Source organism: Centruroides sculpturatus, unplaced genomic scaffold (genome assembly GCF_000671375.1).
Source record: "Centruroides sculpturatus isolate CEXI.00-Female unplaced genomic scaffold, Cexi_2.0 scaffold15, whole genome shotgun sequence".
Taxonomy (NCBI): domain Eukaryota; kingdom Metazoa; phylum Arthropoda; class Arachnida; order Scorpiones; family Buthidae; genus Centruroides; species Centruroides sculpturatus.
The window spans coordinates 1,472,225-1,616,403 of record NW_019384585.1 but is presented as its reverse complement, the minus strand read 5'-3'; the positions used below and the strand labels follow the sequence as shown (position 1 = coordinate 1,616,403).

The 144,179-nt window shown below is 28.2% G+C and overlaps 3 protein-coding genes across 4 annotated transcripts; 2 read left to right on the top strand and 1 right to left on the bottom strand.

The window, feature by feature from the left end:
• The first annotated feature begins 32,419 nt into the window (after positions 1–32,419).
• On the top strand, positions 32,420–97,762 carry LOC111624554 (serine/threonine-protein kinase OSR1-like). The gene is made up of 19 exons (XM_023367427.1): positions 32,420–32,436; positions 32,504–32,557; positions 36,420–36,667; positions 48,829–48,941; positions 70,499–70,607; positions 73,082–73,223; positions 73,325–73,380; positions 74,544–74,653; positions 80,708–80,809; positions 82,954–83,087; positions 86,048–86,096; positions 88,016–88,081; positions 88,327–88,434; positions 89,178–89,390; positions 90,746–90,810; positions 93,783–93,835; positions 94,917–94,985; positions 96,707–96,768; positions 97,056–97,762. The coding sequence occupies exons 1-19, from the start codon at positions 32,420–32,422 to the stop codon at positions 97,131–97,133; spliced, it is 1,848 nt and encodes a 615-aa protein (XP_023223195.1). The 3' UTR covers positions 97,134–97,762.
• Positions 97,763–111,000: 13,238 nt separating this feature from the next.
• Positions 111,001–117,809, bottom strand: LOC111624584 (solute carrier family 23 member 1-like). Of its 2 annotated transcripts, none has more exons than XM_023367482.1 (12): positions 117,717–117,809; positions 117,040–117,087; positions 114,624–114,725; positions 113,955–114,112; positions 113,684–113,849; positions 113,296–113,477; positions 113,099–113,219; positions 112,882–113,023; positions 112,002–112,255; positions 111,664–111,937; positions 111,500–111,595; positions 111,001–111,417 (listed from the first exon to the last, which is right to left on the bottom strand). In XM_023367482.1, the coding sequence occupies exons 1-12, from the start codon at positions 117,753–117,755 to the stop codon at positions 111,179–111,181; spliced, it is 1,821 nt and encodes a 606-aa protein (XP_023223250.1). In that variant the 5' UTR covers positions 117,756–117,809; the 3' UTR covers positions 111,001–111,178. The 2 variants fall into 2 exon arrangements, with proteins under 2 accessions (XP_023223250.1, XP_023223248.1); XM_023367480.1 differs by lacking the exon at positions 117,717–117,809 and adding an exon at positions 117,411–117,449.
• A 16,747-nt stretch (positions 117,810–134,556) lies between these two features.
• Positions 134,557–139,015, top strand: LOC111624580 (inhibin beta B chain-like). Its single transcript, XM_023367474.1, has 2 exons — positions 134,557–135,379; positions 137,693–139,015. The coding sequence occupies exons 1-2, from the start codon at positions 134,959–134,961 to the stop codon at positions 138,553–138,555; spliced, it is 1,284 nt and encodes a 427-aa protein (XP_023223242.1). The 5' UTR covers positions 134,557–134,958; the 3' UTR covers positions 138,556–139,015.
• The last annotated feature ends 5,164 nt before the right edge of the window (positions 139,016–144,179 follow it).

Below are 144,179 nucleotides of genomic sequence, written 5' to 3'. Positions count from 1 at the left end.
CTCGTTTTTAACTAAAATTTTTACATTCCTTAATTATTTATTCCAAATATCCGACTCTCACATAGCTAATCAATGCAATTAATATCAAATTAACTCATTCTTTTATAAACATATGAGCTGTTTATAAATTACTTTAACGCAGCTATTGGTAGATAAATATTTAGGTAGTCGTTATAATGCGTTATAAAGGGTGGGGTATTTTCAAAAATGTCACGTAATGCTAGGATTTCAATTCTTGGGTAACAGAGTGATTAATTTTTGTTTCCAAAGGGTTACATGCAGAACCGTACGGTTTATGTCACTAATTAATGAAAGAAATCAGCAAGGAGTTGAGTAACTTTCCCAGCAAACAAATTTAAAATTGCGTGTGGCGCCATCTGTTACGATATTTTATTTTAAAACTTTTTAAATTATTAGTTATTATAAAATGTGAAAAAGATTAATTTTCATGTCAGAATTGAGTTTAAAAAAAATAATAATTGTAAATTCTAATAACGAGTAAAATCTTTAAGTACGTATGCACTCGACATATGACAAACGACCCCTTCTATCTTCAAACCCCTAAGTTTTAACAACCAAAATTTAATAGCACCAATGCCCCTGATACATAAACCTCCCTGTAAAATTTTAGAAATTTTTGACTAAAGAAACAGGAGTTTCTTCAGTCAAAAATTCCATCACGAAATCGTCCCTCTATCACACTCATACATACAGAAAACCACCAAACTTTTTTGCATTTCTCGACGTTTCAAGATTTCCCGAGTCCAAAAATGTAAACATTTTTTAGAGGAGTCATTTTTGACCGATCGCCATACTTTTCCCTATTATATAGTTCTATCGCAGCCGGAAAAGTAATAATGAAAGCGAAAGAATTTTTAGTCTCCGATATGTTTATCTACAGATTAATTGAATAATCAAGCCATAGTTGCAATGTATTAATGAAACCGAAAGCTTGAAAATACGAGCATTCTGATGGGAAGCCAATTACTTTCTTTGTGCTTTATTACTCATGAAGAGGTAATTATTGTTTTTATTGTAACTTAATGTTAAGTTCATTTTATTTTTTCGGCTATTATAACGTAACACCGAAAAGTATTGTAATTGTGATCGAAAGTAGTGTTTGAGACCTTCTAAGCCCAGAAAATAAGACAATAAAAAATAGGAGGAATTCCAGGTGTGAAGAAGAAAATTAAACTGATCCTATGCAGACTTCTCAAAAGCCCGTTCTGCTTATCGGATTTCGATTAAACTTGGTATATACGTTAAAAAATTTTAAAAAGTCACCGTGAAATGGGTGTTTTAGGCAGACGTAAAAAAGGCAAAGTAGGCAGACGTAAAAAAGGCAAAGTAGGCAGACGTAAAAAAGCCTGCATTCAAAGCCGGAAAATCATTCTGCGCATCTTTATGTTGTTGTTGATCGTGCCTTTACAGAAGAAAGACAGAGCCTAGCTGCACTGAGAAATCTCTGGTGCTGTAGTTGACAGAGCCTCCAGTTCATAATATTCTTCAAGTGTTCGACCGTGTCTGGTTGTGGGGATTCCTAAAAGATCGTGTTTATGGAGAAGGGATTAGGCCACCGCCCGAATTGAAAGCCAGCATTACATGTCATGTTGCTGAAATTCCTGGAGGCTTTCTTCGTGCTACTATTGAACATGCTGTAATGCGCTTTAAACACGAAATTAATGTCAATGGAGTGCTCGTTGAACACATTCTGTGATTGAATATACAGTCAACCCCCCTATAAGATATAGATACGTTCCATTCTTTAGGAATCCGATTTCTTACGAGTCGTTCCAATCACAGCCCGACACGTGTCAAGTTTACGGACTACGGCTGATTGAAAGGTTTTCTTCCATAAAATTAATCAATTCTAGACTAATCCGACTCAACATTNGACGCCATCTGTTTTGAGATTTTATTTTAAAATGTTTTTATATTATTAATTATTATAAAATTTAGCAACATCAATCTCCCTAATACACAAACCTTCCTGCAAAATTTCAGAAATTTTTGACAAAAGGCACAGGAGTTATTAAGTTTTAAAATGGGTGAACAAAAACGTTCTTCATACAAACACACGCACAAACATCTATACATACAGAAAAAAACTTCCAAGCTTTTTGCATTTTTCGGAATTTCAAGGATCTCTAAGTCCAAAAATGTAAAACACTTGTGGGTCTTTTTTTTTACGATTGCCATATTTCGTCTTTGCTATATATTACAGCAGAAAAAATAAAAAATAAACATAAGTAAAATAATAAATGAGTAAATGTTATGATTATCGTAACAAATTTTAATAATTTCATTCACTAATAACATTTATAATTATCTACTTTTAAATGATTAAAGTGGGCGAACAAAATTTGACCTCAGCCTTTTCTTCGACGTTTCAAGGGCTTCTGAGTCCAAAAATGTAAAACACTTGGGGGTCATGTTTTGGCCGATCGCCATCCTTTTCCTCTGTTATATATAATAGTCGGGAAAGTAATTACGTAACGTTCAGTACCCCGTGTTGTGTACTATTCCGTAGTATCAATACAATTAAGGTAATCGTTCTGGGACGTGCGTTATGCAATTTTGATGGTGATATATGCAACGCGTTATGGAGCGTTACGGGGTGGGATATTAGTTGAAAGTATAGTGTTACGCAACGATCCTATAAAGAGATTCCTAAAAGTCAATTCCGAAAACAGATACAATCCATATCGAAACGTAAAGATAATTTAATACAGACTATACAATATATTGAATGTAATGTAGACCTACTTTATATATTAGCGGCGTGACTGCGCCGCACATCTATTAGTATTTATAATAAATGTATAATTTATTCGTTATTCGTTTAAATTTCCGGCTGTTATATATAACAGAAGGGAAAGTATGGTGACATGTCAAAAAATGACCCCCCAGGATTTTTGCAATTTTGGTCTCGAGGGTCCTTGTAAAATCGAGAAATGAAAAAACAGTGGGAGTTTTCTGTATGTATGTATGGATGCGTATGTGTGTGTGTGTTGTTCACCCAATCTGAAGCTTAATTATTCCTGTGCCTTTTGTCGAAAATTTCTTAAATTTTTTCATTGAAGTTTATGTATTAGGGGAATTGATGCTATTAAATTTTGATGGTCGAGGGGTGGGAAAATAGAGGGGTCACATGTCTTGTCTTGAATGGAATCGGACTTAATGTCGATTTTATTCGTTATTAGCATTTACACTTTTCTATAAAACTCGTCTCTATCCTCAAAATTAAGTTTTTCTCCATTTTATAATAATAAATAATACTAAGTATAAAAGTTTTTAAATAAAATATCTTAACAGACAGCGACACCCGCAATTTTTATTTTTTTTTGCCGAGAAAGTTACGCAACTCTTTGCTGGATTTTTTTCGAAAATATAATTTTAAAATTTTTGTTTTATCAATATTTACAGTGTGTATTAGAATATTTGTTAAAGTATGATTAACTCTATTAAAATTTCCTGCTGTCATAACACTTTTCTAATAATTTTCGTAATAAGGTATGATTATGTTAGGCAACTATTCTGTACTTTGTAAACTTTGATATTTCCGCTGTCGTCCGTCTGTCTGTCCTTTTTAATCTGGAGAACTGAGTTAGATAGATGAATGCCGAGACCAGATATGGAAAGCTTAGGGGAAAGAGACCTCAATTAACTATATACGAACTTTTGGTGTAAACCGAAAGTTACGTTGTTTCAAAAAATTTCCCCTGAAAGGTTTTAGTCAGATGACCGGCACGACTCTATTGCTAACAGACAAGTATGATGTACAGGAGCAAGACACTACTAATTTGATATGGAGAGCATATATTTTAAATTAAATAAATTAAAAATGTGATTAAAAATTGCAGTTCAATTTTAGTAGTGTCTTGTCCCTGTACATCATACTTTACCTGTTAACAGTGAAGTCATGCCCCTCATCTATCTAACAGGAAAAATTTTTTGATTTGAAATAACCTGACTTCCAATCCAAACTGAAATTCGTATATAGTTAATCGGGATTTTTTACCCCCAAGGTTTCCATATCTGCTCTCGTTTATCATCTAACTCCGTTCTCGAGATTAAGGAAGGATAGACAAATAGACAGATGCCAGTGGGAATTTATAGGTCTACAATTTTTGAAAATTGCAGTTCAGTGATATTGATTTGTCAGCAAGTCAGCATACCATATATGTTGTTTTATAACTATGATATACAGCAAGGTTTTTCAAACTTGTTGAAGCGCGACTCCTACTATTTTTTTGTTTGTTAAGCATAAAATTGCTATTGAAAACTAATCAAACAGGAACACTCCTCTTGATGGGAAAAGTGGATTTTTATTTTCTGTTTTTTTACAAAGGATATACATTTCGGGCCATATGTCTCTCTTTAGTCCTTATTATGTATAATAGTAAAACTAAATATATAACTAATGGTGACTATTGGTATAACTAATTGTTAAAAACGTGGGGTAAAACAAGTAAAACTGTAAAATAAAAATAAAAATCTTTGTTAAAATGTAGAAAAGATTGACCAATAAAAGGAGTAAAAACATAAAATTTCAGAATGAAGAGGGGCATATGTCCCGAAATGCATATCCTTTGTAAAAAGTGGAAAATAAAAAGCCACTTTTTCCAACAAGAGAAATGTTCCTGTGTGATAAGTTCTCAATAGCAATTTTTTGCTTAGTTCCAAAATATATACAACCAATTGAGAGAACAGCAAGCTATCAAGTCCTACTATTTTATGTTTCTTTCCCATTTATATCCTTCTCTTTCCGCAATTATACTATTCGCAATCTCTTATCTCTGCGAAAAAAAATTCATCGATGAGTTCATCAAAACAGAAGCGAGAAATCGCTTTGAACTTGAAAATACAGTTGTTTAATTATGTGTGTTTCGAATACAGAGAGCCCAGATTTGAAAAGGTAGTTTCTGAAAAATAAGCATCTGCTAAGGATACTGCTACTGTACAGTACGTGCCACCCGGGAGAACTTTTCTGGGAACTGATACCTATTTAGGCATAGACGTGAATCCACGTCCAACGACCAACTTTTTTTTAATGGTTTCATCCACTCGACCACTGATGAGCCGATGCTCTAGGTCAGTGTTTTTCAACCTTCTTGAATATGCGACCCCTTTACAAGTTAAAAAATTCTGGCGACCCCCCCTAGGGCCATATTAAAACTATACCAGTGATTTTAAAAACCATGTATTTAATTTTCTTTCTGTTGAGACAAATTATTGTTGATTAAAATGAAAATTTCAGAAGAATCGACAATAATTTAACACATAAAGTATGAAACTTCCTTTAATTATAACATTAGGCACAGGGAACTATTGACTTTTTTTTTTTTTAGGACCTGAATTTTCAGCTTCTACTTTTCTACTTTTTATTTCCTTTTGCAAATCAGCTCAACACCTTTTTCCGCTATCATTTTCTGGGGTGGGCCGTAATTCTCGCTGAAATTGTAGTTTTTTTAATGTAGTGTAGGACCTACAAACATTTGTCTTTTTCTTCTATCCGCGACCCCCCGTGTAAGGCTTCGCGACCCCCAGGTTGAAAAACACTGCTCTAGGTTACCTATGCTTAAAACTGTCATTTAAAATATTTTGATACAAAATTTTCCAAGATTCTGGAAATAAACTACACACCTATTTATTAGTGGTTTAAAGAGAAAATTAAAGGATTCTTTTTGAATTTTCCCATTTTATCGTTATTCTTTCATTTCTTCTATCAATGATTGTTTCTTTAAAAGTGTCTGGATTCATTTCAACTCCAAACTAATTGTTCTTCATTCTTTATTAATCAGTAAGCTCGCCGGTGGCCGAATGGATAAAACCACGGAACCCTGGTCGTGGGTTCGAGCCTGGTCAAAGGCCATGTAGAGTTTTCCGTGTTTTCTTTGTATAACACCTAAATAAGATCCAGTTTCCCATAGAAAGTCATCGAGGAAGGCATTTTCCTTGGTAGATCGCCAATGTGTCTCGTTGCCGTAAACAAATAAAACCGAATTTAATAATGATCGTGTTTGCAAATGTTCAGTTCATCTAAAATAAGTCTTCAAAATATATTTACTATTCTTTAGAATATAACATTTCTCTCAATATCTTTATAGAAATAAAATACATTTTTTATATACTTTTTGTTCAATATTTAGGTGTTAAGTAGTGTATTTTACATTATTTAATATCCAGATAATGAAAAAGCGTTGAAGTGATAATTTTATTGAATTTTTATTCACATTGCACGCACTTTTTATATAAAATTAATTACAGTATAATGTATGTCAAGTCAAATCAGAAGCTAACAATTAAATACTTATATCATGGTATATAACTACTTCATTAATGAAAAGTAACATTCTAAATAGAAAAAAATGATTTCTCGTAAATAATTAATTATTAATTAGTGTAATTTTTATTACTTACTCTCAATTCTAACGTCGGTATCTGCCCTTCAACTTCCGATTGACCCTGTAAAATGGGTCATTCAGATTTCAGTGTTAAATGACTTGCCCATGCCGAATTTACAGTTAATATATGCAATTTACAATAAAATTATTATTGCTGATTATATAACTTATATATATAGGCTAATAGTCACCTTGTGGACTCGCCTTCACAGAAAACAATAATTGATGGATAACAAGAAACGGGATTAGTAAATAAGAAATCAATTAGAGAAAATTCTTATTTTATTGGCTCTGATATTAAAAGAATAAGTTAAAATTTTGAAAATACGTAACGTTAAGACCCATTAATAAATGCTGTATTATTATTAATTAATAATAACGCATCCAGTGTTTTTGCTTGTTGCTTCTATAAAATGAGCAGAGTATAACTGCAGTAAGAAATAACAGAAATTTAAAGAATTTCATTAAAATATTGTTTAAAATTTATAAAAAAAAAAAAATAATATCCTGCTAAAAAATTAATTTAAATTTCTAACATTTTGTTGTGTTATTTATATTTTGCAGTGTTTAATTTTGTTTAAATATTTTATAAATATTAATTTTAAACTAAAAATAATTAAATTATAAGGACAAAATCGATTTTTAAAACTATTTTAGACTTAGCCTTAATATTTATTTAAAGAATTTTCTTATAATTGTATTTTATTACGGATAAATAAATTAAATACAAAATAAAATATGTAAAATAAGAAGTATTATGCAGCAAATGTTTGAATTAATTATAACTTTTTAAACTGAAAATGGCAAGAATGTAAGAAAGAGAAAGAATAGTCAAAGCCTCCGTGTAGCCTCCTTTTACCCTAGTAAAACGATAATAAATGTATGTGAATAGATTTTCGTAAATACGTTTAATAACGAACTCTTCGGTATCTGCGAATTATTAATTATACGGCTTTGCATTAAAATTTACACTCTTATCACCAAATCTAGTGACTTTGAAATCCTCGAAGATAAGTGCATAGACATCAATAACAAGGACACTCACAGGGTTTTTTCTCAGGATGAGCAAAACATAAGATTTAGATTAACTAACTACCCATTATGTTCCTGAAACAAATTTGTTTCGGCTTATACTAATTTCATCTGTTTCGTAAGAATGAATAATAAACACGTATGAAACAAGCAAAAACTCCAACTACAATAGAAAACGTGGATAGTCTTCCAAATATTACAGGGACTTGAAGAGAAAGACAAGGGTCGTCTTGCTGCCTGGTAAACTACAGTTACTTCTATGTAAATACTAATAAAATTAATTTATTCTTGCAAAATATTTTTGCTTTATAAAATTGTTATTCGAAGAAAAGCAAAGACGAAATCAAGCAAACATAAGAAGGAGAAACTGCTCCTACTAATCTCTCTTCCCTTGGGCTATCTTCATTAACAGTATACAGTTGTGTCGTCAGAGCCGTAACTAGCCATTCCTGTGCCCTGTGCAAGAATTTGCATTTAGGCCCCATAATTTATTTGGTTTTGGGAAAATAATAAAACAAATATATTACAATAGATTTTTAATAACATTTATTTTAATTGAATTTTTCTGGCTTTCATTTCAGCAGATTCGTTAATTACACCATCATAATTAATATTTTTAACGATATTGTATTCTATTGAAATAATAGGAATATTGGATAATCTTTCTTGTCCGATAGTTGACCATAAATAATTTTTTATTAATTTTAACTTGCTAAAACTTCTCTCGCAGGAAGCAATAGAAACGGAAGAATTAGAAATATTCGAAGAGCGACATTGATATTTGGGTCAGACTCAATTAAACCAAAATCATGAAGAGTCTGTAGAATATTAAGCGGAGATGCAGTTTCTATATTTTGTATAAGAGTCGTTACTTCAAAATTAAAACTTTCAATTTCACTTGTGAATTCGTACTTTTTTAAATCTTTGCTATATTTAATAGCGAGATCTGTATCCGAATTTTTTAAATCAGCAAACTCATGCTTTGTAAAGACCAGCCACAGCGAAAGCAAAAATCGTTATAGATACTTTGATACGCTTCTTGTCTAGTCTTCTGAATGGCTTGTGAGCACTAAAATTCGCTTTACTTTACCGCTAGACTTATTACGCCACCACAGAACATCAAATTAGACTTAGAAAAACACTATTTTATTTTTAGATGCATTTCGGACATGGAAGTCCCTCATCAGCTTTTTTCTATAAAAAATATTAGGAAGTTAACAATTTTTATAAAAAACCGTGATTGACAGAAATGAACAAAGAATGTGGACTTATATTTGACATGTGGATTCGATACGTTGAACATTAATAATTAATTAATTAATTAAATTAATTGGATCATTTATTACTTCCATGTATCTATATATATATCGAAGCTTTTTTTTTTACTATTTCTATCTTCTGCGTTTTCGCAATCCCTTTTTTCGGTAGCATTTTAAAGACTGCGGGAGCTCCTTCGGGCCCTACGCGCCCGGATAGTTCGCTTACAGCTTAATCAGCCGTTCATATGCGTACCACTATAAAGCAAAAATTGATGTCAGAATTTCTGCACGCCTTTTACAACCTCGAGACTAAGATTTTATTCGGGAGTTACCGTTTTCAATTTAGTAATTTTATAAAAATCCTCGGGCAGATTTATTTTTGTTACAAAATGTTACCTTTACAGATTTCTAGCTCTGCACACTGTAGAAAAATCTAGAAATAGAGTTCGTATATCGTAATAATATTAGTAGTTGCCAGAAAGCTCTATAAAGTAGAGAAAAATCTGTAAATTTGAAAACTATAAACATAAATTTAAATTTCTCAAAAAATAAATTAAAAAGTCTCAAAAGTCGCTACTTTTGGCTGATTTGTCTGAGGTCTCCGCTACCTCACCACGTCCCTCTAAAAGTCGCCACATTTAGAATCACTGGTGAGCAGACATCTAGGGTCTAAGTAAGGCGAAATGTAATCGCCAAACCGCGCTGTAGAAAGGCGGAAAAATTTAAAATTTAAAATTATAATTTCTTGCGAACAGCAGTTTAGGCCCCCCTTCCAAGTGGGCCCTATGCAGGTGCATCTGTTGCACCTGCCTAGTTACGGCTCTGTGTGTCCTATACATCATCTTGATCGAGTCCCCTAAAACAGTGGTCCCCAACCCCCGGGCCGCGGACCGGTACCGGTCCGTGGATCAAATGGTACCAGGCCGCCCAAGGAACATTAAATTATTTCCATTTTATTTACTATGGTGTATTTGTCTCGGATTTGTGCGACTTTTAATAGACGACGGAATAACGGAATAAACTGGACATAAGAAACACACTTCGGGTGTCATTGTCTCCTATTACCCCCAGATGGAACCGTCTTGTTGCAAAGAAACAAGCTCAGGGTTTTCATTGATTTAGCGTTCTAGTGAATTAAAATATTAAATCGCATTATATTCATTTTTTGGTGTAACTGTATTTTATTTTGAAGGCATGTTTAAATACAGTTAAATTAAAATTATTAAATTAAATCAATCTAAAATATGAACAATCAACGTCCCCCCTCAGTGGGCCGCGGTAAAGTTATCAAACGTTAACCGGTCTGTGGCGATATAAAGGTTGGGGACCACTGCCCTAAAACATGCGAAAATCCTTTGCTGCGTAGACTATTCTTTTCATTAAAGTAATTCAGCTAATTACGGATCATTCCAACTATTCTAACTTAGTTCTAGCCCACTAGTGGCCCTGTGGATAGGACTACTGAACACAGGTAAGAAGCCTCCTACATGGAGTTTTCAGTTTTCTCACTTGTCTAACACCTAAATAGGGGCTAACTTCCCACAGAAAGTCTACGGGAGGTATTCCACTTGATGGATCGACCGCGCGTTGCATTCCTTAGTCTATCAATCCAATCAATTAGTTCTATGAGGCTACTTGAAGTTAACACATAGGCATATTAGCAGAATACTTAAAAGATGACTTCAAACTATTCTAAAACTAATAATATATACAGTAAAACCTGTGTAAACCGGGATCACCCGGTACCAAACATTCTTCCGATTTGGCGTTTTGAATAGATTTTTTTTTTAACAGAAAATCGCTCTGTTTCGAAGAATTTTTTCAGATTAGACAGGTTTCCCTTTTATTCATGTTCTGTTTTGAATATATTACTAAATATAAATGATTTTCCATTCAGTTAGATGATCACTCTCATTGTGTTTCTACTTTTATTCGTCTTTTCATCCTAAGGCGTAGCTCATAACCTTTTTATGAAGTCCTGAAAAGATCATTGTCATTGTATTGCATCATAAGCATGCAATTCTGGAATTTTACAATAAACAACTAGAAAATAATTTACATAAATTAAATATTGCAAGGCTTGAAAATTCTTTTAAAATGCGATTCATTTTTCAAAACAAACAATTTAAAATGATTTATCCAGAATCTTATCATTTAAAAAAACAAAAAATGCAACTGATAAAATGGCGTCGTGCCCTTCATTCGAAAATATTCTCTAATTTATTTTTTATATCACAAAATCATAAATTGATGGGAAGACATTATAAATATATACAAGCAGTGTATATTTGATATAAAGCAATTAAATTATATTGAAAATTTTATAAATTTTGTTTCACTTGTAATATAGTGGATAAAACCACTGGAATGCTGTTAGTTCGTGTGTTCGTGCCTCGGCAACAGGCTGGCCACGTGCAGATTATTACAGTATTCTTGTTAGTCAAAAACGTTGATTATATGCAGCCTGAGGCTTCCCGTGGATTTTAGGTATCTTGCACCCCTGCCATGAACGGCCCTGCCTGTCGTAATTGGTGCATACCCACATACCCAGTGTCTCCGTAAGTTATAACACATGACAAGCTATTTCCCTTTACCAAATAATGATACATTTAATAAAAACGTGAGACCCTAAACTTTAGATGCATAATGCGAGACTTTAAGCTGCAGCTTATTCGTAAATCCTGCTCTGTGCATATCTCTATAAAATTCTATGTACAGTAATCAGTAGACCTTTATCAAATATATTCTTCAATGATTTTTTTATTATATTAAATTGTTCAAAACTTTTTAAATAAAAATTTATTAAATACTTTTATGATTTTTTATTATATTGATATAATTTCTTAATTATTTTAGACTAAGAGCATGTACAAAGGCCTCATTAACATAAAAGTATACCCTGCCGTGATCGAGGGCCTCACTTTCGTAGGTACTCCATCTCAATACTCATTAAGCCTAGTAATATTCTTATTATGTAACTGCATCTATATAATTCCGATAAAGAAATTGGCAGAAGCCCTACGAGTGCTTAAAGCGGACTCGAACACATATGACATATAATTAATTCAATTTTACTGATTAGGGACTGAGAGAAAGGGGCCCAGTTCAATCAGAAATTTGAGGCTCTACCTTTCTATAAAATATGTGAATAAAACCAGTAAAAAAATAAAAATAGATTTTTCATCTCTTATCAGATATTTTGAGGCCCCTTTGTGTTCTGGGCAGAGGCAAATGACCCAAGATAAGTGAACCGGTAGAGACTGGTTCCCTCTATCTGGAACCTGTTGTGAGTGAGCATTATTATTAAATATATCAAGCCCTATTTTTTCTATAAATATTAACAAATATTTCAGTGGCGCGNACGATTATCCTATTCCCGTCTGTAGAACTTAAACTGATCGATTCTTTCTTTATAAGAACTGTTACATAAATTATTTTGAGAATAAAAAACGGTTAACTGACTTTTGGACCATTTTTATTATTCAATTTAATTGAAATTATCAGATATTCAATTTAATAATTTCCATATCGATTATCGTGTTACATTAACGACAATTTTCAATTTTTATTCTTTAAATATTAAAGAAATTTTATCGCTTGCGATCGAACGATCTCTATTTTAAGACATCATCTTATAATTTTTATTGATTTCTTTTGAAATATTTTAAATTTCGATTAAAAATTAGAGAGAACGTAAGGGAAAAACTGGAAATTTTTGTATTTTAAGGTAATTCATATACACTAAAACCTATGTAAGCCGGAATCGTGCGGTACCAAATATATTTTCCAATTTGGTAAGCTTCCGTTTTGAACAGGTTCTTTTTAACACAGAAAATCGTTCACTTTAGGCAGGTTTTATTTTACATAAACAATTATATATAATATGAGAAATGAATGAACATTCATGAATTTTACAATCTATTTTAAGCGTTATTAAAATTAGGTGATTGGCTGACGTTAGATCGTAACGGTGATAAAATTGACAACACAAAATCATCACCAGTCTTTAAACAAAAACATTGCAAGGAAGTGATGGCTTCAATTTGAAAAAAATTTAGACCTGTAAATTCCCATTGTAGTCCGTCTGTCTTTCCTTAATCTCGAGAACGGAGTTAGGCAGACCAGATAATGGAAACCTTAGGGGCAGGAGGCCCCGATTAACTATATACGCACTTCCGATTCAAACCGAAAGTCATGTTATTTCAATTCAAAAATCTTCCCCTGAAATGTGTTAGATAGATGAAGCGGCACGACTGTATTGTTAAAGGAAAAGTATGATGTACATGGATGAATAAGTGGTTAGTGATCCTGCATAAACTATAACTTACAAGAAGAGTTTGAAATAATTAATTGAAAGAGGGTAGTTTAAGTTAACTGCTGGAGATAAAAATACGGTTTAGGCATCAAGTTAAAGCTCTTATCCTGTAAAATGTAGTTGATGCCGCTGAAGAGAGAATTAAGAAATATGCAATGGTTCAAGCGTGGCGAAGTGCCACGCTTGAACCATTGCATATTTCATATGTACTGTACAATGTTAAGTCTATGGGACAAACTTGTCGGTGTCCTATCCTCTGTTAACTTTAGCCCAAGCAATATTTTGTTTGCAGTTTCATTATTGTAAATATTGTGGCCAAGAAATGTTAATTTTGGCTTCTAAAACCATCGTTTTTATCATCCTCTTCCAACTCAATCTTACTAATCTTCACATCTCAAAAACCCGAGCAATGCCGAGTACTTCAAGAATTCTGACTGTAAGAAGTTATACAGGTTGGTCTTAAAGTCAATTAACAGAGATGTATTTTGCATTATTAAAAGGTATTGAATTAAATAATTTTAATTATAATAATAAAACAGAAAGTATTTAGTAAATTATCTTAATTTTTTAGAAGGAACAAGTCAATTAAAAAAATTCAGCAAAAGTTGCTTAAATTTCCCGGCAACATTTGGTAGCGCCATCTGTTATCATATTTTATAATAAAAACTTTTTATATTTTTAATTATTATAAAAAAGCAATAAGCTTAATTTTTAAGGGAGGGATGGGTTTTATAAAAAATTGTAAATGCTAATAAGGAGTAAAATCGTTATTAAGTCTGACTCTACTGGTGATACACACGATCCCTTTTATCTCCCCATCCCCACGATCTTTAATTAATCATCAAAATTTAATAGCATCAATTCCCCTAATGAACAAACCTCCCTGCAAAATTTCAGAAATTTTCGACACAAAGCACAGGAGTTACTAAGCTTCAAACAGGGTGAACAAAATCGGCCACACTAACATCCATACATTCTGAAAAAACTCAGATTTTTTGCATTTCTCGATGTTTCAAGGTCTACGAAACCTTGAAACATTAGGACAATCTTAAATAAAAAATCTAGCAACTCGTTGATGGATTTTTTTATTTAAGATCTATTAAGATAAGTGTAGATGCACCCAAATGAATAATGTAAATAGTTTTAATAAGCGCATTAGAACTAATGCTTAGTAACGTGAAAAGAGTAATGGAAAATTAGGTTATTTTTAGACGAATAACAATAATGATGGTTGATGTTTTTTTTTTTTTTTTACGAAGCACAATTTATTTTAAATGACTCTTTCACAAAAAATAATTTTATCGTATAAAATCTTATTTCTAGAAGACATTTTTATCACAAAGGCCTGAAGCAACGGAAATTACCTTGTAAAACGATTATCCTATTCCCGTCTGTAGAACTTAAACTGATCGATTCTTTCTTTATAAGAACTGTTACATAAATTATTTTGAGAATAAAAAACGGTTAACTGACTTTTGGACCATTTTTATTATTCAATTTAATTGAAATTATCAGATATTCAATTTAATAATTTCCATATCGATTATCGTGTTACATTAACGACAATTTTCAATTTTTATTCTTTAAATATTAAAGAAATTTTATCGCTTGCGATCGATTTAAGACATCATCTTATAATTTTTATTGATTTCTTTTGAAATATTTTAAATTTCGATTAAAAATTAGAGAGAACGTAAGGGAAAAACTGGAAATTTTTGTATTTTAAGGTAATTCATATACACTAAAACCTATGTAAGCCGGAATCGTGCGGTACCAAATATATTTTCCAATTTGGTAAGCTTCCGTTTTGAACAGGTTCTTTTTAACACAGAAAATCGTTCACTTTAGGCAGGTTTTATTTTACATAAACAATTATATATAATATGAGAAATGAATGAACATTCATGAATTTTACAATCTATTTTAAGCGTTATTAAAATTAGGTGATTGGCTGACGTTAGATCGTAACGGTGATAAAATTGACAACACAAAATCATCACCAGTCTTTAAACAAAAACATTGCAAGGAAGTGATGGCTTCAATTTGAAAAAAATTTAGACCTGTAAATTCCCATTGTAGTCCGTCTGTCTTTCCTTAATCTCGAGAACGGAGTTAGGCAGACCAGATAATGGAAACCTTAGGGGCAGGAGGCCCCGATTAACTATATACGCACTTCCGATTCAAACCGAAAGTCATGTTATTTCAATTCAAAAATCTTCCCCTGAAATGTGTTAGATAGATGAAGCGGCACGACTGTATTGTTAAAGGAAAAGTATGATGTACATGGACAAGCCACTACTGGCTTGAGGTGAAAAGCGTATATTTTAAATTAAATAAATAAAAAAATATGATTAATTCGAAAATCCATTTACGAGCTACCCTTCTGTCACATCCGTTTTTGAACCACGGATCATTTTGAAAGTTCTCTATCTTCTAGATCCTTTGAATATTCCGACGATTCTGGAGAAGGTCCACTGACTTCTGTATCTTTTGGATATTCTGTATTTATTATCTCTTCCTCTTTCCCCTCACTCTTTTATCTTCACTTGGAGATAGGTCTACCTCCAAGTGAAAATAAAAATCCTACCAATCCAATTCGAATAACTCTTCTTTTTTCCACCCATACTTCACGAAAATAACAAATACTGCTCAGCAAAAGAACGAAAGAGCTTCGATGTAACAGTCGAAAAAACAATGCTAGTGAGCATCAACAATTATTAACTGTTGTCCATGTGACTATATCTTTACACGATAAAGATATAGTCAAACTTTTATATCGTTGCCACCTATATAGCGCCTTTCTCGTAAAGCGCCAATGAATAGCCTACTGTCAGCGCATCTCTCTTACGAATATTTAAGAAAAAAAATCCTTCAGAATCTGTGAATTCATAAATGTACGATTTTTCATTGCAAACGACACTGTTATCCCCAAATCAGCTAACTTTAATGTATAAAATTTCTTATACAACCTATACAGTGAAACATGTTTAAAATAAAACGTGACGGTATCTACCAGAATTTTCCGTTTATACAAGGTTATTCCGGTTTATACAGGGCTCCGTTTATACAAGGTTATGTTTTTTATTAATTTAATCTTTTATCCAATCTATCCAATTTTATGAATGACTACATTATAATGTTAATTTGTTTTGTGATATACTATCATAAATTGTTTAGATCTTTCTTATTTAGACGGACATTTGATTTTCATTTTAAATGTGGAATTTTCATTATTGATTTTCTATTAATATTTCTAGATATACTACAAAGGTAAATAAATTGGTATAAATTGGTATATTGCTATTAAAGAAAAATATTTTTGTCAAAGTTAATTATTTAAAAATTCATAATTCTAATTAAAATATACGTGGAAGAGACTAACTTGTAAAATGTCTTCATTTTTCGACAAATCCATGTATTAAAAGGTTCATAATATTATACTTAACGTATGGGGACCCCGATAAAGATAAGTGATTCGGATCTCTCAACATATACAGTAAACCTGTCCAAAACGGAACCTTAATAAAACGGAAACAGAAAAACATCTTTGAAACGCAGCAATTTTCTATGTTAAAAAAAAAACACCTGTTTAAAACGGAAACGGAGAGAATATTCGGCACCATACGAGTCCGGTTTACGCAGGTTCCACTGTATCAAATCCACGAATCACTGATCAGACAATTTAGGAAACCCGTATAGAAAAGTATACACAGCAAAACATGCGTAATCGATATTGGAATACGACACCAGAAACAATCATTGCGTATCTAAACAGTTTTTGTTAAACGAAACGTTCAAGTGATATGTAGTAAGTGCTTTGTCATTTTCAGTACATCTATACCTCGATCTAGGTGTAACGAATACACATTTATTTCGCACACTTCGGAACAAGAAACTAAGTCTATCAACTATGTTCGATTCGGCCAAAGGTCCACATCGCATGCCAAATTGGTTTCGTTCGTCCGACGATGAACAGTAAGTTTACATAATCGATTTTTTTTAAAAAAAACAATACATAAATTGTGAATTTTTCATACTAAAATTTAATTTATAAATCTGTAATTCAGTGCCAGAAATGAAATTTTAGTGTTTATTAGTTACTATATTTTTAAATAGAATAGTAAATTATATAAGTAGTTTATAGTTGAATATATTAAATATTTATTAAATTTTTTAATTGTAAAATATATTTTATTTATACAATTTACTGCGAATTAATAAAAATAAAATTTAATAAATATGTATTTTTTTCACTAATAAATTTATACATATTTTAATGATATTGTATAGTAATAATTAATATTAAAATTAATTTTTTTTTGTTATAATTTAACACTTTTTAATTTATTTTTATTAAAAATTCCAAAATAAGTTAAATTATTGTCACGAGATGGCAGTTTAAAATTTCGATTTTCCATTGTCGCTATATAACACGCGTTATATATTCAGCCATTTTATTTTAAAAAGAGAATAAATAAATAAATAGTTAGATCTTTGGTTAAAATGAATTTATATAAGTTTTAATTAAATGTAACTGTTAATCATTTAAATTTTGAAATAAAAGTATAAAACTTATGAAGAGGGAAAAACTGACAACAATGTCAAGTCATTGTTGATGTCAAGAGGTTGACATTAAAAATTGTATTTTTAGCAATGCGATGTACAAGGACGATGATAATGAAGAATATTTTCACGTGTATTCTTTAATGTACTTGTACGCGATGACTACGATTTATGTAAAAATGCTAAAAATTAAAAGTGATTATTTCGTTTTCTATTATTTATTCGTTAAGTCACCGAGTGATGCTTATGTTTATCCCAAAATAATCCTAATTTTCTACTTTTTTTCTTGCATCTAAACTATAATTTTATTTATGACGCTCGATTAAGATTTATGTCAATGCCATACAATGTAATAGCAAACCCCCAAGAGTATCCTTTCTGTAACATCAACACGCATCTTTACGAGTTTTGCAATACTTTTCTATATTTTAAAACGATAAAACAAACTTTTAAATTAAAAAAAAAGTTCGTTTTATCTTTTTTACTTTGTTAAAATTTAATAAAACATAATAATATTGATTATTAGTAGTCTATAGATCTGTTTAGTGTAGTATGACTATACTATTGTATTATATATATTGTAGGTACTATAAAGTAGCGTAACTAGAACTAATATTAGCGGGTCCGAATCAGTACGTGCAAATCCATATTCATCCCTGTACATGTAGATGTAGTCATTAGTGCTGCTAATAACTCTTAGATATTGTATATACATGTACAGTAAGTACTGTACATAAGTGCGTTTTTCTTATTTAAATATTTTCCTGTATTTTTTTTCAAATTCGTTTATTTACAAAGATTATGAGGTTCCGGGTTCCTTAGGGCCCTTTCTGAATACGCTACGAATACTACTATACATAATATTTACAATAATGTTGATTACTATACACTATCATAGTATATATTCTACTGTACTATACTGATCTCTACATTTTATTAAATTTTAACTTTATTTTAGTAATTTTTAAATATTTTTATTGTGTTAAAATTTAACAAAAAATAATAATATTGATTGCATAAATGAACTTAAAATGTTTTATTTAATACTTACTCTCATAAGTTGAAGAGAATTACATTTTCATTTCACAATAAAAACTATTGTATTAATTAGAAAAAATTCTAAAAACTCCTTTTAATATAATTTAACACTATACTGAATATCCTTCCTACAGGTTTTTAAAAATATATAAATTTTATAAAACAAGTTATTAAATGTAAGCATACACAATAGGTTATTCAGCTTATTATAAAGTATATCCTAAATTTTAGTATAATATAATAGAAAAGATAATTCAAAAACTTATTCATAATACAATAATAATAACAGCTGTATATGCTGTATATAAAATATTATATGAATAGAACAGCAGGACTTCTTTACTTCATGTCATTTATTACTGCTAGCAGCTCTAATGATGATGAAATTTGATGTTTTTGACAGCAAAAAAGTTTTTTGTGTTTTATAAAGAAATAAGTAAATGTCATATAATTTATTTTTTGAATTTAATACTATAAAAAATAGTAAAAATTACTTTATCATAATGGTTTTTGGTAGTTATGTGTATTCTTATGCTTAAAAATTTAACATGTTTCTATTCAATACTTTTCTATTCACATAACTTTCTATAGAAGCCAATAGAAGTTAACTAATAAGATTGTATTATTTATATATTATATAAGAGAAAGTAGCTGTTTGGATATTCCAATCACACAACTAGGATTTATAAATTTGTTATTTATCCTTGAAGTTAGTCATATAGTTATCTTCAGCTAACAACATAATTATTTTGATATATAATAAAAGATAAATGCCTAAAATGATTAAGTTTTAATTTAAATGCATCTTTTAAATATGTTAATTGGAAATTTAAAGTTTTTTTATGTCTAAGATATATAATTGTTTCATTTTTTCCATTATTAAACTGCGATGTAGACTATACTTTGACGTTAATTTTACTTCTTAATATATTATATTTTATTTATAATTTAAAAAATTATAAATTTTGAAATTTTACATATAAGATTTTAAAAATTTGTATTGTGAAAGTCACATCAAAGCTACTTTTTTATACAGTTTGTGTATGTTTTTTACTCGAATTATTGTTCCCGAAACAGTCGTAAAAATATTTAATCTACGCATTCCAACAGTTATAGGTTAATTATTTCAGAAATGTATGGCGTATTTCTAGAAAATTGTTTCTAAAAATAAACAAATGAATTACTTGTAAATGTAGAACACTATAAACAAATTGAAACAGTCTGGGAAAAAGGGAATAACGAGTTATTAAATACTGTATATATACAATATCTAGATTCTATATACTGTAATGTATACTATATAGAATGTACTGTACATTTGTATAATAAACTTATACAGTATATAGGCCTATAATAGTATAAATAGTAATAGTAAACTATAGTATGAATGTTATGCGTGCGTAACAATACCTACATAATTACACGCATGCACACATCATACATTTAAATATATATTGTAGAAAGGCCTTAAAAGAGAGACTAACAGGGTTTTTAGTGAAATTTTATAATTTAAAAAAAAGATAATTTTAAAGTTTGTTTTAACGTACTGACAGTCTGAAGAAAGTAAGTGTCCTGCACTTCTCTCACCTATTAGAGGTCCTCCTGCGCAATACATTTATATAGTTATTACAATCATTAGATATTGAAAACATTTAAGGAAATAAAGAATATTGAATTAAATATTTAAATGTTTCATTATTTTAACACATTTCAACGTTAACATCTAGGTGCTATCAGTATTGACAGAATGGTAACACCTATTGGTAACGGTCAATTCACTGTTTATGTGCATGAATATTTTCGAACTGGCTAGACAGGTTTCGATGAAATTTGATACGAAGGAAGTGGCAAAAACTTATCAATTCAAGTTTAGATCATTCATTTCAATTAGGACCCATGAATATAAAAAGAAGTCTTGGTGATTAAATGTGCGTGCTACTTCGCTTCGGTTGTTAAATAGATTAACTTCTTTATCTATCATAGAATTCAATGACGTATAGAATTATCTTTAATTTAATTATACTTTTTAGATTTGAACTGTTATATCATCGAGGAAGTTAAAGAATTTTGCGAAAAGGAATTAAAAATTGTATATTTTTGGTGTAGATTGTTTATTTGTATATATTGGCGATTTAAAGGAAAATAACCTGCTTTGATGAAGAAACCAACAACTTAAACAGTTAAATAATTTCAAACTCGAGATTTTTCTTCATTTATTCAATTCTTCAAAACTAAATTACTGTACATCGTAGTTACTTAGCATTTAATCTAGATGTTTTTTACAAGCGTCGCGTAGGCCTATACTTGTCGATACTCGATCTTGTTATTCGGAATCCAATATTATTTAGGACCTTGTATTGTATCAAGTATCGCTTGATATATATCCTAATCTTATATATATATATATTACGCGNATCACATTTGCATAGTGCTACGGTTCAGTAAGCACTAATTGGTCATCGAGCTCGATGTGGACACTATAAAAAGGTTAAGTTGAATGTGTCGCAAGGTGTTCTCTCGAACCTGTTTAGCGTATTGTTCAACAATAAATGTGAATTCGTCTTCATGGAAATATAAGACATCCCCTGAAAATAAGACCTAGTGCATTTTTTAGAGCAAAAATTAATATAAGACACTGTCTTATTTTCGGGGAAACACGGTATATAGACGTAATATAAAGAATCTCGTCGTAAGAGATTCTTTATATTACGACTTTGGTTCTGGAAGCCAGTGTAAAGCAAGCTTTCACGTTTATTATATACTCAGCTCATTTATATTCTAAGCTCATTTATAGAAATCAATGCTAGCCCACCAGTGGACAAGCGGTCTTCGGTCCCTTAACACCGGTAGTTCGGTCGTGGGTTCGAGCCTCGCTCGTACGGCTGGCCACATGGAGTTTTCCGTGTTTTCTCGAAGTCTGTAACACCTAAATAGGGGCTAGTTGTTTCCCTTAAAAAGGATCCCCTAGGCAGATCGCCCAAGTGTTGCGTTGCCATAACTAAAGAAAGAAATCGAGATTCTTGAAAATAGAATTTTAATTTTATAATACCATACAGAGATAACCCATAAAAATATGACACTTAAATACTATACTGTAAACAGTCATATAAGAAATTTATATCTGAATTAAAAAACGTTAGTAAGTGATCATAAAACGGGATTGTTGTACAATAAACGTTGCACTCTTATAATAACAGCTGTATATGCTGTATATAAAATATTATATGAATAGAACAGCAGGACTTCTTTACTTCATGTCATTTATTACTGCTAGCAGCTCTAATGATGATGAAATTTGATGTTTTTGACAGCAAAAAAGTTTTTTGTGTTTTATAAAGAAATAAGTAAATGTCATATAATTTATTTTTTGAATTTAATACTATAAAAAATAGTAAAAATTACTTTATCATAATGGTTTTTGGTAGTTATGTGTATTCTTATGCTTAAAAATTTAACATGTTTCTATTCAATACTTTTCTATTCACATAACTTTCTATAGAAGCCAATAGAAGTTAACTAATAAGATTGTATTATTTATATATTATATAAGAGAAAGTAGCTGTTTGGATATTCCAATCACACAACTAGGATTTATAAATTTGTTATTTATCCTTGAAGTTAGTCATATAGTTATCTTCAGCTAACAACATAATTATTTTGATATATAATAAAAGATAAATGCCTAAAATGATTAAGTTTTAATTTAAATGCATCTTTTAAATATGTTAATTGGAAATTTAAAGTTTTTTTATGTCTAAGATATATAATTGTTTCATTTTTTCCATTATTAAACTGCGATGTAGACTATACTTTGACGTTAATTTTACTTCTTAATATATTATATTTTATTTATAATTTAAAAAATTATAAATTTTGAAATTTTACATATAAGATTTTAAAAATTTGTATTGTGAAAGTCACATCAAAGCTACTTTTTTATACAGTTTGTGTATGTTTTTTACTCGAATTATTGTTCCCGAAACAGTCGTAAAAATATTTAATCTACGCATTCCAACAGTTATAGGTTAATTATTTCAGAAATGTATGGCGTATTTCTAGAAAATTGTTTCTAAAAATAAACAAATGAATTACTTGTAAATGTAGAACACTATAAACAAATTGAAACAGTCTGGGAAAAAGGGAATAACGAGTTATTAAATACTGTATATATACAATATCTAGATTCTATATACTGTAATGTATACTATATAGAATGTACTGTACATTTGTATAATAAACTTATACAGTATATAGGCCTATAATAGTATAAATAGTAATAGTAAACTATAGTATGAATGTTATGCGTGCGTAACAATACCTACATAATTACACGCATGCACACATCATACATTTAAATATATATTGTAGAAAGGCCTTAAAAGAGAGACTAACAGGGTTTTTAGTGAAATTTTATAATTTAAAAAAAAGATAATTTTAAAGTTTGTTTTAACGTACTGACAGTCTGAAGAAAGTAAGTGTCCTGCACTTCTCTCACCTATTAGAGGTCCTCCTGCGCAATACATTTATATAGTTATTACAATCATTAGATATTGAAAACATTTAAGGAAATAAAGAATATTGAATTAAATATTTAAATGTTTCATTATTTTAACACATTTCAACGTTAACATCTAGGTGCTATCAGTATTGACAGAATGGTAACACCTATTGGTAACGGTCAATTCACTGTTTATGTGCATGAATATTTTCGAACTGGCTAGACAGGTTTCGATGAAATTTGATACGAAGGAAGTGGCAAAAACTTATCAATTCAAGTTTAGATCATTCATTTCAATTAGGACCCATGAATATAAAAAGAAGTCTTGGTGATTAAATGTGCGTGCTACTTCGCTTCGGTTGTTAAATAGATTAACTTCTTTATCTATCATAGAATTCAATGACGTATAGAATTATCTTTAATTTAATTATACTTTTTAGATTTGAACTGTTATATCATCGAGGAAGTTAAAGAATTTTGCGAAAAGGAATTAAAAATTGTATATTTTTGGTGTAGATTGTTTATTTGTATATATTGGCGATTTAAAGGAAAATAACCTGCTTTGATGAAGAAACCAACAACTTAAACAGTTAAATAATTTCAAACTCGAGATTTTTCTTCATTTATTCAATTCTTCAAAACTAAATTACTGTACATCGTAGTTACTTAGCATTTAATCTAGATGTTTTTTACAAGCGTCGCGTAGGCCTATACTTGTCGATACTCGATCTTGTTATTCGGAATCCAATATTATTTAGGACCTTGTATTGTATCAAGTATCGCTTGATATATATCCTAATCTTATATATATATATATTACGCGATACTTGATATAATACAAGGCCCTCTTATATAATCTTATGTAAGAGGAGCCTCACAAGTTAACGCTTGCCTAGATCCTCCCATAATTTAAGCTATAACCACTAAAGTTTGTCCAAGAAACATAATAGGGTAGATCTGTAGATGATATATTTTATTTTTATTTAAATATAAGTTACTGTATGTATTTTCAATATTTTTACCTCGTCTAATCAAACTCAATATGCAATGTTTAACGTATACATATTTGGATTGGATTGAACTATATAGATTGGATTTGTTCCACCATGCAACATTTGATCACTTTCTGTGAAGCCTGACTAAAAAATAATTTAATCAGTGTAAAGAAAGATGGAAGCCCGGTGGCTGCGAAATGAGGATCTGTTTTATTTCTATGAGTTCCGGAGTACGAGAGATTCGAACCCGGATTTTTCAAGGACATTTTGGATGGGGAATTCGTTTTTTATTCTTCATCTATGCTGAATTTTTATATTTCCTTTAGTCTTCTGAGTCTTAAGATAACAATTTCGGATTGGCCGAATTTGCTATACATTCGTAAGCATGAAATATATTCGTATACAGGATCAAGCCTCTTCTTCTAAACTATTCATGGATATAAGTCAAACTTTCTCGCACAGGGACTACAGAGCCATTTAACCCGGGCCTCACATTTACGAGAACTTGAAAAATATTTTTTACAAATTAATTATTTCATTCCATTCCTTTTTATAATAAAAAAAATTTCCTTTAATTTTGCAACCAAAACTTATTATTTAAAAACTGTAATGCCTTTTGCCTTTTTAATATATTGAAAGGCTTTAAAGGGTAAATGACCAAGGCTTCTTTCTATATCTGATTCTGAAAGATACTGAACATAAATGAGGCTTCGGAAGAGTTTGGGTACGCGTTGAACTATTCATTAAGTCGACAATAGTAGTTATTGTCGACTTAATGAGTATCTTGTGAAGGCCACTTAAGGGGCCCTCACAAGATACCGTAAGTGTAAGAAATACCATGAAATATCTTTGCTTGCAAAAGATTCTATGAATTGATACGTGAAAAAAAGCTTAGTTGAGTTTTCTGTTTTATAGGACAGACATTCATAATTCAATTTGGAACCATTTATCATTTATTATTAGAATTCTGACCATATCTTCGAGACTGAATCTTATTTCAGCTTTGTTTTTGTTAATGAATATAACCGATGCAAAATAAAAAATATTCGAATTGTCACTATAAAAATTATGAAATTCAAGACTGGTCTGTATACAATTTAAAAGTCCAGCAACGAGTTGCTTAACTTTTCCGGCAACATTTAAAACTGCGTGTATAGTGCCATATGATGTTTTATTATTAAAAACTTTTTATATTTTTACTTATTATAAAATGGCAAAAAGCTTAATTTTTAGGAACCATGAGTTTTATAAAAATTTCTAAATGCTAATAACGAGTAAAATCGTCATTAAGTCTGACCATACTCGAGATATGACACATGACACCCTTTATCTCCCCATCCCGTCAGCCTATAACTACCAAAATTTAATAGCATCAATCCCTCTAATACACAAACCTCCCCGCAAAATTTCAGAAATTTTCAACAAAAAGCACAGGAGTTATTAAACTTCAAAGAGGTTGAACAAAATGATGATACCACCCACATACACACACTAACATACACGATTTTTTGTGCTACTTGACGTTTCAAGGTCCCTTGAGTCCAAAAATGTAAAAATCTTGAGGGTCAATTTTTGACCGATCGCCATACTTTCCCTCTATTATATATAACAGAGCCGTGAAAGTAAAACTGTATAACTTATAATTTGATTGAATTCTAAAAATTCTAAACTCTTTAATAAAAAAATATTTTTAAAACCCTTTCTATTAAAAGCTATAAAATAAAATCCTTGAGTGCTTATTTAGAAGCAAATATTAAATTGTATTAAGGTTGTAAAATTGTTAATGATTTTTATTTTATGATCCATAAAACGATGATATACTTATTCCTCCAGTATATCTTCAAATAATTGTCATTTTTCTTTTTTTAAAATATGTAAATAAGTGTATTCAGGACAAAATTCTGTAATTATTTAACTTATCTAATTTTATTACAATTATTATTGACAAGATCTTAATGAATTAGATGAGTTTCAGCTCACTTATAAACGTAAACCCCACTCCATTCCAAACGCCATAAAAATATGAATAAAATTCAAAAATATTTAATCTACGCATTCCAACAGTTATAGGTTAATTATTTCAGAAATGTATGGCGTATTTCTAGAAAATTGTTTCTAAAAATAAACAAATGAATTACTTGTAAATGTAGAACACTATAAACAAATTGAAACAGTCTGGGAAAAAGGGAATAACGAGTTATTAAATACTGTATATATACAATATCTAGATTCTATATACTGTAATGTATACTATATAGAATGTACTGTACATTTGTATAATAAACTTATACAGTATATAGGCCTATAATAGTATAAATAGTAATAGTAAACTATAGTATGAATGTTATGCGTGCGTAACAATACCTACATAATTACACGCATGCACACATCATACATTTAAATATATATTGTAGAAAGGCCTTAAAAGAGAGACTAACAGGGTTTTTAGTGAAATTTTATAATTTAAAAAAAAGATAATTTTAAAGTTTGTTTTAACGTACTGACAGTCTGAAGAAAGTAAGTGTCCTGCACTTCTCTCACCTATTAGAGGTCCTCCTGCGCAATACATTTATATAGTTATTACAATCATTAGATATTGAAAACATTTAAGGAAATAAAGAATATTGAATTAAATATTTAAATGTTTCATTATTTTAACACATTTCAACGTTAACATCTAGGTGCTATCAGTATTGACAGAATGGTAACACCTATTGGTAACGGTCAATTCACTGTTTATGTGCATGAATATTTTCGAACTGGCTAGACAGGTTTCGATGAAATTTGATACGAAGGAAGTGGCAAAAACTTATCAATTCAAGTTTAGATCATTCATTTCAATTAGGACCCATGAATATAAAAAGAAGTCTTGGTGATTAAATGTGCGTGCTACTTCGCTTCGGTTGTTAAATAGATTAACTTCTTTATCTATCATAGAATTCAATGACGTATAGAATTATCTTTAATTTAATTATACTTTTTAGATTTGAACTGTTATATCATCGAGGAAGTTAAAGAATTTTGCGAAAAGGAATTAAAAATTGTATATTTTTGGTGTAGATTGTTTATTTGTATATATTGGCGATTTAAAGGAAAATAACCTGCTTTGATGAAGAAACCAACAACTTAAACAGTTAAATAATTTCAAACTCGAGATTTTTCTTCATTTATTCAATTCTTCAAAACTAAATTACTGTACATCGTAGTTACTTAGCATTTAATCTAGATGTTTTTTACAAGCGTCGCGTAGGCCTATACTTGTCGATACTCGATCTTGTTATTCGGAATCCAATATTATTTAGGACCTTGTATTGTATCAAGTATCGCTTGATATATATCCTAATCTTATATATATATATATTACGCGATACTTGATATAATACAAGGCCCTCTTATATAATCTTATGTAAGAGGAGCCTCACAAGTTAACGCTTGCCTAGATCCTCCCATAATTTAAGCTATAACCACTAAAGTTTGTCCAAGAAACATAATAGGGTAGATCTGTAGATGATATATTTTATTTTTATTTAAATATAAGTTACTGTATGTATTTTCAATATTTTTACCTCGTCTAATCAAACTCAATATGCAATGTTTAACGTATACATATTTGGATTGGATTGAACTATATAGATTGGATTTGTTCCACCATGCAACATTTGATCACTTTCTGTGAAGCCTGACTAAAAAATAATTTAATCAGTGTAAAGAAAGATGGAAGCCCGGTGGCTGCGAAATGAGGATCTGTTTTATTTCTATGAGTTCCGGAGTACGAGAGATTCGAACCCGGATTTTTCAAGGACATTTTGGATGGGGAATTCGTTTTTTATTCTTCATCTATGCTGAATTTTTATATTTCCTTTAGTCTTCTGAGTCTTAAGATAACAATTTCGGATTGGCCGAATTTGCTATACATTCGTAAGCATGAAATATATTCGTATACAGGATCAAGCCTCTTCTTCTAAACTATTCATGGATATAAGTCAAACTTTCTCGCACAGGGACTACAGAGCCATTTAACCCGGGCCTCACATTTACGAGAACTTGAAAAATATTTTTTACAAATTAATTATTTCATTCCATTCCTTTTTATAATAAAAAAAATTTCCTTTAATTTTGCAACCAAAACTTATTATTTAAAAACTGTAATGCCTTTTGCCTTTTTAATATATTGAAAGGCTTTAAAGGGTAAATGACCAAGGCTTCTTTCTATATCTGATTCTGAAAGATACTGAACATAAATGAGGCTTCGGAAGAGTTTGGGTACGCGTTGAACTATTCATTAAGTCGACAATAGTAGTTATTGTCGACTTAATGAGTATCTTGTGAAGGCCACTTAAGGGGCCCTCACAAGATACCGTAAGTGTAAGAAATACCATGAAATATCTTTGCTTGCAAAAGATTCTATGAATTGATACGTGAAAAAAAGCTTAGTTGAGTTTTCTGTTTTATAGGACAGACATTCATAATTCAATTTGGAACCATTTATCATTTATTATTAGAATTCTGACCATATCTTCGAGACTGAATCTTATTTCAGCTTTGTTTTTGTTAATGAATATAACCGATGCAAAATAAAAAATATTCGAATTGTCACTATAAAAATTATGAAATTCAAGACTGGNAAAAAAAAAATTATATTGCAAACTTTTAATTAAGAATTTTCTGTATGAGTAATTTCCTAAGATAACATTTTTATTAGAAAATTATCTCAGTATATTTTTAATTAAAAAAAATTAGAGAAATTAATTTATTTTTTTAAATTTAAGCAGATTTGTTTTTAATATTTTAATTTAAAACTTTAAAACAGTTGTAAACTCTTGTTTAGAATTTTTCTACTCATTTAAGGTAAAGTTTTCTATTCATTTAATCTATGATTGCGAGGGAGGAAAAATTATCAAGTTAATAATTGACGAAGCGAGACATTGATAAGTGTGTCGAAATATAGAAAAAAAAACCTTTATATGAAAACAAACAAACATAATTATAGCATTTAAATATTACTCTTTAAATCAATCTATACCTAGATCCAGAGCTGGACTTAAACTTGTTATGGCTCTAAGCTGCAACATATAACAGGCATTTCACCTTCACTAAATAATGTGAGGCCCAAGCCGCAACTTGTTTAGTTAACTCGCAAATCTATAGCACATAGCACATAGGTGTTGGCAATAAAACAATAGCAAAAATTTCCTAATAGTTTTGGCAAATTTTCAAAAAATAAAAATGCTATTTGTAATTTATTAGAAAGACATATATTTTATTATTGAATTTTTAGCATATAACTGACATTTTCTGTGACAGTCCACATGTTTATGGCACATCTGTTACATATGGATAGCTTCAGTAGTAGTGTTATATTTTTAAAGGATATCCTTATTTGAAATTGTAAGGAAAAAGTACACGCTAATATTGATTCACGAAAGGATTTTCATAATCGAAGTTTCGTAAGTATGGCACATATCATTAAAGTGATAAAAGTAAAATAAGTATCATTAAATTCTGAGTGTTTTTAAATATTTTGCGCTTGAGAGGTTATGGGGATTTAACTACTTTTTTTGTTTATTTATTAAAATTAGTTTATTTTTTGCACGTGTAAGATTAAGAAATATGCTTAAATCATTGTTTGTAATTACTTTTCAAGCAATTAAATATTGCATTTTTGTAATTTTCTTACGCAATTCTTAATATATTTATATGCAGATTTTTTTACATGCGTTTAATTTTAATTAAATAATTTGAAAAAATTATCTTTTGACAGCAGCTAATATTAAAGTTGTATTGATGAATGAATGGTTATTAAAAGAAAGTAATATTCTAAATTATAGGCTGCAAATTTTGCTGTTGAAAAAAAATTGAGTTTTTTTTTCTATAACTGACGAAGTACTATTTTAAAAAAATTATTTTCTATATAAAGTACAATTATTACTTAACAATATACAGTATGTGTTAAAGGGTGACGAAAATTATAAAAAATTATAATAATAATGCAGTAATTAATGGTTACATATAAATAAGGGTGAATTTTTAACAATTAATAATATAATGATAAATAGAAGTCGTATGTAATTTTAAAAAAACAATTAATTATGATTAATGCTTAACAATTATTTATTTTGTAATTACTAATGATAAGAAAAAAGGAAAATTACACGTAAATAGAAGACAAATAATTGCATTAATATATAAATAAATGGCAATTAACAAGTTAAAATATTTGGAAAAAGCGAGTAATATATACTATTTAATTATAATTACTAAAAGACTTCAAAGAGTTACCAATTTTTGGCACTAGTTCTGAAAAATTCCATCTGATAACATCGAATTCTATAAAGAATAATCTTTAAAAATAGCATTTTATAGTTAGTTTTTGAAAAAAATGAATGATAATATTTCTATGAAATCATTTTTTAAACGATTGATTATGCTGTAAGCATATACAGTATATATACATTTACTACCCGGTACAATATTAACTAAGAGTATATGACATAAAGGCCAATTTGAATTCAAGGTGAAATCAAGAATATAATTTTCCTGGATAGAATTTCTTTGAGTAAAAATAATATTTTTCTTTCTAATTTTTTTTACATTTTAATTTTAAGTAGTCTTTATAGACTATTGTGCTAGTGTATGAAGTTTAGGTAATTGAGTTTGGACCGTATAACAACAACTAAGTGGTCAATGAACAGTCCTTGACTCCTATTTCCTTTTATTAATAGTATAATATTGGCTTCGTCGTTACTTGCATTCCCTATAAACAAAAGAACAACAAGTGACATCGATTATAATATTTAAATCCTACACATTACTGTAAGTGTATACGAATTATTCAGTTAAAACTCGTGTTACTTAATTAGGTACTTTGCTAATATATAATTAGTCTCAATTGCGGGCGTAATTATAGAACAAATGCGAAAACACCTTTAAAAACTTCTAGAGAAAAACGAAATTATAATTTTCATAAAATTATTCTATAGTTTATACAATGTTAAAGCCTTAAATAACAGTTATACGTGATAAAATTGCATAAAATTAAGATTTAAAAAAATGATATTCCTCTGCCGCTAATTAGCTCTTATCTACAGCTCGGATTTTAAAATTTCGTAATGTTCCTTACATAAATATTACATTAATAAAGTTATTTATTGTGAAATTTACTATTTATACAGTATATTCTAAATTAAATAAATATTTAACTCGTTTAGTAAGTCTGTATAATTGCGTTAAACTGTATCATAAATCATCGTTGAAAAGCGTTTTAAATTGGATTAAAAGTATAAGTTTATATATGTATATAACACTTCTATTTATAAATTCGAATTAACTCGCTTGTAAAACTGAATATATCAATGTCAGTTGTGGGTTATTTGAGGCTCTACGAGAGAATTTTTGTACATTGTATAGAGATAATGAGGAAAGGATAACCCATCCCGGGCCTCCAAACATCTGGGAAATAAGATTGTAGCGTTATATTTAACAAATAAAAAAGATTATAGATATGATACGATGACTATTATTTTGTTTTATTTTTAGTAAAGCTCCTTATCGTGGTTCCGTTAAGTCAAGTTTACCGACTCAGGGATCGCCCGGTGTATACAGACGTATCAGCGCGACGGCACATGTTTTACAGGAGAGCACCGCTGCCGTTCGGGAGAAAATGACCGCTAGGAGGAGTATGAGCGACAGCAAACATTTTTATTAGAAAATTATCTCAGTATATTTTTAATTAAAAAAAATTAGAGAAATTAATTTATTTTTTTAAATTTAAGCAGATTTGTTTTTAATATTTTAATTTAAAACTTTAAAACAGTTGTAAACTCTTGTTTAGAATTTTTCTACTCATTTAAGGTAAAGTTTTCTATTCATTTAATCTATGATTGCGAGGGAGGAAAAATTATCAAGTTAATAATTGACGAAGCGAGACATTGATAAGTGTGTCGAAATATAGAAAAAAAAACCTTTATATGAAAACAAACAAACATAATTATAGCATTTAAATATTACTCTTTAAATCAATCTATACCTAGATCCAGAGCTGGACTTAAACTTGTTATGGCTCTAAGCTGCAACATATAACAGGCATTTCACCTTCACTAAATAATGTGAGGCCCAAGCCGCAACTTGTTTAGTTAACTCGCAAATCTATAGCACATAGCACATAGGTGTTGGCAATAAAACAATAGCAAAAATTTCCTAATAGTTTTGGCAAATTTTCAAAAAATAAAAATGCTATTTGTAATTTATTAGAAAGACATATATTTTATTATTGAATTTTTAGCATATAACTGACATTTTCTGTGACAGTCCACATGTTTATGGCACATCTGTTACATATGGATAGCTTCAGTAGTAGTGTTATATTTTTAAAGGATATCCTTATTTGAAATTGTAAGGAAAAAGTACACGCTAATATTGATTCACGAAAGGATTTTCATAATCGAAGTTTCGTAAGTATGGCACATATCATTAAAGTGATAAAAGTAAAATAAGTATCATTAAATTCTGAGTGTTTTTAAATATTTTGCGCTTGAGAGGTTATGGGGATTTAACTACTTTTTTTGTTTATTTATTAAAATTATTAATAAAGTTAACAAATTAATAAAATTCATAAAACAAATAAAACCACTATAATTTATATCATTTATATCATATTTTTATATATAAAACTAAATTTTAAAGATTTTGTGACCTTTAAATTGTATTTGCCATGTAGACTACACTTTTGGAGATACTAATAGGTTTAATTAGGCCAGATAGAACCAAGAAGACCTCAAAGAGCTTTGTTAAATACGCTCTTTGAGGTCTTCTTGTAGCCCCAAATAGAGGTTATAATTTTTAGATTGTTGGAATAATTAAATGAGACAGAGAAAGCCAGTTGGGCCTTTGAGGCCTTGCTGATCTTTATCTGGTTTAATTATTAGTAATACATTACAAAATTTATGATCATAAAATGCTTTATTCATTAAAATTATGAGTAATTCAACATATGCATGTAAACGTTAATTTTCTTAGATTACAACTGTGTATATGTACAGTACATTTAACTACTAAATTTTAAAATACTAAATTTAAATAAGCTTTTTCTCTAAATTAAAACAATTATTTTGATTTAAAAATTTAAAATATGCTATATTTAAACTTATAAAATAAATTTAAAAAAAAATATAATACAGCATAGATTAAATAAGTTTACAGTAATTTAAATTAAAAAATAAATAAAGTTTAAACAGAATTTAATAATATAAAGCACAGTTTAATCAATGAAATGATTCTTTAAAATAATTCACATTTAATTAATTAATATAAATTCAAGAAAAATATTTTTACAAATTGGAATTAAATTTAATAAATTATTAAATTAATAAAACAGAAAAAAATTGGATTAAAATTCGAATAACAAAAAAAAATTTATATTGCAAACTTTTAATTAAGAATTTTCTGTATGAGTAATTTCCTAAGATAACATTTTTATTAGAAAATTATCTCAGTATATTTTTAATTAAAAAAAATTAGAGAAATTAATTTATTTTTTTAAATTTAAGCAGATTTGTTTTTAATATTTTAATTTAAAACTTTAAAACAGTTGTAAACTCTTGTTTAGAATTTTTCTACTCATTTAAGGTAAAGTTTTCTATTCATTTAATCTATGATTGCGAGGGAGGAAAAATTATCAAGTTAATAATTGACGAAGCGAGACATTGATAAGTGTGTCGAAATATAGAAAAAAAAACCTTTATATGAAAACAAACAAACATAATTATAGCATTTAAATATTACTCTTTAAATCAATCTATACCTAGATCCAGAGCTGGACTTAAACTTGTTATGGCTCTAAGCTGCAACATATAACAGGCATTTCACCTTCACTAAATAATGTGAGGCCCAAGCCGCAACTTGTTTAGTTAACTCGCAAATCTATAGCACATAGCACATAGGTGTTGGCAATAAAACAATAGCAAAAATTTCCTAATAGTTTTGGCAAATTTTCAAAAAATAAAAATGCTATTTGTAATTTATTAGAAAGACATATATTTTATTATTGAATTTTTAGCATATAACTGACATTTTCTGTGACAGTCCACATGTTTATGGCACATCTGTTACATATGGATAGCTTCAGTAGTAGTGTTATATTTTTAAAGGATATCCTTATTTGAAATTGTAAGGAAAAAGTACACGCTAATATTGATTCACGAAAGGATTTTCATAATCGAAGTTTCGTAAGTATGGCACATATCATTAAAGTGATAAAAGTAAAATAAGTATCATTAAATTCTGAGTGTTTTTAAATATTTTGCGCTTGAGAGGTTATGGGGATTTAACTACTTTTTTTGTTTATTTATTAAAATTAGTTTATTTTTTGCACGTGTAAGATTAAGAAATATGCTTAAATCATTGTTTGTAATTACTTTTCAAGCAATTAAATATTGCATTTTTGTAATTTTCTTACGCAATTCTTAATATATTTATATGCAGATTTTTTTACATGCGTTTAATTTTAATTAAATAATTTGAAAAAATTATCTTTTGACAGCAGCTAATATTAAAGTTGTATTGATGAATGAATGGTTATTAAAAGAAAGTAATATTCTAAATTATAGGCTGCAAATTTTGCTGTTGAAAAAAAATTGAGTTTTTTTTTCTATAACTGACGAAGTACTATTTTAAAAAAATTATTTTCTATATAAAGTACAATTATTACTTAACAATATACAGTATGTGTTAAAGGGTGACGAAAATTATAAAAAATTATAATAATAATGCAGTAATTAATGGTTACATATAAATAAGGGTGAATTTTTAACAATTAATAATATAATGATAAATAGAAGTCGTATGTAATTTTAAAAAAACAATTAATTATGATTAATGCTTAACAATTATTTATTTTGTAATTACTAATGATAAGAAAAAAGGAAAATTACACGTAAATAGAAGACAAATAATTGCATTAATATATAAATAAATGGCAATTAACAAGTTAAAATATTTGGAAAAAGCGAGTAATATATACTATTTAATTATAATTACTAAAAGACTTCAAAGAGTTACCAATTTTTGGCACTAGTTCTGAAAAATTCCATCTGATAACATCGAATTCTATAAAGAATAATCTTTAAAAATAGCATTTTATAGTTAGTTTTTGAAAAAAATGAATGATAATATTTCTATGAAATCATTTTTTAAACGATTGATTATGCTGTAAGCATATACAGTATATATACATTTACTACCCGGTACAATATTAACTAAGAGTATATGACATAAAGGCCAATTTGAATTCAAGGTGAAATCAAGAATATAATTTTCCTGGATAGAATTTCTTTGAGTAAAAATAATATTTTTCTTTCTAATTTTTTTTAAATTTTAATTTTAAGTAGTCTTTATAGACTATTGTGCTAGTGTATGAAGTTTAGGTAATTGAGTTTGGACCGTATAACAACAACTAAGTGGTCAATGAACAGTCCTTGACTCCTATTTCCTTTTATTAATAGTATAATATTGGCTTCGTCGTTACTTGCATTCCCTATAAACAAAAGAACAACAAGTGACATCGATTATAATATTTAAATCCTACACATTACTGTAAGTGTATACGAATTATTCAGTTAAAACTCGTGTTACTTAATTAGGTACTTTGCTAATATATAATTAGTCTCAATTGCGGGCGTAATTATAGAACAAATGCGAAAACACCTTTAAAAACTTCTAGAGAAAAACGAAATTATAATTTTCATAAAATTATTCTATAGTTTATACAATGTTAAAGCCTTAAATAACAGTTATACGTGATAAAATTGCATAAAATTAAGATTTAAAAAAATGATATTCCTCTGCCGCTAATTAGCTCTTATCTACAGCTCGGATTTTAAAATTTCGTAATGTTCCTTACATAAATATTACATTAATAAAGTTATTTATTGTGAAATTTACTATTTATACAGTATATTCTAAATTAAATAAATATTTAACTCGTTTAGTAAGTCTGTATAATTGCGTTAAACTGTATCATAAATCATCGTTGAAAAGCGTTTTAAATTGGATTAAAAGTATAAGTTTATATATGTATATAACACTTCTATTTATAAATTCGAATTAACTCGCTTGTAAAACTGAATATATCAATGTCAGTTGTGGGTTATTTGAGGCTCTACGAGAGAATTTTTGTACATTGTATAGAGATAATGAGGAAAGGATAACCCATCCCGGGCCTCCAAACATCTGGGAAATAAGATTGTAGCGTTATATTTAACAAATAAAAAAGATTATAGATATGATACGATGACTATTATTTTGTTTTATTTTTAGTAAAGCTCCTTATCGTGGTTCCGTTAAGTCAAGTTTACCGACTCAGGGATCGCCCGGTGTATACAGACGTATCAGCGCGACGGCACATGTTTTACAGGAGAGCACCGCTGCCGTTCGGGAGAAAATGACCGCTAGGAGGAGTATGAGCGACAGCATAGCAACCAAGATGGCCGAAATTGTTGGTACCTTAGCAACGACGGGAGGATGGCCTAATGATAAAGATGATTACGAATTAGGAGAAGTTATCGGTAAGTTATTTAAAACAATTTTTAAACGTGTCGGGAATCGTTTTATTAATATAAATTGTCGAATGTTTAGATATTTTGTGCTTATTCAACCGGTTGCCGGTGTGGAAGCACGTTATACACAAATCATTGGCTGTCTGGATTCGAAATTAATGGAAATAGTTCAGTTTTTCTCATCTGAATATGATAATTATAAATTTAACGGGTCATTGTACACGTGAACTGGTCTAACTAGAATCTGTGCCATAGGCAAGCTTCATTACAAAACTTGTTTCATACATATTTGAATGAATCTAGATTATTTTATATTCAATTTCAACCAAAACATTATAAACTTCTCACTTATAACACAACTGACATAAATATCATATGTGAAAGTAACAAAATTGATGTTTCGGCAACACCTTTCAAGCCGAGTTCTTGCTTTACTCAGTCTGAAAGGTAACACTTCAAAAAGTCTAGCTTCTGATTGTCACATGTCACAATTTAAGTATGATTTAAGTAACATATATAAAAACACATGTCAAAATTGGTATACTGCAGAATTAATAACCAAAATATAAAAAAGTATTAATTAAATTTAAATATTATCTTTAAAAAATATTTATATTTTAACTTTAGCTTCACCTTTCTGTATTGGTAAGATAGGTGTATTCCTTTCTAGAATTATATCTTTTGAAAAATAGCTGAAGGGTGGAGTATATACATATATTTTTAGTTGGTGACGCTCCTTTCGATAAGTTATTTCTTTACTTTAGTAGATTTCTTTGTTGTTATGATAAACTTTGTTCAAAAATTACCTTGAATTTGCTTTCTCTATTTTATAACGGTGCATAATTATGATAAATGATAAATGATACCAGCATATACTGGTATATGCTGGTATTATTTAAAAATGAATTTGTGCAGTTCATCTTTTTATAAAACTTAGAATGAGACTTTTTAATAATTTAATGCAGGCTGAAAAAATTTAGTTTATCAAGATAGTAAAGTTTTATAAAATTCTCAACCCTTGATAACCAAAAGCTGTTTGAAACAGAACATTTGTTTAGGAGTTTCATTGATTATTTTTGGCATTCTCAGACTTGGTAAATTCTACAGTCAGATATCAGATTTGAATTGCTTATCTTTGTAACACAAAATGTTTAATTTTAATGGCCTTTTAAAAGGATTTAATTTTTTTAATGTTGCAATGTAATATTTTAAAAAAGAATGATAAATAACAATTATAAATGGAAATGTCAAAACAGTTAATAAATTGAGTTTAATTAGTATAAAATAATTTAATTATTACATTTTTTTAATTGTAGAATATTTTTATAATATAGAATTTGTAAATATTTAATTTTATATATAAATTTATAATCTTTTTTGTATATTTTATGAATAGTATATGTAAGTTTTATGATTCATATTTATTAAAGTTGGTTCTATATTTCAATGACATTTTTGCCACATTTTATAAATTAGACTCAAATTCACTCTTCTATTGTTATGCCAACCTTTATTTATTTATAAAACAGTAATAAGAAAAAAATTAAGTTGATAATACAATGAAATAGATGTGCAACTTATTTACATAAGTTAAGAAATATGTTTATGCATAAAATAAATTTCCAGAAACTGAAAACATCCTTATGTTAAAAATTCAGGAGAATAAATTGTGAAAAATATTTTTGTTTAAGAATTTGTGATTTACAAAAATCTAATTCATAAACTATTTTTATTGTCATTCTGTATTTGTTAATACTACACTTTATACATTAATTTAATACTCATTCATACCGGTAGTAAATAAACAATTTAAAATGATAGATTGATATGTTAAATGCTTGTCAGAGAATACAATTAAATATTAAAATCTAAAATATTTAAAAATATTATAAATTCAAAGTTATAAAAATTAGATTTAGTTGTGTCCTATGGATTCTCAATGAAAAATACCTATTTTAATTTAAAACAAAACATATTTATCTGTTATATTAATTAAATTATCAATAATAGTGAGGGCTTATCAGACCAATGATGGGCACAAACACTCAGGGACTATTTTCTATAGGGAAAATATCCAAAATGCATTTTGGGTTTTTGTTTCCATACTTATATAGTAATTTTTTGTGTTTATTAAATTGTTTTCACTTTGATCCCTGAGCATTTGTGCCCATCATTGGTCTGATAAGCCCTCACTATTATCTGCCTCACAGTTGTTGATAATTTAATTAATATAATTATATCAAGGGCTAGAAGCAACTTTCATAATCATTGTTGTTTTAATCATTAATCATCACTTTCTATTATGGTATATATCATTAGACATTGGAAAATAGTTGTATTACTGTAAGTTAGAAGCCAAATTATCACTAATATACATTATTAATTATTACAGAAAAAAAAGTTGAAATTTTGCATTATAATAGATAACAGAAAATTATCTGGTTTCCATGCAGCAACAAAAAAATAAATATTCAATATTCTAAGGAAACAGACTAAAAATAATTATTGATCATCAATATTTTTCATTTAAATACATATTATGATTTTAGATTTAATGTTTGATCTTTTAAAATAAAGTCAGAATTTTATAGTTTAAAATAAATTTCTTAAATGAATTTAATTATTACAATATAAATAAATAAACATTATTAAGAGCAATGTTTGTCTACCTCATAATTTCTATTAGAGATTTAAAATAAACATTTAAATTTAGGAATAGCTTTGATTTCAGTCATTTAAAAATTTAAATTAATTTTACATAACTTTTATATTTTTCTTTAGAAGTTATCAAATTCACTAAATCATCAAATCAAATTTCTAAAAATTGTAATATTTACATTTTGTTTCTAATTTTTTAACAATAATTTAAAAATTTTTCATTTTAAAATATAATGCATATATTTAGTTTGTTAATTGACAAAGATAAACATACTGTTCAAATATGTTGAAGCATCTAATTAAACTTTCTGACTCTTGAATGCTTAATAATAAGAAGACTTCAGTAATCTAATTGATGCAGAGAACTTTGATGCTGTTTTGTATTGTCTCTAGGTTATTTTCTGTTGGTTGATAAATTACAGTAATAAATTACAAATTACACTAAAACAACCAAACAATGACACATTTACTACAAGTTCCAACATTGAATATTAATACTGTTCTTAACAGCAATCTCAATCAGTGTTCGGAATGCATTAAATGATTCTATACAAGTGAATTATTATTTAACTTTGTACTTTCCTAAGATAAATATTATTTTAAATTTTGTTTTTGAAAATTTAATTAAATATTAACTAATTAAAATTTATTCATTAATTTTATGTCAAGAAGTGATTAACATTATAGTGATTTTTGATATTTTTTCTGGTGCTTTCCTCATTTGAAAAAGTTCTCACATCTTCCTTTTTATTAAATAATTTCAATAAATATTTGAATTACAGAAATATTTTATACAATTAAAAATTAATTAATTCAATTCATAATAATGATGAAAATAGTAATGTGATAGTTTCTCAGAATTATGTTACTAAAATGTGGTATCATTAATGATATTGCCATTGATAATTCTTTTTCAATTATTAATTGAGATCAATATTTCATCTATAAAACAGTTCCAAGTTGGTGCAAGTTTGATAATATAATTGCTTGATGTTTTCTTATAATTCTTGTAATTCAATAATTAAATTTTGTAGTTAATACAATTCAATTTATTTCTGCAAGCTTTTACTATTAAATCAATATGGTTGAAATTAAATCAACCTGCACCTATTACATCAACTATTAATAGGTAAATATAAATTAATTATGTATTTATTTAATATTTTTACAAGGAAATCAAACTGTAGAAATCTGTTTTACTTTGATAACATAAGCATGGAATATGTAAATAAAATTTATTTATAATGCTAAAATTTATTGAATTAATTAATCTAGTTAATTTAGTGAATTTTGGCAAAGTTATATATGCTTATATTGAAAATTATTTTAGTTATTAAAAACAATAAAATTATAAAATTTTTCTCATAAATTTAAGACTATACATAATTTAATTTGTAATAAGTCAACATACAGTATATTTATCACTTACTTAAAATTTGAAGTTTTGTTAATTCATAGGTATGCATTTTGCATCTTGCAAACTTTTTTCTGTAGTTTATTCTTCTATTTTTGTTTTAAAATTTCTGTTGTAACATACTGTATTTTATTTACCTTTACAATTTTTTTGACTTCATTTTCAATTTTTAATTCCATTTATATAAAAATGTATTTTTTTGTTTCTTATTTTTACTTCCCACTTTGAATAATAACTTTTTCATACAATATTTTCTAGTTCACATTGCTAACAATAAAAATAAAAAATAAATAAATTTTTATTAAAAAGTCACAATTTTCAAGTGAAATATTAAATTAAAATATATTTCTGTGAAATTGCAAAGATATTTGCAATTGTCTTAAAAATAATTTAAGAAGAAAACATTTTTTTAATTAAAATTTTTGCATGAATCTTTTATAATTTTTATATTTTATACTAAAAATATGGATGAAAAATTAAAAATAAAATTTGATGTAAATGTATACTTTGTATATAAAATACAAAATTTATATTTTATATTTAAATATTTAATATATTCCATATTTGTATACATTAAATTATATAAAATATATAAAATCAAATTATAACATAATGTTTTGGATATTTATAGTTTTTTCATTTTAAATTTAAATAAATTTTTAAGTGTGGCATTTTTTTGTAGTATAAAACTTATAAATCAAAAAATAAATTTTGAGATTTTAGTAAATGACTAGATTTTAAATGCAAATAAACTCTGAAAATTGTATGTTAAATTTCAATTCTGTAAATAAAATGCTTATAAATTAGCAAACATTATTTAATAAATTTTTGATAACAGAAATTTGACTTAAAAAGACATTGCTTTGAAATTTTGATTAAAAATATGTGAAAATTTGAAGCCAACCATTAAGCATGAGTCACTGAATTTGAAAGAATTAGTGCTGAATTCTTTTCTGGATTAGATTAAATTAATATGAATAAGTAGACACCTTCTGAAACACAAAGGAAATGTATTTATTAAATTTAATATTCAATAGTTTTAAATTATTCCTTAATGTATTCATTTAATGAAGTGCACTTTATTTTTTTATAATTATATTGTAAATTACAATAAAAGCGATTAAATTAGTTTTATATTTATCCTATTGACAAACAGTATTATCAATAAACATTTATTAGTTATTAATAAAAAATATAATAATAATAATAATAATGATGATAATTTTAAAGTTAGTTTCATTTAATCAATAATGATTTTGTTTAAATTTCTGAAAACAAATATGAATTTTTAAAACTAATTTAAAGGTTAATTATTATCCTGTTCTGATAAAGAAAATGTCAAATTTTTTAATGAAAAGTTTAAAAAATTGACATTAATTAAAAATTTATTATTTTAATTAATTAAATAATTAAAAGAATATTTTAAAAATATTTTAGCCATTTAAGATGGTTAACATTTAAAATTCTGTAATGTGTTCCAAAACTAAGTTTATATTCTAAGAATTGCCTTTCAGTTGTGAACACTCCCTAAAGATTGACTTTATTGGTCCAAAAATAGTTGGGAAAGTGTTATATTTTATTTGTAGTATCAATAAAGGTTTCTTATGAATTATACACATAAAATGACTCTCTAACTATTAAAGTTTTGTTAAGCTTCCTCCAAAATTAATTGTCTAATTTTTAAATCTAATTTTCATTTTTAGAGATAAGAAAAATACTATACAAAAATACTTAACTAAAAAAATTTATTCCATTCATAAAGACTTAGCAGATTTTAATTATTAGCAGAATTGCAATTTTTATTTTTAAAAAAGAACTTTTAGGAAAAAACAAATTATTTTAATAACTGTTTGAATTGTTATTGATTTCTATAACTCAAATCTGATGTCTCTTGAATAGATTTTATTGACTGACATTTAGGGACATAATTAAATTTAAAAATATAGATTAAAGTTAGTGTAGTATTTTTATTTAATAACATTTAAACTATAGTAGACTGCTTATTGTAATCACTTTGGACTCATCTAAACTGATGATAACTAGCTGATAAGTTTATGAAAAAAAAGAAAATATGATTACAGTTAGAAGAAATTCTTGTTTCAATGACTATAAAATTATATCAGACGTGTTAAAACAATTTTAAAATGATTAACATGATGACTTATTAATTAATAGCTAATTCAACCGATATTGTTTATCTCCTACCAACTTTAACAATAGCTAGTGTAATACCAGTAATTTAAACTATTGTATTGTGAGCAAATAATGATTAAATTGATTAATTTAAAGCAATGGTTAAGATCAATAACAACAACTTAACAAGGAATTTGTGTTGTCATCCACATATTGAGGCTGTTAGCACTAAAAGAATGTATAAAAAAAGCTTTATTTATCGAAAGATAATGATAACAGTAACCAAAATCTAATTACAATAAGTGAAGTTTTTATAACTCTTATGTTTTAACTTCTGCTAATTCTGACATTATTTGGTATTACAATAAGCAGACTACTGTATATTCAACATTTAAGGTAACAAAATCAATTAGCAAAGTGAAATTGAGATAGAAAACCTTAAAATCAATTTTTGTTAAAAAAGAATCAAATTCAATAGAATTATCTGATCTAAATTACTTTTTGTACTAATATTAGAAAGTATTTGTTTTATTTAAGAAAGCAAATAGATTGTTTTAGTATTGAAAGGTGTAAAAATTGATTTTATATACGGAATATTTTATAGGTACTTGTATGAAATAAAAAAAATAGCAATAAAATAATACACAGCTTATCTCCATAAAAGTATATTGTGACATTTATTTCTGTTATAATGGAGAGTATTCATTTATCATTTAGTAAGATTTTCTTAGTAAAAATATATATTCATTTATTTGACAGTAAGAAAAGAAAGGAAAGAAAATAAAAACCATATTACTGTTAGCAAAAGATTATTATTTTAATGAAAGATATTAAAAACAGAAAGGGAATGAAGTTGTCAAATTTCTTTTTGTTGTTTTTGAGTAAATGAATATTTATGTCTGTTAAATATGTTCTCATTACATTTGGATGTAACTTCTTAACACAAGATTTATTCTGTTTCTCACTTGATCAATATGGAATGTTTTTTTATTACAGCTGAATAGAATTTTATATCAGTTGGCTCTGGTCTCAAAAGTAGATTTTTATTTTTGTTTTGACTTGTAACAGTATTTATAAAACATACTGTTTCAGTTTGATTTCTAACTCAGAATAATTCAGTTTAGTAGGTTTTTAAAAATTATCTAAAACGTATTATTTAGAAGTCTACATGATGTATTTCTTGACTAATGTTGAACTGAATTTTCCCATATTTTTGTCAAAATAATTTAATTTTTTTATGTTTTTTTTATGCTAGATGTCCCAAATTCTATACATCTATAACTCTAATAACTACAATAATTGAAGAGATTTCTACAGTTCTTCTATATTATTTGATTCATTTTTTTAAAAATAAAGATAAGCATCTAATTTGTAATGAACCAAATGTAAACGTGTCAAATTTCTAAAATAAAATTCAACTTGCAAATATGTTTTTAAATAGCTGTTAGCATTTCCATAGATATTTACTAAAAAAATATAAATCAGCTTATAAAATATTTTTAGTATTTATTGATTCAAACAAAAAAAAAGTGAATATTAAATAGAATAAAATATCCAATATATATGTTGTAATTTAATGTACAAATTTATGTCTGAAATAAATAAAATGTATCACCTAATCATGTTGATATAAATTGAGTACTGTATAACAAAAATTTACATGAATTATTAATTGTGTGTTCTATTTATATCAATTTGTAAAATATTTTATATGTTACAGGTCTATTTACTAGTTTTAGATAAATTAGATGCTTAAAATGAAATATTGATTGACTGCATTTTCAGAAATTAGCTTTTTCTTATTAAATTTTAATTATCTTTGATCTATGTTTCCTTATTAATGTTTTATATAAATGTGATGTGTGTGTGTGTGTGTTTGAATATATATATTGTCAATTTTACTTAATTGTTTGCTTAAAATGTATATTTAAAGATCAATATACATTCTCAGTATTTGCTATTTTAGATTTTAATTATCTCTGATTCATTTTAATATTTTCATTCAATATTTATTCTTATGATAGCTAAATAAATTGATATAAAGTTTTTATATAAAAATGTTTTTTATCAGCCAAATAATTTCATGGTAAGGTGTCTGTGGGGATCTGTTTGAAATTCTGATTTGAATCCAATTCAGGCTTCCTTAATTTAGATTAACTATTGTAGTTTTTGAAGCATCATTCTTCATATCTAACCTATATCAGCCAACCTTGTTGCAGGTTAGTTTTCCTATTCAGCAGTGGTGTTGGCCAGTTATAACTACAATATATCCATTATGGATGGATTTATAATTGTATTCACACAGGGTATATAATTGAGGCTGTCCTGATCAATTATCTAAAAAAAATTTTTTTTAGAATGTTGTTTATATTTTCAAGACACATTTTAGTTTGAAAAAGTTTAATTATTTTTGAATATAATAATTAACATACTATTTATATATTAAAATTAGTTTGTAATTTTCAGTTTGATAAATTATTGTTAGGAAAATAATTATTAAAAATTGAAAATTTTCATTTTTCTAAGGTCAAATTTATTACAAATTTAATTAATTTGTAAATATAACAAACAAGTGCAATTTTATTTTATTTTAATCCAAATGATTTTAATATTAAATAGTTAATTGAGATGTTCTATTTTTATCTTAAATTTCTACACTTATTTAAGATATAAATAATGAATCTATAATTCTTGTAAAAGTATTTAATGTCCTAATTATCAGTTTAAAATTTCTTGATAAATTTGTAAATTTTATTAATAAGAATAAAATTTTTTGAAAATTATTTTATATATTAAATGAAAAATTAATGTATTATTTTTTGGGATTTAGAAAACTAATAAAGTAATAATTTTTTTTTAATAGGAAATCAGTAAGGATTCTTGGTTTTGAGCTTTTGATTCTTATTATATTCTAAATATAATATCAAATAATCTTATCAATCTGATTATATCATGTTGATAACATTATTTTTATAAGTATGTATTATTATTTAATAACTGTTAGCCATTAAATTGTATACAAAATTATCTACAAAAATAGGATAAATGATAAAAGTCCAAAGATGAGGAGCAAATAAGTTCTGTTTAAATTTGTTTTAATGTATGTATTTTGAGCATTCACACATTTTTATTCTATTTTTTAATAATAATAAGATTTCTATATAAATGTCGAGATTGTTTTTCCTTGATATAAACTAATAAATCAGTTTTTGAAGGGTGATTGATATGATAATTGGATAACTAATAAATAATTGGCAAGAAAGAACATGAACCAAGTGGTACTATAGGAATTATAATGTTCTTCTGTCAGATTTTTCTGTCAAATTAAACTGCTTGCAATTTCATGTCATCTCAACAAAGAAATATTGTACAATTATGAATCACTTTGTTTCACAATACAAAGCAAAGAAAAATATTTTAATTTAAATATTATTTGTGTCAAGTTTAGTGTAAAACAGTGTAGTATGACAAGTAACTTAATGTTGATGAATTAATTTATAATTAGTATCTTAAGAATGTTTGAACAGAACTCAAAGGACTTAAAGAAATTAAGAAAGGAAAGAGAAACTGAGTCACAGTTAACATAAGTACAAAAGTCATATGAGAGAAAATGAAAACTATAATATAAGGAGAAATATGCAGATACTTATAAATAATTCTTTATTTATTCTAAGAAAAAATATTAGCCACTTTTAAATTTGAAAAGTAACTTAAATCCAGATTTAAACAATGGAAGAACTAGGTAGAATAGAGAATAAAATGATCTTTCACAGGAGAATGAATAGCAACTTGTTCTATTTTGAAAGGTCTTTCTATGATTAGAGTTATCTTTTTATCATTATTTGTTGTTCTATTAGATGCGTGCATTGGTACAAAGTGACTAGTAAACAATAGAAAACAGATAAATTTTATTGTAAAAAGAAGAGTCTTAAAAAGTAATAATTGAAGAATGTGAGAATAAATAAGGAATTGTATTAAATAATTGAAGTGATAAAAAGTGTTAATCAGTTTAGAGGCTAATTGCCAAAATAGATTTTAAAAACTTCTAGTTTAAATTTAAAGTTAACAAATTTAATTTTAGTAATAAAATAATTGAAAGAATTGAGAATTTTGTTTAACAGTTTAAAATTTGAAAATCTGTTATTTTATATTTTTGGTAGAGTAGTTTTATATATATAAAGAATATAAATCTGTATTTTTAGAAAATGTTGTTTGGTTGTTTTACTCAATTAGTACAAAACCTTTTGAGGATGGACAGTTATGTTGACTGAAACAAATATATTTTGTCTCTTATGATTTAGGGTATGTTTGTTTAAAGGTTGTTAAAAATAAGTTTTTTTTAAAACTAAAAGTTGTAGTAGTATTTATTTCTTTTAATTCAATTAAATAAATAAAAGCAAATTATTCTTAATTTTTTTTTACCTCTATCTCATTTTTGTTTTTCAATTATATATATATATATATATATACACACACACACATGTATATATATATACTGTCTAATTGTATCTTGTTTATTAATAGAACTTATTATACTGGTGTAGTTTCTGATTAACAAAGAGAGGAAATCTTAGTCAAAAGCCAAAACAAAGATCTCCTCTGTTTGCTAATCAGAAGGTACACCAGTATAATAAGTCCTATTAATAAACAAGGTCTAAGTAGACAGAATATATATATCTCTATAGAAATGAAAAATTATTCTTACTATTAATGATACATTTTGTAAGTGAAAAATATTGAAAAGCACAGAGTGATGTGATTAAAAAGGAAAAAAAATTATATTTTATGGCATGTTTTGCTTTTACAGTTTTTATTGATTGACTTGGTAACCTAGTCACCTTCAATAATTATTGAATGAATTCTTACTAATCTCTAGCAGTTATATGGGACTGATAATACCTATTATGTAAACATAATTTATCAACTTGGAATTAATTAATCTGGGTTGATAAATTGAATTAATCCAGTTGATTTTGGGGGCAAATTTTTTGTGATATGATTTTCTCATATATCTGATCTCACTTTTCTGATTTAAAGTTACCTGTAAAATAATTTTTCTATAACTGGTTTCATTACCTACAGCAAGTCAGTTTTGACTAACTTTTTATTCAAATAGTGTGTTTTCTAAGATTGATAATGGCTGATGTGGTCATGATGTATATGGTATATAAATAGGAAAATGATAGACCATCATCTGCATGATTTCATGCAAATGAAAGATTTTCTGCTCAATGCAAAACTTTTCATTTTTCAAGGTTGGTCTAGTTGTCATGCCAACGTTACCAAAATATGTAATACGTGAGCTCTGTATGTCCGTTAATATTTTTTTTTATTTATGTTGTATATTTTCCTTACTTTGAAATAAAACATCAGCATTTTAATATATAATTTCTTTTTGAGGAAGTTTAGTTGTTTGACAGGTATAGATGAGAGCTAAAGATATTTTTGTCTCGTTCTCATTTGTTCTTGTAATTTATATAACTTATACAGTATTTTGTTATATCTACTTTTATAAGTTAGCAGTTTCTTTTTATTGTAATAAAAAAAGATTGATGTTCACTTTAAAAGTTATTTTTAAAATAATATAAATAATTAGAAATAAAAGAGAATCTATTTTCATAAAATCTTAATTACATAATTTAAAATATTAATTTGTTGAATTATTCAAATATTCTAATAGTGTTTTAAGTGGATATAATGAATTTTTAAAAAAGCAAATGAATAAAATCATCATTAATTTAGAAGACCATTTTTTGTTTTTAATTATTGAATAAAGAATTGAATTTTATCATTAAACAAGTATCTTTTAAAATTATTTCTAAACTGAATGTTTTATATTATATTCTTAGAACCATTATGCTTCAGCAAAAAAATTTTATTAAGTTTCATAATTTAATGTATAATTTAAGAGAAAAAATATTTTATAAATAGCCTACATAATTGACTCAATGTTGTTTCTATTAAGGTGTTGGTGCAACAGCTATTGTTCATACTGCTTATTGTAAACCTCGGAGAGAGAAATGTGCTATAAAAAGAATCAATCTGGAAAAATGGAATACAAGTATGGATGAACTACTGGTAAGATGAAAAACAGTTTTTGCCTTTTAAATGTTTTTGGCAATAATACAGATGGAAGAAATTCATCCTCTGTGCAGTAGCACAGAGGATGAATTTCTCTCTTACAATGAATGTTTAGTCATCATTAAGGCTAGGACATCTAGGAACTAAAAACCATGCAAATAGTTATAAAAGTTGTAACTTATATATCGTTTTTATAATTATTTTTACAATATCTAATGTATAGCTATCTTAGCCTTTGTCATCATCCATTTATTAATATGAAATATAATTTNCTATAGAATTCTCACTTTAAAATAAGAATTCAGCTGGTAAACATTGAATATCTGTGGTTTTTTGTTATGTTTCTTTATTGGGTAACTGTTTAAATGTTTTGGATATTTATAGTTTTTTCATTTTAAATTTAAATAAATTTTTAAGTGTGGCATTTTTTTGTAGTATAAAACTTATAAATCAAAAAATAAATTTTGAGATTTTAGTAAATGACTAGATTTTAAATGCAAATAAACTCTGAAAATTGTATGTTAAATTTCAATTCTGTAAATAAAATGCTTATAAATTAGCAAACATTATTTAATAAATTTTTGATAACAGAAATTTGACTTAAAAAGACATTGCTTTGAAATTTTGATTAAAAATATGTGAAAATTTGAAGCCAACCATTAAGCATGAGTCACTGAATTTGAAAGAATTAGTGCTGAATTCTTTTCTGGATTAGATTAAATTAATATGAATAAGTAGACACCTTCTGAAACACAAAGGAAATGTATTTATTAAATTTAATATTCAATAGTTTTAAATTATTCCTTAATGTATTCATTTAATGAAGTGCACNTTGTTGAATTTAGAATCTGATGAGCATAAAATATGGCATAACATGATCAGAAAAAAATAATTTGTGCCACATGTTGCAATTCTGCAACAATCTAAAAACTGAGAAAAAAATGTTTTTCAACCATGAAGTATTTGGTTTTTTTTTTTTTCCTAAAATAATTACTTGTAACTGCTCAGTAGTAATTATATATATAGTGAACATAATTTTTGAGACAATTCAATGTTATATATATATATATAAAAGAAATTATGCTTTATTAACTGTGCAATATTAATCTTCTAAAAGTGTGTTAAGAAGTAAATATTAAATTTCTAGGCACAAAAATTCTTAGAAATAATAGTAAAAATCTGTTACTTGCAGCTTTACTGGTGCTTTAAAATATAATGATTTATACCTGAATATTTTTGAAACTTTGCATTCATTTTCAAGAGTGTTGAATTCAAACTTTCTCAGAAATAGTAATAAAGTTCAAGATAAAATACTGGCAACATTAAAATAGATCTAAACTAGAGTATTGTTTTGTCTGTTTAAGTTATAAATTTAGGTAGCATTAAAAAATTTAAAAACCTTTCNTATTTTAATTAATTAAATAATTAAAAGAATATTTTAAAAATATTTTAGCCATTTAAGATGGTTAACATTTAAAATTCTGTAATGTGTTCCAAAACTAAGTTTATATTCTAAGAATTGCCTTTCAGTTGTGAACACTCCCTAAAGATTGACTTTATTGGTCCAAAAATAGTTGGGAAAGTGTTATATTTTATTTGTAGTATCAATAAAGGTTTCTTATGAATTATACACATAAAATGACTCTCTAACTATTAAAGTTTTGTTAAGCTTCCTCCAAAATTAATTGTCTAATTTTTAAATCTAATTTTCATTTTTAGAGATAAGAAAAATACTATACAAAAATACTTAACTAAAAAAATTTATTCCATTCATAAAGACTTAGCAGATTTTAATTATTAGCAGAATTGCAATTTTTATTTTTAAAAAAGAACTTTTAGGAAAAAACAAATTATTTTAATAACTGTTTGAATTGTTATTGATTTCTATAACTCAAATCTGATGTCTCTTGAATAGATTTTATTGACTGACATTTAGGGACATAATTAAATTTAAAAATATAGATTAAAGTTAGTGTAGTATTTTTATTTAATAACATTTAAACTATAGTAGACTGCTTATTGTAATCACTTTGGACTCATCTAAACTGATGATAACTAGCTGATAAGTTTATGAAAAAAAAGAAAATATGATTACAGTTAGAAGAAATTCTTGTTTCAATGACTATAAAATTATATCAGACGTGTTAAAACAATTTTAAAATGATTAACATGATGACTTATTAATTAATAGCTAATTCAACCGATATTGTTTATCTCCTACCAACTTTAACAATAGCTAGTGTAATACCAGTAATTTAAACTATTGTATTGTGAGCAAATAATGATTAAATTGATTAATTTAAAGCAATGGTTAAGATCAATAACAACAACTTAACAAGGAATTTGTGTTGTCATCCACATATTGAGGCTGTTAGCACTAAAAGAATGTATAAAAAAAGCTTTATTTATCGAAAGATAATGATAACAGTAACCAAAATCTAATTACAATAAGTGAAGTTTTTATAACTCTTATGTTTTAACTTCTGCTAATTCTGACATTATTTGGTATTACAATAAGCAGACTACTGTATATTCAACATTTAAGGTAACAAAATCAATTAGCAAAGTGAAATTGAGATAGAAAACCTTAAAATCAATTTTTGTTAAAAAAGAATCAAATTCAATAGAATTATCTGATCTAAATTACTTTTTGTACTAATATTAGAAAGTATTTGTTTTATTTAAGAAAGCAAATAGATTGTTTTAGTATTGAAAGGTGTAAAAATTGATTTTATATACGGAATATTTTATAGGTACTTGTATGAAATAAAAAAAATAGCAATAAAATAATACACAGCTTATCTCCATAAAAGTATATTGTGACATTTATTTCTGTTATAATGGAGAGTATTCATTTATCATTTAGTAAGATTTTCTTAGTAAAAATATATATTCATTTATTTGACAGTAAGAAAAGAAAGGAAAGAAAATAAAAACCATATTACTGTTAGCAAAAGATTATTATTTTAATGAAAGATATTAAAAACAGAAAGGGAATGAAGTTGTCAAATTTCTTTTTGTTGTTTTTGAGTAAATGAATATTTATGTCTGTTAAATATGTTCTCATTACATTTGGATGTAACTTCTTAACACAAGATTTATTCTGTTTCTCACTTGATCAATATGGAATGTTTTTTTATTACAGCTGAATAGAATTTTATATCAGTTGGCTCTGGTCTCAAAAGTAGATTTTTATTTTTGTTTTGACTTGTAACAGTATTTATAAAACATACTGTTTCAGTTTGATTTCTAACTCAGAATAATTCAGTTTAGTAGGTTTTTAAAAATTATCTAAAACGTATTATTTAGAAGTCTACATGATGTATTTCTTGACTAATGTTGAACTGAATTTTCCCATATTTTTGTCAAAATAATTTAATTTTTTTATGTTTTTTTTATGCTAGATGTCCCAAATTCTATACATCTATAACTCTAATAACTACAATAATTGAAGAGATTTCTACAGTTCTTCTATATTATTTGATTCATTTTTTTAAAAATAAAGATAAGCATCTAATTTGTAATGAACCAAATGTAAACGTGTCAAATTTCTAAAATAAAATTCAACTTGCAAATATGTTTTTAAATAGCTGTTAGCATTTCCATAGATATTTACTAAAAAAATATAAATCAGCTTATAAAATATTTTTAGTATTTATTGATTCAAACAAAAAAAAAGTGAATATTAAATAGAATAAAATATCCAATATATATGTTGTAATTTAATGTACAAATTTATGTCTGAAATAAATAAAATGTATCACCTAATCATGTTGATATAAATTGAGTACTGTATAACAAAAATTTACATGAATTATTAATTGTGTGTTCTATTTATATCAATTTGTAAAATATTTTATATGTTACAGGTCTATTTACTAGTTTTAGATAAATTAGATGCTTAAAATGAAATATTGATTGACTGCATTTTCAGAAATTAGCTTTTTCTTATTAAATTTTAATTATCTTTGATCTATGTTTCCTTATTAATGTTTTATATAAATGTGATGTGTGTGTGTGTGTTTGAATATATATATTGTCAATTTTACTTAATTGTTTGCTTAAAATGTATATTTAAAGATCAATATACATTCTCAGTATTTGCTATTTTAGATTTTAATTATCTCTGATTCATTTTAATATTTTCATTCAATATTTATTCTTATGATAGCTAAATAAATTGATATAAAGTTTTTATATAAAAATGTTTTTTATCAGCCAAATAATTTCATGGTAAGGTGTCTGTGGGGATCTGTTTGAAATTCTGATTTGAATCCAATTCAGGCTTCCTTAATTTAGATTAACTATTGTAGTTTTTGAAGCATCATTCTTCATATCTAACCTATATCAGCCAACCTTGTTGCAGGTTAGTTTTCCTATTCAGCAGTGGTGTTGGCCAGTTATAACTACAATATATCCATTATGGATGGATTTATAATTGTATTCACACAGGGTATATAATTGAGGCTGTCCTGATCAATTATCTAAAAAAAATTTTTTTTAGAATGTTGTTTATATTTTCAAGACACATTTTAGTTTGAAAAAGTTTAATTATTTTTGAATATAATAATTAACATACTATTTATATATTAAAATTAGTTTGTAATTTTCAGTTTGATAAATTATTGTTAGGAAAATAATTATTAAAAATTGAAAATTTTCATTTTTCTAAGGTCAAATTTATTACAAATTTAATTAATTTGTAAATATAACAAACAAGTGCAATTTTATTTTATTTTAATCCAAATGATTTTAATATTAAATAGTTAATTGAGATGTTCTATTTTTATCTTAAATTTCTACACTTATTTAAGATATAAATAATGAATCTATAATTCTTGTAAAAGTATTTAATGTCCTAATTATCAGTTTAAAATTTCTTGATAAATTTGTAAATTTTATTAATAAGAATAAAATTTTTTGAAAATTATTTTATATATTAAATGAAAAATTAATGTATTATTTTTTGGGATTTAGAAAACTAATAAAGTAATAATTTTTTTTTAATAGGAAATCAGTAAGGATTCTTGGTTTTGAGCTTTTGATTCTTATTATATTCTAAATATAATATCAAATAATCTTATCAATCTGATTATATCATGTTGATAACATTATTTTTATAAGTATGTATTATTATTTAATAACTGTTAGCCATTAAATTGTATACAAAATTATCTACAAAAATAGGATAAATGATAAAAGTCCAAAGATGAGGAGCAAATAAGTTCTGTTTAAATTTGTTTTAATGTATGTATTTTGAGCATTCACACATTTTTATTCTATTTTTTAATAATAATAAGATTTCTATATAAATGTCGAGATTGTTTTTCCTTGATATAAACTAATAAATCAGTTTTTGAAGGGTGATTGATATGATAATTGGATAACTAATAAATAATTGGCAAGAAAGAACATGAACCAAGTGGTACTATAGGAATTATAATGTTCTTCTGTCAGATTTTTCTGTCAAATTAAACTGCTTGCAATTTCATGTCATCTCAACAAAGAAATATTGTACAATTATGAATCACTTTGTTTCACAATACAAAGCAAAGAAAAATATTTTAATTTAAATATTATTTGTGTCAAGTTTAGTGTAAAACAGTGTAGTATGACAAGTAACTTAATGTTGATGAATTAATTTATAATTAGTATCTTAAGAATGTTTGAACAGAACTCAAAGGACTTAAAGAAATTAAGAAAGGAAAGAGAAACTGAGTCACAGTTAACATAAGTACAAAAGTCATATGAGAGAAAATGAAAACTATAATATAAGGAGAAATATGCAGATACTTATAAATAATTCTTTATTTATTCTAAGAAAAAATATTAGCCACTTTTAAATTTGAAAAGTAACTTAAATCCAGATTTAAACAATGGAAGAACTAGGTAGAATAGAGAATAAAATGATCTTTCACAGGAGAATGAATAGCAACTTGTTCTATTTTGAAAGGTCTTTCTATGATTAGAGTTATCTTTTTATCATTATTTGTTGTTCTATTAGATGCGTGCATTGGTACAAAGTGACTAGTAAACAATAGAAAACAGATAAATTTTATTGTAAAAAGAAGAGTCTTAAAAAGTAATAATTGAAGAATGTGAGAATAAATAAGGAATTGTATTAAATAATTGAAGTGATAAAAAGTGTTAATCAGTTTAGAGGCTAATTGCCAAAATAGATTTTAAAAACTTCTAGTTTAAATTTAAAGTTAACAAATTTAATTTTAGTAATAAAATAATTGAAAGAATTGAGAATTTTGTTTAACAGTTTAAAATTTGAAAATCTGTTATTTTATATTTTTGGTAGAGTAGTTTTATATATATAAAGAATATAAATCTGTATTTTTAGAAAATGTTGTTTGGTTGTTTTACTCAATTAGTACAAAACCTTTTGAGGATGGACAGTTATGTTGACTGAAACAAATATATTTTGTCTCTTATGATTTAGGGTATGTTTGTTTAAAGGTTGTTAAAAATAAGTTTTTTTTAAAACTAAAAGTTGTAGTAGTATTTATTTCTTTTAATTCAATTAAATAAATAAAAGCAAATTATTCTTAATTTTTTTTTACCTCTATCTCATTTTTGTTTTTCAATTATATATATATATATATATATACACACACACACATGTATATATATATACTGTCTAATTGTATCTTGTTTATTAATAGAACTTATTATACTGGTGTAGTTTCTGATTAACAAAGAGAGGAAATCTTAGTCAAAAGCCAAAACAAAGATCTCCTCTGTTTGCTAATCAGAAGGTACACCAGTATAATAAGTCCTATTAATAAACAAGGTCTAAGTAGACAGAATATATATATCTCTATAGAAATGAAAAATTATTCTTACTATTAATGATACATTTTGTAAGTGAAAAATATTGAAAAGCACAGAGTGATGTGATTAAAAAGGAAAAAAAATTATATTTTATGGCATGTTTTGCTTTTACAGTTTTTATTGATTGACTTGGTAACCTAGTCACCTTCAATAATTATTGAATGAATTCTTACTAATCTCTAGCAGTTATATGGGACTGATAATACCTATTATGTAAACATAATTTATCAACTTGGAATTAATTAATCTGGGTTGATAAATTGAATTAATCCAGTTGATTTTGGGGGCAAATTTTTTGTGATATGATTTTCTCATATATCTGATCTCACTTTTCTGATTTAAAGTTACCTGTAAAATAATTTTTCTATAACTGGTTTCATTACCTACAGCAAGTCAGTTTTGACTAACTTTTTATTCAAATAGTGTGTTTTCTAAGATTGATAATGGCTGATGTGGTCATGATGTATATGGTATATAAATAGGAAAATGATAGACCATCATCTGCATGATTTCATGCAAATGAAAGATTTTCTGCTCAATGCAAAACTTTTCATTTTTCAAGGTTGGTCTAGTTGTCATGCCAACGTTACCAAAATATGTAATACGTGAGCTCTGTATGTCCGTTAATATTTTTTTTTATTTATGTTGTATATTTTCCTTACTTTGAAATAAAACATCAGCATTTTAATATATAATTTCTTTTTGAGGAAGTTTAGTTGTTTGACAGGTATAGATGAGAGCTAAAGATATTTTTGTCTCGTTCTCATTTGTTCTTGTAATTTATATAACTTATACAGTATTTTGTTATATCTACTTTTATAAGTTAGCAGTTTCTTTTTATTGTAATAAAAAAAGATTGATGTTCACTTTAAAAGTTATTTTTAAAATAATATAAATAATTAGAAATAAAAGAGAATCTATTTTCATAAAATCTTAATTACATAATTTAAAATATTAATTTGTTGAATTATTCAAATATTCTAATAGTGTTTTAAGTGGATATAATGAATTTTTAAAAAAGCAAATGAATAAAATCATCATTAATTTAGAAGACCATTTTTTGTTTTTAATTATTGAATAAAGAATTGAATTTTATCATTAAACAAGTATCTTTTAAAATTATTTCTAAACTGAATGTTTTATATTATATTCTTAGAACCATTATGCTTCAGCAAAAAAATTTTATTAAGTTTCATAATTTAATGTATAATTTAAGAGAAAAAATATTTTATAAATAGCCTACATAATTGACTCAATGTTGTTTCTATTAAGGTGTTGGTGCAACAGCTATTGTTCATACTGCTTATTGTAAACCTCGGAGAGAGAAATGTGCTATAAAAAGAATCAATCTGGAAAAATGGAATACAAGTATGGATGAACTACTGGTAAGATGAAAAACAGTTTTTGCCTTTTAAATGTTTTTGGCAATAATACAGATGGAAGAAATTCATCCTCTGTGCAGTAGCACAGAGGATGAATTTCTCTCTTACAATGAATGTTTAGTCATCATTAAGGCTAGGACATCTAGGAACTAAAAACCATGCAAATAGTTATAAAAGTTGTAACTTATATATCGTTTTTATAATTATTTTTACAATATCTAATGTATAGCTATCTTAGCCTTTGTCATCATCCATTTATTAATATGAAATATAATTTTTTATTAAAATCTATTGTTTGAGGTATTTTCTGTTATACACATTGTAAAAACTAAATGTTTTGATGATTATTTAATTATTAAAAATGTTGTTGACACATTAAATATTTTAAAACACATATGATCATACAATGATTTTATTACTTTGTTATCTAACAAAGTAATAAAATAATTATATGATCATATTTGTGAATTAGAAAATAATGTTTTCATATTTTATATAGAGATATTTGTATTATCAACAATTATAACTTTCTCTGAGAAATATTATTTATTAAAAAAAAGAAAAATAAGTTTATTAAAGAGAAATTTAATAAAATAGATGGTAGTTAATCATTGAAACATACAAAATGTTTCATCTCCAAGATTAAAGTAAAATAAAACTGCCTATTTTTGGTAACAATAAAACTGTTTACTTCTATTAACCAAAAAATGTTTTGGTTAAGTAGAAGTAAACAGTTTTATTGTTACCAGAAATAAGCAACTTTATTTTATTTTAATCTTGGATAGTAGCTGATGAAAATACTTTTAAACAGGATTATTTTTAAAGTAGTAAATACAAGACTGTCTTAAATAAATTTACAAACTTCTAGACAAAGTTGATGTAGTAAAAATTGAAGAAACTTCATAACCACATCTTTGTTATAATCTAACTCACACATAGGAATATCATTAAATATGGCATGTTATTATCTGTTTTACTATAACTTATTTAACTATTTACTTTATATAAGAGGACTTAGTTTACAATGAAGAATAAATAAGTTCTAAGAAGTTTCAGAGAATTAAGAATATTTGTAAATTAAAAATTTTTAATTTTCCAATGTTTGTAGATTTTTAAATATAATTGAATAACTATAATAATATACAGACAATGATCTTTTAAATTCATTATTTTGTCTGTATTAGTTAGTGTAATTTTACATTTTTTATACACTGCTACAATTAATGGCTCTATTATCCACAAAAACAACAAATTCCCATTAAAAATTGGCAATATCATGCCCAAAACAAGGCTCAAACCTGCAATCAAACAGATTAGGAGCAATGTATGATTAATTGATTCAATATTTAAATAAATCTTATTTGTTTATTACTATAATGTCTGAATAAATATTTATGAATTTGTAAAAAACAGTTTGACACATTTTATAATATCAATTAAGTTCAAAATAATGTTTGATGACAAAAAAGCAACTGATTTTGTTTTTACAACCATTTGATTAAAAGTAACAGGTACAGCTTTTAAGTGTGTCAAATAGCAGCGTAAATATTTGTAATTCATAAATAATTATTTTGATGTGGAATAAATTAAATTCTAATGCATAAATAAATTTTATATCCTTTTAAAAATTTATCAATTTGTTGATTACATTATAATGTTTTTGGAATTATAAAAAAGTATAGTAAATAGCAGGAAAGTTGAATGATTTTAAATCAATTCTAATTAATTTTTTGTGTTAAAGTAAGAAAAATACTTTTGATTTAACAACAACCAAAATCTACAAAAATTAGTTAATAATTTCTGTTTTATTTGAAAATTTTTATTGAATAAAAATATAAGGAAACTAATAATAATACTAATTGAAAAATGTTAAATATTTTATTTCATCATACTTCTGCTTTATATTAATATAAATTATATTCAAATCATTATTCATGATAAAGACAGCAATTATTTCTAAATATTATAGTGTATATACAGTACATTCTTTTACTACTGCAGTTACATTCATTTTTTTATTATAATACTTGATGTCAATCTGAAATCTTTAGAACAGTTTAGTGTCTGTTATTTTTAAAATATGTAGTATTTCATCGTTATTTTAAAAAATTATTTATTAAATATCAAGAATTAAAAAAAATAGTTTTATTTGTTTGTTTGTTATGAAAGCTCACAGAAAGAATTTTTTAAAGCTTTTAGCTTCTTCAATAGTTTTTCTTAAAATTTTAAAAAGATATGTTTCTCATTATAACTGGAAACTGTGATAGTTTACTTTGTTTACCATCTTTAATGTGTATTGATTATCCATAGTTTATATGGTATGATGTTTGTCTTTATGAATATATATTTATTAAATTCAGAAGTAACAATTAATTTGTGCGTTTTTTAATTGATTGATAATCCTAATTGTTGAATATTTTAATTTTTTTGATGTAGAAAATTTAAATCTACTATATTTTGGCTTAGATTTCTTTAAATTTTGTAATATACTTTGATTTTTTTCTACAATGAACAATAATGCAACTTTCAAGTTGAAATAATGGAATATTTCTTGTTGTTCTTAAGATTTGCAAGTTAAAAAACTGTACTTGTTTCCTTACTTTGCAAATGTAAATTAAAACATTAAAAAAAGCTTCAATTTATTATTTAGTTGCCTGAAATAACAAAATGACAAATTTTTTAAAAATAATAATAATTATACCATATGTTGTGTTGAAAAGTTTTAAGGCTAATTTTATTGCAAGAATACTGTATCACATCCAATTATAATGATATTATTGGTATTACACTTTAACATATGACCAGATTTCATTGGCCTTTGTTCATTCAAAGGTCTTATATTGGAATGTCATTGATCTCCTTTGTAACTACATTCTGAATCCATCATGGCTTGGAATTTCCATCTTTTAAGGCAAACTTTAGTTTCAGAACAAGAGAATAGTCAGCATGAGTGAAATCTGAAGAGTAGGATGGATGAACAAAGTGACACTTCTCCAAAATTGCTTTGCAATTACAGAGTTATGGAATACAATGGGTGATCAGTTAACAAACACTTTCATGAAAGATTTTTATGTTCGGACATAAAACACCTCACAGAACAAACAGAAGAAGAAGCGACCTAAAATAATGAATACCGATTGGTCTTTACTTGTCTTCAGGCAACAATTCAAAACTTTTCAGAGCGTGGGAGATGTTGACATTGACACTCAACCCAGTATATACTGATTGGATAGTATTCCTTCAAACTTTGAAACTCTCCCTTGTAATTCCAGCCTTTCATTTTTCTGACAGAAACAATTCTTTTGTAATATTCTTCTGTAATATTTTTCTGACAGAAACAATTCTTTTTCTGACAGAAACAATTCTTTTGTAATAATGAGTGCCTGCCTGACAGTCTTGTGACTGTCAGGCAGGCACTCATTAAGTTTTGCATCTGTTTTTATTTTCAAAAGGCAAGAGTATAATATCATAGGTGAGCAGAAGATGTCTGATATTGCTGGGCAGTATGGCTTGAACAGGTTTACAGTAGGCTGTAGTTCAATCTTATCTAAGAAAGATACAGTATAATCGAAAAGACTCAAGCAGCTAAAGGAGTAACAAAAATCACATCTGAGAAATAAAGAACATTGAAGAGCTCATAATGGAACCTGAAATGGATCTGATGACAGAAAATCACCAAGAACTCTTGAATGGAGAACACCAAGAAACTCGGTGAGATATGCTTTCTTCTGAAAAAAAGGATTAATGCCTATAATTTGATAATGGACAGCACGCTAATCGTTTATTACAAAAACTTTTAACATATAAGCGTTAAATTAGACACCTATGTCACTAAAGACGAAAGTGTATATCGTCGAAAGCGCTCGTCAATTTAGTGACATAGGTGTCTAATTTAACGCTTATATGTTAAAAGTTTTTGTAAGGATTAATGCCTATATCTGCTATTAAACATCTTTTGAAGAACTGGGAGGATGTCAGAACAATGGTTTTAGAATAGCATCCAAACCAGATTGAGGTTAATAAGCTTGGGGATCTCTACAATTACAATGACATTAATTACTTCTGAAAAATCCTGAAGAGAGAAAGGCGATTAACATTAGACAAATTCTTTAACTCCTACAAACAGAAAAAACATAACTAATAAAAATGCAAGACTGTGTATATATGTAATTTTATTATTACATATAAATAAACATAGTAAGAAAGTATGTATATTTTATATTTTGAGGTCTCCAGAATGAATTAATCAAATTTCCATAAAAATCTATGATAAATTGATAATCGGTTAATGAACAATTCGGAGAGCAAACAAAGTCTTGGAACGAATTATGTTCATTAACCGATCACTCACTGTAATGTCAATTAGCATACAAAATCTTCACTCAGAAAACAAGTCAAAACTTTAGAGATATTGAACAATGATTTTTAAACTCTGGTCAAATGTCAGTCAGAAGGTCATACTAAATAGTTTGTGTTGTCACATGGGTAGATATTATGCGCAGGATTGGTGCAATAAAATCATTTTTAAAACTTTTCAGACAGATCTTGCACTATTGTGTATAGGCCATCAATTCAATTATTTAATGAATCTTCTCCATAAAATTTCACATGGTAGTTTTCAGAATTGAAAAACAAAAGCTAGGAAAGTTTGTGACATTTTATTAGATAAACCATTTTGTGTGAATTTTAAATTTTATTCTTACTATTTTGAATCTCTCTTTTAAATCTTGAATTATTTTAAATGGACATATATTAATTGAGTTATTTATTTTTAGTATTGTAGTTTTCAATTTATTGTAACATACAAATAAAANGAAATCAGTAAGGATTCTTGGTTTTGAGCTTTTGATTCTTATTATATTCTAAATATAATATCAAATAATCTTATCAATCTGATTATATCATGTTGATAACATTATTTTTATAAGTATGTATTATTATTTAATAACTGTTAGCCATTAAATTGTATACAAAATTATCTACAAAAATAGGATAAATGATAAAAGTCCAAAGATGAGGAGCAAATAAGTTCTGTTTAAATTTGTTTTAATGTATGTATTTTGAGCATTCACACATTTTTATTCTATTTTTTAATAATAATAAGATTTCTATATAAATGTCGAGATTGTTTTTCCTTGATATAAACTAATAAATCAGTTTTTGAAGGGTGATTGATATGATAATTGGATAACTAATAAATAATTGGCAAGAAAGAACATGAACCAAGTGGTACTATAGGAATTATAATGTTCTTCTGTCAGATTTTTCTGTCAAATTAAACTGCTTGCAATTTCATGTCATCTCAACAAAGAAATATTGTACAATTATGAATCACTTTGTTTCACAATACAAAGCAAAGAAAAATATTTTAATTTAAATATTATTTGTGTCAAGTTTAGTGTAAAACAGTGTAGTATGACAAGTAACTTAATGTTGATGAATTAATTTATAATTAGTATCTTAAGAATGTTTGAACAGAACTCAAAGGACTTAAAGAAATTAAGAAAGGAAAGAGAAACTGAGTCACAGTTAACATAAGTACAAAAGTCATATGAGAGAAAATGAAAACTATAATATAAGGAGAAATATGCAGATACTTATAAATAATTCTTTATTTATTCTAAGAAAAAATATTAGCCACTTTTAAATTTGAAAAGTAACTTAAATCCAGATTTAAACAATGGAAGAACTAGGTAGAATAGAGAATAAAATGATCTTTCACAGGAGAATGAATAGCAACTTGTTCTATTTTGAAAGGTCTTTCTATGATTAGAGTTATCTTTTTATCATTATTTGTTGTTCTATTAGATGCGTGCATTGGTACAAAGTGACTAGTAAACAATAGAAAACAGATAAATTTTATTGTAAAAAGAAGAGTCTTAAAAAGTAATAATTGAAGAATGTGAGAATAAATAAGGAATTGTATTAAATAATTGAAGTGATAAAAAGTGTTAATCAGTTTAGAGGCTAATTGCCAAAATAGATTTTAAAAACTTCTAGTTTAAATTTAAAGTTAACAAATTTAATTTTAGTAATAAAATAATTGAAAGAATTGAGAATTTTGTTTAACAGTTTAAAATTTGAAAATCTGTTATTTTATATTTTTGGTAGAGTAGTTTTATATATATAAAGAATATAAATCTGTATTTTTAGAAAATGTTGTTTGGTTGTTTTACTCAATTAGTACAAAACCTTTTGAGGATGGACAGTTATGTTGACTGAAACAAATATATTTTGTCTCTTATGATTTAGGGTATGTTTGTTTAAAGGTTGTTAAAAATAAGTTTTTTTTAAAACTAAAAGTTGTAGTAGTATTTATTTCTTTTAATTCAATTAAATAAATAAAAGCAAATTATTCTTAATTTTTTTTTACCTCTATCTCATTTTTGTTTTTCAATTATATATATATATATATATATACACACACACACATGTATATATATATACTGTCTAATTGTATCTTGTTTATTAATAGAACTTATTATACTGGTGTAGTTTCTGATTAACAAAGAGAGGAAATCTTAGTCAAAAGCCAAAACAAAGATCTCCTCTGTTTGCTAATCAGAAGGTACACCAGTATAATAAGTCCTATTAATAAACAAGGTCTAAGTAGACAGAATATATATATCTCTATAGAAATGAAAAATTATTCTTACTATTAATGATACATTTTGTAAGTGAAAAATATTGAAAAGCACAGAGTGATGTGATTAAAAAGGAAAAAAAATTATATTTTATGGCATGTTTTGCTTTTACAGTTTTTATTGATTGACTTGGTAACCTAGTCACCTTCAATAATTATTGAATGAATTCTTACTAATCTCTAGCAGTTATATGGGACTGATAATACCTATTATGTAAACATAATTTATCAACTTGGAATTAATTAATCTGGGTTGATAAATTGAATTAATCCAGTTGATTTTGGGGGCAAATTTTTTGTGATATGATTTTCTCATATATCTGATCTCACTTTTCTGATTTAAAGTTACCTGTAAAATAATTTTTCTATAACTGGTTTCATTACCTACAGCAAGTCAGTTTTGACTAACTTTTTATTCAAATAGTGTGTTTTCTAAGATTGATAATGGCTGATGTGGTCATGATGTATATGGTATATAAATAGGAAAATGATAGACCATCATCTGCATGATTTCATGCAAATGAAAGATTTTCTGCTCAATGCAAAACTTTTCATTTTTCAAGGTTGGTCTAGTTGTCATGCCAACGTTACCAAAATATGTAATACGTGAGCTCTGTATGTCCGTTAATATTTTTTTTTATTTATGTTGTATATTTTCCTTACTTTGAAATAAAACATCAGCATTTTAATATATAATTTCTTTTTGAGGAAGTTTAGTTGTTTGACAGGTATAGATGAGAGCTAAAGATATTTTTGTCTCGTTCTCATTTGTTCTTGTAATTTATATAACTTATACAGTATTTTGTTATATCTACTTTTATAAGTTAGCAGTTTCTTTTTATTGTAATAAAAAAAGATTGATGTTCACTTTAAAAGTTATTTTTAAAATAATATAAATAATTAGAAATAAAAGAGAATCTATTTTCATAAAATCTTAATTACATAATTTAAAATATTAATTTGTTGAATTATTCAAATATTCTAATAGTGTTTTAAGTGGATATAATGAATTTTTAAAAAAGCAAATGAATAAAATCATCATTAATTTAGAAGACCATTTTTTGTTTTTAATTATTGAATAAAGAATTGAATTTTATCATTAAACAAGTATCTTTTAAAATTATTTCTAAACTGAATGTTTTATATTATATTCTTAGAACCATTATGCTTCAGCAAAAAAATTTTATTAAGTTTCATAATTTAATGTATAATTTAAGAGAAAAAATATTTTATAAATAGCCTACATAATTGACTCAATGTTGTTTCTATTAAGGTGTTGGTGCAACAGCTATTGTTCATACTGCTTATTGTAAACCTCGGAGAGAGAAATGTGCTATAAAAAGAATCAATCTGGAAAAATGGAATACAAGTATGGATGAACTACTGGTAAGATGAAAAACAGTTTTTGCCTTTTAAATGTTTTTGGCAATAATACAGATGGAAGAAATTCATCCTCTGTGCAGTAGCACAGAGGATGAATTTCTCTCTTACAATGAATGTTTAGTCATCATTAAGGCTAGGACATCTAGGAACTAAAAACCATGCAAATAGTTATAAAAGTTGTAACTTATATATCGTTTTTATAATTATTTTTACAATATCTAATGTATAGCTATCTTAGCCTTTGTCATCATCCATTTATTAATATGAAATATAATTTTTTATTAAAATCTATTGTTTGAGGTATTTTCTGTTATACACATTGTAAAAACTAAATGTTTTGATGATTATTTAATTATTAAAAATGTTGTTGACACATTAAATATTTTAAAACACATATGATCATACAATGATTTTATTACTTTGTTATCTAACAAAGTAATAAAATAATTATATGATCATATTTGTGAATTAGAAAATAATGTTTTCATATTTTATATAGAGATATTTGTATTATCAACAATTATAACTTTCTCTGAGAAATATTATTTATTAAAAAAAAGAAAAATAAGTTTATTAAAGAGAAATTTAATAAAATAGATGGTAGTTAATCATTGAAACATACAAAATGTTTCATCTCCAAGATTAAAGTAAAATAAAACTGCCTATTTTTGGTAACAATAAAACTGTTTACTTCTATTAACCAAAAAATGTTTTGGTTAAGTAGAAGTAAACAGTTTTATTGTTACCAGAAATAAGCAACTTTATTTTATTTTAATCTTGGATAGTAGCTGATGAAAATACTTTTAAACAGGATTATTTTTAAAGTAGTAAATACAAGACTGTCTTAAATAAATTTACAAACTTCTAGACAAAGTTGATGTAGTAAAAATTGAAGAAACTTCATAACCACATCTTTGTTATAATCTAACTCACACATAGGAATATCATTAAATATGGCATGTTATTATCTGTTTTACTATAACTTATTTAACTATTTACTTTATATAAGAGGACTTAGTTTACAATGAAGAATAAATAAGTTCTAAGAAGTTTCAGAGAATTAAGAATATTTGTAAATTAAAAATTTTTAATTTTCCAATGTTTGTAGATTTTTAAATATAATTGAATAACTATAATAATATACAGACAATGATCTTTTAAATTCATTATTTTGTCTGTATTAGTTAGTGTAATTTTACATTTTTTATACACTGCTACAATTAATGGCTCTATTATCCACAAAAACAACAAATTCCCATTAAAAATTGGCAATATCATGCCCAAAACAAGGCTCAAACCTGCAATCAAACAGATTAGGAGCAATGTATGATTAATTGATTCAATATTTAAATAAATCTTATTTGTTTATTACTATAATGTCTGAATAAATATTTATGAATTTGTAAAAAACAGTTTGACACATTTTATAATATCAATTAAGTTCAAAATAATGTTTGATGACAAAAAAGCAACTGATTTTGTTTTTACAACCATTTGATTAAAAGTAACAGGTACAGCTTTTAAGTGTGTCAAATAGCAGCGTAAATATTTGTAATTCATAAATAATTATTTTGATGTGGAATAAATTAAATTCTAATGCATAAATAAATTTTATATCCTTTTAAAAATTTATCAATTTGTTGATTACATTATAATGTTTTTGGAATTATAAAAAAGTATAGTAAATAGCAGGAAAGTTGAATGATTTTAAATCAATTCTAATTAATTTTTTGTGTTAAAGTAAGAAAAATACTTTTGATTTAACAACAACCAAAATCTACAAAAATTAGTTAATAATTTCTGTTTTATTTGAAAATTTTTATTGAATAAAAATATAAGGAAACTAATAATAATACTAATTGAAAAATGTTAAATATTTTATTTCATCATACTTCTGCTTTATATTAATATAAATTATATTCAAATCATTATTCATGATAAAGACAGCAATTATTTCTAAATATTATAGTGTATATACAGTACATTCTTTTACTACTGCAGTTACATTCATTTTTTTATTATAATACTTGATGTCAATCTGAAATCTTTAGAACAGTTTAGTGTCTGTTATTTTTAAAATATGTAGTATTTCATCGTTATTTTAAAAAATTATTTATTAAATATCAAGAATTAAAAAAAATAGTTTTATTTGTTTGTTTGTTATGAAAGCTCACAGAAAGAATTTTTTAAAGCTTTTAGCTTCTTCAATAGTTTTTCTTAAAATTTTAAAAAGATATGTTTCTCATTATAACTGGAAACTGTGATAGTTTACTTTGTTTACCATCTTTAATGTGTATTGATTATCCATAGTTTATATGGTATGATGTTTGTCTTTATGAATATATATTTATTAAATTCAGAAGTAACAATTAATTTGTGCGTTTTTTAATTGATTGATAATCCTAATTGTTGAATATTTTAATTTTTTTGATGTAGAAAATTTAAATCTACTATATTTTGGCTTAGATTTCTTTAAATTTTGTAATATACTTTGATTTTTTTCTACAATGAACAATAATGCAACTTTCAAGTTGAAATAATGGAATATTTCTTGTTGTTCTTAAGATTTGCAAGTTAAAAAACTGTACTTGTTTCCTTACTTTGCAAATGTAAATTAAAACATTAAAAAAAGCTTCAATTTATTATTTAGTTGCCTGAAATAACAAAATGACAAATTTTTTAAAAATAATAATAATTATACCATATGTTGTGTTGAAAAGTTTTAAGGCTAATTTTATTGCAAGAATACTGTATCACATCCAATTATAATGATATTATTGGTATTACACTTTAACATATGACCAGATTTCATTGGCCTTTGTTCATTCAAAGGTCTTATATTGGAATGTCATTGATCTCCTTTGTAACTACATTCTGAATCCATCATGGCTTGGAATTTCCATCTTTTAAGGCAAACTTTAGTTTCAGAACAAGAGAATAGTCAGCATGAGTGAAATCTGAAGAGTAGGATGGATGAACAAAGTGACACTTCTCCAAAATTGCTTTGCAATTACAGAGTTATGGAATACAATGGGTGATCAGTTAACAAACACTTTCATGAAAGATTTTTATGTTCGGACATAAAACACCTCACAGAACAAACAGAAGAAGAAGCGACCTAAAATAATGAATACCGATTGGTCTTTACTTGTCTTCAGGCAACAATTCAAAACTTTTCAGAGCGTGGGAGATGTTGACATTGACACTCAACCCAGTATATACTGATTGGATAGTATTCCTTCAAACTTTGAAACTCTCCCTTGTAATTCCAGCCTTTCATTTTTCTGACAGAAACAATTCTTTTGTAATATTCTTCTGTAATATTTTTCTGACAGAAACAATTCTTTTTCTGACAGAAACAATTCTTTTGTAATAATGAGTGCCTGCCTGACAGTCTTGTGACTGTCAGGCAGGCACTCATTAAGTTTTGCATCTGTTTTTATTTTCAAAAGGCAAGAGTATAATATCATAGGTGAGCAGAAGATGTCTGATATTGCTGGGCAGTATGGCTTGAACAGGTTTACAGTAGGCTGTAGTTCAATCTTATCTAAGAAAGATACAGTATAATCGAAAAGACTCAAGCAGCTAAAGGAGTAACAAAAATCACATCTGAGAAATAAAGAACATTGAAGAGCTCATAATGGAACCTGAAATGGATCTGATGACAGAAAATCACCAAGAACTCTTGAATGGAGAACACCAAGAAACTCGGTGAGATATGCTTTCTTCTGAAAAAAAGGATTAATGCCTATAATTTGATAATGGACAGCACGCTAATCGTTTATTACAAAAACTTTTAACATATAAGCGTTAAATTAGACACCTATGTCACTAAAGACGAAAGTGTATATCGTCGAAAGCGCTCGTCAATTTAGTGACATAGGTGTCTAATTTAACGCTTATATGTTAAAAGTTTTTGTAAGGATTAATGCCTATATCTGCTATTAAACATCTTTTGAAGAACTGGGAGGATGTCAGAACAATGGTNGTTGATGTTAAGCCTAATGTAAACTTTTTAAAATAATAATCATGGCTATTGTATCGTTAAAAATTATTTCTTTATTTTGTACAAACAAAATAAATATTTTGAAAAATATAAAAACAAAAAAAATTATACTTTAGAAGTTAATCTAGTATCAAAAATGTTTGATTCAGCATGACACACAGTCCTAAGAAAAACACCACACAAAAGTGCCAGTGGTGCCAGCTAAACAACACACATCAACAAAGAAAATATTGGAGTAGCCCAAGATATAGCCAAAGATTGCAGCCCTACAGCACTAGCAAAAATTTAAATTTGCTGACTGGAATTCTTTCGGATAAACGACGCTCTACTGTATTGTTAATTTTTATATACAGTATATATAAAATGATTTTTCTGTACTGTTTCCATTTCTCACTGTCATCATACAATCTTATATTTAGATTTCTTGCTTCATCTCCATCATAATTGCAGCTATATTTAGATCTATCACATTGCTTTTTTTTTATTCAAGGGTTCCATTTTAGGATTTTTTTTGGCCATCTCTCATACATCATTTGACTTGCACATCCAAACAGTAGTTTGGGCATGCAAGTTGTCATCAGTAATTTTTAATCATAAAAATTTTATTCCAATTTTAATTAATTAATTTTTTTTAATTCTCCAAAATGTATTTATAATATTTAATAAAACAATTATATACTTAAATTTTATTTTATATTTGCTTTCTTAAATGGTCATATGCAATGTCTGTTTAGTGATCAGTTAGTCAGTTTATTTAAAATATTTGTTATATAAAAGTTTGTTACAGAGTTTCAATGTTAAACTTTAACTGGAAGAGCTTTTCTACTGGTTGCAGATGCCTTTTTTTAATTTATGTCAATTTTACATTTATTGAAAATTGATTAATATTAATCAATTTTCAATAAATGTAAACAGGGCTGAATTTAAACTTGTTGTGGCTCAAGCTGTAACAATCACAATGCCTTTCATTAAACAATAATAAATTTAAAAGCATAGGCCCTAAGCTATAGATTTCTGGTATGAGGCCTTAACTATAGCTCATTTACATTATACAAAAATTCAGCTTTGAGTTTAAAGAAAACAATATATTAGTTTTAACTATTTAACTAAATAGTTTCTGAAAATGAGCTTGTCACTAGATATTATATTCTGTACAATTATCTTTTTGTGTATTAATAAATAAAATTTAAAATTAATTATTTGAATCTAAAGATGGGCAAAAGAAATTGTAATGACAGAAATAAGAGTATTACAGATTTTTATCAAATTTATATATTTAAGTTAGTAATTTCTATTACAGAAAGAAATTCAAGCAATGAGTGCATGTAGTCATGAAAATGTAGTCAGCTATTTTACTTCTTTCGTGGTAAAGGAGGAATTGTGGTTAGTAATAAGACTTTTAGCTGGTGGTGAGTTATTTATTTATTTTAGATACTTTTAAATGTTGATTAAATTTGTTGATATTATTATGATTTGAATAGATTTAGTTTTTTCAATGTTTTATTTTAAGAATGACATATTCTTTTTTCCAAAAGCTGCTAAAACAATATAAAGTTTATTATTAATTTTTTCATGTAATTTTCATTCTAGCATGAAATTTTTATATTTGTTTCCATATTACAAACATGTTTAAAGTAAAAAAAATTTTAAGAAATTATTCTTACCAAAACATTTAACAAAATATTCTTCTGTATTAAATTTCAAATCACTTACTGGACAAAATAACCTTTATTTTACAGAAATTATTATTAATAAATAGAAATAAAATTATATATTTAATAAATTTGAATAAATCTAAGACAATAAGAAAACTACACGAGACAATAAACAATTGCAAATAAAAAATTCAAGATTAGTTGACAATTTGAAGTTAAAATTATTCATAAAATATTTATGTAACAATTCAATTTTGAAGCACTAAGTAACAATTCTTTTATCAATTTTTTGGACTATATAATCAACGGTTTATTTATTTAATAATGATGATGTATACCACTAAATTAATTAATTAATTAATTAATCTATTTATTTATTTAATGATGATTATATTAATTAGTTTCTAGTTTTATGCTTTAAAAATTAATTATTTTGCATTAGGTAATCTGCATATAATTTCACAAGTTAATATAATTTAAAAGCATTTTATATTTAATTTTTAAAATTTAGATGAGAGTCATATATATTATTACACTACATTGTAGTGAAATAGCTTTATTTCAGTACAATGTATAAACTTTAAAATATATCACATTGATCAAATTTTTTTTATTTTTAAATTAAATTATTCTAATTTTGTAAATTTTAGGAATATAGCAGTACAGCATTTACCATTATTTTGTATTTGGTTTTTTTTTTTTTCCTAAAATAATTACTTGTAACTGCTCAGTAGTAATTATATATATAGTGAACATAATTTTTGAGACAATTCAATGTTATATATATATATATAAAAGAAATTATGCTTTATTAACTGTGCAATATTAATCTTCTAAAAGTGTGTTAAGAAGTAAATATTAAATTTCTAGGCACAAAAATTCTTAGAAATAATAGTAAAAATCTGTTACTTGCAGCTTTACTGGTGCTTTAAAATATAATGATTTATACCTGAATATTTTTGAAACTTTGCATTCATTTTCAAGAGTGTTGAATTCAAACTTTCTCAGAAATAGTAATAAAGTTCAAGATAAAATACTGGCAACATTAAAATAGATCTAAACTAGAGTATTGTTTTGTCTGTTTAAGTTATAAATTTAGGTAGCATTAAAAAATTTAAAAACCTTTCTAAAATATGTCAATTCACTGTATTATTTAATAAAATTTAATCAAGATTGAACCAATATCTTCCCAAGATTTAATATTTTATATATTATATTATTAAAAATGATACATTTTAAAATATAATTTTTATGAATAAATTATTTATTTCCTTTCTTTCGTTTTACAATTTTATCCTAATTTATTTAGAATGATTACAGGTCTTTAAAAGGACAAAAAAAATTCTTAATAATAAACAATAATATAACTAAATTATTATACAGTGGAACCTCTGTATACAACCTTAATCCATTCCTGGTGTTTGGACTTATACCGAATAGGACGTATACCAAACCAACCTTTCCCATAATAAGTAATGTAAAAATGATTAATCTGTTTTCATGTAAAAAAAAATGGCTGGCTTTAAACACCTCGCTTTCCTGGCTAGTTCCTGCTTGATTTTTCATGAGATCAGCATGTATCTTTTTAGCTTTCTTGCAAATAATTACTTCCAATACGTTGTTGCCAGCACACTGTTTTTCAGTTATCCAAAGCAAAAACAATTTCTCAACATGATCTAATGTCTTCGATCTCTGTTTAGTAATTGATTTAACCCCTTTTGCAACGTTAGTAGATTTAATAATGTCTTTATTTTTCACAATTGTCGATATCATTGTTCTCGGAATATGGTATGCAACAGTTAAATCTCGAACACGCATGCCACCTTCATATTTCTCAACAATCTCTTTTTTCAGTTCCATTGTGATTTTACTCATTTTTTTTTTATTTTTCTGTTGCCTTTTTGCAATTCATGATTAATAAAAATAATAACGTTTTACTTACAAATTAAAATTAAAAGAAATTTAACAAAGTTATAAACTATGGCACCACGAACGTCTAGTGTGGTCTAATACACCGATAGTGCTACTTGTTCATAGATGGCACATATAATTGAATTAAGTCATATACCAAATAAAAGTTGTATACTGAGCAAAATTTGTTTCGTCCAAACAGGATGTATTCTAAAGCAGACGTATACCAAGGTACCACTGTATTTGTAAAATTGAATAAAATATAAGTATTATATAGCGAAATTGATAAAATTTTAAAATTGGAAACAAATTTCTAGGTTCATTATTAGATATTATAAAACATAAAATAAAAACAGAAGATTGTAGGCATGGTGTTTTTGATGAAGCTACTATTGCCACTGTTTTGAAAGAAGTCTTAAAAGGCTTAGAATATTTTCATAACAATGGTCAAATACATAGGTAAGATAAATTAACAAATTGTATTGACTGTTACATAATATATGTACTTATATTTATTTATTTATTAATATAAACTAATTTATATAATTTGTTCCTTACAGAGATATTAAAGCAGGCAACATCTTATTAGGAGAAGATGGAACTGTCCAAATAGCAGGTAAATTTTATAAATTAAAAGTTGTTATTTTAAAATATTTTTTTATATTCATTAATGATACATTTATTAAAATTAAATTTTGCATTTTCTATGATAAATTATTAGTTTTAACAAGCAGATTTTATTGGTATTAGTGTTGGATGAAAATATTGCATGTTATGTATAAATTCTTAAATGTTACAAAATTAGAATTGTACCTCTACAATTAAGTAAACAGTGGCTAATATTTTATATCATATGAGAGATGTAATTAATGATCTGGTCTTATTAAACTTACTTTTTATTTTTGAATAATAATTAAGTTTTATTTTATCTTTTTAACACATGAAGTGTCATGTATCATGTGCATTTCTGCAACACACACTAGACATTGAAATCTGTGCTGTGTTACTTTGGACAACAGGCTAGCCATATAAACATAATGGAAATAGTTAGAGCATGGCCTGTGGGAATGGAAATTTCATTTGACCCAGTAAATTTTTTATGATAGAAGGCTAATAGAAATTTAATCCTTTTCCCTATAAAATATGAGAAATATGCAAAGTTTGTTTTTTTATCTAATGTTTTTTTGCACAATGAACATGAATAAGCATAATAACATGATATCAAACACAAAACAAATATTTGAAAAATAATCTTTATTTTTCATTAGTGAATATAAACGGTAAATGTATTATTTTAGTGATTATCCTGTTTTTTTTTATTTTTAGATTTGTATTGGTTCATTTATTCAAGCTACAATTTATGCATTTATGTGATAGATAGAACTTTTGTTGAATTTAGAATCTGATGAGCATAAAATATGGCATAACATGATCAGAAAAAAATAATTTGTGCCACATGTTGCAATTCTGCAACAATCTAAAAACTGAGAAAAAAATGTTTTTCAACCATGAAGACAAAATTATATTAAATGTCTATAATTTTTATGCTATTTTGTCCATAAAATAAGTGTGGCCCAGTGTGATATTTTATGCCTCTCTATTGTGGTGCATAATATGTTAAAACATGTATTTTTCTTCATATTGAATTTCCTGTATTGTTTAAATTTTATTGCATGTGCTTATATTCTTTTCATATCCTCATTTCTTTCAAATTTTTATTCTCTAATTAATATATACTATCTGTAACTTTTAAGATAATTTGATATTTTTTTATATTAGATTTTGGTGTTAGCTCATGGTTGGCAACAGGAGGTGATCTTTCTCGTCAAAAATCGAGGCATACCTTTGTTGGTACACCTTGCTGGATGGCTCCAGAAGTTATGGAACAGGTAACTTTAAACTGCTTTGTACTTGTATCAAAATTTCTTGTACATTGATATATTTACTTCCTTTCTAATTTTATTTTAATCATGAGAACAATGTTTCATTTAGAAAGTCTGATAAAAATAATTTTTTATAAGTAAATAGTTTTAATATCACAGTCAAAAAATCATATTTTATTTTAAAAATTTTTATATTTTTAACTATTATAATACAGAAAAAAGCTTAATTTTGAGGGTAGGGATGAGTTTTATAAAAAATTGTAAATGCTAATAACAAGTAAAATTGTAATTAAGTCTGGCATTACTGGTAATACACATGATGTCTTTTATCTCTCCACCCCTCAACCTTTAATCACCAAAACTTAGCATCAATTTCCTAATAAATAAAGCTCCCTAAAAAATTTCAGAAATTTTCAACAAAAAGCACAGGAGTTATTAAGCTTCGAAGAGGATGAACAAAATTCTCCCACACACATACAACATCCATACATACAGAAAAATCCCTCAAATTTTTTTGCATTTCTTGACATTTCAAGGTGTCCTAATCCAAAAATGTGAAAATCTGGTGTGGGTCATTTTTTGCTGGATTGCCATACTTTCCTTCTGTTATAACAGCAGGGAAAGTAAAAGTTATTTATTTCTGATGAAATATATAATTAAAAAATGTTGATAGTATTATAATAGCATAATTTATGAACATTAGAACAACAAAGACATTAAATAAATTGTTGGATTGTTTTATATCAAATTGCCAATTTTGTTAAGTTGATAACTGTACAGAAAATAGAACTTTATCTTGCTTTTGTATTTTCCTCGTTTTAACATGCAATTGGGCTAAAATTTTAAAACTCTGATCTTTAATTTCTTACATACATGAAGAATGCTTTTCAAATTCTTATTTTCAAAGAAAGAGCATTAATAAGATGCTGGAAAATGAACTATAAGATAGATTAATAGTTGACAATTAAAAATTATTAGAAAGTAATTCTTGTCATTGTATGCAAGATCTTGAAAACCAATAATTTATTATTTTGCTGTCATCCTTTTTCTTGTATCTTGAACTACAAGAATAAATAAATGAAACTTGAAAAATAGGTTCCTTGTGAATTCATGGAATGAAACAAGTTGCAGTAATTTTGTTTGTTCATTGACTATGGAAAAAGAAATTAAGTGATCTATTTTTAATTAATTTATAACCAGACATTGAATAATTTATTCAATTCATTCATTGGATTAACAGAAATATTTTACTCAATGGCTTGAATCAAATAAAAAAACTGAAATACAGTATATGGTAAATCAAATCTTCACCCACAAAGTGTTACGATCTTATTTTTGTAATACTTGTTCTTGTTAATTATGAAAATCTTCTTCTTCAATAACAATACAAAATAAACTTGAAATGAGATAAAGTTAGACTTTCTCATTAATCATACTGATCAATCTTACTACATAAAGACCATAGTGTTCTACTAGTCTTGAAAAAACCACAAAATCTCAGAAAGACGTAAAAATCACAAAAAGCAAATATATTGTTAATTGTTTGTAAATTTTTTGCCATTGATTACCAAAAAAATTTTTCTAGATTTTTGAAAGAGAATAATTATTTACAGCTTATCAATAGTTAATGTTAAACATTGGGTTTATGTTTTGTATCCAGTTATTGGTTACAAAATAGATCATTCTTTCATTTGAAAATTAAGTACCTGGATATTCAATATACACAAGTATGTTTTAATACAAATATATTCCATAAAATTTCTGTAGTAATTTTAATGTGTTTGAATAGGGTAATTTGTATTAAACTGCATGAATTGTAAGTCATTAAGATTTATGCAAAATATAATACAAGCTTAATAGTGAAAACGAATATAAAACATTATTTATATAGCAAATTTGATTTTCACTTCTGTTTTGTAAAATGAGAATAATGAAATGAGCAATCAGTCATCTACAAACAAAGAATTAAATGTTATTAAAACAAAATTGTGGCTACTAGTTGATAACGGACGAATTCAACTTACAATGGCCTATCTGAAAGCAATAAACCTATATACAGAGCTCTAGAACATAGATATTATGATCTAAAAGACCTAGCAACAAACCTGGCTAGACCTGGCACTCTTTGGCTTGCCTTGACCCTTATGCCACCAACTCCAACCAACCAACAACAAGATTGTGGCCAATAAGAGCAAATTGTTTTGATGTTTACTTTACATATTTATTTATTGAAAAGAGAATTTCAAAAAGAATTAAAAGAAATTAATGAATTGAAAGAATATTTGTAGAGCAAGACAAACATGGCAGCTTTCTTATCAACATAATTTTTATACTCTGCTTTCTGTTTTTTGTGAGTGATTTGCTCTATATAAGAACTAAGCTTAAAGATTTGCAAACCCTAAATATGCACATTTTGGGATTGCAGTCTCCACTTAAATTATGTGAATGCATTATGTGTAATTTTAAAAACTGTTATATTTATCAAAATTACTCATGTATTTAAACAAAAAAGCACATCTATATGAAGAAAATAAATTGTGTGTTAATTTTCAAATGGTGTAAAGTGAAAAGACAAAGATTTGATTGTTGAGATAATTTTTTTTAATATACTTAACAGTCATACAGTTAGCACTCTTAAGTGAAATATTGTTCATATACTTATAAAAATTACAAATTTAATCCCATTTTTGTTGAAAGGCTTTAAAAATCTTTCATTTTTTACTTGCTGATTTCATCCCATTTCTATTTGTTACTGAAATGATTTTGATAGCTACATTTGAAAGTACTGATGACAGCAAATGTAAGTTATCTTCACACACTAAAACATAGCCTCCAATATTTTTGTACTTGCAAATTATTCTCCTTATAACATTTATATCATACTATAAAAGTTAGGAATATAACTGAGTACTATATACAACAGGTATACCTTATTTTTATATCCAATCTAAACCTGACAATAAGAAATTTTTCTTACTCATTGTCATTGGCCCATTCCTACACATACAGATCTACACTAATGAAAATGAGCTCTTTAGAAAAATCAGTTGTAGGGTTGGTAGTTTTACAAGTGCAGTTCTTGTTGGAGTCAAAAATCAATTAAATTGGAATTATGCTTTGAATGAATTTGTATATTTTACTTTTTATTTATAACTTGATTCCTTAAATAAATAGAATTATGCATAATATAAATGTGTTTCATACACAATTGATTTTGTAGGAGAAATAAAAAAAAAAAAAATTAAACATATAAATTTAATTTATGCAAATAATAATTTTAACTTTTGTTTGTTTGATATTGTCTGGATAGTGATATTGTTAAGTTCGATATTGATTATTATTTGGAAGCAATTTTTTTTTTTTGTGTATTTCTGCCAAGAGCATAATAACAATAAAAAGTTTTTTCATTAAGTTTTGTGTCCTTTCCCATCCATGCATCATGCTTCTTGTAGTTGATTATTGCATGTACAGCAGAGCACATACAGGTTAAGCATGCAATCTATTGATTCACTTTTAGAAATTTTAAATAAATCATTTAAAACTTTATTCTATTATATCTTTTTATAATTTTTACATTTTATATGATTATATTATTCTAAAATTTAAGATATAAAATGTTATTATTAGTATTGATAATATGATGGCATTTAAATGTGTTATGTAATTTAACAAATTGAAATAAACAAAGTTTTTATGATAAATGATTTAAAAATAGTAAATTTTAACAGAGTTTTGCAAGAAAATAAAAGAAAATAGTTATTAGATAAACATCCTTTGTTTTTTATTCAATATTCATTTCCAGAGGCTTCTTAATTAATTTCTTAATTTTCAAACTGAAAAATGAGTATAAATCCTGATAAAGAAGTTTATTTATCAGATTTACACAATACTTGAATATTACACAAATTTTAAATCAAAAATGCATAATATTCAAGTATATGTCCATATCTGAATTATCTCAAGTACCTAAAGTATCAAAACATTTGTAATCCAGATGTAAAAGCTTTACTAACAGTTCTGCTCTATTCTATACTGATAACTCATTTCCAATTTTGATCATTTGATGCTGATGGCAAAACTAATTTTAGATTAACAGTATCAGTTTCTTTTTATTGGTATTGTTCACATCTGTTAGAGTTTTCTCGTTATTAACATTTATCATATTTTCATTCTGTTCCTTTGATCGTCCTTTAATGGTAGCCACTATAAGTAAGCCGTTTTATATCTTTTAAACTGTCTAGTAAAAGGTCTAATTTAGAAAAGTATGAAAAGAGATTTTATAATTTAAGGAAACACAATTATTTTCTTTTTTTTTTTTTGCAAATGTTAGTTAAGGTTATGAAAATTGGTGTCAGGTCTTGAAATTTTTTCTTCTTTCGGATATTTTAGTCATGTTTCAGGAAAAGTCTTTAAGAATTGTATTTGTATAAATAAATAAGTAGACACTAATATTTTTCTAATATAGAAATTAAGTAAGTAATGATATACTCTCAAACATAATTGTGAGATTAGCAGTGGGTCACCGGTTAATCCCCAAATGACCACTTACTCTGCACAGGCTGGTAAAACCCAATCTTGGGGTCGTTGAATGGCTAGGAGGGCAAATCGAGTGGGGAGTGCGTCGGTAAGTCGGCAGGTGTCCTTAAATGATAGGAGACAGGTTCAACCAAATAACAAAGCATTTATTATGTAACTCAATAGTAAATACACAAGGCGATAACAATATATAGGTTAAATGCAGTTAAATACAACTAAGAGTAATGTGGCTAACATAAGTTCACTGTACCCAAAAGGGAAGCACTAATAGCTTTAACGGCTAGTCTGAGAGAGAGAGTTCTCAAGCTCTAAAACAATGCAAATACTTCAATGCGGATATAACTATCACGCATTTGATGAATATGTTCCTTAATGGAAAGTTCTGTTGTATGTCCTGTCGATCCAGCATATGGAGACAAAATGCACAGTTACAAGTATACTTCCGAGAGATCATGCTGAGCTTCCAGGGATTCGAGCTTTTATATTATTCGTGTGGGAAAACTGACACGTGATTGACTTTTGTTGACGATGATGGTGCATTCTTCACACCTAAGTGTAAACTTTCCCAGCTAGTTGTTATACAATTGGTGAAATCCGATCTAGTTCAAATTCTTCGGGTTTTTTCTGATGATATTTACAATTACTAGAAAATTTAGATTTTTAAGAGTCCCGTAAAAATCCACGGGCTCACATCATTGTAGCTCAGAAAGCAAAATAAAAGGTTTACTTTCATAAAGTTTTAAAAGTGTGTAAGTCATTAGAAGTCCGAAATTTTTTTAAAAAGAATAAATAAACTGGTAAATTATTGGCAAAAATTTGTTGAATTAGATTATTATTGGGCTGCAATTTGAAAAAATTGTAGACCTCTAAATTTTCACTGTTGTCTGACTGTCTCTCTGTCTTTCCTTAATCTAGAGAACAGAGTTAGAAGTTTAAGACTAAATTTAATAAATGAAATTTAAGACTAGGTATGGAAAGCTTAGGTGCAGGAGGCCCCAATTAACTATTTTCAAACTTCCAATGCAAACTAGAAGTCACATTATTTCAGTTCAAAAATTTTCCTCTGAAAAGAGTTAGATAGATGACCAGCACAACTTTATTACTAAGAGAAAAGTATTATGTACAGGAGCAAGGTACTACTGTACAGTACTAATTTGAGATGGAGAGCATATATTTTAAATTAAATAAATTAAAAATATGATTAAAAATTGCAATGTCACAATGAATAATTATAAATTAAAATACTATTGTATTGTTTCATTTTTATTAATAAATTTCTATCAAATTTGAGTTTATTGGTTTTGAAGATCAACTGTTTTATATGCAACAATCTGATATTTTTTTGTATAATGTAGAATATTTATTAAAATAATATAATTGTAGAATAGAAATCTATAATGCTCTTTCTGGTAGTCAAATGTTTTATTATGTGAAATTTTTGGCCTTTTTTTTTTTGGCTGTTTTATATAAAAACAATATATTTTTATGTAAAATATTAAATTTAAAAACTTTATATATTACTAGGTTACTGGATATGATTTTAAAGCTGATATTTGGAGTTTTGGAATCACTGCCATTGAATTAGTTACTGGAACTGCACCTTATCATAAGTATCCACCAATGAAGGTATGTAAATTAAATTTATCAAATTTCATATGGTTTTAAAAATCTTATTAAAACATAATAAAAGTAAAAAAATTACGTGTATTTAAATCAATAAAAAATGCTGGATTTTACAAATGAAATTATGGATAACTTCATATTTATGTGAGTTGATTAATTACATAATTAAACGTTAAAGTGAGTTTAGATTTATATCTAATATCTTGTTTTAATATACCTGAAATATTGGATCTGTATCTTGTCTGATTTATATACATACATCAAAGAAAATGTGAAATTTTTTAATAATAATTAGTAATTTTTTAATTTATTAAATAGATAATTCAAATACATAATGGTAAATTTATGAGAGACTAATAATTAATTGCTTATAAATTTTAAATGAACTTTCCATTGCCATTGAATACATGAGTTACAAAGCACCATATTTATTCATTAAAGTTTACAAACTGCAATAGTCTATTGTAACAATTTACATTTTAAAATTCTTTTTTACTTTGATTTTACACAGTTGACATACCTTAAGTCAGTGGTCCCCAACCTTTTTATCACCGCGGACTGGTCAACATTTGATAACTTTACTGCGGCCCACTGAGGGGGGGCATTGATTGTTCATATTTTAGATTGATTTAATTTAATAATTTTAATTTAACTGTATTTAAACATACCTTCAAAATAAAATACAGTTACACCAAAGAATGAATATAATGTGATTTAACATTTTAACTCACTAGAACACTAAATCAATGAGAACCCTGAGCTTGTTTCTTTGCAACGAGACAGTTCCATCTGGGGGTAATAGGAGACAATGACACCTGAAGTGTGTTTCTTATGTCCAGTTTGTTCCGTTGTTCCATCGTCTATTAAAAGTTGCACAAACCTGAGACAAATACACCATAGTAAATAAAATGGAAATAATTTAATGTTCCTTGGGTGGCCTGGTACCATTTGATCCACGGACCAGTACCGGTCCACAGCCTGGGGGTTGGGGACCACTGCCTTAAGTGACTGAGTGCACTTTATACAAATTACATATTCTCTAACAAAGTTTTATTTATTTATTGTTATTTTTAAATTATTATAAAATAGGTTAGTTTTATAGATTTTTTTTATACTTTCAACAATACAGTAGAGCGTCAATTTTCCGAATCAATTGGGGACTGGGGTTGTTCGTATAACTGATATTTCGGATAACCGATTTATGTACGAAAAAATAGTTTAACATATCCGACGTTGAAATTTTTCTCCGTTGCATGTCGCTTCGCGTTGAATTTTCGTCGATGTTAAGCCTAACGAAGACTATTGTATCGTAAAAAATTATTTTTTTATTTTGTACAAACAAAATAAATATATTGAAAAATATAAAAACAATAAAAAATTATACTTCAGATGTTAATTTAGTATCAAAAACGTAAAATATTTGAGTAGCCGAAGACATAGACAAAGATTGAAGCGCCACAGCACTGGCGAAAATTTAAATTTGCCGACTGGAATTCTTTCGGATGATTGACTTTCGGAAAATCGACGCTCTACTGTAGTATAAATTATATTCTTAATCAATTATTATTAAGATATGTATTTACAGTAAAGTGTCATTTTCGAGATTGATTAATTACCAACATATAAATTTATTGTTGTAAAAGAAAAAAAAAGTAAATTGTAAACTTTTGGTCAACTTCATTTTAATTTACTGCTTTCAGCATATGCTGAAAACATATTTTGTGAAAGAGAATTACATAAATATATTATAAAATCATATATTTTATAACTAAAGTTGTTAATATTTATTGATGTTGGCATTATTATCATCAATACTTGTCATAAATTATCTTATATTGAGCATCCCTGCCATTTCATAACTTATAATAATGTTTTTGTTAAAACTTTTGATACCTTTTAAGTATTGAATTATTTTATATGATATTTTTTTTTATAATTTATACACATTTTATTTAACTATTAAAATTTTAATATTGTTGCAAAAAGATACTTGTATATACTATTTGAGATTTCCAAGATATTAACAGACATAAATAAATGCTCATATTAAATAATCAAGATTTTTCTTGAATATCAATCAGTATCACTTGCTAATTATTTATATGCAAGTTCAGAAAATGCTTGAATTTTCATTTTTATATTTGTAGGTACTTATGCTAACACTACAAAATGACCCACCAACTATAGATTCTGTTGCAGATGAAAAGGATCAATATAAAAATTATGGAAAATCCATAAGAAAAATGATAACTGATTGTTTACAAAAAGATCCTACAAAAAGGTGAAGATTGCAGTTTCATATTTTATATACAAACAGTTAATAATTAATATGTAGATAAATATTAATCCTTTCATTAGTAATATAAATTACTTTAAGTTTCTGAAACATTATTATTAAGTATAGATATTAAAGTAAAAATAAGAGAAATTTTTGCATGCTTTTCTTATTTGAAAAAAAGAATTCCAATCAACTCCTGATTTAGACAGGCAGATTTACTGTGGTTGGTGATGGCAGGAACATACAAGGTCTGTTCAAAAAGTATCGGACCTTTGGTCGGCAAAAATAAATTTATTGACTTTGAGGTACAAAACCNTGTGAAAATAAAGATATTTTGTTTTGACTTTTTAAGTAAGATCTCTATTTGCTAATCAGAAACCATACCAGTCCTATTATTAAACAAGGTCCAAGTAATTTAAAGGATGTTTCAAATAAAGATCATTCGAGTATTGGATCTTCTGATACTTACTCGTCACTGGATAACAATCCAACTACACCAGCTGTTCAAGAAAATCATACATCTCAGCATACAAATGCTGTTCCATCAGGTGATTCGTTTTCTGCAGTTCTTCCCACTCAAGATCACGTACCACAAGTTCCACCACTTCAACCTATGCAACCACCACCTCAGCAGGTATTTGAATTTTTTTTAATCTAATCAATGTTTTTTTTTTTTTTTACTATATTTACTAACTCCACTGACTTTGTTTTGTGCACAGATTTTATTAAATATTTAATAAAATGAAATTTTAGGCTAATTTTTTTAAAAGGGAATAATATATTTCTACCACCAAAAATTGCCATCTTATAATTGTATGCACTGTAAACATTTCTTGTAATTACCAATTACTTAAAATATTTACAATTTAATTGATCATAACTCTAATTCTAATGATCACTTCTTGGAATATTAACACATATATAATTTGAATTGTCTACAAGAACTTATTTATTTCTACGACTTATTATACTGTTGACCTGGTTCAGTCTTTATTTTTTCACCTGGTGAAAAATAAAGACTGTTTTTCTGAATTGTTTTCTTAACTTGCAGAATCAGATCACTGGTAAAATAAATCCTAGAAATAAATAAGTCCTTGTAGACAATTTAAGTACAAAGCTATAAAATAAGGACACAAAGGCAAAACATTTGATATATATATATATATAATTTTAATTGACAATTGATTATTCAAGCAATATTCAACAAAATAGTGAAAATTTTATTTTAAAAATTATATTGAATACATTGGAAGGTGTAATTATATGTTATTGCAGCATTCATAAGTAGCATTTAAATATTTTTCTAATTCTTGTGTTTGTTATCTGAACAATCTCAACAAATTCAAATTTAAGATCATAAAAACAGTTCAGAATTTAAACGAAAAATTATTTTTTTAAAATGATGATTATGTTATGCTACGTTTCAGAGAGAGTTTTATCAAAAAATATAAATTTGGCAAATGATAATTCCTTGTGACAATGAGAGTGATGATCAGTCATTTCAGTAACATGGTAAAAAAATAGATTGAAATAATAAATATAATAATAATTAACCAAAGCATGCTTAAAGTGAATAAAAATGTTAAAGAATGACATTATAGGGAATAATACAAATTACCATGTTTTCAAGTAGAATTGGTGAAAATAATCATTTATAAATTCTGGAAAAATATATATTAATGAAATTTTAACAATGTAGTAATGATATATGAATTCCATAATAATTGAATTTAATATATTAGTGTATTGTTCTTGTCAATCCACTCAGAATAATATCTTAGAGAGCATAAATATATAAGATTACAGATAAAAATGTTAATTTTTCTTAAATGAACTAGATTGAAAATATACAGATGTCACTCAACTGCCAAAGAACTTTGAATATGTGTAATACATACAATATTCTTCTATTTATAAATTTTAGAAAATAGACATATCTGTCAATAGTTCTTTAATTAATAGTAAAAAATTTTTAAATATTTTTTCTAGGTACCTGTAGATAATTTACAATCAAATCTAGCTAATCAAGCTCTTAATCTAGTCTTAAGGATAAGGTAAGTTCATATTCTGTTTTTATTGATTTAATATGAAATTGTAAATTTTTTATATAGGCATTTAAAATACTATTTAATAAGTTTAATATTTGTTATATTGTAGTTTAAAATAGCAATTTATACTTATTATGGGTAATGAATAATAATAATCTACAAATTTTGGGTTTAAATAAAAGTGCAACATTTGAAAATGGTTATAATTTACATGTTACCTTCTCATCATGCTTATATAAATGACTCCTGCATATCAGTATCAGTTTTCTTATGTATGTATGTATGTATGTATGTATGTATATATATATTATAGTAAATACTATTTTATAANCGCTTTCTGCAGGCGGGAAAAAATTCAGGGCTGTGCATGACTGTCCCCTCCACAACTCCACCGAAGGAGGCCTCTCTCGCATCATTGGTTTACGCGGAAAAAAATAAGGTCCGATACTTTTTGAACAGACCTTGTACACACACATACATCATATTATTTTTAATAATGCATATCTAATTGTGAAATTTAGTTAAGTGTTCATTTTTTTTAGGATAACTTACTGTACTTTTTGTATTTCTATAGTTGTGTAACATAATTAATGTACAATTTATTAGTGTAATTGTAATTTTCATTTAAAATCCTATCATGTGCTTTTTTAAATGAGTAAAGCCTTTGTGATTGTAATGAGCTATATTTTTCATATTATATTGTGCACATAGTTATTTCAAGTTATTTGTGGATTTACTTTGAAATTCAAAATACTATAGTCTGCAAGCTCTTCATTGCCCCGCTGAATCAGGAGTTGACTATATTTAGATATCATGAGCAACATCTTATAAGAATTAAACTAAACAAATTGTCCCAAAAATAAAGTTATATTTAATAGTGTTAAATGATTAATTCTAAATTATTTTTAAATATAGGCCTACAGCAGTAGAATTATTGAAACATCCATTTTTTAAAAAATCTAAGGTAAGAATGGGGAAATTTTTTAAAACTTTTATGATTAAAATTATCTTTAAAAAGAAGTATTGTTGAGGAACATACAAAATGTCATAAACACAGTTAAATAAATTTATATCAACAAACTAAATGTCACTTTTTACTGACTTCATTTAATTCAATAAGAAACATAAACATTATTCTTTTTTTATGAAATCTTAAAAATTTTATTTTGAAAGTTTGTTTGTAGAATTTCATAAAATAAATGTATGTTTTAAACTTTAGAAAGGATTTATAGAAAAAAAATCAAAACTTATAAATTCTTATTTTAGAAAACAAATCTTGATAAATCATTAAGATTTTTTTGACATGTTTAATTTTCAAATAAAACTTCTGCAGTTTAAGAAAGATTTTTAAATTAAAATAGTCAAATTGTTGTTTCTTGTTGTCTAATGGCATTCTAATCTGTCTTTTTCTTTATTTAAATTCTCAAGTTATCATTTTTTATGTAAAATTTTCATTTTCCTTATATGCTGACTTAAATATAGTTGTTTAGAAATAGCTAAAAGGATTATATTCTATTCTTTTGAATGACTTTCCAAATAACTATTATGTTGTTTGTTAATGTTATCAGTAACTTGACATATTTTAGATCTTTTTTGTTTTCGTTTAATTTCACTTTTATTTTATTCTGTTACTTATAACTACAGAAAGATTCTTCTATTGATTTATTAAAGTGTATCTAGTAAACTATATCTAAACATTTCAGTAAAGCTACTCGTATACAGTCGACCCCCCTATAAGATATAGATACGTTCCAATTTATTAGGAATCCGATTTCTTACAAGTCGTTCCAATCACAGCCCGACACGTGTCAAGTTTACGGACTACGGCTGATTGAAAGGTTTTCTTCCATAAAATTAATCGATTCTACACTAATCCGACTCAACATTTCCAAAATACGTATATTTTTCGTAGTTTTATAGGAATTGTAATTATAGGGACCGTAATTATAGGGGGGTCGACTGTATCTAAAAAGTAAAATGGTTATCATTACTTACAGTTTTCTGTGATCTTTATTATTGTTTATTGTTTTTTAATTTAGAAACTTATATTCTTCAATTTTACTTAGATAAACTTGTATTAGTTTTTAAAATTATTACTACTTTGCATTTTAATTGATGTGAGACAATTGAAAAGTTGTCATAATAGTAAGATAATCTTTTGATTTGGCATTTTTTTTAATTGTTTCTAATCAATGAAAACTGAAATAAGTTATATATTAATAAATAAAAATTACAATGACTCAGGTCTATAAATCTTTTAATACCTAGTTTTTGAATCTTTTCAATACATTTGTAAGTATTCAGTAATTCTAGTAATAGGGCTGTAGATGTGCAAAAAGTATGTAAAAACTTATTTCTATGAATAAGCTGTTGAAAATTTATTTGTTGTTAAATACTTAATAATTATTAAAACTATATGAATGACAAAAGTCAATAATAAGTGTATATATCTGTTCTGTTTATCATTGTCAGGGATCTTATATTATTATAATAGGGACATATTTTTAATATTTGAGTATATAATATAAATGAAGATTTTTGACTTTTTAAAATATTAAAAGAATGAAAGTTAAACTAATTTTTTTGTGTGTTTATGTGACAATTGAAAATTAGAATTGTTTATAATCATTACTTCAAAATTGGGGTTTTTTTTTTTTAACCTTTTTAATTTTAGGACATTTTTGTTTAAACTCAATTTTCTTGATTTTATTTTATTTTGAAACACATTATAACAGGCATTTCAGAATATCATAATAATTAGTATCACTGGGAAAATCATTGATTGATAAAATTAAATGGCATTTTAAAAATTTTTATTTAATGTTTGTAAAATAATTTTTAATATCATCTATTAAAATAAATATAAATTTTATTTAATATTAGGATAAAAAGTTTTTGGTGCAGACTTTATTGACATGTGCACCATCTATGGAAGTCAGAGCACAGAAGGTAATTATATATATAAATTTTTTGCATTGTAGTAATTAAAGATATTTTAAAAGACAAAATGTTAATAGTTTGCTAAAATTTTACAAAAATTAACTTGTAGTGTATAATTATTGTAATAAAATATGTTGAATTCATTTTACATTATAATTAGGACTTTTTTTATATTATTCATTTTGCTGTATAGGTGAACACGTTTAGCCAAAAATGTTATCAAAGATCTAATTTTGGATATCTATTCTGTATAGCTCAAAAATGCTAAAAGGCCACCCGGAACCAGTGGCCGTCTACATAGGACAGAAACTGGAGATTGGGTATGGTCTTCTGATGAAGAAGATGAACCATTTGACTTAAAGGTAATTAAATATTTTCTAAATTGAGAATATATATATTTTTTTTACCTGTAAAACCTCATAAAATATATTAAAAAATAATTTATAATAAATTTTTGTATTAAAACAATGTTTTGATTATTTTAATCATGGTGCTTTTTTTTATAATGTTTAATATAATTAATCTTACATAATTTATTTCAAAAAATGTTATACCAAATTATTTCAATAATTAGTTGAAGCTGCATTATATTGAGACTAAAATTTGTAATAAAAACATTATTTTAAAAAAAAATATATATATATAGTTAAAAAGGTTTTAAATTGTCATTTTTAATGAAATTTAATGCAATTTTGTAAATTAGAATTTAGGTTTAGAATATATACAAAAAATTTTTAAGCTATTTAATTGCTAAATTGTATAAAATGTTAAATATATTTTAAGTATTTAACATTTTATACATTAATACAACATAGTTTATATGATAATAAATTTGATTTCATTTTAAGTTGTAATATTTGTATTAATGTAGAAATTATTGTTTAAAGTAAAATAAGTAAAAAATCAAGAAATAGATTTTTAATGTAGAAAATACAGTTCTGAATCATTTAATCGAAAAATTAATTTATGTTAAAATTCAAAATTGAATTTTAAAAAACTTAATTTATTTTATTATTACATTTTTTTAATTTATGAAACTTATACAATTGAGAATTTTTATATTTTAAGATTTTTTGTTAATTTTTTTTTTGTTTTTAATTTAAAGGATGTTTCAAATAAAGATCATTCGAGTATTGGATCTTCTGATACTTACTCGTCACTGGATAACAATCCAACTACACCAGCTGTTCAAGAAAATCATACATCTCAGCATACAAATGCTGTTCCATCAGGTGATTCGTTTTCTGCAGTTCTTCCCACTCAAGATCACGTACCACAAGTTCCACCACTTCAACCTATGCAACCACCACCTCAGCAGGTATTTGAATTTTTTTTAATCTAATCAATGTTTTTTTTTTTTTTTACTATATTTACTAACTCCACTGACTTTGTTTTGTGCACAGATTTTATTAAATATTTAATAAAATGAAATTTTAGGCTAATTTTTTTAAAAGGGAATAATATATTTCTACCACCAAAAATTGCCATCTTATAATTGTATGCACTGTAAACATTTCTTGTAATTACCAATTACTTAAAATATTTACAATTTAATTGATCATAACTCTAATTCTAATGATCACTTCTTGGAATATTAACACATATATAATTTGAATTGTCTACAAGAACTTATTTATTTCTACGACTTATTATACTGTTGACCTGGTTCAGTCTTTATTTTTTCACCTGGTGAAAAATAAAGACTGTTTTTCTGAATTGTTTTCTTAACTTGCAGAATCAGATCACTGGTAAAATAAATCCTAGAAATAAATAAGTCCTTGTAGACAATTTAAGTACAAAGCTATAAAATAAGGACACAAAGGCAAAACATTTGATATATATATATATATAATTTTAATTGACAATTGATTATTCAAGCAATATTCAACAAAATAGTGAAAATTTTATTTTAAAAATTATATTGAATACATTGGAAGGTGTAATTATATGTTATTGCAGCATTCATAAGTAGCATTTAAATATTTTTCTAATTCTTGTGTTTGTTATCTGAACAATCTCAACAAATTCAAATTTAAGATCATAAAAACAGTTCAGAATTTAAACGAAAAATTATTTTTTTAAAATGATGATTATGTTATGCTACGTTTCAGAGAGAGTTTTATCAAAAAATATAAATTTGGCAAATGATAATTCCTTGTGACAATGAGAGTGATGATCAGTCATTTCAGTAACATGGTAAAAAAATAGATTGAAATAATAAATATAATAATAATTAACCAAAGCATGCTTAAAGTGAATAAAAATGTTAAAGAATGACATTATAGGGAATAATACAAATTACCATGTTTTCAAGTAGAATTGGTGAAAATAATCATTTATAAATTCTGGAAAAATATATATTAATGAAATTTTAACAATGTAGTAATGATATATGAATTCCATAATAATTGAATTTAATATATTAGTGTATTGTTCTTGTCAATCCACTCAGAATAATATCTTAGAGAGCATAAATATATAAGATTACAGATAAAAATGTTAATTTTTCTTAAATGAACTAGATTGAAAATATACAGATGTCACTCAACTGCCAAAGAACTTTGAATATGTGTAATACATACAATATTCTTCTATTTATAAATTTTAGAAAATAGACATATCTGTCAATAGTTCTTTAATTAATAGTAAAAAATTTTTAAATATTTTTTCTAGGTACCTGTAGATAATTTACAATCAAATCTAGCTAATCAAGCTCTTAATCTAGTCTTAAGGATAAGGTAAGTTCATATTCTGTTTTTATTGATTTAATATGAAATTGTAAATTTTTTATATAGGCATTTAAAATACTATTTAATAAGTTTAATATTTGTTATATTGTAGTTTAAAATAGCAATTTATACTTATTATGGGTAATGAATAATAATAATCTACAAATTTTGGGTTTAAATAAAAGTGCAACATTTGAAAATGGTTATAATTTACATGTTACCTTCTCATCATGCTTATATAAATGACTCCTGCATATCAGTATCAGTTTTCTTATGTATGTATGTATGTATGTATGTATGTATATATATATTATAGTAAATACTATTTTATAATTATTTAGAATTTTTTAAAATATATATATAAATATAAAAGAAATTCTATGTACTATAATTTTTTAAAAGGACTAAAGAAATTATTTTTATGATAAATGTAACTAAAAGTTACTAGCACAATGTAGGAAAGGAACACTTTATAACTTCACAATTTACAAGTTATGAGTATAACAGACAAATATATAAACATGAAAAAATAAAATATAAAAAAGATTAAATCTAGAGAGACATTAGGCTATGTTTAATATTGATTGAAAAATTTATAATTTTTTTACAGAAGAGGTCATAAGTGGAAATCTGTGGACATTGATTAGGGCAAATAAGCTCTTCACTCAAATTAAAAGGCATACAAGAGGATGACTTTGTTGTCACAAAGACAGAAATTCTAAATTTATGTTGGCAACCGAACTTCTGTTCATATTTTAGATCATTTTCCTTTTTAATGTTCAAAACAACATTGATATGGATTAACATTTTGTGCCAAACTTTTTATATTTAGGCTATTCAGATGATTTTTGCTGGTTTTAGATTTTTTTGTGTGTGTGTGTGTGTGGTCTTTCTTTAATTCATCTATTGACTGAAAATAGAAAATGGTGTTTTGTGGTAAACAAATTACTGTATGTTCTCAGAATATTTTTGAATTGTAGAATGGCTACAGCATGATATACAGCATGAAAAGTCAAAACAAAATATTTTTATTTTTACCTGTGAAAATAAAGATATTTTGTTTTGACTTTTTAAGTAAGATCTCTATTTGCTAATCAGAAACCATACCAGTCCTATTATTAAACAAGGTCCAAGTAGACAAGGATACAAACAGAAATTATCATGCAGAAAATTAATTGCTTTGAATGAATACATAATATTCTCCCAAAGCATTTAATTTTTTGGGCAATAAATTGTCAGTAGCTTCAGTTTGCAGTCATTTTTATATGATGCAGTGATTCTAAATTATTATTGGGATTTCAATGTCCTACAGCAGCAATCTATCAGTATTGAAAATTCATTTTGCTGAACAATCATTATTTACAGAAATGTTCTATAAATGAACAAACAAGTTTTTTCCTATCTATCAGATGCAGCTTTTGTTATTGACTTTAACATTCTTGATGTTAAAATTGCAATTTTTAAAATTATACGACCATATTATATTTCTATTAATGTCTCTAACTTTCCTTTCTTAGATGTATTCAGATAAAGACATTATATTATCATACAAATTTCTGTTTAGAAAATTAATTGCAATTAGCAACTAATTTTCTAAATTTTCATTTTTTTATATAATTCTTATACTACTACATTTTTTACACACATATTAATAGTAATAATAAAAAATCATTCAATTTTAAAATAAAAAATTATTATTTAATAAAACAGTATTATGACCACTTACATTTACTACTATTCATTTTGCCCAATTTGGCATACTTAAGTACTAAAGATTTGCAAAAGAAATTAAAAAAAAAGTAAATGAATATATGTACAGGAATTTAATTATTAAAAACTTACATTTTGCATAATTATATTTTTTCCATGATTATTTATATTTTAACACTAATGACCATACAAAAAAACTTTTGGCTAATTCAATCCTTTTTCTATATTTCACCTGAGACCAACAATATAGAACATGAAAATAAAACATAAATCTTTTTTAAAATGACTGACAAGATATCATTAAAAACACAGACACATAAAACACTGGACATCAACCTTTCTTTATAGGATCTGGTGTCAGTTACTTCAAGCAGCACTAAAAAGTTTTCAATATCAGCCAAGTCCTAGTTATATTTATAGATGAAACAAACTGTAGTGTCCTCTGGTGGAAAATCAGTTAACTCAAAAATTTTTGCATAATTATATTTATATTAACGATATATTGTCGTCATTTTAAAAATTAATGTTTTATCTTCATGTTGTATATTGTTGATCTCTAATGAAATATAGAAAAAGGATTGAATTGGCCAAAAAATTTTTTATATATGGTCATTACAGTGTTAATTACACTTTGCAGTTCTGAATATAATTATACACAAAATGGTCACAAAAGTTCTTGTGCATGCTACTCAGAAAAATTTCTCTGCTTCTATGTTCTCTGCACAAATATTTTCCCATCTTTTGATATCTTGTTCCATGTTGTTGTTTTGAAATCATTAAAATAATCTCTGATAGAGATGAGACATTTTCTTTTACATATTACTCCAAACTGAATTGGTTTGATGCCACATCATACTATATTTTTCATACTGAAGCACTATCAAAAAATAAAACAAATAATTGTATCCTTTGTTAATGTCATACATAGAGACTTTATGGCCACTCTATATATGAATTTTTCAATTTTGTGTTACATATCAGTTTAGATCTTGTGCTCCAAATGTTATATATACAACAATTGATATTTTAATTTTTTGATCATCTCAAATAATTTAAGTCCAGTCAATGTAATTTTGTTAAATACTATTAATAAATAGCTGTATTTTTCCAGTTTGCATTTTTAATATTCCTTAAATGTATAAATAGAATATTTTCTTGTATAATGTACAATATATAAATAGAATATTGTATAAATGTATAAATAGAATATTATATAATTTTTTTATTAGAATTATGAAAATATGACTTAAAAATTATTATTATGATTTTAGAAATCAGAGAAGAGAATTAAATGATATAAGATTTGAATTTACACCAAACAGAGGTAAATTATTCCCTTGTTAAGTTTTTTTTATTGTAAAAATTTTTATGTTTTAATATACAGTCAAACCTTCTATATAATACAACCTTATAGAACATCATTAAAACTTGTAAACAGATCTTTGTGATAAATATTAAATGTAAATCCTTCACTAGTTGTGAATTGCTGTGTATACACAATTTATTATTAATGCAAGTGACAATGTTATTGTCAAATCATATGACTTTCAAATTCTCAAACTTGTGTGTTAATCTCATTAAGATAATTCTTGTTATTTGAGTTAGTGATAGGAAAATCATTTCCATGAATAGCTTGAACAACTCAGTTATTACAAATGGTTTGCTTATGATAATTTTACTCAAGTAACAATCACTCAAGTGATAGTTTGAGTGATTGCTCATTCATTTTTAAATACAGCTCTCCCTTGATAGTCCGACGTGCTCAGTAGTCTGACACACCTCCCGTCAAGGTACCCATCCTCATTACGTGTCTGCTTGCACAGAAGCATGTTGCGACGTGAATCTCCTCATCCAATTCTTACACGATGACACACATTTTGTGTGTTTTCTGTGAGCAGTTCTGTTCGAACAGTTGAAGTATGGAATATTGTAAGCTCCTGCTAGCAAAACAATGCAAAATATGTAATTATTTTCAGTAATTCGGACACTTTTGGTAATCCAACACCCCTTTGGTCCCATACTGTCAGACTATTAAGGGAGAGCTGTAGTAATTAACTAAATAACTTGTTTGGTTGTATTTTATAGTAGATGTCAAGTTAGAATTAATAGACTTTTTTTATAATGTGAATTGCCATTCCATACTCAATAACTTCTGTTTTATATAAAATGGTGTTACTGCCATTCAAGTAATAATTACCCACTTATTGAAATCATTCCATTACTAATCACTTGATTATCAAAATTATTCAACCAACCCCAATGCTAGTTTGAAGTTCTTTAGTGTAACATCATATTCAGTTTAGTGCCTTTTAGAAGTAGACAAATGCTGGTATCAAATTAAGGTTTGACTCATTATTTGCATTCAAAATAATATGCAGTTTTATTCAAATTATTTTGTTCTTCAGATACATCAGATGGTATAGCTGCCGAATTAGTAGGAGCAGGATTAGTCGACGGGAAAGATATTATTGTAGGTAAGTCTGAACGCTCCTTTATTTTGAAAAATTTGAAAATTTACATTTACTTGTATTTGAATGTTGTTTTTTATTAGTTATTTACTCTGAAAATTTAGAAAACTTTTTCATAATGTTTTTATATGAAAGTTAATATAAAGATCTGTTTCATGTTCTTTATTTCTTTTTTATTTTATGCTAATTCCTTCTAATGGAATAATAATAATAAATACACCATTAAACTTACACAATACAGATCTGGATTTTATGCAGTACAGAAAACTCAGAGACACCATCAGGCAGTTTTGGGCTTGAAATGCCCTCCACAGTAAGCATCTAACTACCTCAGCCAGGATTGTTTATAGAATTGTGTCAAAGTGTTGGCTGAATCTTGGATAGATGGAAAGGTTTGGGTTTGCCATACAAGATCAGGTCGTAAATACATAAAACTACAGAAAGCACATCTTAAAAGACACAATATTGTACTTACAGATAACATTTGTGTTGTAAAGTTGGCATTTCCTACATCATATTGGGTTGCAAGCTTTTAACACAGACTGACTACTTATGTCAACTTAACCAAATAGCAAGCTCAATACATCAAAGCTTGTTTAAACACAAACTTCTACATGCTCAGAAACCATATTACAAATACACACCTCAGACGGTCATAGACAACATCGTACAATGTATAATGTATACTATGACTATCATAATAACAGACAAAACAACTCGTTACAACAGGCCAGGCATCACATTTATTGACAAACCGAAAATTACATACACCATAGACATAGCTCTATCAGACATCCACAATATACAAAATAGAAATATGTGGAGAATGGATAAGATACTTTTGTGCCAATAGTCCTTTTTTGCACAGGTGTCATACCATATTGCAAAGGTTTCAAAATAATATATTTCAGAAAGTAATAATTACTTAATCAAAATCAATAAAACAAATATTAGCAATATTTTAACTTTTAAGCATCACACCTCATATCAATCATTTATATTGTATAACACTAAAGATTAGCAATTCAATAAATTCTATAAATCATCATTTATTTTAATTTAAATTATTGTTTATTGTTTACAACAGAAATGTTTAAAAAGACATTCTTTTAGAGTTATCATTATATCTGATATAACAATATATCACCAATATTATTCCTGTAAATTATGTTTGCAATAAATATGTTATGTCAGATAGATAATATCTGTCTATTTAAACATTTCTGTTGTAAACAATAAACAATAATTTAAATTTAAATAAATGGTGGTTTATAGAATTTATTGAAGTGCTAATCTTCAGTATATTATTTTAGATGTAATAAGACATGCAATGATCATATTTTATTGTTTTTTTAGTGAATAATAACACTTATTTTTATTTGTGCTAACCATTTTTTTAATCACTTTCCTCATTGTTGTTTGTACATTTTCAAACTTTTAAAATAAAAAATAATTATATTTGTAAATTAAAACGTACTTTCTCTTATATTTCGAGTCAATATATTATGAGGATTTGCGAATGTTAACAGTAATATATCAGTACATAACTTATATCAAACAATTTTCTGAGGTTTGTCTGCAGATTTGATTCTTAATTAACGGATCTCTTTTCATATAACTAACAAAATGTTTTTCAACATGTATACAAATAAATGATGTAGACATTACTTTAATATGTTTGAAATTTTATTCACTTTTAATAATTATTCGATTTTAATTCCTTACAGTTGCAGCTAATCTTCAAAAATTGATTGATAACACCGCTTTGAAAGCAATTACTTTTGCATTGGTAAGTCGTACTGAAATATTTTTGTGTAATTTATTGCGTTTAAGTTCGGTAAAATTTAATATTTCGGTGACAATTTAGGTGTAAAATTCAAATTAAAAGTGCATAAATTTTAATTAATTCTAATCGAAATTCTTGTTTTCGTGAACATTGGTACATTAACGAAACGAAAACATTTTGTCGTGGCTTTACGAAAATTCGATGTAAACACTCGATTCTGCAACGAATTCGGACCGATATTTATTTTGTATTTAACAAGGAAATTGACATTTGCGTCGTTATTTTTGTAGAATCCCGGATCGAATCCCAGCGAAGTGCCAGACGACAAAGCGCTGATAGGATTCGCTCAACTGTCACTAACAGATTAGAAGTGCCATGTCGTTCACGTGTGATAACATTCGTACGATTCCCCATCGGGAAATTTCGTTCGGTGCCTCTAGATCAAAAACAAAAAGGAAAACAAACAAAAAAGAAAAAAAAAAAGATCGGAGGAGGCGACCGAACCGGAGAATTTGTCACTATGGCCGCTTTCGCTTTCTCCAAATGGTTTTTCTAAACGTCGTGGTTACTTTCCCGGACGATCGGGATCCTTTTCTTTCGTTCTAAAAGATATTCCAAGCCGTAGAGACGTTCGTTTCGTTAGATATTTAAACACCCGATCGTTCCGTGCCTTCAAAATATTACAAAAAAAAAGAAAAAAAACGAGTTTCCCGAGGGATAGACGTCGTATTACGTAGATAATAGGCAACGGTTTCTGCAAAGTTTTGTAAATATATTCCGTTCACGTTAGAGAAGTGTCTTAGAAGTTTTTTCCGAAACGATTCCGTTAGTAGTTATTTTTTTAAAAATGGTACGTAACGGAAAATATCCGGACCAAACCAGACACGCATCGCTTCCTCTTTCTGATTGACGTCGGTTACCGTGGTCCAACGTGGTTAAATGCAAAAAAAAAAATACAAAAAAAAACAAAAAAAAAATATGCTCGAAAGTAGCGACGTAATAAATTCTAAATCCGTGCACTTTTCCGAATATGTTTTTTGTATTTGTTTTTATTTTCAAATGGACGACGTCGCAGCTGAGAACAAGTCGCGTAACTAGCAATAAATTAGCAACCTCGTTTTACTAATCGACGTCGGTTACGCTATGCAATCGGTAACGGACGGTTGTTGTTATTTTTTTTTTAACTTAATTATGTTTTCGCATGGAATTTGCCAACTTATCGAAACGTATGTTTATGCAGTATTAAGTAAATTATATGTGAATAATAATAAAAACAAATGTCTCTGGAAACAAAGCCAAATCTATTTATTATTAAACGAGAATCTTAAATTCACTTTCGCTGTTTCACGCCGTGAAAAATTGGTTTTTCGTTAGCGAATCGACCAATAGATAGATGAAGATGATGGATAATTCGAAATAAATCTTAGTTAATAAAAAAAACACGATGACTGAACAATTTCTTTTGTACATTTCATGAAATTTTTACTTTAATATTTAATAAATTATTACGTTTATATGTTAAATGTCTGCACCCATCTGTTTGATGAAATTCCCGGAAGATTGGTTTGCTAGAAGGTGCCGTTTTACAAATCACTTCCCTTTTGGTGTTTATTGAATTGGGAGACAAAACATTGAAAATTCGATAATTTGTTAATATTATTTAGAAAAATTTATATATAAATCGGCATTGGTCATCTAAATTCTCGTTTAAAGCCGCCTACTATTAAAAAAATGTATGATTTCTACAACTTTTTTCAATATTGAAAATTATTTTTAGAACCATTCCAATCATCTAAATAAAATGTTTGTAAAAACCGTAAAGCACAATTTATCTCAATTTTTTTAGAAATAGAAAATAATATTTCTTTCTTATATATATATTAGGGTTTCTCGTTTCCCTGTCTTTTGCTTGTCCCGGGATCCAGGGATAGAATTAATTATTTTTAAGATATACAAAATGTCTTGAAATCAAATGATATAATTATTTTTCATTTTTTAAAGTAATTTAAGTACTGTAATTTAATACGTTCTGTAACGTCCTGCTGTGTAAGATATATATTAAAAATTACCTTTGAATTACGTGGAAATTTTCACAAATAGAAAAAAATTTATTAAAGTTTGCTGGAAACTGCAAACAACAACAACAACAAAAATTCTTTGAATTGAGTTAAAAATGAAAAAAATGAACTTAGATCAAACTTCTAACTTAGAAGGTAATTTTCGTTTTTTAAATAGAATATAATACAAAATATTGTAAATTTTTTTAAGATTTTAAAAAGCAAAAATGGTCAATACTCCGATCACTCAATCTAATTCATATTTTCTTAATGAAAAGTCTTGCTACCGAGAATGCCCTTTCCGATTCAATTGATGTGATTGGAATCGTGTTTAATGCATTTAAGAGAAAACGGATATTATTTGTTTTTTCACGTGTAGCTTGGAAGATTTCTAGTTCGTTTTCGAGATTGTAGTACTTCTTTCGCTCTCTAGTATTCTTGATTTGTCTTCCTTGGTTGCTATAATAGAAACATCATAGCCCAATAATTCGGCAGTTCGTTTGTCTTTAATAATCAGGTTATGAAGAAAAACTTCGTACTCGTTTGTATCCTTGCCCAATTTACACAACCTGGCGTTACGCAGTTATTGAAGCTACTGGGCATGGTTAAAAATTAAGACAGCATAAGCACAATTATTCAGATATTACAGGTGAAGAATTTTCAGTCTTGCCACAAATAAGCTACGTATTGATTATTGACCATTTGTGACATGCCATAACGAGCAAAAATTAAAAAAACTAAGTAGGTTTACAATAATAAATACAAATGTATTCTGACAATTTGAGTTAATTATATTTTCTATTTGTAAAATTTCCTCAACCTTAACACAAAATAAGAAAAGAGGGAATTTTTAAGAAATTTGCGGGATTTCCTGGGTTAAAAAAAAACCAGGATTTCGAGATCCTATTTGAGTAACCCTAAGATATATATTATTATTATGCATATTAAGCACTATCGGAATCGGTTTCATCTACGAATGACATATATTCTGCCCATGGTACAAGTTGGCGTGGAAGTGGCGCCATTATTTTTCTCCCGCTTCGAAGATATAATCCGGGATATAAGTTCTTACAACTCATTTTGATTTAAAAGGTTATAGTAATCTGCATATATTTCGACAGTAGTTATATATTTATTAAATACTTTACTAATTAGTTTCGCGTTTATAGTTGTTTCGAACGAAAATTATTCATATTCGGGCGAGGATAATGGCGGCACATCCGATTCCGTTTTAGTGCAGTTTTATTTTAAAAAGTAAAGTAAATTTGTAAAAATTTATGTGCGAGACGGATATTTAAAGCCTAATTTTTTTTAAACTTTTGTGGATACTACCAACGTTTGGATCATGCCGTACCATTCATAATATAAATCTAAAAGCATGCTTTGAATACACGTGGAAACATTATTAAATTGGAAGTAAACTATTAAAAGTGAATTGTCATTAGACAAAGTTTTAATCTTTATTAATTTAAGTCTGCCTGCGGACCAGAGTGAATATGATTTTATTTTCGACATTGCTCACAAATTACCCAAGTTTGAAATATTTACATTCGTATTTTAAATTGATAATTCTAAAAATATTAACATACAATTAAGTTGTTTACAGTACAATAAGATGTTTAAAAATTGGTAACGAAAACATACATTCCCTTCATATTGCAATGTTGGTTGTAATATAGACTACGTAATAAAAATAATAAATTTTTGTCACTTAATTTAACTGAAGCGCATTTAAACACGAATTCTTGAATGCCATTTATATCGAATGTCGATTAACGCGGTTTTTATTAATTTGATTTAAATTCAACTGTGGCGTGTAAATGCTGTTATACACGTTATGGAAATCCTTTGAGGATTAACCGTGATTTTTTTTCTATCTATCCACCTTTAAATAAAAATAATTATACGTTGGGAAATATTTTAATAAGTTTTGTAAATTACTATGTTTGATCCAGCCAGTTATACAGTAGAGCGTCGTTTATCCGAAACGTCTGTTATCCGAAAGCATTCCAGTCGGCAAATTTAAATTTTAGCTAGTGCTGTGGCGCTGCAATCTTCGGCTATTTCTTGGGCTACTCAAATATTTTATACCCCAGTCCCCAATTGATTCGGATAAACGACGCTCTACTGTATCCGATTTTTTTTCGTCTGTTAAGTACATCCTTTGAGGCAGTGCCGGCCCGAGACAAGTTTTAGAATGGAGCGAGATCCTATTATGGCGCCTCCCTTGGTTGCCCTTAATTTATACCCTTTAATTTTCTTTACCACTGAGGCGCCCCCTAGGACTTAGCGCCTGGAGTGGCTGCTCCGTTCGCCCTATGGTAGGGCCGGCTCTGCTTTGAGGATTTCCGTAACTTGTATAACAGCCTTAAATTAACGAAAAACGGAAATAATATCTTTCTCGCATGCGCTTTGAAATGTAATTTAAATAACAATGTATCGATGATTCGTTGCATGACGCGAGACTATCTCGGTACCACTAACTTGTGAATCGGTAGTCCTATCGTCGATTGATCGGGCCGTCGAATTTATTTGAACAAAGGAAGTATAGGGAGCTGACCCTCTGTGGATGTGTCTTGCCGAGTTCGGAATTATTGTACGGCAGTCGGAACGAATATGGCATTCAAAATTTTGTTCGTAAACAGGGGCGTTCGTAATCCGAGGTTTGACTGTATTGTTATTCGATGTCTAATTTTCGGCACGGATAAACATTTGTTCGCGTGCCATATAGTTAACATATTTAGTGTGTTTTACTATATGGTATGCGAACTCGAAAAAGTTTGCCATTCCTGGTCTAGCTCCTCAACCAGTATGCCGCGGCACAATGCCTTCAAGAGGAGGAAAAGCACAAAATTCATGATGGGCACTTCAATGATAAATAAAAGTTAATTCAAAAGGGATAGTGGTTTGTTTGACTATTACAATGCTATTTCGTACTTAAAACGTTCTAGAGTTCGAACATTAAGTTCAAAAGAAATTCGACCCGGAGTTCGAACCGCGCGCAGTGAAAAAATGCATAAACACCATCTATTGTACACCAGTGGAGTGCCGTGACATTTGATGATAGGTAAGCTGTTTTCCATAAAAATTTTAATTAAACAAATACTGGAAATGACAAAAATAAACAGTTCATTTAATTCTAAAATAGATACATTGACACGAAACAAGATATAAGAACTTGTTTTTATTATTTTTTATAAATTAACTATATTCGGCAATTACTTTGATGGAATCGACGACAATCGATTTTTATGATAAAGTAATTAAAAGCTTTTTTTTCTAATGAAAGCAACCTAGTGACGACAATCTTTCCTCCGACTGAGTGTTCCTTGCAAATGTATCAATTAGGGCCTGATGGCCGAGCGGTCAAGGTGGCAGCCTGCCGTTCTGGGGGACGCGGATCGAATCCGGACGGGTCAAAGAATCCCCAGGAAATTTTTCGGGGGGTGGTCCATTCGGATATGTCGGGCCCAGTCCGTCACCACCCGGTCGCCCCATTGTGGGCCTGGCCGAACTCATAATGGACCTGCTTTAAGAGGCCCTCTTAGTGCCCACAGGGCGGAAAGAGTAAAAAAAAAAAGAAAAATGTATCAATTAGTTTCGTGGCTGAAAAACTGCGATCAACAGACGCACTGGTAGATGGTGCCGTAAAAGTAATCCTCTTCCTCTCCCCCCACGGGGTGGAATTTCCAAAAATCCATTCTTAGTGTGCATTCTCATGACGTACCAAATTTCAACTTTCAACTCCTAACCGTTTGGGCTCTGCACTTATTATTATCACTCCATCTCAATTATATTATAAGATATAGCTTTGTAAAGAAACATACATAAAAATAACATAAAATCTTCTTTACTTTTTACATCTTAAAACAATCCACTTAGTCAAATAGCTCCCAACGAGTGGCTAATGGATAGAATTACTGGAAGCGTTATATTTTGGTGTGTAACATCCACCAGTTAAAGCGCCAGAGGTTGGTGCTCTGTAAGGTACATGCGCGAATGCCTGTAATATGGCTGCTTTCACCATCCAAATATTTTTGCAGTGGAAGCTGTCTCGTATTCGACAATACCGCGCTTTCATTGGAAATATGCATACGAATTTATATTCGAATATACAGTAGCAATCTTTTCGTTGTTTTCATGTGTATAGAAATTTGTAATAAAATACATAGTGCTGTTATAATAAAATATTAATTTTAAGTAATTCAAAGTACGTTAAAATATGAAAATAATTGCACAATGTGTATATTTATATTTTAGAAAATACAAGGGAAGCAGCGCTTCCAAAGCTTCCATGGACGGCACGCCACTGAATTGTCTCTCGCTTTCGCATCTCTCGTCTTACGCTCGTGTGTTTTGGTGCTTTTTTGTTTTATATTTGGTGCTTTTTTGTTTTATATTTTGTTTATATATACAGTATATAGTTCCTAGCTAATATCCATGGCATCCAAGAATGTGGAAACAACGAAGCGTAAGAGGAAGATTGTATCGACCATTGAAATTAAAATGAAACTTATCGAGAAGCATGATAGCGAAACACATTTGCCGGATCTGGCATGTGTATGGACATCTTGTTTGAGATGCCGAAGTCGACGGTATGCATTCTTAAGAATAAGGAAACAACAAAAGCGGAAAATGTGGCTAAAGGTGTGACAACGTTGATCTTGGGAGATTCGAATACTGTAGTGTAAACAATTCATAAACAATTAGCTGATGATATCAATTCCGAGAGGATTTTTGTGAGAAAGCCAACAAGCTGCATAGTGACCTATGCTGTAGAGTGAGTATTATATATGGAGAATTCACTCTATATAAACGGGGCATTGCCACTCCTCGCTAAGATACAGTAAACGCAATTTTCATTTTATTATACAATATTTACATATATATATATATATATATATATATACATATATATATTATCAACGAGCTAGAATATAAATTCATAGAGTGGCTGTAGTATTGTAGTATATTCTAGCTCGTTGGTTTTTATACTTTATTATATATGACATTTAATTGTGTTATTTTTATCTTAAATTATGTATTTGTTGTTTAAGTTTATCGAAACGAGTATTGTTTAGAATCCGGGAACAGATTAATTCGCTTTCCGTTATTTTTAATGGGAAAAATTGATTCGGACTTCGAACGGTTTACTGGAACGAATTAAATTCAGAGTATGAGGCACCACTGTACATCGTTCTCACTGATGTTTGTGACGGAAGGAATGCTAACAAGTTTCACACTTTTACTTTACAATCAAATTTCACAGAATCTGTGCATCTGTAACTTTACGAGTCGCATGTCACATCGCCATCTTACTTTTATGAAGCAACAAATTGATGATGTTTCTGTCGAGATCCAGAATACGTGATTTTCACGCTAGGACTGCGTGATACTTCGTCCAGGATGCTTTCTGGGTTGCTAAGAAACAATCGAAGTAAGAAAATCGATTATAAAGTAATTTCAAACGAGCAATTATTTATTGTGGTATCGTCACAATGCCGGGCTGCAATTTTTAATTATATTTTTAATTTATTTGATTTAAAATATATGGTCTCCACCTCAAATTAGTAGTCTTGCCCCTGTACATCATACTTTTCCTGTTGGCAAAAGAGTCGTGCTGGTCATCTAACTCCTTTCAGGGGATATTTTTGAATTGAAGTGTATAGTTAATCGCGGCTTCTTGTCCCTAAGTTTTTCATATCCGGTCTCGGCTTTCATCTATCTATCTCCGTTCTCGAGATTAAGGAAAGAAAGACAGACGACAATGGAAATTTACAGGTCTACAATTTTTTCAAATTGCAACCCAATATTTTTATATAATCACAAGTAAAAAATGTAAGTATATTTCTTGATATGTACAGTAATTTGTAACTCCGGTATATTTTGTATATTTTTACTGGTGTAGGCCACGAAATTCTGGGAAATATCTAAGTGTGTGGTGCAGTAAAAAAGGTTGTGGAGCACTCACTGATCTAGAGTATTCGTAGTGTTCTGCTTGCTCCTTCCAGTTCGATTGGTCAGAGTAGAGTAGTTGTTTGTGTCTCTCGCCTACCGTGATTAATTTATTATTCTCTTTCGGAATGATGATGTCAGTGAAGACCTAGTGAAGTTCTTTCCCAAACTCCATCTTGTTGAGTTGGGTTCCGTGTGTATCACGATCCGATAGTTGATTCAGGTTCGATGGAAAGTACACCTCCACATTCAATTCAGAGAATACTTACAGTTTATTTACAAAACAAAATACGTAGAATGTACAAGTTCGACAACATAATATATACAGGATAACAAAGTGTGATGTTTCACGTATTTGATTGGCTTCCTGGAACTATTAAACTCTGGAGAGGCCTCAGTCAGTTCGTGGAGTTGGCTCAACTACACGGTCAGTCCAGTCTCCGCACTAACCAGTTCCTGAGATGTTTACCAGAGGAGAACACTCTCTCTACGCTCAGCGGGCTTCCCAAGTGCCTGAGACTTCCGTGTACCAGTCTCTTGCCTCTTCTCTCCTCCCTCGTCCCGATCCGCAAATTAAGGGTTTTTTGGACAGAAACTTCCGACCAATCACAGACCTTTCTTGCCCGAACAGCTTTAACCTAGGTCCGCTATTATCCGACGGGAGTGGAGATTACATAAACGTCCGCCACTTGTTTAAAAACAGTAGTTTTACCATATGCCCATATGGCAAATGGTCTATCGTCTGACCACACGTGGGTCCAATTGACAAAGTCGGCGCTTCCTTCGTTTTCCTCATGTTTACAAGTCAACACCTTACAAGTGGTATATTACCTGACCGCACATGGGTCCAATTTGACAAGGACGCACTTCTTTTGTTCCCTCTCTGCTAAAAAGCCAATACTTTACAATGCCATTAAGCTAGTCCCGCTGCTTGATAGGTCAACCAGCCGAATATGCTAATAGAGTTCACACTCCCACTTCTTTACGTTGCGCCGTCGTGGATTCGGCGGAGAATCCAATATGGTGTTGTTTGACGTTTCGAATGTAGGAAATCGAGCCTAATCGAATTAATTTCGATCGGACTTATTTCAGTTAAGGAAACGGTGCAGGTAACTGTACACGGACGAAAATACTATAGTTTATGACAAATAAACGTTTAACTAAGCCCGTAAATAAGCTTTTTTACGCAAGGTTATTAGTCATTTTTAAAAAATAGTTTTTAAAAAATCATTTTAAAAAAATTTTTTTTATTAATGTGCAAATTCGTCAGCCAATTTTTTAAAATTGGCTGACGAATTTGCACATTAATAAAAAAAATACGTAGAAAGACTAACCAAATATGCAGAAGCGTAATCTCTAAAGAAAGGTCGTCTCTGCAATAGAAGATTGTCGTTCCTGGTGATTGGACGTGGCGAAAGTGAAGACAGTTTGGTCTTTCTACATATTTTTTGTTCTTAGTCATTTATTTTGCAAAATAACGATTATATTTTCAATTCCGATTTGGATGGCAGAGTGAACCTCTAACAATTACGACGATTAAGGTTCGGATACTCGAGGTTATATCTATAAATCACACCGAATAATTTTTATGATCTATCACGAACAGGGTGTCAATGTCGATAACATACTTTTGGACATAATTCGTTTATTTATGCAATTTGTCGGTAATGCTGTACACGACAACAAGAGATTACCTAATCCCACTAAAAACAGACAGACTCAATAAAAGCTAAAATACAAAGCCAGCAATAAAGAATAAAGCGATAAATAAAAAAAAGAGGGCGTAATGTAAAAATAATTAAAAAGTAAAGCGTAATTTACATTTTACGTTTTAATTGGCCAAGCGGTCTTCGTTCCATGAACACTAGGATTTCGGTCGTGGGTTTGCGCCTCGCTCGGACTGGCTGGCCATGTGGAGCTTTCCAGGTTTTCTCCACGTCTGTAACGCCTAAGTAGATGCCAGTTTCCCTTAAAAAGACCTCTCGGAAGACATCCCCCTAGGCAGATCGCTCAAGTATTGCGTTGCCATAACTAAACAAACAAACGTTTTAATTACATTTATAACATTTATAAATGGATTGCAAAACTTAAAACCAGGAGTTATCAACCTTTTTCTCGCCATATAGAAAACATTCTTTTCGATCGAATCCCTTAAATTTTTAGTTATTTTCCAAGATTTTGCACAATATATCAAGTAAATTATTAAATCAGTTAATAAATTTTCCACGTGATATTAATTATTCTTATTTGAAAATTATCTGAAATTTTCGAAAAAGTACAATAAATATCTGATTTTTCAAATACCCTTGAGATCCATCGACTCCAATGGGAATCCCCGCTTAAAATCATAGTACAAAGGCAACTCTATGTTTAAAAGTGAAGAGACACCACGATAAATAAAAAAAAATTGACCATACAGACAAAGTTTGGAAGCTGGTACTCACTAACTTCATTGCAATTTAATCAATAATAAAAATTAATAAATATTAGAAAAATATGCGCCTATTAATATTGATTTTAGTTAAGGTCTTCAGTAATATCGGTCCTAGTTACGCTACTCATAAATGATGTAAATCATTAATGTGTAAGTTTAATACAGTTGAATCCGCTTATTATTATCACTTTGGGACTTTGATAATAATAACCGACTGATAACATTAAACAGAGGATAAACATTTTCATTATTATTAAACTCAGTTTATTACTAACAATTAAAGTACGAATGTGTCAATTCATATTTATACTCTTAATACATCTTTTTTGGACAAGCCTTTCATTAGTCTGTTACAAATTTAAAAATCATAAAAAATAATATTCATTATATTAATAAAAAGTGTATTATATTACAAATACTGTACATGATAATATAATTTTTTATACTCGTATGTGACAGTTTTCTATGAATTTCTTAGGTCTCCCACGTAGCAATTTTGGATTTTGGTGCTTTGAACAAGTGCCTCCTCTGCCCCTGACTTTTCACGGCCCTATTTATAACATTATTCTGTATACCTCACTGTTCAGTTATATTCTACCAAAATCTTAGAAACTACTAATAATATTGAAGTGAAGCTGCTTACATAATTTGTTGTAGCTGTTATTAATACAGAATTTTATAGATTATTGCACATCACATCATTTATATTGATTACAGATTTTGAGATCTCGATCATTCTACTGATTATCGAGTTCGTAACTAAGTATTATATCTATTAATAGAAAGAGGGTTTCAGTTTATTATTAACTTAGTTTTAATAAACGGCTGGGCTTTTTTAAAACTCTTTCCGCCCCGTGGGCACTAAGAGGGCCTCTTTTTGCAAGCCCATTATGAGTTCGACCAGGCCCATAATGAAGCGGCCGGTTGGTGAGCGACATACCATCCACCGAAAAATTCCTGGGGATTTTTCGATCCAGGGTCCTCCAGAACGGTAGGCTGCCATCTTGACCGCTCGGGCATCCTGCATTAAAAGGGCTGAAAATCCTGGGCTAAAAATACGGTTTAGATATCAAATTAAAACTCTTATCTTGTAGACAAGTGTTTTTCAACCTATTTCTCATCGCAGACCGGTAAAATTATGGATAATTTTACATGGACCAAGTAATTATTGATATATGAACTATGAATAATATATTCATTAAGCTTATATATGCTTATATAGAGTACTACGTAACAAAATGCATACAGTAATTCTAAATTACTATTAAATGCTATCTACAGTTGAAAAACACTACTGTAGAATGCCACCGAAGAGAGATTTGAGAAAAGTACTATGGTTCGGACGTGGCGAAGTGACAAAGATACAATGTTAAAAGTCTATGCTACGAACATGTCGGAGTCTCATTTGCTTAGCCTTAGCCCAGTAAATTTTTTGTTTTGCAGTTTCATTATTGTAAATACTGGGGTCACTGTATGTACTGTGCATTCTAGTCACCAAGACCATTGTTTTTATCACCCTCTCCCAAATCAATTTCATCAATCCCCCATCCCTCAAAAGCCCGAGCAACTTCGGGCATACGCAGTTAGTTTAGTTAAAATCTAAAACTAAAATGCCGAAAGATAAAACAAATTACAGCGTCCATCTTCGAAGATGGAGGATGTATTGATAGGACTGCTTTACAACGGACTCAAAAACTATTTTTTTTTTCCATCAGTCATGTCGGAAAAAATAATTTCCTGCAAGAAACAATTCAGCTCGATCGATTCGTGGCAACCGGACGTTAGAATGATATCCGTAGAAAATAAAACGAAGTAAGCTTTCTTGACTGAAAACTTTTTAAAAAAAAACAATAATATCGCACCCGACAATGATATTTAAGATAAAAATAAAATTACTTAGTTTTTTTATTGACTTATCTATATATATAATCGAGATGGATTGATAATAATAATAATAATACATGCCATATTGTTAGGGAATTCCTGAATACAGACACTGACACACTTATTTAATTTTAGTTTTTGGTTGCTATGCATTGACTCTGGTCTGGCATAGTACACAGCCACCGGTATCAACTGAGTATAACCCACAAAATACTGTATAATAATAATAAGAAGAAGCGCAGAGCCCAAACGGTTAGGAGTTGATGGTTGAAATTTGGTACACAGGGTACGTCATGAGAACGTACACTAAGAAGAGATTTTTCGAAATTCCCCCGCGAGAGAAGTGTTAACAATGAAAGTGTTAAGAAAAAGCGACGTGCAAGATTTACAGGCGCAGATGCGGCTTTTTGCGTTTTTGCGGGAAATCGAACATATTTTTAGATCTATCTAAAAATTTTCTAATTAGTCTGGAAACAGGGGGACTTAATTCTTGCATTCTGTGAAAACGGGTAAGATTGGCCATAATGTAATAATCTTAATCTTCGCTAGCGTTACTTTTTGCCCGAGCAATGCCGGGCTTATCTGCTAGTATTAATAATACGGTCATAAAGTATCCATAAAGAAAGAGCGTAACATAGTGTTTCTCAAAAATATGCCTGTATAGAGGGCATAACGGTTATTAAATATTTGAAGAGGAAGTAACAAGGGAAAATATTATAGAAAAGGAGATAAGAATATAAGTCGAACAGGAAAAACAACCAACGTAGATCAATGAGTAAAGACAACTTTTTAACATTCCTTAAAAAACTAATTATTTATCAGATCTTATCCTTTTATACAGGCGTATTTTAGAAAACATTATGCTACGCTCTTTTTTAATGGATACAGTACTTTATGTCCGTATTGGTGTTGTATTAATATTAGACAATAAAAGAACTAAGTAATTTTATCTTTATCTTAAATATCATTGTCGAGTGCGATATTATTATTATTTTTTTTAATTACAGAATATCGTAATTTTGTTTTGACTTTTGACTAAGATTTCCTTTATTTGCTAATCAGTTTAATAACTTAAGTCCTATTAATAAACAAGGTCCAAATATACGAGGATAAGCACAGAAATTTATAAATGTAAGGACATACAGGAAAAAGAACTAAGAAAGTATTTGTTAAAGAATCTTTGAGGGTTCAACAATATCGAGACACGATACCCAGGGTGCCTCTACTTCCACTGTTACCATGTTGGAGAAGGCGGATTTAGGCATTCAAATTCTACGACGATCATTTCGATAGCGTCAAAGAGATTCAGAATGTTGGTAAAAACTCTTCCAACTGCATTGCCGATTGTCAGTTCTGCAGTTGAGTTGTACAGATATCTCGGTTCATTTTTACTTTCTAGTTCCGAGTTTCGAGAAACTGGAAACAATTGGATTACCTCTGATAGATACACTGTAAGTATTAAGAAGTGTCCAAGATTCGCTATGTCTAGTTCCTGCTCAGACCGAATGTAGAACCGGGGAAAAATTAAAATCTGTGCTTGAAAAAATCCCAGGATTTTGATGTTTTACTTCAGGCAGAAGTCATTCTGTCAGGAAACGAATTGCAGATTGCTCTTGCAATAGAGACCGACTCGGAAAACGTCGTCAACTTCAAGTATGCACCTGCAGCATGTTGTGACGCCGAGAGATTTTTCTCTCAGTACAAACTCATTATGAATGGAAATCGGCATAACATAACTCACGAACGTAGGAGCAACTTTTGGTTTCTCACTGTTTCAGCAGAGTGCTTTAAAATGTTGTTTAAAACATAATTAGATTGTGCGAACGATTTTATTTAAAATAATAGAAATAAAAAGGCTGCATATTATTTTGTATATTTTACCGGTTTGGGAACATACTGTATTAGCATGCATGTTTTAGGGTTTTAAGTGCGTATAAGTCCACACTGTACTTATCTGTTATGTTATAAATTTTTAGAAAATAATCATGTTAGTATGCACATCAATTATAATAATAATGTTAATAAGACTGTAATTATTAAAATAAAAACTATTTATTTATCACGCAGCGCATTTATATAAACTTTACAGTTTAATTACGTTCACTGTATATTCTTCTTTGTTTCTGTTGTTAATATTAACATTTTTAAGCTTATTGACAATGTTCGTTTCGTTGTAAGAATAACAAATGGGAATGTATGAGAAAAACGAACAGTTTAACCTATCGCTAAATGGTAGTCGATAACAATCATTGCTATTTTTAAATGGGTTCTTATCAGTTTTATGTTTATTCCATTTTGTTATCCCCCTCTCCTCGTCGGTACCTGAAATGTTCATTTATTTTAATGTGCTGAAATGTCTCGTAGGATTAATAATTTATTTGTGAAAATACTGAATATTTCTTACCTGGGATACTATTATCCAGCACAAATCCAAGAAATCCTCCCACAAACATATTAGTTCCTAACAGTATGGTGAAAATCTGGTCTAAAGTTGGTACTCCTACAAGTATGTTATCAATTTAAATATACACACATAATTTTCCGCATTAGATAAGATATTAAGCTAACCTGTATTTATAGCTCCAGGATTGGCTTGTAACCATTTCGGAATACATATTCCTAAAAATAGACTTATACCTAAAATAAATAAATTCCTAGTGGAGTTAAGATTGACGTATTGAAGATTAGATAATCCGACGGCCGTTACCATCGAAAACATAACACAAAATATTCCACCGATAATGGGTTCGGGAATGGTCATGAAGAGCGTACCAAACTTGCTTAAGAATCCAAATAAAATCATCACTACTGCTCCGTATTGAACGACTCTTCTGCTACCCACCTTCGTAGACAAATGTGTAAATAATCGCAAAAAAGTGCATTTTCATATTACTTTTGAAACTTACCCTAGTTATACCGATGGCGCCGATATTTTCGCTAAAAGATGTAGTTCCGCTACCTGTTCCCCAGAGTCCCGATAAGATACAACCGATTCCTTCTACGAAAATACCTCTATTGATGGCGTGAATGGGTGGTGCGGATGCACCCGATATTCTGGCGCAAGCGTAATAATCTCCAACTGATTCTACTATGGACGACAATACACCCGCTAAAATCCCTAATACGGCGGAAGTGGTCACTGTCGGTATGCCCCATTGACCTGTATAATAATAATATGCGTTATATTAGAATAAAAATGAATTTAATTATATTACCGATAGAATCGAATTCGATGTTTTCGCGAGTCACCAGCTAAACTACTAATTTTAATTTTGTATATTGTAGACGATTTTAGACAAATGAGAAATAATCTCAATTGTGTAGGTTGACAAGTCGATAACAAGACAATAGCATTCGAATTATAGAAAATTGTTGAAAAACGACTCACATATGAAGTGTTATTAGCCCGAATTCGAATCTATCTGTGACAGTGGAGTGATATTTTATCTCCGATTATCCCGACGAGATTATAAGAATAAAATTCTGAACTGAGAAGTGGATATTATATAAAACCAAATAAATGATGAATATGACAGATTAAGCCATGTCAAGACATGACCATTTATTCCTATTCACAACCAAGGAATAAAAATTAGAAGTTTACTTTTAGTACGTGAAGGCTTATTCGTTAAATGAATTGGCTGTTGATCCTTTGTTGTGAATACGGTCGTCAGGCCATTGGTTCTTTATTCTGAAGACCTAACCGGCACATTTTTTAATCTTAAATCTAAAGTTCAAGCGAATATGTAATGTATTAGAATTAGATAGAACACGACTTATACATACCAGGATAGGGAAACCTGAACCACGGGCTCTCGTATAAAGCCGACAATTGTAGATCCGTTCTAGCAGAATTCCCTTCCGAAAAAACATTAGCAGCTGTCAAAATGACGCAGAATAACCAAGTTACAATTATTGTAAGAAGAACCTATATTAAACGGTTAAAAACATTCAGTCGAAATTCTTTATCTCTAAATGTAAATTTAAGAAACGAAATGAATACCGGAAATAGTTTAAAAATTGGATATCCTGTTTTGATGCATCCATTAGGCTTTCTATAAGCGCAACAGGGAATATTTACGTCCCTCAAATATTGAGAAAACAAAGCTAGTAGCAATATGGCTCTATAAAAGAAAAATGTATTTAAATAAATTAAGTTGTACAGTACAAGACATTTTTTTCATTTTAAAAGATACTTACAGGAAAGCGATAGCCCAATTTCCACTGGCGTGATTCGCTGCTTCTGCAAATAACGGAAGACCCACTAGAGCAATTGTAGGCGTAATCGCTAAAGGAGTTATCCAGCGTAATAAAAATCCTACAAGTCCCGTAAAACCAATGGCTACTTCGAAAACCGCGGCAGTAGCTATAGAGCCTTGAATCTACAAAACAAAATAGCGTATATTTTGAATTTTAAACACTCGCTACTTTTTATATCGATAATGATCTCTGGCATTTTAAGCGACTGATATATAAGAAACAATTTCAATTGTAAATATTTACGACATGATCAAAAGGTGTGCTGTGTTTCTATTGTTGGTAATGTAGTGTTTTTCAATGGCTCTGTGTTTACAAATGCCCTACTTACCAGTCTCATTCGAGATTGCCAAATTTCTTGGAATTCGGGTTCTGTAAATGAGTGATTAGAATTCGAGTGGCCATTAATATCGAGGGGGCATTGCCATTCGGGAAGATTCAATATTGCTAAAGCCGGTACCAAAAATGCCATAGAACTTCCTTGAACGATGGGTAACCTACGGATAAGTTCAAGTAATTAAAATTTTCAATTATCTGCGATTATTTGAACCGATATCCACTCTAAATTTTGTATGAATTAGAATTTAAATTCTGATATTTACCTGACTCCAAATGTGCTTTGAATAAATGTGACAATTCCTGATACGAAGAACGTTGTGGATATTATGTAACCTCGAGCAGGGTCGTCATTTCTCATACAAAGATGCGGGGCGATGATGTAAGGATAAGCTACAGTTCCACCAAACATAGTCAAATAATGCTACGGAATAAAGATCGTTAGATTAATTAACTCAATAGTTAAATAATATCAAAAATCAATTTTATTGTTTAAGAAAAATAAATACAGCCTATCAAATATATCGAAATTGGTTAATTCAATTGACTTATTATTAAATAATACATTTCTTATTATTATTTCTTGAAAGGTAAATATTTAATAGGTTTTCTAAAGCTAATGTTTAATTCTAGATTTAAAAAAAAAATTAGATAATTTTCTGAAGGAGAAATCTTTCAAATCTCTACATTCGGATAACGTTCTTTTAAATATAGATAATTTCTCTATCTTTCTAAATATTTTCTGAAATTCTCGAAATTAATTTATCAAAATAATTAAATTTATATCAAATAAATTTGATATAAAAATGATATTCTCGATTTTAAAGTTTGCAATGTTAATCTATGTATTTGTATTGAGAAAAGGCAGAGTAATTTTCGAGGACTAAACAATGAAAGAGTGAAAATTTACCAAATAAAAACAATAAATTACGAACCTGAATTCCTAAAATAATCGTAATATACCAAGGAGGTACGTCGTCTACGCCATAATGTATGTTGCAATCTGAAGAACGTTCTTCTTTCTCTTCTGCGGGCATCTGCAATAAATAAAATATGGAAACATCGTTCTCGAATTTCTTATTATTTANTATTTACACATTCAGATTTATATTTAATGAAAGTAGTACAGAATTCTTTCAGCAATCTAAACTAATTACTGTATGTAATTTTCTGAATTAGCGCAATAACATATAAAGGGAAGAAAAGCCAAAAGAAAAGGATATATGTATTTTAATAGTTTTTATTTATTTCTGTAGTGTATAACTGGAAATATTTTCTTTGTTTCTATTTACTGATTTGTTAAAAACTAGAAGCATAACCTGAAAATTTTTAACATTTTCTAAACTTTTGTTATTCTGTTTATTGTTAAATACGAAATTTTATATATCATTTGCATCAAGTTTCAATAATCCAACACAACTCAATTGTACTGAAATATATTGATATACTGTATAAACAAATTTTATTTATACAATAATAAACAAATATTACAATTACATCGTAAGCAAATTTATTTTAAAAAAGTTTTATTTGAATATTAGGAGGCTTTATTTATGAATGCACGCATATCAAAGTCTGCAGCTCAGAGGTGCCTGTACATTTGAGACGTTTGAGGCACGTGTTCCTATTTCGCCTCGGTTGTCCTTTTCATAATCCCCAAGGGTTCCAAAATTCCATGATCAACGAACAACAGAAAGTTCATGACTTCTAATCTATTCTGTAAATATAAAAGAAACTAATAAGCCATATTTATCCATTGTCCCATGCAACTTTGTCCATTGTCCCATTACTTATTTCCAAGGCCAAGTTAGTCCAGACTAACTAGCACCACCTTGTGGGAAGGCTGATGCGATGTTGAATAATAGTTTGAAGCTTCTTGTATAATGCCCTTCTTTATATAGCTTGTGGCTTTTGTTTTTTATAGTCTGCGGGCGCCGCTGCTGCAATAACACAAAAATTTCAATAAGAAATTATTGACTACATATTTTTAATTGACTGAAAGTTTGTATTATTGTATTCCTAACAGTTATTCTACTTAAACGGTCCAATCCCAAGCATCATTTCCATTATATTTTTCTAACTGATTAATCATATCCAAAACAAGTGAATCACCATTATAACTGTATTGTGGAGAACACCAATAGCAACAATAATAAGTGATGTTTCTAGTTTAGTTCGAAGACCAAAACTTAGACAAGGAAATAGATTTCCTTGTCTAAGTTTTGGTCTCTAGTTTTTAATATGAAAGGCATTATATTTTATTTCTGCATTTGTTATTGCTTTAAAAGTAGTGCTATCAAATAAGGTTTCCAAAAATAGCCACCTCTTAGAAGATAACATGTGACTCAAGAAGGGAGTCTATTTTCAAATTTCAGACAGAATTCTGAATTATTAAATATTATACAATCATTTACTGATCCAGTCCACCATGCTACTAATTTCTTATTAGTAAATTAGCATCGCTAATTACCTAAAAATTAATTGCTTGATTATTAATTAGTAATGAAAATTAATAAAATATGATTAATGAAAATAAATTGAAAGTCGTAATGTTTATATTACAATTTATTAAAATTTAAAAGCCCAAAGAAATTATTCATGTAAACACTCTGATAAAGAATAGTTAGAATTTAACATATCTGGATATTGATTGAAAAATAGCAACTTATTTGGTCAAATTTCTTTAATTTTATTCTGTAACTATTAAAGTTCTACCGTTGAAGATCGTAGCGTCGGCTTCTCCCTTCATTTTTAATTTATAGGTATATATAGAAATATATTTATTTCTAGTGATGTATTTTCACACGTAAACAAATTTGGATGGATTACAGACATTTTGTTGCATTGCTCGTACACGAAAACGAAAGAAGTAGCCTATACAGTATTTCTACTTAGCAACAAGTCCGTACGTTATAATGTTAGGAAAAAATTATTTGTTAGTCTCTTATTATTTTGAAACTTTGAAATTTATCAGTCAGAGTTCATCTAATAAAAATAATCGGTTCGAAAAGTTATATGCGATGTGTTCATCTTATACACAAAATAACGATTATGAAACGTGTCAAAAAATATAACTGAATTTTAAATGATTTATTTTTATTAATTCGTTAGAGTATAAAATTTGTCAATTCAGCCTAATTATTTTACGACATTTATATTATATTTTTCTCAATTTAGATCAATTACCACACATTCGACATAATTTTTTTCGATTTAAAATACAGTACATATTTAATCGCATTTTAAATCTTTCAACACTCTCTTAGATGTTGAAGGATTTGAATGCGATCAAATATGTTTGCTATAATATGATTATCGCTTTATTAAAAGTAATTAGTTAAATAAATTCACCTCGATACATTCTCCATTGATGTTGTGAGCTTGATCCATCTCAAAATTCTAAAGAAAAGAATAGAAATTAAGTAAATACAGAAATTAATTCAGATTATTCTTTGAAATTAAAATATAAACTAATCAAATTTAAAATTAATAAAGAATTTCGTCAGAATTCTTACAAATTATGTTTAGGCCTATATATCGGATGAAAACACGTTAAATTTTAAAGAACAAGTTTGATTAATATAAAACTGTAGACATTATATTGTCAGAAAATACTCGAATTTTAATATTATTTTAAGACATAGTTTATATATAATCCGTTAATAAATATCGAGTGCTAAGTACATGAACTAGTGACGATAAATGTAAAAATTTAGGCTTACTTTTAATAATTTTATATTGTTATCATCAAACGAAACTATATTACTGTTAAAACCAGGAATTTCCAATAATAAATTGTTAAAAGTTTCCTATTCCTGACGCGCGTCATGTCTTTTTGATATTGTTCAAGAATTGTTTGTACAGTCCACGGCGCACGGAACTCTAACATTAAAATTCCAGTCATAAAAACCAGTTACGCGAGAATATTGTTAAATTCAAAAGCATGCTTTATATTATCACAACTCGTACACCGGTCGGTAACCTATTTATATAATTAACTACAATAATTCGCAGTAACTAACACCTACCTTTTGTTTTACGTTGTTTAAGCTTATATCAGAATCCATGATGTTAAAAATTCAATTATCGTTCGGTAATTTATATATAAAAAAAAAGCGGATCGGAAGAACGTCACCCCTTTCGTGTATACATTTCTCACGACGATTATTGGATGGCGAGTTGTTCACGTGCGTAATTCTCTCCACGGATAAGAATTTCAACGTAATGCATGTCGTTGCGTCAAAATCCTTGAAAAATAAAATTCTTCTATACATTATATACAAATATTCTCAATCATCCTTAATTTTACGGTCTAACGATGATGTTTAAAGTAAAGAAAATAGGATAATTTATTATATTGACAACTATGAAAATCGTATAATGAATAGTACTGTACATTATAAATATTTTCGAAATTAATTATTACATTTTAATTAAATAATAATTTCTATTATATATTACATTTATGCAATATTTATAAATAAATATATCATAAAAATCTTTAATATAATTTATTATAAACATTTTAAAGATTATAATCTAAGATTTGTTGTTAGAAGAGTACAGTTTTATATAAACAGCTCGTAATACTTTCATATTTAACGTATTAAGTCATAAATTAGGTGCAAAAGAATGAAAGAATATTTAGGAATAATGTTAAAACAATTTTTCCGATTATCCGTGCAATATATTGAATGCCGCTCGAGTTTGATAACGTATGATTACTTCTACGTGACTTAATACATGAAATAATAATAATAATAATAATAATACGTCGAATGGGGTTAAAGTGTACAGTATGTTTTTAAAATAAAATTTGGAATTTTCAGGAATATCGTACTTTAAAAAATTTCTAACATAAAAATATAAATGAATCGGAAATAGTTAAATTCATTTTATAAAAAGAATTTTTTTTTGTCATTTAGTTTAAATATCTGAATTATTATTGTCATTTTAATTGTTTATAAATATATATATAATTAAAGTGAAATTGAAAAACTTCTCGATTTTATAAAATTCCTTCGTTAATTAGATTTTTTTAGAAGTTTTAAATTAGAAGTATTAGATGTTTAGAAGTTTAGAAGTATTAGATGTTGGCACTTGATGTGTTTGTCGATACAATAAACGTATCAATTACTATTTTATTTGTAAGTTTAAATATTAATTATTTCGATTTATAAGCTTTCACTTTTTTAATTTATCCTCCAATATCGAAAGCAATCTCAATTTCCTGCGCCTGTTTAAGTATTTAAATTCTTAGTATTTTATTAGAGGATAACCAAATATCATTATTCTGAAAACACATATTCATTAACGCACGATAAATATAATTTTCCATGTTATTTAATTATTTTTCGGATTGTACGCAAGCAGAAACATACATTTTTTTAACTATAATTTTGTTGCAGTAACCTTCAATTTTCTTATGTACTTAATCTATTCATATCGTATGTTCAATCGGAAATATATGTTAGATTAAATCTTATAAATTAAGCTTTAAATACTGTTCTGCACAACTTATTTAAAACATATACAGGACACGCACTCAATCGGAGGAAATTTTGTGCAAGACCCTAGTCAAACGTGGATTTACAATGCCATTTGTATATAAATTCACACATCCTAGTACTAGCCGAGATAAAATAGCTAGAAGTACAGGAACTTATCTGTTTTTCTTTAATTCCAGAACGGAGTTAGATGAAAATCGAGATCAGAGGCTTAGGGCCGGAGGACTCGGTCTATATACGAACTTCCGGTCTGGATCGGAAGTCGCGTGATTTTTAAATTAAAAGACGATTAAAAATTTCGGCCCGACATTGTGACGATATCACAATAAATTATGTAATTGTTCGTTGTATAGGCTATATCTGAGGCCTATAAAAACTGAGGGCCTGAACAAAGGACTAAGTTATCTAAAATTGCTCTCAATTTATAACATAAAATTTAGAAATCATATTTTATAAATTGTATAAGATAGGTTAACAGAAAGATTTTCTTCGAAGAGTGTGTTTCTGCTTAAAATTTTATCTTTATTTGATAAATATTCGTTTATTATAACATATTTCAATTTTTATAGGCCTATAATAAAATATTTCACAAGTTAATAATAATAAGGATTTAGTTATGTTAAAAGTTATTTTTCTGAAAATATGTGGATAATTTTTATATAATTTGTGATTCAAATGTCATTAATTCAATAGATATTTTGTATTTACTTAATCAGATAAATGAATATGTACAATCTGATTTAGAAGAAAATTGATAAAATTATTAAATTTGTAACGTTTAACAATTACAAGAATTATAATTGCTTAAAATTTAAATTTTATTTTAAAAATTCTAGCTTTCGTTTTAAATTTTTGTCACATGGGCAAGAAGAAAACTTTTTACTGTGGCTTTCATGGATTTGATTAGACAGGACCCTAGTTATGCACAGACTCAACCGTGGGCCCTCAGATATAGGGGGTCACGCCAATTTTGACAAAAAATAAATTATACTGTTTTTTAACTAGTTATATTTCTATTATAAATACTAGAGTCACTTGCGGTTGGGTGCATATTGGAGTTTATTTAGAGTCTTAAAAGGGAGTCCTGCAAAAGTTTATCGCTTCAGGCTTCGAGAAGTGTCGGTATTGTCCTGTGAACAGAACAACAATGAGGCATTCGAGTGATGAGGAATGGAGTTCAACATATCCTAGTCATTCCAGTTATGAAAACTTCTGAGTGTTCAACCCAACTCGAACCCGGAACCCGAAACGGTAGACATGTGCAGTCGGATTTAGTCCTTGGCAGTTCGAAAAACTTTAACGTCATAAGATAGCAAATTACCATATGTAGTTCTTATTACATTACATATATTCTTTTATCATAACATTTACTGAAATGCATCATTTACTTTACAGAAATACAAATTAATAAAAAATATTATTGAAATTCAAAAACCCTACCGGATATTTTTATGGGGCTATATTAAGGCGAATTTTCCGGATTACGATCCAGTGGATCGTTTTGGTACAAGTATATCGAGCTGTTGTATACATTGTTATTGAAATTAAATTTTTAAAATACAGTACTTTATAATATTAAGGATTTATCATATTCTTAAAATTGTTTCTAATCCTTTTAAAGTTCATTTACAGTTAATCGGGGCCTCCTGGCCCTAATCTTTGTATATCTGGTCTCAATTTTCAACTATCTGATTGTCTTTTCGAGATTAAGGAAGGACAGGGGCACGACGACAGTGGGACTTCATAGGTGTACAATTTTTTTCAAATTGCAACCCAATTAGACTTAATTAACCCAGTGCTTCTCAAGCTTCGTGTTCACGGGCCAGTTTTCTTTTATTCCAATCCCTTGCAGCTAGTATTTTTGTGAAATTTAATAAATATAATTATAAAACAGATAGAATGGAGTTCAAATGCATTATTTTTCTATTTATTTGTATTTCATTATATTAGTAATAAAAACTTTTCTTCTCGTCTATAATACCTAAAGTAGTTTTCCAGAAAAGTCCTTCCGGTGCATCCCTGCCGGCAGATCGTTCACGTGTCCCGTGGCGCAAAATTTGGATCTAATCGTTTTTGGGCCGATTTCGATTGCCAGCCACTCCTGACACCAACTGGATGTTTCATCAACAATGCTTAATCGTGGTATTTCTATTTGTTGGTTTGGTTTATTTGTTCACTGCCACGCAACACGTGGACGATCTGCCGAGGGGGATGCCCCCGGAAGGACTTTTATGGGTAACTGGTCCCTATTTAGGTATTATAAACGATAAACGAGAAGAAAACCCGGAAAATTCCACCTGGTCAGCTAGTTGGCGAGGCGCAAACCCACGACCAACTCCAGTGTTCAGTGGTGTTATTTATACAGCCATGGTTGGTTTGTATATTCAGCGATTGGATTAGTCACTCGAGGATTTCACCAAGAATTAGTTAATCCATAGATATTAAGAATAGGATTAGTGAATAGAATAATTTGGACACTAGAAAATTTTCTCACACGTTACATGCTTGGGATATTTTGGAAAGATATATACACACTTACTTAGATACAAACATGGCAGAGAATAAGAAGAGAAGTCGGCAACTAATTTTTTTCATAGAAAAATAGTATTTTATGGAAGTAATCGAAAAGTACAAAGATGTAATAGAATCAAAAGAGACGAATGCGATATCAAACAAGCGAGTACGGATGAGCAATAGTGGAACAGTAAGTGCCGACAATGAATGTCCTATATTACCAATTATCGAAAAAATATTCACTTTTAATCACCGAGCGGTTTATTCCCCTCTCAAATCCTATTGACAGTGATGCTGATTTTAATGCATCTATTAAAGATACATTTGTTTATATTATACTGTACTTGATTAAAACTAACGAATAATAAATAAAGATTTTTAAAAGTTAGCAACATTGATTTTATTATATTTATTGTAGCAGAATTTCCAGCATTACTGCATCAGAATTAGGGAGAATCAAATAACGAAAATATGAATATCCCGTATTAAATGTAAGTGTAAAATAGCTATACTGTATTTCTCGTTATTTTTAGGGACATGTTTTACAGACACTTTGGCTACTGTAAAATTAGCATAAACGTAATAAAACAAATTTAATATAATTTAACGTTAATATAAATTATGTACACATAAAATATATTAATAATCATAATACTATTTTGAGAGTTATATTTTCAGTTTTGCTATTTGTATTTAAAATTAAAAGAATGTCTAGAACAGCTTATAAATACCGTAAATTGGATTTTTATAGTTATTTGGTTAAAAAATATTATTTGAATATGAAAACTGTACAATTATAAAATATATTATCTTTTCTTTCATCTATGAATTGCCACATTTTCTTTCTTTTGTAATTACATGTTTTTTCCTATTAGTTCCATTCCAAAAATAATTGAATCAAAGAAAATATAATTTTTATGCAATAATTTATTGTATTTACACATTCAGATTTATATTTAATGAAAGTAGTACAGAATTCTTTCAGCAATCTAAACTAATTACTGTATGTAATTTTCTGAATTAGCGCAATAACATATAAAGGGAAGAAAAGCCAAAAGAAAAGGATATATGTATTTTAATAGTTTTTATTTATTTCTGTAGTGTATAACTGGAAATATTTTCTTTGTTTCTATTTACTGATTTGTTAAAAACTAGAAGCATAACCTGAAAATTTTTAACATTTTCTAAACTTTTGTTATTCTGTTTATTGTTAAATACGAAATTTTATATATCATTTGCATCAAGTTTCAATAATCCAACACAACTCAATTGTACTGAAATATATTGATATACTGTATAAACAAATTTTATTTATACAATAATAAACAAATATTACAATTACATCGTAAGCAAATTTATTTTAAAAAAGTTTTATTTGAATATTAGGAGGCTTTATTTATGAATGCACGCATATCAAAGTCTGCAGCTCAGAGGTGCCTGTACATTTGAGACGTTTGAGGCACGTGTTCCTATTTCGTCTCGGTTGTCCTTTTCATAATCCCCAAGGGTTCCAAAATTCCATGATCAACGAACAACAGAAAGTTCATGACTTCTAATCTATTCTGTAAATATAAAAGAAACTAATAAGCCATATTTATCCATTGTCCCATGCAACTTTGTCCATTGTCCCATTACTTATTTCCAAGGCCAAGTTAGTCCAGACTAACTAGCACCACCTTGTGGGAAGGCTGATGCGATGTTGAATAATAGTTTGAAGCTTCTTGTATAATGCCCTTCTTTATATAGCTTGTGGCTTTTGTTTTTTATAGTCTGCGGGCGCCGCTGCTGCAATAACACAAAAATTTCAATAAGAAATTATTGACTACATATTTTTAATTGACTGAAAGTTTGTATTATTGTATTCCTAACAGTTATTCTACTTAAACGGTCCAATCCCAAGCATCATTTCCATTATATTTTTCTAACTGATTAATCATATCCAAAACAAGTGAATCACCATTATAACTGTATTGTGGAGAACACCAATAGCAACAATAATAAGTGATGTTTCTAGTTTAGTTCGAAGACCAAAACTTAGACAAGGAAATAGATTTCCTTGTCTAAGTTTTGGTCTCTAGTTTTTAATATGAAAGGCATTATATTTTATTTCTGCATTTGTTATTGCTTTAAAAGTAGTGCTATCAAATAAGGTTTCCAAAAATAGCCACCTCTTAGAAGATAACATGTGACTCAAGAAGGGAGTCTATTTTCAAATTTCAGACAGAATTCTGAATTATTAAATATTATACAATCATTTACTGATCCAGTCCACCATGCTACTAATTTCTTATTAGTAAATTAGCATCGCTAATTACCTAAAAATTAATTGCTTGATTATTAATTAGTAATGAAAATTAATAAAATATGATTAATGAAAATAAATTGAAAGTCGTAATGTTTATATTACAATTTATTAAAATTTAAAAGCCCAAAGAAATTATTCATGTAAACACTCTGATAAAGAATAGTTAGAATTTAACATATCTGGATATTGATTGAAAAATAGCAACTTATTTGGTCAAATTTCTTTAATTTTATTCTGTAACTATTAAAGTTCTACCGTTGAAGATCGTAGCGTCGTCTTCTCCCTTCATTTTTTTTTTTTATTTTCTCCTTTAAATCTCCTTTAAATGTCTTCTATTATTCGATTTTAAAAGAAAACTTTTGAAACAATAAAAAAGAAGATAAGTAATTCAGGAAAATTGTGCATATATTATTACTAACGAATTAAAAAACTAATATACAGAAAACTTCCAACGATCGAAGAAATTCAGGATACATTGATAATAATCCGTGGATTGTTTTCCTTCCATTATCAACCAGAATATTTCCAAGGATTTTATGATTAATGATATATTTATAACTATATCAAATAATCAATCGACAAAAGTAGCTTCTGAGAAATTTGATAATCGAAATGTGATTTACTTGTATTGTAGAATTAGTTTTTACACTTATATCTAAAGAATTATACATAAGAAAGATATAATAGAGAATAACTCTTAATCATTCATTTGTTTGCAGTTCTAATTATATACAGTATATATGATACAGTAGTTTAAAAAACTAAACAATCATATACTCTCTAAATGTAATACTCTCTAAAATATAAATCCTAATTAATTATATCCTTGGTTTATGTATATGGCACTTAAATATGGCATTTTATAAACTATAATAGAAAAAATATTAGTCTTAAGGGATCTACTATATTCTTTTTACAACAATTACGCAATTGAAACTGTTAGATTTTTAAGATAAACCTGCCATTGAAGAATGTAAATAAAAATTTTGTCTTTTCACAGTCACCATTGATGCCTTCTTAGTGCCCACAGGGCGAAAAGAGTTTTTAAAAAATTTCACTATTGATGATTCAAAATACATAAAAGTTCACTTACAGAGACGACCTTTTATTTGAGGCTACGCTTTTGCGAAAGCGTGTAAATTGTAAAGACAAAAAATTTCAATAAAATCCTGTTAATTTTTCGGAGAATTTTCGCACAGTATTACGTTAAATATTCCTAAGTATGAGATTCGATGCAAGTTTCTTTTATATATAGCAAGTAGAATATATTACATGATATTATATTCAAGCAGAGATGGAAGATGGCTTGATTTTGGCATAAAGAGGAAGTCAAAACTTAATGTAACGTAAACAAAATGATACGAAAATAACTGAAAGAAATTCATTTGTAACTGTCACAGGCCCGATCTTCGTATGTTGTTTTCAGAATAATTATGATCTTTTCTTGAATGTGTTGTACTGTACATGACATACAGTGTATTTCGCCTTTAAACACAGAAGAGTAACTGTGTATAAAGTTTTCCTTTTTTATCAAACTACCCAATAAAAATTATATTATTGTTCATTTTATTTAACTGTGTTATTAAGAATATAATGTAATTTAATTAAAATGGAATAAATTTGTGTACCTAACAGTCTAATTACGTAACCTTAAATACGCCTATATTTTTCGATATTTTCTCATCGAGGAATTGAATGGTTAAATTAAATAATGATTAAAATTAAATATAATAAAACTAATAATACTCCTTTTTCCTTATTAAATACGGGTTGATAATTCGTGTGAAATTTATATTATTCATCTATAAATAAATAAGTGTAATTGATGAAATGAGAACCGGATTATTTTAGTGCTAACACCCCCGATCTATGTTTTATCTATCTAAACCAGGATTTCCGATAAATGTATAGAATCGATGAGATAAAAAATTACTTTTTAATAATAATAAAATGTTGTGGGTTATCTTAGAATCAGATTTACAGTTATATTTTTTATATTTTATACTGTTGAGGATTCTGAATAAATTGTGAATTTTATAATATAATCGAGATGTGTTGATAATGATAATAATAATAATCGCAGAGCCCAAACGGTTAAGAGTTGAAAGTCCAAATTTGGTACACAGTTAGTGCACGTCATGAGAACGTACACTAAGAAGGGATTTTTCGAAATTCCCATCGCGGGTGAGAGAGAGAGTTAATGTTCGATTTTATATTCGAATTTGTATTTATGAATGATTCGGGAAGATCCAGATTATTTTTCGAATTTAGTAAACCTGAAGAAGAACCCAGAAGGGGTTACGAAAACGTTTGTTATTTATCACTTAGTGGTACTACGCATCGGTTAGTGGTTGCTGTGAATCTTAATTATTGTTATCCCAGTGTGGTAAGCAGATATCTAAAAATTTCTACTTAGTCTCGGAAGAGGGGCCCTAATGCCCCCACCAGTGGGCGAGTGGTCTCCGTTGCCGCTCATCGTAGTGGTGACCAGACCCTAAAGACTGGGAGGTTCGTCGTGGGTTCGCGCCACGGTCGGACAGGCTGGCTGCTTGGAGTTTTCCGGGTTTTCTCCTTGCCTATAACGACTGAATAGGAGGCCAGTTCCCCATAAAAGTCCTCCCGGAAGGCATTTATTTCCCGCGCGTACGTATGGCTGTTCGATACAGCCGGCTAATCGGTCGCCTAGCGATCATACACATACACAAGTCTACTCGGAGAAAGAGCCTACATTGAGCTAAAATCTCCATATAAACACCATCGAAGCAGAAGAAAGAAAGAAAGAGGGGCCCTAATTCTTGCACCCGGAGAAAACGGGTAAGATCATCGGATATAATCTAATACTTTAATCTTAATATTTGCTATCGTTACTTTTTGCCCGAGCAACACCGGGCTCATCTTCTATAATAATAATAATATATAAAAATTTCCTGCGTGAAATTAATACTTCTTGAACTAAATTTATTTAAATTTAGTTTATTATTTAGTAAATCATATTTATTTTTTATTCTTCTAAAGAAGATAGAAAGATTATTAACAGCGCAATTCTCTAAATTTAAAATTAAAAAAAAAAAGAAAAAGTCTAAATATCATTTAAATAAAATTATTATTTATAATTTATTTAGGCCTATATATAAAATTTTATAGAAATATTTTTATATAATAAAATGAGATAGCAAAGTATATTCTAAAATCATTTATTATAACCCATAATTATAATGCTGTTTCCTAAAAAACAAATTATCTTCATATCTATTTTATATTTCATAAAAGTTGATAAAGCTAAGCGAGTAAGCAAGGCGTGGAGGGAGGCATTCCACATTACCGAAACCGAAAAATTTTGCACGACTCCTTCGGTTGGCAAGGTAATGCTCGCACTTTTGTGAGACCGTAAAGATTTAATTCTGGTATGCAATACTATGCCCAAAGGATTATCAATGAACAGCTACTACTTTTTATTATGCTGTAGCATAGTAAATACATAGGAGAAACTAAAATGTCTTCACTTTTCGTCATGTCCACAGTAAAAAATACATATAAGAAACTAAAATGTTTATAAAGAAAAGTAAAGACATTTCAGTTTTTTCTATGTATTTTTTTACTGTGTAAATATCATCAGCCATTTTTAATTGATTATAGCATATTGTGACTTGCTTCAGAATTATTTGAAACCCGCAATAAGTCCAAACGTCGTGATTTGTTCAGTTCTGGTATACTGTTACAGCACGACAACGCACGGCCAAACACATCTCGTATATGCTTTGATTCCACAAGAAAAAATTCTTTTGGTTGAATGCACCGCTGTTTTCACCTCGTTGTCTGTACTGAATTTTTTGCCACCAAGAATCTCCTTGAGTGGTCCAAAGATATGATAATCACTCTGTTCAAATATTTAGACTAATTATACTTAGTCTAGATAATTCCTTAATAGCGGATATTTACGCAAATGTTCTCTCCAAAAATAAGCCCATAGACTAAAGGTCGTACAAAGAATGGAATCGAAACACAAGTTAGTTCAAAGCTCGACTTATTTGAGTTTAGTTCAAGGGGTACACACAACTCGTGGCCGTTGTTCGTACAAAGAATGAAAAGATGTCCATTACTCGCATCAGTCGAATCTCAAATTAAAACGGGAGCTAGGCGACAGTAGTCGCGCACAATGACTTTAATGCTGGTAAATATTTTATAGGCTAAGTGTGTTATACAGTGCAGAGCATCAATCAATTAATACTTACGCTCCCACGATATATATTCGCATTAATCAGTATTAATTAATTACCTACAATAAATATCAATTAGACTAATTATTGTTTTACTATTAATGTAATGAGATAGGAGACGTCTAAGAAGATAAGGTTTACTTATCTGAACTAAAAATCCAATTTTAAAACGATATCTGAATCTAAGAAATTGTTTCGATTTACAGTATCTATACCTACGTGAAAGCTACAAGGTGACCAATAATAGTTTATAGTCACTTCTCGAAAGAGATGAGTTGGCAGAAGATAGTTTAAGCCAGAATTTAAGCTAAATCTCCTATAATTAACTAAAAATCTCTGAAATAGAAAATATTATATGCAAATATACTAAAATTACAAGTGCAAAATAATTGAAATACTTTTGAAATGAATATTTCACTCGCGCTTCCACCATGCTATATTTTTTCTACTGAATCAATAAATGAAGAGTATATACAATATCGTAATAAATTCTTGGCTCTCCCGATTATTAGTTTTTAATTAGAAAGTATTAAACTTATTTGGTATATTGTGCTCTACATTCTGATTTAAAAGCATTTACGCTAATTGATTGTATAACTTATCAATGCTGGATTAAGAGTAATAGAGATACCGACGCAGATAATTTTCAGTGCTTTAAAATCTATATATTAAAAGCCACAATGAAATATAAAATTAGCTGTAAAGAAAAACTTTATTTCTTAATTTTATAATAATAAAAGATAAATAAAAATACTGAAATAAGTATATTTTTAAAATAGAGTCGTATTTATAATTACAAATTCTGTGATTGTGTCAACAAATTCTGTGCCAACTTCATCCCGCATAACTGTTTTCGTTCTAGGCAGGGCCGTTTTAAATGCTTTTGAGAGCTTCAGCCCAATTTCTTTAGTGGCGTTGTACGAATACAGATATAGAGCAAAAATATTAGGAAAGGGCAGTGAGATGAGACCAACGAGATAGGAGACGTCTAAGAAGATGAGGCCCAGGATGTCCCGCATGCGTTGATGCGTTGTCTCATTGTCTACTAGTTCTAGAAACTAGTAGAGTGGCAAAACAGTTATAAAAGTTTGAATATTTTGCTTAACTGCCTTACTTCTTTTGAAGACTTACATAAAAAGCATAATAATTCTTTTTTCCGAATCTTTTCTTTACATCCTTTTTACAGTCCAACTCAGAAGTAACAGCAAAACTGTCTCGAAGATATAATTAAATAAAACAGAAAACATAGATTTTAAAAAATTACACAAGTTAAAAAATGATCAAAATGCCGACCTTTTATTGTAGGATTCGGCGCTTTTACAATAAAACATTGATAAAACTTTTCAAATATCTACCGTGTCTTGTAGCCATAACATTTAACTGCTTGAAGCCCTGTGGTGGTCCTTTCGGGTAGTCATAATTATTTGCATAAACAACATGAATTTCTAAACATTATATAATGTTTAAAAATTCTAATTCCGTTCATTCAGTTTCCTAATTTTTGGACCCCCTCGAGATGCCATCGAGCCAGCGTTAATCCGGCATTGTAAATACAGTAATTCATAACGCATGTTGTCATTCAAAGAGGATTTCTGAATCGGAGGAAAATACAATTGGCCTATGTTTTTATACATTTAATGCGTTTAGTAAAGCATGAGAAAATTTAGTCTATATATTTTAATAACTATAGGTCATATGTGTATATTAGTAATTATTAACGCAGAATAATAATTATTAAGTTTTAAGTTTTATATAGAATATAATCAAGAATGCTATTATTAGATCGTCCTCTATAAATCCCATTTCGCAATATAGAAAATATCGAGTTTCATCGTATAAATCATCAAGATTTTCTTACATTTTTTCTTTTTAAATCAGCCAAAACTTTTTAATTGCTGTTTGCACGTTGTATCGATTTCGAAATATTTATTATTAAATAGTAAATTATAAAACTGTAAAGATGTTTAAATAAAAACTTCTCTACCAGATGGCACCATATAAATACATCAGACAATTCGGTTAACATTATTTACTAAATTAATTTAATTTCTTAACCGATTTATATGTCTTAAATATAGAATTAAATATTTTCAAAATAAATGTAGCCCGAATAATTATATTTGTAAAATTTTACTTTTGTGTATAAATGTGTATGGCATATCAGGCAAGATTTCGTTTATAATCACATCACTAGATGGCGACAGTAACGAAAGCATGTTTAATGTGAATTTCTTAAAAATAAAATAGCAATTTTTCAATATAAGTTTTAAACTAAATTTTTTTTAATATATTTTGACTAATAATTTTCGTTAATTTTCAATTAATATTAATTAATTGATTAAATCGATTAAAGATGATATTACACGATGAGGATGAAGCAAAACATAAAAGTTGATTTTGGGTAAAAAATAAAATGCAAATTTCAAGGAAAAATTGGGCGTTGCATTTTTACGAAATAACAAATCAAACGAATGCCAATTTACTCACATAGATTGCTTTTTCGTATAATTTTACATCTGAATATTGGTATGTATACACACACAGACATATACATATATATGTGTGTGTGTGTTATTTCACATAATTTTCAACTAAACGAGTTCCTTACGAATTGGCAGACGACCAGAATCTGTAAAATAGAGTTAAAATTAAGATACTATGATTAAAAATATAATGGAAAATTTGCTAATATTGTATATTAATCGCCATCTATTGATTAAAATCTAAATGACATTTTTACTTTATTCAACGTTTATTACACTTAAATATATAAATTAATTCCTTTCCTTTTTCCTGTTTTCTTTAAATGATTCTTTAAAAGAAAAGAAGAAAGGAAAAAACAAAATACAGAAGGAAATATACTTGTGTCATACATGAGTAATCGTAATATGATGTGTATGTGTTGTAAGCTTCAAAATATGAAATCAAACCACTTGATTCAATACGGGATTAAAACTTATAACAATAATAAAACAATCTATTAATTTACTGCTATTCGTTTTGCTGAAACAATATTCAATTGCTATATCAGTCTTTTTCATCTCATCATTAATATTAAACAATGCATTTCGCTTGTATGAATATCCCCTAATTTAAATTAATAAAAAATTTCTCTTTTAAGAAGATAAGTTTATTATTCGAGTTTATATAATAAATATTATTTAGAAGAAATAAAGAATATAGAAATAAATTGTGTAAAACTGCCATTTTTGGCACATTCAGACAGTTTTATATATAATAACATTCTTACCCCATGAAATTCGAGTAATTTTGCTTTCATAGAGAGAATCTTTCTTCTATAATTCAAAAATTATGAGCGTGTTGGCAATGTTCCTTTTCTATTTTACATAAAACCGATAACGATATGCGTTGTTAGCAAGCAATTCTAGATTATGGTGTTGGACTATATTTTTAAGAATAAGCTATATTTGTCTACTGATAATTTATTTATATAGTCAGATTGATTATACGCTAGACTACAGATAATTATAGCAAACTAAAAAACAACCTTTCTGAAAAAGTCGACTGTTTTCGATGCATTTATTCGAATTTTTCTTAGATTTTTTTCCAAAGAGTGTTCTATATAAAAAAGAAATATCACAAAAAGATAATTTAAAATTTAAAGATATAAAAACTTCTAAAAATGCAATATTATATACTTAATATAATATATCTTTTCTGGGTTAATAAAGATAATCGAGTAATGTAATTTAATAAAATTATTAAATGAATAGAAATACGAGGGGGAAAAAATGTTAATCGAAACTAGTTCTGGCAAGAAACCAAAACTGTTTTTCGATCCATTTTAAAAAATATAATAAAAATGCATTACTTAAAGACTGCATTTGTTAACTGTTTCCAGTTTAGTTTTTATTTTTGGCGTATAATTCGGGATTCGAAGTTTAATCTTTCTTTTAAAGCAAATATAAGAAAAAATTGAGTCGATATACGAAGATGTTAAAACAATAGGGACATTTTCACCCGTTTTTGAAGGGCGTCCACTTGTCGCAACGCATTAAGAATGAATTGCATAAAGACACGCTTTGGCATTGTTTACATTAGAGTTCATTGTTTCCTCAGCGTATCCATTAATGGAAATGCTCCTTTTCTATAATTAAAAGCACTTTCTAAATTTAATCAAACCTTTATCCGTTTTAATCTAATCCGAGTTTTAAGATTGGCTTGCACTTTTGTCCAACTCTATAAATAGCTTAAATTAATTGAAAACTAATGGATCCGAGTTGGTTTTTAACGGGGGATAGTCTCAGACCCGACTTTGCACTTCGACACCTCCAGGTGCAATTATCGGTACCTAAATGTATCTTCGGTAAAGTAAACACCGAAAATAACATTTTAGAAAACAAAAATACCAAGTAGAACTCCGAATATTCTTTAATTGGATTGTCGCTGAAAAGCGGGACGACAATAGAATTAAATGAATCCATTTATACACGCCTTCGTCGAGGATTATACAAGTTTAAATTGAGTTATTTAATTTATTAAGTTTGAATAATTTAGTTTTGAAAATAAATATGTCGTTCGGGGGTTTTGCGAGTGTTTGTAGAGCGCAGAGTTGTTTTATCATCACACCTTGTGTCTTCCGCATAACACGCTTTCGACAATAGACAGTCGAGCGGCTAGGAAGAATAGCAGATGTCAAGCAGCTATGACAAAACCTAACAAACACATGGAAAGTGTCAGACCGTATCGGGGTCACAGTGGTCAACCTTCACCTGAGACTTCTCTTTTGTCAGCCAGGTTTAACGTCTTCCGTCACAACACCTTTAAAATATCCGCTGCAAAGTAAAAGAAAAAAATCTATTCTGTTATTTTTAGCTTACAAAATTTAAATTTAAATCATTAAAAGCGTTCGATAGATTTTTCTTCCCAGGAAGGTTGACGTCACGGTCGAGTTAAAAATAGAACGACGTTCGAGTCGCCTTCGCCATGTGGGATAGAAAACTTCACTTTTAAGGCAGAAATGTTGGTAGCTGCAAGTCTGTGTTAATTCAGATCTAATGGCCATTACATGTGTATAATTATCGGAAAGAAAAAGTGTTTAATATCGTTTAGTGAGTGTCCCGTTCCTGATTTACATCACTTACATCATTCTTAAAGTCTTTTATAGTAAACAGTAATTAAGAATGTCTACTGGTCGATTATTCCTTGGATATAGGCCAGGAAATTGCAAGTCTGCCCAGTCCGCAACTGACCTCATTTCTAAGAGAACTTTTAGTTAAGAAGCTTCTATTAGTCTGGTCGACTAAACAATATCCGATATCTTACTTCAATTACTTTCCAAGGAAAATCTTCATTTGTTTTATATCTCATTAGCGTAAAGGGGTGCCATTTCATTTTTATCCCTTCTGCCGCCGTGACGTCACCGAGACACTCGTCACATGGACGTGACGTAATCAGTCGTCGCCGTAGATTTATAGGAACTGTCCGAGTCATTGACCTCCGTTTGGACACAGTTAACGGTGTCAAATGCCTGTATAACGGCCCCTTCCATCTGCCTGAATTTTTGTAATGCTCGGAAGCCCGACGATTTTACCAAAGACCCTAATGCTTCCTTTGTAAAATGCTTAAAATATGGAAGACACGCCGTTAATTATCACACGCGCGTTTCGTGACTGGAGGACATCGTTTAGAGACTCCGCCACTACCGAATTTGTCTAGAAAACCGATGCACCTACCTATCTTAAGCAAAATTAGTAGGTTACGCGAATATTTAAATGTTGGGTGGAAAAAGGTTAACAGTTATTGACCCGCGAGAATATGCAAAACATTATGAAAGGAGTAGTTAAAACGCATCGATTCTCCTGTTTACGCTGACTCTTGCACTGTTGTAAAGAAAGAATACCTGGCAAAAGGTTGTCATGCTGCCGTGCAATTCACTTAATAGACTAGAAATGTTGCATCCAGGTTGCGTGTGTCGGAGCAACGTATGGATATAAATGTCTACAGCCTTGTTTGCTTTAGTAGCGTATTGGCAACAAAAACATAAAAGATGCGCCGATACACGTGATTATTATTACTATTTACAGTCGACATACGTTAACAACCGATATACATATACGGTGATTTATGTGCATGTAAAACTTTCGGTCATTCGCCGTATATTCTGTATGTTAGCATAACTCTTGTAGTTGCTATGAGACGTAACGGAGATGAGTATACAACAAGCAATGTCTTGCTAATTTGTCAGGATGTGGTTGAACTGATTCACGTCCAACCTCCTACACTTCCTTAACTTTAACTTCAATTAGGACTGTCAAGTTAAAACGACGTTAACGATTTCATTTGTGAAAATTCTCTAACAAAAAGAGTCGCGTTTTATGGCCATGTCAAGTCCGTAAGAGGGGAAAAATAATACGCCTGTTAGAACTTGTGTTTAACCATCCGAGACGGAATTAAAGTACTTTTGCTCCACCCGAAAAGAGGCGTACCTTTCTCCACCACCATTTTTCCCGGTCAGTTCGTCCTTGAGACGAGCAGAAACAAGAGTGAGATCGGTCCGGTACCACAGCCACACATACAACGGACCTTTAATAGAATGGTCAAGGTCTGCTATTTGTAAGGATGCGGTGCTCAACACCATAATGTATATTGCCATTTGGTGGCGTCCAGCTTACGCCAACTGCCGCCAGTCGTCGCACTTCAAGACAGACGACGAGTGTCCAGAGATTACGTACTCCGTGTAACCGGTGCAGCACTGTGTCGAGCTATGACGCGTCAGCAGCCTGGGGCACAGCGTCAAGCCGTCACGGCTGTTGTGTTACTATGTGCCGCACTACTGCAGGCGGCCGTCCTGCCCGTCGACACAGGTCATGGATTAACCGATACTTTGCTCATAAACACGTGTCCCCACTGTATCACTGTAGGTGACCGTCAACTGGCCAACCGCCTGAAAGTCGAAGCAATCAAACAGCAAATTTTATCCAAGTTGAGCCTTCGGGAGAAGCCAAACATCACTGCCCCCGTGTCACGGGAAGTAGCTCTAGAAGCCCTGAGGCGGATAGGCTTACAGTCCATGCTGCCTCCGGAACATTCCATCCTAAGAGACGACGCAGATGTCAACGGCGGCAACCTCGGTCGAGACGACTATTACGGGAGAACATCCGAAATAATCGCTTTTGCTGAGCCAGGTGAGTCAAAATCCTCCGTAACGCTAACTCTAGTCACGTATCGACGTAACACTCGTAACTCGACACATAGGTAAACGACTCGCGACGCTTCCTGTATCGTAATTGCAGTCTATAAGTAAGTGACATTTGCTCCTTTCGTGCTATTTTTAAACAACCAAAAACGAATCAACTGTATCTAAATTAATTATGAAAATAAAAGCAATAATAAGTTGGTAGAATGATTCGGTTATGTCTCGTTCTGTATGTAGGTCATTTAAAAAGCGACAGACGAGGAAATAAAGATAGCACCATAAACATTGCAACCTGTCCCAAATATCGAATACAATACAGCACCTCTTTTCAGGTATGTGTCTGACAATCGGATTAGGTACTCAGTCAGTCGAACCACACCCAATTATTAACATCATGTCAAAGAACTTTCTACTGATTTTTCTTTCTCTCACCGCCACATTAACCAGTTTGCGATAAAAACGGCGGCTAGACGGACTATAAAGATGTCTGCAATTAAAACACTCGCTGATGTCTGAGGAATGACAACCTGGAAAGCATACCAATGGATGCTGATACGGGATAAGGCATAATACGAAAATGCTACGGTGATTATGGTTATTTATAGACAACGACGACAAAAAATCCTCTAGAATCTCATAAATCTCTTGCTTGAAAACAGTAGAAAGAAAATTGACACATTTAAGACAACGTCGTTAGTTAAAAAAGAGGTCATGTAGCCCTGCTTTATGAATATTACAACTTATCTTCTAATAATATTGTTTTCTTTTAAAATTCAGTTAAGTCAATTTGATCTTTCCAGTCAAAATTACCCGGAAGTTAAGAGTCTGGTTTACGATCCGCCCAAGAATTTAAAATATTAAAAATAAATAATGTTTTGGATTTTTTTGTAATTTCAGGTTTGACAGCAATCAGAAATTGCCAAGTTTTATAGAAAGTTTTCCGTAAAAGATCATTTCTAGTTCGATATACTTTAAAATTATCTTTTTTGACGCACCCATTAATTAACTAATTTATTAAAGGCCGTTAGCTGGCACTTCCAGAAAGTGTCAATGTTCCTCCACTTGAAAAATAAATGGATTCTAAGAGTTAAACTGAATTAATAGTTAAAAAGAAAAGTTTATAATATGCAAAATTTTAAAATATACGTTAAATCAATGGTTTAAATAAAATGCTTTTTCGTCTGAAAATCATTCAAGGTTAATATATTATGAAAAAATTAGACTACTTGGGCGTGCTTTGTTGAGTAAATAGAATGGGCGGTTATTTGTAAAACTAAGTAAAATTCTACGACGAATTTAACTCGTCACTAGTTTTAAAAGTTGTTATCATCTCTGTTAGAAGTTTCTAATTGATGTTAACTGTCGAGAATAATGCGTATTGTGGTCGTTAAGAGAAGGGAAACGATAAAGATTTAAAGAGCAATCGGTAGGTCGTGTTCGATATTTAAGAAAAGCTGAGGGGCAAATCCTTAGAGGAGGAGAAATTTTAAGAGGCCACGTATGTGTCAATGACCACTACTCAAATGAGTAGACGACGTGTCGAGAGAATATTTGAATATTGTCTGCTACTAATTTATCGTATAAATTGTATACTAAGATGAACTTTTTTATATCGACCATCGAAAGCTTTCTCGTGTATTCGTCTACAGACGAAGTCTACATCATCTTCGGATGTTTTAGAAAATATCTTTTTGGCATAAGTCCAATTTCTACTGGCCTTTTACCACGCGAGTTGCAGCCATACACTTCGCCCAAATGGATACATTGAAATAATCACAAATATATCCTTTTTATGATGAAAAGCTTTCTTTTGAAAAATTTCCCACTTTTCTCTTAGTTTAAGAAAAAAACTGTAAATACATGAAAAAGTTTATACATCCTCCTAACAATGTGGAACGAAAATTAAATTAACTCTCCCATACAATGTCATGGCAGCACTTACGAAATCGCCGTGAAGAGTACTTCCAGTTTTTGTTAAAGATAATGGGTGTGATATTTTTTATATATTCTACAAACGTTTGATGGCAAATATGATGTGTTACAGTCGAAAACCTGAGTGAAGTGCTTAACATTTGCAGTTTTTGAAACGATTAATCTGTGGAAATAAATTTAGACTTTTATCTCTTTATAAACTGGAAACTTTTTTAATTATCGTGACAAAGAACAAAATATACTTAGAGAAATCGGGCATCCAACCCACTGACGAATTTCTTTGATAAGTTTCTAGAAAATAAAATATTTGTTATTAATCTTATATATTATGTATTGAAAATGAATGTAATGCACGTTTTTAACATTTCAGGTTCGAGTCTAAACGGCCACGTGCTGCTCGACTTCTATCACCCTCACGAGCACGTCCACCGACTGCGAGTGACAGCGGCCACCCTGTGGATTCAACTTCGATATTCGTCGTCGAGTCAAACTCGTCGTTCGCGACAGACGTTGAGAGAACCTCCGGTCACATTATATGTCTTTCGTGTGCCCGTTACTAACGTGAGTAGTGCGGCCAACCCGGATGGTTCTCTACCTTACAAGATGTTGACCTCGCACAAGGTAACACACGCGGGATGGAGGAGAATCGACATGGGAGATGCGGTTCAGCGATGGTTTTCCAGTTCAAATCACGAAAAGTTGACTTTGTTAGTCGATTGCGGTGGTTGCGAACGACGTTTGGAATTGGTGCTCTTCAACGAAACACTGCTGTCGAACAATTCGACTTTTAAACACATACCCAAGAGGTTAAGACATTCTGGGGGTCATAATCTACGACCGTTTCTCGCAATTACTACAGAAATGATACGTCAGAGACGTGCTCGACGACACGCGGTCACTTGCGACTCACAAACGACTCAGTGCTGTAAACAAACATTGTATGTCAATTTCCGAGAGTTGGGATGGGCGGACTGGATCATCGCTCCCAAAGGTTATTATGCTAACTATTGTATGGGAGACTGTGCCAGCACCAGACGTCCACCTGATACGTTCGTAAGTTTCCATACGCACATCCTGGAAGAATACCGTAATCGAAACCCTTATGCTTCCATTACACCCTGCTGTGCCCCTACGAAACTTTCTCCTATGTCACTCATCTACTTCGATCCCGATATGAATATAATCAAGACTGATCTTCCGAAAATGATCGTGGATGAGTGTGGATGTACGTAACCTATAAGAGATATTGAGGAGCCGAATTCGTCATCCGGTGACACTCGAGATCTTGCTTCGAGCAGCCACCTTTGGCATCTTGCTGGTTTTTGAAGCATTCTGGTGACGAGTGGTGAATAGGAAAAGTCGACTCGATGGTATGAGACGCCAATCGTCCCATTTTGTACCATAGACAGAGAAAGAAGGTGTTGTAATAAAAATGTTCATGGCGAGGTTGACTTTTTCTATTATTCGCGAAACGATTACTATTAAAGTTAAATTTTATGAGTAATGTTCTTCATAGAATAATTACTTTCAAAATGAGAACTAATCATATAACAGACAGACGACAGGACAAGCCAAGCGCCACTCGACTAGTTTTCCATTAATGTAATTATTACACGACTACATGTATATATATTAGTCCTCGTCTGTACTGAATAACTTTATCGTCGTGCTAGACAATAACAACTCCATTTGTTTATTATAATTGGCTAGATGGCTTATAATTGCCATAAAAAATAAGTATCGGGACAGAAGCAAATTCTGCGCACTTCGATCAATCGTTACGAACGTCGTAAGGGCAAAGTTAGTCAGAAAAACAAACATAATCGCGGACCCGGAACCACCAAGGTCTGGCTGTACTGCTAGGGTGGTCCATCGCGACCTGTTCACCGTCGTTTTTAACTAGATGACCTCGTCAGGAAAGTCTTCGCTTGACGAGAACACACCTATTTTGACTCCAAGGCCTCGAAGACTTAAAGATTATGCTAATGAAGAACACAAAAACGGCATATAGTTAACGACTGGCCACTCCTTCTCTTGTTAAAATAATGTTTTCGTGTCCGTAAGCGTCTCAAATGTCCAGTCTGTGTTCAGTCGTCTAGCCAATGTCTGGCACGTCCTGGCTGAAAGCCAGATAATCTCTCACGTGTGAAAGGTTGAGAAAAATCGGCGTTTGTAAATAGTTTTCAAATCTGCTTTTTACATACAGCTTAACAATTTCGGTAAAAGAATGAAAAGGCACACCAAAGTCACTCGGGATAGCGTTCGAATTATTTTTTATTTTTTTTTAAAGAACACGGTTAATGGTTTAAAAGGGTAATTGTTAGTGGCATTTTTAATTTAATTCGTCGAAAATATCAGAGTCGTACATAAACATTTTAACAGATGGACTAAAAAGGAAAGAGATGATCACTTTTGGCGCTAATCTTTGGTTTAATAACGATTCGTAGGTCAAAAATGTATCACTGTGGCATTCATCCAACTGTTTCAGGGACAAATTACACTGACAAAAGAATAGAAACGACGAATGAACTGACATACGTCTCATTTTTAATTCTTGGTCCGTAGTTCGCAATCCCAGAGAGAGCGCCACATGGGCGCCACATAACACGTGGAAAAGTGACCATCGTCTCCACCCTTGTCATTCGTCGACTGGGGTCCGCCTAAACTTTTACTTTTTTCATATCTAGTTCTAGACGTTTCGCTCTATTTGTATGAGTTTGGTGTGTTCAAAAGACCTTGTACTTGATGCTCCATCTTAGCTTTCTTTTAATACTTATTCTAAACCCATTACAAAACATACTACTTTCAACTGCGATTTTTCTTGCTCTCGGCTATATCATTCCGGAAATAAGAATATTTTAAAAACAAGACTATTATTATTCAGAATAAAGTCACGAATCACGCAATATTACGTAAAAATGAATGAATAGTTGAAAAAAGACTAAACAGATGAAAGCATCATAAAAAAAAAATACAAAATTTGATCTTTTTAAAATATTCGAGTACAGTACATTCATTTACAGAAAAACGAATAAAATCAACCATTAATAATATATACAGGCTTATATATGTGTGTGTATAGTGTGCTTCTTTGTGTTTGTGTTTATTTTTAAAAAATACATACATATTTTAATAAATACATAAATAAATATTTTTATTTCTCTAATTACAATAAAAATTCATTACTAATAAAATAAAAAAATACATAAAAGCATATACTATTAAGTATAATACAATCTTCAATGGATATCAAATAGATGAAGCATTTAAAAGTTGTAATACGAAAAATTTTAATGATTTTTTAATCAAAATATGGTCTACAAATCAACCAAAATCTCAAATATAATAACCATATAAATAGGAATAAATTCTAATTATGCCATCTACACTTTAAAACATTATAAATTACTTTTATAATAGAAAATTAAACCATAAATTTACAAATAAATAAAAAAGTTACCCTTTAATTCGTACCAAATTATTACACAATACGGAAAGAACAATTTTTTTTCTTCGAAATACAATATAAAATAAAAAAATTTAGGTCGAGGACTTGACTAAATGATCTTTCAAACGATATTGGTTAAGGCATTATTAAGCATTAAGATGTTTCACACGGGATTATTTTTATTTTTACTACTTTTATCCACGAAAAAATGCTTAATAAATAATCGAAAAGCATTTTGAAAGAAAATCAAAATCAGTAATTTAATAAATTTTAAAAATTCATCAACCTAATTACCAGTTACTTAGCGTAATATAATTTTTCCCTTTTCCCTTTTACGTTGTGTTATATTTAAATAAAAGGCAATGAGAACCAAAAATTCGTTTAAAATGTTTCAAGACTAAAATTTCTTGAATCTGAAGAATTCCGAGGAATCTTCCACAAATGAATTTACTTGAAAATGTTACTCGAATAACTTATTTAATGGCACATAAAAATTCCCAACGGAAATCTGTACATACCAGAAATGTATGATGTAATTGTTACGCGATAACTAGGAATTTCGAGCGAAAAAAGGACGTAAACTTTTATTTACCAGTATATTTCTTTATAATAAACTTTTGCGTTAGATTGAAAACATTATATAATGATACTTGCAGCGCATATCTTCGCCTCCATGCAAGTTAGCGTCCTCTACAGGGGTATACAACTAAACTGATGAAAACAACTAACGTTCCTTCTCGTCTATGAAAAATAAACTTCTACTAGAATCTTATTTAAAGAAAAAGAAAAATATCCAATCAATTATTTCTAAATTTATCGAGGAAGTTAGAAATTACATATTTATTCAGGACTTTACCGTACTTATTTCTTATTATATGACACCTACTAGATTAACTTCAAAAGTTGTTTGAATGTGAATAAATTAAGTCACTTGAATTATTTTATTATAAATAAGGAAAAGTAAATAAGACATGTAATTAAATACAGAAAGTTTAAAGATAATTTTTTAAAATATATTATCGGATCGATAAAACTTTTGCTTTGATTTTATTAAAAAAAAAACTTTAAAAGGTTATAATTTGTTGAAATTCTTATTATTAAATAATTAGTTGATTTTTATACTTTCATTCAGATAAGTCTAGACATGGAGTCTAGTTCTTATTCTTACATTTCTTTTCTCTCTCGTATCACTTTCTTTTGGAGTATATAACAAAACACGCCACATTTTCGGGGCGTAAAATAATCCTTCGAGGGGTCATCGTTCCGACTGAAAAGCATTAGTTTGCGTGCTGTTGGCAGAATTGTGTTTAAGTTTTTCCTTGAAAGCATAGCTTTTAAATTAAAATTTTCAACAATTACCTTATAATTTACAAATTAATTATCAGTTTAAATGAAAATAATTGTTAGTAATATATTCCTGTTTCTGTAAATAATTTAATTAACTTTGAATAAACAAGAATATTATTAACATTAACAGAAACTCTTCTCTTGTACCCTTTTCTTCTCTTAATCATTGACACTTTCGGAATTTTTTTAAAAGTTCGAAACGCTTCTTTAAATAAAATATCGATTAATATAAATTACATTAAAGTTTTCATTTAAAAATTTCAAATGGTTGTATGTTCAGATATTTATTTTAAATTAATAAGTGTTTTTATTTGTATTTATAACAAACGATAGATGGCATTACTTTATAAAGAAATTTAAATATTGCTTTGTAATCTTAGAATATGACAAAAGAAATCAATGCATAAAAATAGAATTATAATGCATTTAGACAAAATAAAACTGCTAAGAAAACAGTAAATAAATAAATTTTTTTTGATGGAAATAGAACCGATATTAAATTATATGGACGTTAATTCTATTAGATATTTTGGCGAAAATATGATATATTTATATACTTTAACTCAAAGTTTTTATTGGTTGTGTTATCAGAAAATTTAAAAAATGTCCCGTTTAACATTGAAAAAATACAAAATACTTTTTTAGAATTATGATTATGAATTTTACAGTCAAGCGCATCGTAATTAGTTACATTACATATGATAAAATTTCAAGTTTATCTGATATCTTCAGATTTATTTATAAATTTGGAAACGCATACGAGGCAGAAAAGTATAAGAAACAAATAGTAATACCGATCTCTCCGTTCTCTCTATTTAAATACTGGAAAATAGAGCATCTCTCATTCATCATCGTTCACTATGACCCACTATCGGCGCCACTAGGTCATAGTACGACAGAGTATCGATCGTTGTTGCGAGGCGCCAGACCAAATGTCGTTCCCTCCCTTCGAATAACTAGGGAAATAATCTTATTTCTCTAATAACCTTTTCCTATATATTCAAATTAAGTTAGGTCAGCAAACTGATCAGGAAATAATTTCCCACCCTTTCAAGTTTCGCGCGACTTCTTTTGCTTAACTTATTACTCTTTTCAATCATTATACAGTCTAATTTTTTACCAAAGTAAGAAGTAAAGAGGAAATAAGAATTTCGTTTTTATCAGAAAAAAAAGGAAAAAGTATATATTCAGAAAAAACTAAAGTAGTTCCGTAAAGAATTAATGAATAATAGTGTTTCCTAATATTCGACTTACCGTTTAATTATAATTAAGTTTCAAGAACTCGCCCAACAAATACGGAAATTAATCGTATCCTAGGCTTTATTCCGTTATGATAAACATTAAAAATATACCTTTATTATGTATGAGACACATTATGGAAACTACTAAAACTTTCAAAAACTAAACAAATAATAATTAAAACTATTAAAATAAAAACTTTAGTTCCAGTACAGCTATATCAAGCCAGATATAGAAATCTAGAATGGTCATTTGGTCCTGGCCTCGGATTTAGAGGATCCCAAAATTTGATCTTGTATATACGCTAATATAAAACAATACTTCTTGTAATAAGAATGTAAATAGAAAAATAGAAAAAAAATGAATATTCTATAAAATAAATAATAATATATTTCTATTAAAAATGATAAATATTTAGCATAACTTTTAAAATCAGGTTGTTTATTGAAGCTTAAAATAGCATATAAAAAGCAAAAGACTTCATAAATTATATAAATAATTCGGAAGAGCAATTGGATAAAATTTAAAATAAACTTCGTTTATAGTTGAATGTAAAGAGCTATTTTTGTTTAGGAGTTTAGGAGATTTATTGAAAACAACTTCATTAAAAGTTATGAAGAATAAAATGTAAGTTATTTATATATAACTTATGTATGTTGTACATGTAAGGCTTATTTAAACTTATTAAAAACAATATTTATGACTTTCAATTTGAAAAGCTTTCCGAAAATTATTTTATTCTTACCAAATCGTGCAAATAAAAAAAAACAGTAAATAAATAAGCTTATACTAAAAGCTAACTTTAATAGAGGAACAGATATTT

What these genes read in the sequence shown, in the direction of transcription:
- LOC111624554 (XM_023367427.1), top strand. An exon ending in CAAGTATGGATGAACTACTG is followed by an intron (nt 48,942 to 70,498) that starts GTAAGATGAAAA and finishes TTTCTATTACAG; the next exon opens with AAAGAAATTCAAGCAATGAG. An exon ending in ATGAACCATTTGACTTAAAG is followed by an intron (nt 88,435 to 89,177) that starts GTAATTAAATAT and finishes TTTAATTTAAAG; the next exon opens with GATGTTTCAAATAAAGATCA.
- LOC111624584 (XM_023367482.1), bottom strand. Translation starts at nt 117,755, where the DNA reads ATGGATTCTGATATAAGCTTAAACAACGTAAAACAAAAG. An exon ending in GGCAATCTCGAATGAGACTG is followed by an intron (nt 113,478 to 113,683) that starts GTAAGTAGGGCA and finishes TTTGTTTTGTAG; the next exon opens with ATTCAAGGCTCTATAGCTAC. An exon ending in AATTGGGCTATCGCTTTCCT is followed by an intron (nt 113,220 to 113,295) that starts GTAAGTATCTTT and finishes TTTCTTTTATAG; the next exon opens with AGCCATATTGCTACTAGCTT.
- LOC111624580 (XM_023367474.1), top strand. Translation starts at nt 134,959, where the DNA reads ATGACGCGTCAGCAGCCTGGGGCACAGCGTCAAGCCGTCACGGCTGTT. An exon ending in AATCGCTTTTGCTGAGCCAG is followed by an intron (nt 135,380 to 137,692) that starts GTGAGTCAAAAT and finishes TTAACATTTCAG; the next exon opens with GTTCGAGTCTAAACGGCCAC.